The sequence below is a fragment of the Chaetodon trifascialis genome, chromosome 17 (genome assembly GCF_039877785.1).
Source record: "Chaetodon trifascialis isolate fChaTrf1 chromosome 17, fChaTrf1.hap1, whole genome shotgun sequence".
Taxonomy (NCBI): domain Eukaryota; kingdom Metazoa; phylum Chordata; class Actinopteri; order Chaetodontiformes; family Chaetodontidae; genus Chaetodon; species Chaetodon trifascialis.
Genome location: NC_092072.1, coordinates 24,336,752 through 24,461,437, shown reverse-complemented (window position 1 = coordinate 24,461,437; position 124,686 = coordinate 24,336,752). Strand labels below are relative to the sequence as shown.

The 124,686-nt window shown below is 42.2% G+C and overlaps 2 protein-coding genes and 1 pseudogene across 3 annotated transcripts; 1 reads left to right on the top strand and 2 right to left on the bottom strand.

Annotated features, from left to right (window-relative positions):
• The first annotated feature begins 58,494 nt into the window (after nucleotides 1-58,494).
• tmem200b (transmembrane protein 200B) lies at nucleotides 58,495-92,838 on the top strand. Of its 2 annotated transcripts, none has more exons than XM_070985147.1 (2): nucleotides 58,495-58,766; nucleotides 90,816-92,838. In XM_070985147.1, exon 2 carries the CDS (start codon nucleotides 90,866-90,868, stop codon nucleotides 92,111-92,113), a length of 1,248 nt encoding a protein of 415 aa, XP_070841248.1. In that variant the 5' UTR covers nucleotides 58,495-58,766; nucleotides 90,816-90,865; the 3' UTR covers nucleotides 92,114-92,838. The 2 variants fall into 2 exon arrangements, with proteins under 2 accessions (XP_070841248.1, XP_070841249.1); XM_070985148.1 differs by lacking the exon at nucleotides 58,495-58,766 and adding an exon at nucleotides 59,012-59,098.
• LOC139345632 (uncharacterized) lies at nucleotides 67,528-68,424 on the bottom strand (annotated as a pseudogene).
• Nucleotides 92,839-121,220: 28,382 nt separating the features above from the next.
• Nucleotides 121,221-122,093, bottom strand: LOC139345631 (uncharacterized; the record flags this gene model as incomplete). The annotated part of the gene is made up of 1 exon (XM_070984375.1): nucleotides 121,221-122,093. A coding segment is annotated over one exon (873 nt), but the record flags the coding sequence as incomplete, so codon positions are not given.
• Nucleotides 122,094-124,686: the final 2,593 nt, after the last annotated feature.

Here is a 124,686-nt window from a genome sequence, read left to right as displayed (position 1 = left end):
GCCATTCGCAATTGTCGGTCGCTAATACAATACGGGAACATGTTCCCGCCCACCAGCCACCACTCCCTCCCCATCTCCCTGGTGTCTCTCCACCCACCAGATACAGCGCTACCACAGATACGCCATTTCGTTATCGAAAGCACCGTGTAAGTAGTTATCATGTCGAGGCGCTACACGCATTGTTCTGTTGTTGGCTGTAAAGACCAGCACAAATCGCTCCATCGGCTCCCAGCCGCAGAGGACAAATTTTTTGAATTCATTTTTGAAGGCAACGTCCCCGCTACAGTTGGCAAAAACCTGCTGGTGTGTGCTAACACTTCAAGGCTGACTGTTTTTCCAACCTCGGTTAGTACGAGGCAGGATTAGCCGAGAGACTTAATCTAAAGGAGGGCTCACTTCCAACTTCGCGTGGAATACTTGCAGAGGAAGGACATGTAAGTGTAGGGGAACTACCTTAATTTGATGTTGCATTCATTGATAAAATGACGGGGCACCACCTTCCTCAGCTAAGAGGGAATGCAGAAATTAACTGCTATAACGCTGATAAAATACTAACGAATGAACTAACAATAAACCAGTCTGATAATCTGAAGTGTAAACTCTGGATACAGGGATCGTAGATATTCAGTTCAAAAGGACACCATCTAACCAGGACTTAAATCAAAATATAATTTATTAAGCAAAATTATGGATAATGAATGATATATCATGAATGGTACGACAGAAGATATGAGGTGATATGACAGAACACAAAAGAAACTTATGGCAACACAATGATGATGCAGAAAAATGATGCAGAAAAACTAGTCCATGCATTCGTAACTTCCAGGCTGGATTATTGAAATTCTTTACTATCAGGCTGCCCAAATTCGTTGCTGAATATTCTCCAGTTGCTCCAGAACGCTGCAGCACGTGTTCTGACAAAAACCAGGAAGAGAGATCATATTTCTCCAATACTTGCCACTCTGCACTGGCTCCCTGTAAAGTTTAGAATAGAGTTTAAAATTCTCCTCCTTACTTACAAAGCCATAAATGGCCAGGCACCTTCTTATCTTAAAGAGCTCATAGTACCTTATTGCCCCACTCGAACACTGCGTTCCCAGAATGCAGGTCTACTTATGGTTCCTAAAGTCTCAAAAAGCAGAACAGGAGTCAAAGCATTTAGCTATCAAGCTCCTCTCCTGTGGAACCATCTTCCAGTCTTTGTCCGGGAGGCAGACACTGTCTCTCACTGCATGAAAAGCCACATTTCCGTCAATTTCCGTCACTGTAAATTGCAGTGGAAGTTCTCTCTCAGCCACTGTGACCATGAGGTGTTAAAATGCAAATGTAAATGCTGCAAAGCTATACAAATGCAAATTGGATTGTGTGTGTGTGTGTGTGTGTGTGTGTGTGTGTGTGTGTGTGTGTGTGTGTGTGTGTGTGTGTGTGTGTGTGTGTGTTCTGTGCCTACAGAATACAAAGATTTTTTTTTTTTTCATGAGGATTTAAAAGTGTGTTTAAATAATTTTATAGGTTACATACAGCATAAGTGTCCTGACTCTCAAAGGCCTTTCATTTTCCACTTAAATTGCTAAATCAAAGTTGTGAAAATTAAAGCATCTACAGTTCTTGGACAGTGGTCACAATTTTTCGCATTTTGCCACCACAACACCAGATGAACAATGCTTGTGTGATTAGCTTGCAAAATTCCAGCAGGGTCAGTCCACTGATGATTCTTTAAGTAGGAATAAAAAGGGAACACACCAAAGTAATTTTTCTTTTTTTTTTTTTGATTTTCGATGATGTTTACATGTTTTCTAAAATATTCAGGTACAAATATTGTCTCGGCTGCTAACGCAGCTGTTCGCGCAGTTGGCGAGGAAAATGGCCGTGATAAAAGCCAGACTGCTCGCTCTGGAGGAGCAGCCCCGACCGAACTGCAGCTGCGGAGACGAAGAGATGGGTGCGTAAGTTACGTAAGTAACGTTAGCATTTAGTACTCCATTGTGCAGTTTTTAGGGCACCAAACCTTTATTATTCTTCTTGCACTACGTTCCAAACGTTTGGTAATCGTTCACGTTACATTTAACATTACAATGTATTTTGTATTTTAAAGGAAAAGGTGCGACGTCTGCACAATAGTGACGGAAACGACAGGCGATATGAACCTGAGCATGGGTAAGTTAATAAAATACACAGGAAATATTCTGCTGAATGTAAGTAAATATAAACGTTGCGTGACGTGTTTGTACTTTGTTACAGACTAAACTCGCCCCACAACGAAAGGGTGACGTCATATTTGATGGCGACTTTAACTGGGAGTCCAGACATGGATGGTGTGGACAGCAGTCTTTTTATGTAAGTTGTTTTTTGTTGTTGTTGTTGTTTTAAACCCTTTCTGTTGTTTCTTGTTGTTGTTTTTACTGAAGCCTGTCTTAATTATTTCAAACCAATATATATTTTCTTCCAGCAGCCTGTAAGACATATTATGAGATGGTGTGGAGGAGCTTCAGGCATGCCCAGCCAGCTCTTTCAGTTCAGGCAGCAACTGTGAAGATTTCAGCTCGCAGCAGACAGAGGAGGAAGCAGGTAAGAGTCAAACATGGTCACATATGTTATCATGTGTTATTGTTTCTTAGCAGTACTAATATTATATTAATACCTGTATTTACAGCTGCTGGAAGCAAGAAGGAATGTCCTAGCTCTCCAAACTCTGCCAGACACTGTATGTGGCGACACACCGCAAGAGGCTTCACATCGAGTCCCCTTCAAAGCGACAGGTGCCAACTCAGTGTGACCCAGAGGCAGCAAAGAAGCATTTCCAGAGGCCTTAGACTCTTTTTCATGCACCATGGACGAGCAGCATGGCCCAACCCAGAGACTCTTGTCAGTGAACCCCTCTGCACATTTCCTTGCTTTTTTTCCCCCAGTAGTCACTGATTTTACTTGGTTGATCCTTGTTAATGTGTGTGTCACGATTTCATTAAAGACTTTTTTTCAAAATGTTTCTGTCAACTGTGTTCTTTGTGTTCTACTGTGTGGTAGTGTAGAAGGTGTATTGCCAAATAAATCAATGAATCATCAATCAAATAAAAAATATATATAATTTATATTTTATATATACATAAATATGACAATATAATAATTATTTTTAATATATTAATATATTATATAGTATTTAAGTTAATATGTATTTATTATTACTATTATTATTATTATTATTTGTGGCACACAGATGACCAATAGCAGCAGAGTTGTCATCCAATCACATGATGGTTTCCTTTTAAAATGCCTGTGGAATCATCCAATGGTTGTTTGTGAAGTCAGCAGGCCAGTCTGAGTACATCAACGTCGGTAGCATTCATGTGCTAATTAGAGCTATTCGCGAAGGCGCGATTAACCACGCCCCCCGCCGACAGATGGTTCGTTTCCGACGATTTTCGGAGCCGGCGAAGTTCCCCGTAAATTTGCCGTCAATCGCCAAAAATCAACGAACTTTGCAGGGATTTACGGGTCGAAAATGTGGTTTTTCATGCAGTGTCTACATTTAAGAGTAGGCTTAAAACTTTCCTTTTTGATAAAGCTTATAGTTAGGGCTGGCTCAGGCTTGTCCTGGACCAGCCCCTAGTTATGCTGCTATAGGATTAAACTGTTGGGGGACCACCAAAGATACACCGAGCTCCTCTGTCCTTCTGCCCCTCTCCGTCTGCACGCTTTCATGTCCTACCACGGCGTGTTACTAACTTAGCTCCTTCCCTGGAGTCTCTGTGCTTTGTCGTCTCGCAGGTTCCACAGTGGCTGAATCTGGATTGTGGATTGCAGCTGCGTCTCCTGCCTTGGCCCTGCCTGACATCCACTGAAACTGCTGCTGCTATTATTGCATCCACTGTTACTGTGATTGCATGTCTGTCTCTCTGTCTCTGTCTCTCTCTCTCTCTCTCTCTGACTGCATTTCTGTCTGTCTGTCTGTCTCACTCTCCCTCTCTTGCTCTCCCTCCCTCACCCAACCGGTCGAGGCAGATGGCCGCCCACCCAGAGTCTGGTTCTGCCCGAGGTTTCTGCCTGTTAAAAGGAAGTTTTTCCTCACCACTGTCGCCAAGTGCTTGCTCATGGGGGAATTGTTGGTTTTCTGTAGATAAAAGAGCTTGGTCTGTACCAGCTCTATATGGAAAGTGTCCTGAGACAACTTCTGTTGTGATTTGGCGCTATACAAATAAAATTGAATTGAATTGAATTGAATTGAATTGAATTGAATTGAATTGAATTGAATTGAATTGAATTGAACATGCGTTAGGCAATTCCTATGATTGGATGACATTAAACGACAATCATGGTGACAATTTATAATACTCGTTCTAATATGAATGATGACTCAAGGTATAACTAACACAAAATAAAGAAATAAAGAGAGGCAGACTATATTTGCCCAAGATGATTATCACTATTACGGTTACTTGTTAATAAATGCATCACGTCAAGCGTATCGTTGTGAACCTCTAGATGGCAGTATGGTTCCATGATAAAAATTCAGACAAACTTTATAAAACAGTTAAAATCACAACTTTGTCATACTTCAGGTCAGAGATACTGGGAAAACACCAATATTATGCGTACAATGAGTCCTGTAAGGTGAAAACATCAAAAGTTAAGTTTAACATAGAAGTTTGGTTATCCTGGAGTATTGAGAAAAAGCACACAAGCATGCACCAGTTGCTTCAGGAATGTCCAATTTACAACCCATCAGCATTTGCTGATTTTTGTGGGTTCCTCTGAGGCATGTCATTTGTCTCTCCAGACAGTTTTATTGTCTTGAGCCCTTAGCGCTATTGGGGAAGAATTAGCCTTAACATGGGACATCCTGGGTAGGAGATGCCCATGAGGTAAAGGCGTTGACCTTTTGGCTCTCCTCCTTCAACGTGTGAGAAGAGTAGTAGTTGAGCCAGACATTCTGTCTCTCTCCGAAATCACATTTCATTATAAGTAAACCAGATGGTCTATAATTCAATCAGTTGGCTGGTTTACACCTCCGTTTCTCATGAGAAGTCAGAGAGGGTAAGAGAAGGTCAGTTAGAAGCCAGTTCTGCTACATAAGTTTACAAATAATTAGCTGTGTGTTTCTTTTGTAGAGTAGTGCGAACTCTTGCATCTTGTAGCATGTTCGTTTTGCCCTTGAGAACGACGTAAGGCTAACCGCTAGCTTCGAGACTACGGCTTCAGCTGTCAAACGTTAGCTCACACCACGTTTCTGGTCTTGTAAATGATTTAGTGCATGTCCGAGGGAGATGCCAGCATTTACAATTGTTTAGCTATATTCATTTTTCAGTTCTACACGAACTAACAAAGTAGCATTTTGCCATATAGCACAAGCTAACGCTAACCGCTAGCTTCTAGTTAGCAATCAGCACGGTCTTCATATTCAAACCCAGCAACCAGGTCGGTCAAGCGATACATACACGGACGCTTCACCGGGTCTAAGCTTTGGATTTTGGAAATATCTTCTAAACTGGTGTATGTTAGAAAAGCCCAGGGCAAAACGAGTGTATGGTTGAGACTGCTACATCCCAGCACAATTTACACTCCTCACACAAGCGTTTTTTTCTCTGGATTTTATTTATGAGTGATCCTTTTTTACGCTGCATGCAGCTGTTGCAATAGCTTTACACGTAAGATAAAGCTGATGTCACTTCTCTCTTTTTACATAGGCCAGTGCATCATTACAGTTTCCTGCTCAATTCAATTCAATTCAATTTTATTTGTATAGCGCCAAATCACAACAGAAGTTGTCTCAGGACACTTTCCATATAGAGCTGGTACAGACCAAGCTCTTTTGAGTTGCTGCTGTTGACAAGTGTAGCAGTGAGCTGTTGCAGCCTTTAGTCAGGGTGTCCGCGGAGTCTAAAAAAGTCTAAAAAAGTCTAAAAATAGACATTTTAAATTTTAGGCCTAAAAAAGTCTAAAATACAGAGATATTTTGCACTGTAAGTCTAAAATCTCATTTGGGTAATTTAAGACCTAGGTTACAGTGCAAAATATCGATGTAGGATAAATGTAAAAATTATTATTCTTCTTTTTTTCCTTTTTTTGTTACGGTGGCTTATGGTCCTTGTAGTTCTGTTAGCGGAACTCACTGTTAGCGGAATGCACAATAAAACTACAGATGTGAGGTTGTCACAGGATATTGGAGCGAGACGCGAATAGTTGTCAAGTAATGTACCCGAGACGAATGGCAGCTGGACAAAACACAAGAAATGGGCAAGTGCAGATTTAATAATTGCTGGCTTGAACGACAGGATTTTGCAGACTGGCTCAAACGTGTTCCTGACAATGACACTGAGGCGTACTGCACGTTGTGCAAAAGAGCACTGAAGCTCGGGACCCTGGGAGTGAAGGCACTCGATTCCCACGTTAAATCCAGTAAACACCAGGCCTCTCTGAAAGCAGCACGTGAGTCTCGTGGAATTGCCCAGTTCTATCCGGTGGCAGGCACATCCACAAATGATGCTTCAAATGATATACGCGGCCTAATGGGCTCGACACAAACGATGAAGGCAGAAGTTCTGTGGGCATTGAACACCATGGCGAAACACCAGTCGTACAGAGCTAACGACAATGGGGAACTGTTCCAAGTAATGTTTCCCGACTCGACGATCGCCAAAACATTCCAATGCGGAAGAGACAAGACCGCCTATATCATCCGATTTGGAGTGGCCGAGTTCGTCAAAAAGGATCTAATCGCAAAGGTGTCCAGGCCATTTGTGATCATGTTTGACGAAAGTTTCAACTGTGCAACAAAAAAGAAACAACTGGACCTTCACGTACGGTACTGGGATGACGGCCAGGTACACTCCAGGTACCTTGGGTCACAGTTCATGGGCCATGCCACAGCAAATGACTTGATGAAGGAGGTCAAAGTAAGTAGTGTTTTTATATTAGAATAATTTATGTAAGCTGCACATAACTATTGCCCACCATAATTTATTTATATACTCTGAACATATGTCTACCCACCTTTTCTAGCTGTAAATAACTGCATTAAATCTGTAAATACTATATTAATCTGTACATACTGCATTTTATCTGTACATATATTCAGGGTGCAATTTGTAACTGCGGTCACGCCAGCCGCTCCAATATTTTAAGAGCGCTTTTATTACAGACTTTATGGCAAACGCACAGAAACAAGTGGGAAAGTCAGCGCATTAGAAATTAGAAATTCATAAAAAATACTAAATGTGTCCAAATGCAATAAAAAGAGGTGTGTCATAGAGCAGGCTTAGATCTACTGTCCTACACTGATTCTGAGCCAATAGGTCACATGACCTGGGAGTTATTGAGCTATAATGTTCATATTTACAGTATAAAATGCATTAAAAATTCATTTAAAAAAATTAACTGTGTTCAAATGCAATAAAAAGAGGTGTGTGTCATAGAACAAGCTTAGCTCTACTGTCCTACACTGATTCTGAGCCAATAGGTCACATGACCTGGGAGTTATTGAGCTATAATGTTCATATTTACATTATGACAGGTATTAAAAATACATACAAAATTATTAAATGTGTTCGAATGCAATAAAAAGAGGTGTATGTCATAGAGCACGATTTGATCTACTGTCCTACACTGATTTTTGGCCTAAAGGTCATATGACCTGGGAGTTATTAAGCAATAAAATCAACAAAATCAAAATGAACACATGATGGTAGAGCTAAGCTTGTTCTTACAAACGACTTGCTGAAATCTGTCATGGCTGCCAGATCCAGGTACCGCTTGCATTTGGAGGAACAGAGGAAGAGGAAGGAGGCAGAGACACAAGGGAAGAAAAGGGCACACGCAGAGGAGCACTTATAAGACCTGAAAGTCAAAAGGGACAGTCTGCATAAAGTCATTGAGAGCCTTGGCAAAGACGCAGATGCGTTGGCGGAGGAAGCAGAGGGCAAGGCTGGGAGCGAAATGGCCCAGCTCCTCTCTAAATCAAATGCTCTGAGGAGGGCTGCTAAAGACAAACTCTCCCAGCTTAAGAATCTGGAGACCGAAATTGCTACCAAAAGTGCAGAGCTAAGAAGCATGTAGTGCTGCGCACTACACACACACACACACACACACACACACACACACACACACACACACACACACACAATCACTCTTGGGCTCCTATCTCCTTCTCCCCATCTCAATATATAAAATGTGTATAAATGTGGTTTGTTTCAATGTTCAATGTTCAGCATTTGAAGTAGAGAGGCATTATTTTGAAAAAAAATAACTGAAAATGTTGCGTGCTGTAGTCTCTTGGCTCCATGTTTGTTTCAATGACAATAAATGTTGTCATTTGAATGCAATCTGGGTCTGTTTTTACTTATTTTTAATACTTCGTGAAGGTCTTAAATTTAATTCACGATGGTCTAAAAAAGGTCTAAAATAGTCTAAAATTGCACTTGTTCAAACCTGCAGACACCCTGTTAGTGCTTGAATTTACACTGTAACAGTGCTGTCATGTTTTACCCCTAAGTATGGCGTGTTATCATAAAAATATACTTTTGCACTGCATTACAGTGAGAATGCTGTTAGAGGACAAACGACCATATCATCAGGGGATCCTCTTTTCAAATTGAGCTTTCCAAAGTTCATGAAGAGAGAGTACAGAGCCAAACCAGTGAAGACTGAGGCTACATTTGTGTTAACTTTTGTTTACTCAAAAAACAAACATTTATATTGTACATGTCACACAATAAATAAACCAAAAACTACACACTTAACCACAGAATTCAAAGTGCAAAATGTCACTATATTAAGGCTGTGTTCCCACCAAACGCGATAAAACAAGATCGCGCTGCAAGATTACATACAAAGTCAATGTAAAGACGCGATTTGAAGCGTCATTTTGCCGGGCGACGCGATGGACGCGATTTCGTGGCGCGATGGATGCATTGGCCGCGAAAATCGCTCTCATCGCGTCGCCCCATCGCGTCATCGCTTCATCGCTCGAGTTGAAATAATTGAACTTTTGTGGCGGATTTGCGTGAAGACGTGCTATCAGCGTTGAGATCGTCATCGACGTGCTGACGTACAGACGTCCTGGTGTTCCCTCGCAAAATGAAACCGCCAGAAACAATGGAGGAGCTGCTCATCATTGCCGTCACCGCTCACCCAGAGCTTTATGACAGTTCAGCGTAACATAGCCCCAGTTAGCATAGCTTGCTTTACTAGCATACTTGTCTGGTTCATTCAACAATAGCTGCACTACTTTGTGCAGTACAGGTACAGTGCAGCGATGGTGGTTATTTCAGCCATGAGCCGTTTCTCAATACCAACTACGCCAAGTTCGGACTTACGAACTTTGCAGTTCGGACTGAACGAGTTCGACATGGGAGTACAGTCTCTCCAGGACGGGAGAGCACAGGACTGTCATTGCATGCAATTGGGACGGCAGCGTACTTGATGACGTCACCATCTCAGCTCGTCCGTTAGCAGGACGACACATCTCCGAAAACTTTGGAGCAAATTTTAAACTACGCGCTATCGTGATGAATCAACCACAGATTTTAAGTTTTAACATCCACTTTCTCGCATAAAATAATCTTAAAACCACATTCCGGCCGACGAGAGAATGAAATGGAGGAAGAAATGTTGCTGTTGGACGGGCTCGACGCGCGACGCGATGCTGCGTCAAGGGGTTTTTGTACCAGCGTCAAGGGATTTTTGTACCAGCGTCAAAACTGGAGCGTCTGGCGCGACGTGAGCCTACGCTCTCCGCTCTCCCTGTTACCACGGTAACATGGGTGGGACAGCAGCAGCTCATTTGCATTTAAAGCTACAGACACCAGAAACAGCACATTCCGAAAGGGACTGAAACAGAGGGAAATAGAGGGAGGCAAGAATCTTTTCCTGAAAGCTATTTCCAGCAAACAGCTTCAGAAACATGTTTTATGGAAATCATAGACCTATGTAACTTATTGAAAAAGCCTCATAATATGTCACCTTTAAAAACAAGACTGGAGGAGCCTCTTCCAGTGGCTCCAATTCTGGCCCTACCATAAGATCCATTAGTCCTCCTTTAGTCTTAGCTCCAGCGTCAGTTAGCCACCTGTCAGCTCTGGTCCCTGAACCGGCTAGTTGCTGCCCTGCTAGCTTCCAGCCAGCTCCATCTTCCAAGTCTGCTAGCCATTGAGCTGCTAGCATTCCCCTAGCTTCAGCCCTTGATTCAGCTAGCCAACCGCCTCCATGACTCCATGTCCCATTCCTGATTTGGCTCCTACAAGAAAGAAGTGGGGCTCCTGATGACGACGTTGTGCCACACTGCTGCCCAGCACATTGTCCTCACTGCTGCCTAGCTCTTCATCCATCTCCTGAACCACAGCTGCAGCGATCTTCTGACCTTGAGCTGCAGCCATCTCCTGTACCAGGGCAGCAGCTATTTCCTGAGCCAGAGCTGCAGCTATCTCCAGATGATGCTGGCCTGCAGTATTCCTCGTGGCAGGGGTACGCCCTTTAGAGGGGATCCATCTATGCCGCTGGCCTCAAGCCCGACCTCCAGAAGGGATTTGCCTTTGTCAGCAGCCTCCTGAAGGCATTCTCCTTTGTCGCTAGCCTCCAGAAGGGATCTGCCTTTGCTGCTGTCCTCATGATGGGCTCCTCATTCCCACCAGCCTCCTTGCTTGTAATTCTGTTCAGTCACTTTAGTTAAGAAATTTCTTGTATTGCACCAGTACTGTCATTTGGTCTGCATTTGGGTTCAACCCTGTTAGTCCATGACCCAATTTCAACAACCTTGGGGAAATGAAGGCCCAACCTACTTAGGCCCATTATTTCTGTTCTTCTCTTTTCTAGTTATCTAAGGTTTATTCTCACATTAATTGAAAAATAATTAATCAAGTCTTAATCTCATTATTGGAATGTGTGTTCATATCAGTGAGCAAAAGTGACTGCTCAACAATGCTTACAATAATAATAGATAAAAAATACCCATAATGTATTCAGGCATTCGACCCTGGAGGTTGCAACTTGGCCAAAACAAGTACACGTATGTACAGCAGTGAAAATTAAGCTGTTTGTATCTACTTAAAATTTAGTTTTTTTCAAGGCAATGTCAGCAGGACAGTTAACATAAACATAAATTATATTGTTTTGTTTAAAAACACCACAGACAAACACCAAGTCAAGCTTCTTCTTACTCATGTCCAGCCATCTTCAACCATTGTCTACAATAATGTTCTTAACATGTTCAAAACTCATGCATTTCGGAATTGCCAAGGTGACCATATGTGGCAGGCATCGCCACTAGACCTCATGTGTCTCAACCGTTCAGCAGCAGCTGTGTCCTCACAGAGGCAGTCCTACAGATTGAAAGGGACACAGTAAAGTGACACATCATACTGACATCAACCACTGTCTATCCCACCCCACCTCCAAAGTCTCAAAAGTCATCGAGACTGCGTTTGTGCAAGTGGACCAGAAAAGCTCCATTGTGAGGATGCTTTTCTGCTCATGAATAATGTTCTGAATGCTCGTATCATGTCTGCACACCTGGTTTTTATATGTGCAAGTGTTAAGACTACTAATCATTCAGTAATGACGGACTACTTAGTAACTATCAAGTATGATGTATCACTTTACTTGAGGCGGCATGAATAGAATAATTAAGGAATACATAATAAGTAATGAGTCATCACTTTTTCTTGCCACCTAGCAGGTAGGAAAAGCTCAAAAAGAAAGTGGTCAGGATGTTGATATTCATGACCTAATCATTATCTAATTATTCAATGATACAATATCTTATAGTAACTTATAGTAATTTAACATTATCTACTGTATAGTCCTCAAATTACAGTTATTCAGGAATTGCTCATTAACACTTTAATTATCAGGTCATTCCTGATTCATACCTCACTAGTTCCCGAGTAACTACTCATATTTGTGTGTACCGTATTGTAAAGTGTTACCAACTAAATAGGTAAACATAGCTGTATTTATATTTACAGTTAGACAAGGCGAGCACCATTATGTTCAAATTTGACCAATATGTTAACTTCTATGTGAGAAAGTGTTTTATTTTTCTGTTTTTGCTTTGTCCAGTGAGATTTAGCTTAACCAAAAAGACTAATTCTGCATCCAGAGCAGGTAGTCTTCCAGAAATACAGAACTAAAACTCCAGTCTCCACATTATCTGTTCTCTCTCCCATAGCCGGCCTATAACCAGGCCCCACAGCTGCCAGCTGAATTGTTGATTTAAGTTAATGTGGTGATCATTGCTTAAAATGTCTGCACACATGCTGGCATCTTAGATTTGTTTCCATCTCTGCACCGTCTGTCTCTCAGCTTACAAACAGACAGAACATAGACTTCCTCTATTCCTGGCAACCCAATCCCAGTCTGCACCTGTCTGCTCAGTGGGGGATGACACATTTTCCCAAAGTGTAGAAAACAACAGAGAAAGTTAGTATTAGTTCATGTGTTTTAATGACAGCTCCACACATCTGTTTTTCCTTCCATAAGTCCCCCAGTACAAAATCCCTCCACTTTCCTGTCACATTTACGCACAGCAAAACCAGATATCACGTGGTTATGTTTTGCCTGCAATATAAAGCTGCAACTGGCAGACAAGATACAGTGAAAGCTGTGACACACCACTCTCTCTCTCTCTGTGTGTGTGTGTGAGTGACGGGGGGGTCTGCCGCCTGGTATTTTATTTCCTGTCTGCCAGTCTGTCCATTGGCAGATCACTGGAACAGATTGCCAGGTTTGCATCCCCACTTTGACAATGCAGCATTTGCTGTATGTATTTCTTTATATCAGTAACAGAACAGACTATGGCACTGCAGATCTCATGAGGTTAGCAGAGCCTGACACAGCACCAATGGAGGAAGTTCATGGTTTGTACAACAACATGCACGGAATTATAGATAAAAATGGTGTAGGGTGTATATTAGCCAGTGCATACAAACAGCACAACAGGAATGTTGCCTGGATAATGTATCCAGGTATGTTGGTATCATAAGTGAGCATATGTTGTCTGTTTTTAGTCCAAGTAGTATTGACCAATCATGTTTGAGCAGTTTTTGGTTTTTGGTGAACAGTCTGTGTAGAGAGCAAAAGAGGCACACCGCTTTGTCTGAAATGCAATCTTGCAATCCATTAGCTGATGACGATTTAACTTTTTAGTACCTTACTTACTTTATTAGCTGAGTGTAAACTGGCAAGATATCTTGCTGATCGTCTTACAACTCCATATCCGTCCTTGTGTCTGAAATTGCCAGTTGGACGGTAAACAATGACCAGTGGACAGTTTTGGTGCGGATATCCATCCATCCATCGATTTTCTATGCCGCTTATCCCTTTCGGTCTCGCGGGGGGGCTGGAGCCTATCTCAGCTGTCAACGGGAAGAACATGCAAACTTCACACACTGGAAGATATGGAACATTGGCCATAGTCTGAAGAAGCTAAATTATTGTGAGACAATATAATGTCAAAAATAAAATAAACAATAATAATAATAATAATGATAATAATACATTTCAAGAAATTATAAGTTAAAAAAATAGGGTAACACTTTACTTGAAGGTACCGTCATAAGAGTGACACGACATTGTCATAAGAGTGACATGACACAGTCATAAACATGTCATAAACATTATGTCAATGTCATTAAACGTTACATTATGACAACTTGACATTAATCAAGGTGACATAACCAGAATTTGTCTTTGTCATGACAACGTGACATTAAATTTGTTTGCGATGTCCTTATTATGACAACGTGACATTATTCAAAGTGACGTTACTAGGAAATGTCTTTGTCATGGCAACTTGACATTAAATTTGTTTGAGATGTCCTTATTATGACAACGTGACATTATTCAAAGTGACATTACTAGAAAATAGAAAAATGCTGTGCAAGGTTAAAGACCAATTCTAGCACTTGGTCACTGATGTTTGACAGAATACCAAAAACTGACTGTCATGACATCATTATGACAATGTAATGACAAAATTCTTTGACCTCAAGTAAAGTGGTAGCTTTTTGATCTGTCATTAACATATCATGAAGGATAAACTGACTGTCATGGGATCATTATGACAATGTAATGAAGAAATTCTTTGATCTCAAGTAAAGTGGTAGCATTTTGATCTGTCATTAACATATCATAAAGGATAAACTTACTGTCATGACATCATTATGACAATGTTTTTATTATCATTATCATTCACAATTTTATTTTCTCAAACTGACACAAACTCTTGTCACGACATCATACACGTTATAATGTGCTTAGAAACAGGACCTCTTCTGCCCAACACCCACCCACACAGGAACTAAACAATACCATAACATTCATAACATGCATGCTCATGCATACTGACATTCAATAAAGAACAGTCAGTAACTATTTATGAAAAATAAAAATAAAATGGAAGAAACATGTCTGTCATGACTATCTGTCAAAAGTGATTACTTTTGTGCCTTCTTTATGTCATGCACCAGTCGACCCAAAATGCCACCGTGATGTCGAATCGCCAGCCAGTAATACCACTCAATCAACTGTAGGTGTATTTTGAGTGATTCTTTTGTTCTATTACCTCTCAGGCGCCATATTTGTTGTTTGTATGACTGCCATGCCCGCTCTATGTGCTGGGTATGGGCTCCAGTTTGTGGGTTCACAAAATTCTGCTTATGGCAAACACTAAATTGTTTGTACCCATACTGGGCAAGGCGGTCCTTGTAAGCGTGCCACTCATCAGAGAGAATGTTGGCATTCCTCCTGACATGCCTTCGGATTTGGCGCAAGAGGGTTGTCCTGCGGCGGTTCCTCACTAGTTTCAGGATGGGTGTCCTAGATTCCTCCTCCACTTCCAACATCCCAAAGACCCAGGTGTGAGAACGCCTCCAAGTATTGCCGCAACGGCCACGATGATACTACAAACAAAAAAACAAAACAAATACAATGTGACATAATGTTCTTTATTGTTTTGACTATGTGGTTATGTAATCCTCATACTCCTTTAAGAAATACTAATGTCGTGCAATGTTTTGATCTGACATCAGATGTGACGGGACAATCAATATAGATATAATGTATGTGCTGATTAAGATCGTTGCATTGAATAGTGGTTGTTGTGATTATTTATTCCATTAGAACGGGCCTGAACTGAAGCTGTGGAAACCTACTTAATATATGACACCTCCCCCTCCTGCGCCGCCACTCCCATCTCGGCGTGCCTTGGTCTACCAAACTAGGGCCCATTGTATCGAAAGTATCGTCCCATGTGATTTCATTTAGGATGGTAATCATTTTGCACCAAAATGGAAAAGGAAAGTAGGATGGGGTGGGTTGTGAACAAACACACTATCTACTGTACCTTTCGTTTGTGAGCAAATTTGCTTTCATCAATCACAACAAATCGATGGTGACCTCCAATCCTCATCCCTCTCTTCCTGAGGCGTTTGACGGCAGCCACGCAAACCTGTGAAGACAGAAGTAAAAAATCAATATACTACAACGTAATTGAAAAATCTTTTCCAAGTATGTTAAATTGAAGTACAGTACTTATGAATGGAGTTCTATGTGTATTATACGTAATTCTTTTTTTTTTTAATGTATCAGCTATCAGCCACTGAATAAGTAAAATATAGTGTTAATCTTGTCTTGTGATGTGGTGGTCTGTGACTTGTTTGAATCAATATTGCATCATTCACCAACCTCTCTGAGTTTTTGTGTCATTCTGGACAATGTTCTTGAGCTTGCTGCGATACCATCACTGATCATGTCCAGTTGTTTCAACTGCAAACCTTGTGCAAACCTTAAGAAAAGTAAATTATATTGAAGTCATACTGTGAACTAATACATAGATAATTAAGTAATATACACATGGGGCTGAAACAGGGAGCACATCCCAAAATTTTCAATCTTTCTTGACATTCAAATTCAGCATGGTTTGAAATTTCAACATAAAGTTGGTTTAGTTGGAAATTAAGGTGCACTACGGACTCTTCTGGCCCGCAGCCTAATTGCTAAAGCAGATATTTAAGTTTTTAGTTACAGTATACTACACACTATTCCTCTCAGGAAGAGCAAAGCATTTAGAATATACTTGGTAGTCTGAAAATTCAGACAGAAAATCATTCTAGAGTTCTGTCAATGAACTACTATTATGCCTAAGCACATTCCTTTGCATGTAAATGACAGGCTAAGCAACAAGATTTAATAAAAATTCTGTACATTTTCCCCTTCTTCCACCTTAGTAAATATCACATCATAGTAAATCTATCATTATTTAGCCTATGAAAATGACAGCTAGCCTATATCAAAACAACTGAAAAACAACTGAAGGATTTTACATTTCTAAAGTAATTTGCCTAAAAGTATTCACAAAAAAAGTCTTCATTCCATCAAAACATGAAAGTTCCTAGGGGTATCTTTTAACCAGGGTGACTTTTTTTTTTTTTTTTTTTTACATGCATTAACAAACGAGATAACAGTCAGAGCGCACATATTAATTTCGTGCCTACCTGTGTATGAATTCGAGCCATTTTGCCAAAGGAATGTGGGATTTTGAGAATATTGTTCCATGTCGTATTGACAGTGAGTGGTTTTTATGACGATTACAGACCCTAAAGAAGGAAAAATTATCACCAATTATAGCCTTGACTAGTCAGTAACGTTACTGATTATGATATTTTAATAGAGCCCATCTTACCTGCGAAATCCATCGCAGCATCTAGATTTCTTCAGATGCATCTTGCCATTGCATCTTGCGCAGGTTATATTGCTTTTCAATAGTCCCCATTTACACATCCATTTCACAGTTTTTCTTTTGTTTTCTGTAGGATCGGGGCGTCGACTGTTTCTTAAAAGTCCTCGTAATAATCTTTTCATCGTGCTTTACTGCCTCGATGTCTCCTGTCTACCCACACAGCACAGAATAGCGCTTACAATTTGGCGGCAATCTTGAATTTACCGTAATTACACCAATACTGTCGCAAAAAAAAAATATAGCAATTGCTGAAGAATTTTTAGAAGGTGACATGATAACAAGCCATACATCATTTAAATAATTTCCTCTTTTGCTTCTCTTATCTGGATGCATAGTTTGTTTTAAAGTTGTACATGAATGCGTTAAGTCTTCAGTGCACTGCACTGCAGGTATTGGCCTATTACCTGCTTTACGGTAACAGGCACTAACGTTACTCAGCAGAAGTTCCAGACGGTTCCACAGGACGCTTGTTGAAGTCGTAAAATAACTTCTACGACTAAAGCGAAGTTCAAAAGAGAGGTAATTCAAACGAAGCATATAACTTATTTTTTGTAAATACACGTATATCTCTGGCAGCTGTCTTCCTTGGTCAGTATTTGGTAGTTCATTGCTCACTATGTTAACGTTAGCTAACATTAGCTAGGTAAGGACAGGGCCTGAATTTCTGCGTGGGGTGTAACTTATTGTGCACAATTTAATTGATTCCTGCAAATTAATAACGTTAAATAATGCGGGGATTCCCCACACATTTACAGCGGTGTAACCTTATGTTATTCAACCAACGTCTGAAGCGGTGCTTACTGCCGGAGTCTGGCCGCAAATGCTGTGTCCGACTGTCTGACTTTGACCCTGAACACATCTGTAGCTCTGTCTGTACCAACCGCTAACATTAGAGAGAGAGAAAAAAAGAAAAAGAAAAAAAGACAAACTAACATAATAAGTTTGAGGAAACAAACACAGAGCGCTGGCTAAATAGTAAATCTATATCATGTGAGGCTCGAACCTGCGCAGAAAAAAAAATAAAACAGCAAAGACCGAAAAACGACTGAAAATAGCGCCACGTGATGTCAGCATAACAACCTTAACCTTATGCTGCCTTCATGTGCTATGGTAATTATGGTAAATACCAAAAGATGACTTGAAAAGTGCACATGAACACCCTCTCATATGGTATTTTCCACTGGGCAACTCATAGAATTTTTTGATGCCCGAGTTGCCGAGATGAGAATGACCTTTGACCTTTTCAACATGGCAGTGAGCAATGCAAGATTTGTTAATGGTAAACAATGCAAGCCTTTAGAAAACAGTTAGCAGCTATTCACTTTATGTATGCGTGCATGTACAGTAAAAACGCTTTTAAAAAGCTAGCCAAATAGCCAGTGCTAAATCTCCATGAATATTAATATTTACCGTTTGAGTTTTGATAATTCACCTTCTTGCTGTAAGAGGTGAACTAGGCAATCCAAGACTGTTTTACCCCATACATGTAGATGTCGCACGTAATATATATGTGATTTTACCCAAGTAACAAGTCTGAATCTGTGTGTCCACCATCTTTATTTTCTCTGTACAACAATGAGTGCAATGAGTAAATGTTGCCGTGCTGCGTTTTATCAACTGATGTTACAAAACGTCTCTCATTCAGCAGTCCTGAAGAGAGAACTTCCAGTTAGCTAGAATGCAAACTTATCCCATTTTATAGCCTATTCTAGATTCTAAGAGAAGTTGTGAGGTGTAAATGGCTTGCTTTAAACCGTTTGATTTGGTTTTTACATGGAGTGGTTGTGTTTTTTCCCTCTTTTTTATGCTGGTCTAGATGGAAACTCGTGGCAAGAAGAGAGGTGAAGGGAGCAGCAAGACTAAAAGACCATCCAACCCTAACCTGTGTTCCTCCATGACTGGTGAGATTAAAAACATCAGAAATCATTGAATAAATAAATAGTTTTCCAATAATTTTGAAGCCTCCTACTAGTGCTGGGCGGTATGACCAAAAATCTATATCACAGTATTTTTCAAAATTACAACGGTTTCACGGTATATGACATTTTTTGTTTTTTGTTTTTTTTTTCTTTCATTTGGAAGACAGATGTTTTAACACAGGTATATCCAGGCGCTCATTTGGGCAGAGTACCGTTATCTCACCCAAGCATATGGAGAAACTCCTCTGTTGAAAACACTTTTTCAGCCTTTTTTCTGCTTGCTATTGTTCTTAGTTCTCATAAAAGGACGGAATGCAAATGAAACAGTAAAATAACACCTCGGGCTGCTCAGCACAGTCCTCTGTTAGCGCTCTGCTCATTCATGAGACAGAGCGGTGAAACTAACTACGCAGTTAGACCAGTCAATAGCTCAGCAACCCATTGGTCTATTTTGGTGATCGACACCTCTATTGACCAGTCAGAGTCAAGAGATTCGAGGGGCAGCGCCCAAATTCACCGTAGTAACACCAATGACGATCCAGAAGGAAGTAAGCCCAGAGATAGGTTATCGCATGAAGAGCGCTCCCTCCACTCTAGAACCCCCCTCCTCTTTATGTAAACAAACAGGACCTTCGTGATTGATCTCAAACTAAAAAAAAACAGTCCCGTTTGAAATAGTGTCGTGCGGCGCAAAGTTCCGGACATTGTGTAATCACATACACCGTGTGGCGGTATATTAAAAATTCATATCATAGCAAAAATAAACACCGGTATTCGGTGTGAACCGGTACACCGCCCAGCCCTACCTCGTACTGTATGAGGCATGTATGTATAAAAGTGGTATCACCTTGGCAGCTCATACACTTTTGTGTGTTCCATATAATAAACATTACATACATGATGTCCCAGTTTCTTCAATACCATGGATAACAATAGGCAACGTCTTGTAATGGTTTTTGGCTAGATAAATTGATTTTTACATGACTTAGGCCAAAAGACTGAGGGATTTGGAGTAATGCATCTCAAAATTTTGGGTTATCTTTAAATTCTTAGCTAGGAGATTTGACTAAATGTCATTCTGTTGGTAGTGCCACCTCAGGAGGATCAATCTGAAGATGAGGTTGCCATGCAACCGAGGACCAAAAAGGCCACAGTTGGTTCTTCCCCGATGGAATCACGTAAGTCTTGTGCATACTATGGAAGTTTGTGTAAGTAAAACAGTAATGTGTCTCTAAATTTATGGGGAAAATTTCATATTCAGCCTGAAGCCCAATTAGGACACCTCCCTGAACACCTACGACAACCCCAGTCTGTGGCTACCTTTAAAAAAGGGCTTAAAACTTTTTTGTTCAGACAGGCTTTCCTAGGTCGCTCCTAGATGTTTTTATTCTCTCTCTGCTTTTTAATCTCCTCTCTTAGCTACTGCTGATTTTAACGTGTCTGATTTTTCTCTTAGTCTTTTGTTTATTTTGTTTCTGGTTTCTGTAGCACTTTGAGATTACTTTATGAAAAGTGCTTCACAAATAAATTTAATATAGGAGTTTGACTAAATGTTGTTTCTGTGTCTGTTGGTAGTAAAAAATTCAGGATTCTCAATCTGAAAATGAAGTTGGCATGCAGCCAAAGACCAAAAAGGCCGCAGTTGGTTCTTCCCCGATGGAATCACGTAAGTCTATATTGTGCATACTATGGAAGTTTGTGTAAGTGAAACAGTAATGTGTCTCTAAATATATTGGTGAAATTTCATATTCAGCCTGAAGCCCAGTTAGGAGTTTGACTAAATGTTGTTTCTGTGTCTGTTGGTAGTAAAAACTCAGGATTCTCTATCTGAAGATGAAGTTGGCATGCAGCCGAAGACCAAAAAGGCCAAATGTCACAGTTCCCCCCAAAAATTATGTAAGTGAAAAGTTATTAAAGACAATACCTTCCCCTAGTCTAGACTAGCAGACTAGCATGGGGAAATGTTGTCTGTCTGTCTTTCACTGTCAGTGTATAGTCAAAGATAGAATAGGGAGAATTACCTGAATACCGCCATCTATTGATCAAGATAGGCAACAACAACATAAAAATAATTACTGCTGTCAGTTGCCAGACTGTTGCTAGGTAAAACACACCATTGCTAAGGATGCTGCTCGGATCAGTAGACACAGAGGAGGAGAACTATGCAGAATATTTACCTTGTGTTTTGTTTTTACCTTCATTAAACAGCTTTGGATGACTTGTAACTTGTTACAGGGAGAGTGGAGGCTCCTTCCACATTGTGGCTAAAAACCAAAATTGCGCTCAGAGTCTCTGGTGTCACAGCTCTCGTCTCGGTGAAAAAAAAAAAGCTCTTGTCTCGGTGTCATCGCGAGTCTGTGACATAAATAACCTGTAAACCCTATTTATGACACTACACAAACACAGGTAAAGTGAAAAAGGCGACCGCACACTAGTAGTCTGCTCCCGTGACAGTCACTCATATGTGACGTTTCGGGCCTTGGCCCTTCATTAAACATCAGACATGTCTGATGAAGGGCCAAGTGACATTTAACTGTCACAGGAGCAGATTACTAGTGTGCGGTCTCCTTTTTTACTTTACCCGTTCCTTTCTTGGTGGTCCAGCACCTAGTTTTTGAGAGATTGTTGGGGATGTGGGTCCGTGTACGTTTCGTTAGTTTGATTTTTCCTTCAAACCGAACTGTCAGAAGACGAAAGTAATCCGTGTATCATTCGTTCATTCTATTTTCAATTTGAAATCAAAAATTAAATAAACGAAAAAGTGACAGCTTATTTTGTTTTTGAATCCAACACAAAAAAACAAAAACATGTCTGGTTTTTCATATTTCAATTTTAGGCTCAGATCAAAAATACAAAATTGGAAAACGGGCAGCGGGACTGATTTTGATTTTAATATTTAATTGGTCGGGTTTACGTGACCCGGAAGTTTGCCGATATCAAAGGGGCGCAGTCACAAAGATCATTCATAGTGGCAGTGAACATCCGAGGAGCTGGAGGGTAAACCATCAGTTCAGTGACAAGACCGGACACTGTACACTCTTTATTACTGTACAGAGTAGACAGTATGATTTGCTTGTTAAAAAAAAAACTCACTGTAGCCTATTCGTGCAGGAGCGGAGACACAGCCGTTGCACATGCAGGGGAATTAACAGACCGTTCATGCGAGAGTGTGAGTGTACAGTGTCCGGTCTTGTCGCTGACCTGATGGTTTACTCTCCAGCTCCACGGATGGTCGCTGTCACTATTGATGTTTGTGACTGCGTCTCTTTGATATCGCCAAACTTCCAGGTCACGTAAACCTGACCAATTAAATATTAAAATCAACTTCAGACCTGCTGCCTGTTTTTTCATTTCGTACTCTTGATCTGAGCCTAAAATTGAAAAAAAAAACAGACATTTTTTCGTTTTTTGTGTTGGATTCAAAAACAAAAAACAAAATAAGCTGTCACTTTTTGGTTTTTTGATTTTTGATTTCCAATTGAAAATAGAATGAATGATACACGGATTACGGATTCAATCATTTTCGGACAGTTTGGTTTGAAGGAAAAATCAAACTAACGAAACGTACACTGACCAATGTGCGTGTCTATCTCTCTTTTAACTACACAAATACAGACATTGTAACATGTGATAATCCATCAATCCACCGATTGATTATTAAAAAGGCTTCGTTGAAAGCAAGCAACCAGGAGCAGGCTCAGGAAAACAGCGGAGAAGTGAGCCACAATGGCGGCTCCTGGCCAGTACGATGTAAACAGAATGTCTCTAACAGAAAGTTATTGTCAAACCCAGTAAATTATTTTCAAATAATGAATTCAGAGTAAATCTATTTTTGTAATGGAAAAGCAATACTTTTATTCTGCATCCCTCTAAATGTTCTGTAGGTATTTTTAAAATAATATGGCTTTTAATAAAGACTATCCATATTCAACCTATATCCTCTATTATTTAACCATGTTTAGGAAAGGCTTTATAAACTTTTTCTGTTTATTTTAACATTTATTTCCTCTCAAATTATGCAGTGTCACCAACGGGAGTATCATTAATCACAAAATTGAAAGAGGAGAACAAATTGGCTAAGATGAAAATACAACACCTGGAGGAGCAGGTGAAGTACCTGGTACAGGCTAACATCGATCTCAAAAAGGACAAAGATTTTCTGCTTAGTAGATTTGAGGAGAAGCCAGGTACGATTCCATTAACCCCCCACCACACACACACTTCAAAGACCATAGCACACAGTAAATGTATACATAAACATATAATATATTTATATATTATGTGTGTGTGTGTGTACAGTGGGTACTAGTTTCAAATGGACGTTTCCCTCACGGAAAGCGTGATTCACGTGTTGCGTGAAATTGTAGGTCACATTGTAGCCACTAGGTGGAAGCATCGTACTGAGATGCAGCTCAAAAGATTTTGGGATAATTCCACGTTTGACCACAGCGTAGCCGCAATGGAGAGTGGCGCTGTTCATAGGCCATAGGCTACTTAATCTGCAGCTGTGGTCGAGAGAGCTAGAGAGTGAATGGAGAGAGGGACCGCCATGCTGGTGAATCAGATCAATGTTGTTGTTTTTTATTGTATCACAGTGGTTACAGTACGTTCAACAGGATCAGGGGTTCTCATGGGGGTCCTGGACTCCTCCATACTTTTGATCTCTCCTGTAGCCTGGCTGGGTCTGGCTCCAAGTTTGAGCAAATTGTCTCATATCTATTTTTTGCAAGTTCTCGTGAATGTAACAATCCACTCATAGCCGACAATCGCGCATTTAAACAGTTTCTAAGCTGCTTCGTCCGTGCCAGCAGCCTGGACCTGATGCGGCTGGACTCACGAGCGGAGCATTAATGCACATCTGTCAGCAGCTGCTCCAAACACACAATTTGAAGGGACAGATTAGATGTTTATTTTGTTAACAGTGACTTTGTTGATACTGCTTTAATCATAGAATGGAGCGACAACGGGCTGATTTCAGCCAAGAGCAGCAGGTTGTTTTAATGGAAAGTAGGCTATACGAGCGATACAAAAAGCTGATCACAGCCTGAAGCAACAGTGTTGCTGCAAATATAACAAGAGGAGGCTGAACATTGCGCTTTTAAATATGAAGCTTATTCAAACAAAAAACTAGAACAACAGCTGTCATTTTTTAAATTTGTGTTTTATATTGTTTTCATATTATAAAAACTTGAATTCTGAGCGGTGGTTGCAGGATTACTATTACATGCTTCTGCACTGGCACACCCGTTAAAGCATGAGGACCAGAGATGAGAGCTGTTCAACAGTTTATTGTCTTCATTTACCACAGGCAGTTAACTGATCGATGTTGAATGATCAGATAATGCATCGACTATTCAGTCAGCTGGAGAGGAGATGAGAGGCAGCACCATGTGGTGGCCCTGCTGCAGCAAACAAAGGAAGAGGCTGAGCAGGCCTGACTCAGGCCTTTTAACAGTTCGGTTGTGGCCTGATAGGTGGAGGCCAGGGCCCGCCCCCTCAGAAACCCAGGCAGGTAGGGGGATTTGCTACAGCCGCCCCTCAAATGTGGCCATGCATTTGACAAGTTAAACTTTACCCTTCTGAGGGGGTTCAGGGTCTTCCATTGGAGGGAGGGGTATTAAGCGTGCCACAGGTCTGGTGTAGAGCTTTCCTTTGATGCTAACTTCTACCGTCCGAATACGTCCATCCCCACTATGAATGAGCCGGGTTACCTTTCCAACTGGCCAGAGTCCTCTGGGAAGCTGTGGGTCTATCACCATGACGACATCTGACACTGCAGGACCAGTGGAGTCCTTTAACCACTTTTGGCGGGTTTGAAGACCTGGTAGATAATCCCTAATGAAACGGGACCAAAAGTGGTCTGCTAAGACCTGGCTGTGTCTCCACCGTCTTCGACTAAGAAAGTCAGAGTCGCCATACACTGCTTGGGGAAGAGAGGCATCTCGCCGCCCCATCAGGAGCAGATTTGGGGTCACAGGATCGGGATCAGCCAAGTCAGATGAAACATATCCGAGGAGTTTTGAGTTGAGGATTCCTTCAATCTCTATCAAGACAGTGCTGAGCACCTCCTCAGTAACTGTCTGTGCCCCCAGTGTTACTCGTAATGCTGTTTTGATCGATCTTACTTCCTGCTCCCACACTCCTCCAAAGTGGGGAGCATTCGGGGGGTTGAACTTGAACTGAATTTTCCTTTTCCCCAACTGCTCCTTTAGAACTGGATTTAATGTCACAAATGCCTCATTGAGTTCCTTTGCTCCTCCTCTAAAATTTGTCCCACAGTCCGATAGGAGTTCAAATGGCTGACCACGGCGAGCTATAAAGCGCTGCAAGGCCATTAGGAAACTGTCTGTGTCTAGGCTTGTCAAGACTTCTATGTGGATACACTGAGTTGTGAGGCATTTGAACAGGAGCCCCCATCTCTTGTCAGTTTTGCGACCCACTTTTATGAGTAGTGGACCGAAACAGTCCATCCCTGCTGACCAGAATGGGGGTTGAGTTAGCCTGATTCGAGAGGGGGGCAAGTCGGCCATTTTGGGGATAATGGGCTTAGCTCTCCACTTCCTACATTCAGTGCATGTCCACTGGTGCTGCTTGATGGCTTGTCGGCCACGAAGAATCCAATAGGAACGTCTGATCTCTGCGTATACTCTGCTAGGGCCAGGATGAAGTAAGCGGGTGTCGTAATCTTTTATTATCAGATGAGTCACTGGATGCTTGGGATCAAGGACAATAGGATGCATTGCTCCTGGTTCCAGGTCTTCTGCTTGTCTGAGTCGACCTCCCACTCTAATAATGTTATGGTTGTGCTCAAACTGGGGAGAAAGGGAGGCGAGGCGGCTATTGTTGGGAAGGTCTTTCCCTGACTTCAATGCCTGAAAATCATCGGGGAAGCTCTCTGCCTGGGCTTGTGAAAGGAGAAGTATTTCAACCTCAGCGGTGGTGAGTGATAGACTCCCAGTGGGGTTCTGGTTGGTGGGATCCTGGAGGGTTTGATGGGCTGCATCAATAAGGTCTTGCCAGGACTTGAACTGACTGGGATTGGGTAGCTTTGAATGCTGGTTGATCTGCGTAAGGCCACAAAATAGGGGCTTACATAGGTCAGGGACTGGATCGGGGGTGTGGGGTGTTAAAACAGGCCATTGCTCAGTTGGCAAAAACAGGAAGTCAGGTCCTCTGTTCCATCTACAAGGTACTGTCATGTCCAATAACCTTTTGCCTCTTGTGATATCATCAGCAGGATTTTGACTGGTTTCAACATAGCGCCATTGATCAGGAGATGTTAGTTCTAAGATTTCAGTGACACGATTGGCAACAAACACTTTGTATCTACATGACTCTGACTGTAACCAGGTTAAGACTACAGTGGAATCAGACCAGAGCATGGTCTTGTCAATGGAGATTGTTAATTCACTCTTGAGTAGGTGGGCCAGCTGAGCTCCTGTCAGAGCTGCAGACAGTTCAAGGCGAGGGATGGTGAGCTGTTTTTGGGGGGCTACTCGGGATCTGGCCATTACAAAGGAAACATGGGTCACTCCCTCCTCATCCTCCATCCTCAAGTAGGCGACAGAGCCATAAGCCCTTTCAGAGGCATCACAGAATATATGCAATTCTCTTTGCTTCACAGAACAGGCAATATTATGCTCATACCATCTTGGGTACTGAATGTTGGCCAGGCCAGAGAGCTCATGTTCCCATTCCATCCATGCTTGCTGAAGTTCTCCTGTGGGTATGGGGTCATCCCATTCTCTTTTTCGCATCCAGAGCTGTTGGAGGAGGATTTTGGCTAGGGTGGTAAAAGGGATTATGTACCCAGTTGGATCATACTGAGTGGCAAGCACCTTATATACATTCCTTATAGTTAGAGCGTTATATACTACTGGTCTGTGTTTGTAACCTAAAGTGTCTGATGAACAATGCCAACTTAATCCAAGAGTACCCTCCGTGGGATCCAGTTTGTCTTGGTTCAGCCAGCGTTCTGTGCTGCTAGCCTGGGCCTCCGGGGGTAAGTGGTCTATAACAGACAGAATGTTACTAGACCACTGCCTAAGGTCAAAGCCACCAGTTGACAGCATATTTCTCAACTTAATGACTAGTTCTTTAGCCTTTCTTGGACAAGGGAGGGAATGCAAACAATTGTCCACATAAAAGGATTGAAGGACTGCAGCTGCAGCATCTGGGCAATGCTCCTGATAGGTTTGGGCATGTTTCTGAAGGGCATAGATGGCACAGCAGGGGCTGCAGGTGGTACCAAATGGGAGCACTTGCCACTCATACACATCGGGGGGTGCCTCTCGGGTCAGGTCACGCCACAGAAATCTCAGCAATGGCCTGTCTTTGGGAAGGAGTCTTATTTGGTGAAACATTGACTTAATGTCCCCACTAATGGCCACTTTATGTTGTCGGAAACGGAGCAACACACCTAACAGTGATGAACCAAGTATTGGTCCTGGGAGGAGGTGGTCATTTAAAGCCTGGCCTTGGTAGGAGAATGAACAGTTGAAAACTATACGAGGTTTTCCATTGTGTTCAACAATGTGGTGGGGGATGTACCAGGACTCTAATGATTCAGATATTTGCTCAGTGGATAGTTTGGCTATGTAACCGGCTTGCACCAGTTTGTCAATCTCTCTAGTGTATGTTTGAGCCAGCTCAGGGTTTTTTGTCAGTTGGCGTTCAGTCCTGCGCAAGAGGGGCATTACAGACTCTTGAGGGGCTTGAAAGTGTGGGCTATCATTGACTCGGAGGAGAGGTGTTGCATAATGTTCGATCCCATCAGCATTCACTCTAATAGTTTTGGTATCCAGCATCTTCATGGCCTCCTTGTCCTGTTTAGATCTGGTGATGAGTTTCTCATTCTTAAAAGGGAGTACATCAATTTGCCATAGTTTTTCTACCTGACGACTGAGTTCCGCATAGGGGGGTCCAGTCAAGGTGAAAAGAGCTTGGATGGCTTTTGGGGGATCTTGGAGATACGTTGGCCCTTGAAGTGTCCAACCCAGTTGAGTGTGGAGGGCTGATGGTGCCCCCGGAGGACCGAAACGGACTTTCTTTGTTGGGGTTATGAGGTGAGAATTATCTGCACCTATCAGGAGGAGTGACTGTACCTCAGAGAATGTGTGTAGGGGGAGGCCCTGAAGGTGGCTGTAGCGTTTCTGGAGCTTATCCACTGGATAGCTCTGGCCTACAAGGGACAACCTATCAGAGGTGAATGCATCTTTAATGAGGAACTTCTTCTGAGGATTAAAGGAGGGTGATATCTCAAAGTCAACTGAGGATCCATCCAGGGCTTCGGTTTTCTGCCTGATTGTACGCACCATCAGATGTTCTGTCGGCCCCTCAAGTCCCAGCTGTTTTCTGGCTGCTGGCAGGAGCATTGTGCGCTGGGAGCCATCGTCCAATATGGCATAAGTGTCCAAGGTGTGGTGTTTATGTCGTAGGATTACCCTGACCACTTTTAGCAGAACTTTGGGAGAGTTGGACTGAGGGTTCAGATAGACCTTGGAATCTGTCACTCTTTGGTTTGCCTGGTGGAGAACACTCAGATGTTTCCCATTGCAAAGGGGACATGGTTTTTTCAAATTGCAATTTATTGCTAAGTGGGATCCTGCACACCTCCAGCACCTCTTTCCATCCTTAATCCAGGCCTTTACGTCCTCTGCTCTCAGACCTTTCAACTGTTGGCATCTGATTATTGAATGGTCGGGTGAGTTGCAGTATAGGCACATTTTCGGTTTCGCATTCCCTACAGGTGAGGAGCGGTTGGGGTTTGAGTTAGCCCCATGTAGTATAGTAGCTGTTGTAGGGATGGGTCTTGATGCTGGTCTTCTGGTTTGAGTAGAAGGTTCAGGATTCAGATGTCTGACTTGAGCGGCCACAGACTGACATTCTGCTTCACCCTGAAGCCACTGAGCAAAGTCTAACAAGGTGTAGTGGGTTCCTGGCCGGACTGAACGAATGTAACGAATGAAATTAGCCACTGAGTCGTTTGGCAGCTTACTAAGGAGTTGTTGGACATGAGAGGAACAGGCCAACTCAGCTGCTCCCTCACTCTGCCCCATAGCCTGCAACATACCTACTAGAGATTGGACTCTAACAGCAAATTTATGGAAAGCTTTAGAATCGCCAGCTTGGATTTTTGGGAGGTTTATTACAGATGATATCTCTTGTAAAGCTAAATGGTGTGGTTGACCAAACTGTAAGTCTAGAGCAGCAAGGGACTTGGTGTAGGGTTGTGGGTCATGAGCATAGGCCAGTGCAATGTGTCGAGCGGAGGGTAGTTTCAAGTGATCTAAGAGGATATGATACTTGTATATTTCAGTTTCCCAGGGTGGTAGGAGGTTGGTCAGGGCCATCTTAAGCATTGTGTATTCATGAGGGTCTTCTCTATTAAAGTTAGGGAAGGTGGGTCCCTCAACACGTGACTTGTACCCCAGGGAAGGAGCTGCATATGCTTGTGGATTATGGATTGGAGCAGGTGGCCATAAGGAGGGAAGGGAATTACCGTAATATTGGTAGGATTGATTAGGGTCATGAACATACTGGGGCTGTATTATGGGAGCTGACCACCCTGGAGGAGCTGGAGGCAACTGAGTGGGAGGAGTTACCAATGGAATCATCGGGGCAGGGAGTGCTTGTTGAGCTTGGAATGCTGGAGCCCACTGAGACAGAGGAGGTGCAGGGGGGGCCTGCTGGTAATCCAACTGAGGTAATAGTGGTCCAGGGGCCTGAGGTAGAGGATCCAGGGGTCCTTGGTGGGGAGTTTGTGACAGGGGCACCTGTAGTGGAGGAGGCACCGCTTGGGTTGGAGGAGGAGCTGGAGGGACCTGGAGTAGGAGAGGGGGTACCTGTTGTGGATGAGGAGCCTGAGGGGCTTGGGGCTGAGGAGGGCCTACTCGATGGTGTGGATGAGGGCCTGGCAGTGCCCAGGGCTGAAGGAGGGGTACTTGATATTGAGGGGGAGGAGGTGGAGGCACGTGAGGCTGAGGAGGGGGCCCTAGGACTTGTGGAGGAGGAGCTGGAGGCACCTGAGCCTGAGGAGGGGGCCCTAGGACTTGTGGAGGAAGAGCTGGAGGCACCTGAGCCTGAGGAGGGGGCCCTAGGACTTGTGGAGGAGGAGCTGGAGGCACCTGAGGCTGAGGAGGGGGCCCTAGGACTTGTGGAGGAGGAGCTGGAGGCACCTGAGCCTGAGGAGGGGGCCCTAGGACTTGTGGAGGAGGAGCTGGAGGCACCTGAGGCTGAGGAGGGGGCCCTAGGACTTGTGGAGAAGGAGCTGGAGGCACCTGAGCCTGAGGAGGGGGCCCTAGGACTTGTGGAGGAGGAGCTGGAGGCACCTGAGCCTGAGGAGGGGGCCCTAGGACTTGTGGAGGAGGAGCTGGAGGCACCTGAGGCTGAGGAGGGGGCCCTAGGACTTGTGGAGGAGGAGCTGGAGGCACCTGAGCCTGAGGAGGGGGCCCTAGGACTTGTGGAGGAGGAGCTGGAGGCACCTGAGCCTGAGGAGGGGGCCCTAGGACTTGTGGAGGAGGAGCTGGAGGCACCTGAGCCTGAGGAGGGGGCCCTAGGACTTGTGGAGGAGGAGCTGGAAAGACCTGAGGGGAAGGGGGGGCTACTTGGGAAGCTTGGGGTACCTGGGATGGAAGAGGTGGAGCCTGGACGACAGATTGTTCTGGTGGCACTTGTAGTAGGGGGGTTACTGAGGACAACTGGAGGGAGGGAGGTGTTGTCTGTATCCCCAAATCAGAATACGCCTTGGCAGGGAGGTTGGACATGAAGCCATCATCTCGATGGTGCATCAATAGACATGCACTATGTGCACGTGCTTCGGTTTGCTTTGATTGGATGTTTGGAGGCCTATTGTCCTCCCAATCTGTTTCACATTCACTCGAGGGATAAGAACGGTAGGAGCCTTGCTGCCTCTCTAATGAATCTTGCCTTCTCATAAGTTGCATTACCATATCTCTGATTTCTCCAATTTGGTCCTGTGTTGTGGCTGGGCAAAGTGGTCTGTTACTCAAAAGTTCAGCCACATGAACATTTTCTTGAGCGGAGGGAGGAGGGTGAGAAGCGTCAGGGGGGTGAGAGGCTTCAGGGGGGTGAGGGGGATGGTAATGCTCATAATCTTGAAGATATGAGGGTGTATTCCTGTGACGTATGGTACGCCTGGGTCCCTCTTCAACATGCTGCTCTCTCCGGTCCATACCCAGTGCCTAAGCATCCGGCTCGAAGGACCATATAAAAACTTGAATTCTGTGCGGTGGTTGCAGGATTATTATTACATGCTTCTGCACTGGCACACCCGTTAAAGCATGAGGACCAGAGATGAGAGCTGTTCAACAGTTTATTGTCTTCATTTACCACAGGCAGTTAACTGATCGATGTTGAATGATCAGATAATGCATCGACTATTCAGTCAGCTGGAGAGGAGATGAGAGGCAGCACCATGTGGTGGCCCTGCTGCAGCAAACAAAGGAAGAGGCTGAGCAGGCCTGACTCAGGCCTTTTAACAGTTCGGTTGTGGCCTGATAGGTGGAGGCCAGGGCCCGCCCCCTCAGAAACCCAGGCAGGTAGGGGGATTTGCTACACATATACTTCACTGATTGTAATAGAATGCAAGTGTGTTTTATTGAAAGCGAGACTGGGTGTGTGTATGAAAATCGCTACAGTGAACTGGTGCTCTGGTTTTTAGGTGCTCTACAATCTCATGTTTTCAAATAAAATGGATTGATTGATTTCTACTTAACGAAATGAAACAAAAACAATATTATATTAATATATTGTTGTAACTTTAGAAAATATAATCCAGGGGAAAAAAGGCTTATGAACATGGACCAAAACGGCTCAGTAATACGCACAAAAATCCAAAAGAAACGAAAATGAACTAAAAAAAAAAATAACTAAACATCATGAAGTGGTCTCAATCTGTGTTTTACGCATGCCTCTGTCGTCTGGCACATGTGTCTTGGAGTTCTGAATGGAGGCTTTATGTTCACCTCCCATTTATTTCATGAAACACGACGAAATTTCTTCACTTAGCCTATGAACTGAAAAGTGTGAGGAGAGCTACTGTAGGAACCGGTTTTTCTGTTCAAAGCAAACAGCTGTGTGAAGTACTGTGGGGGGCAGGACTTTTGTCTGACAACTTGAGTGAAGTATCCACAAACACACCCATTGGTCAGAGATAAAGAGGATGCTAATGTGTCGCTAATGTGTTACATTGTGTCCAGCTGTCGTCACAGCAATACAAGCACACCTATTGGTCATTGCTAATATGTCTATTCAGCTCATTACTTTCAATAGAGCCGAGAAGGTGGAACATAGTAAAATATTTTTCATTCTAGTTTTAGAGGCTGCATTTAAAATATATATATAGGCCTATATAAAAAAATAAAGTTATTACTTTACATCACGTTCATAAGATGTGTAGTGCGTATTACTGAGCCGTTTTGGTCCATGTTTGTAAGCCTTTTTTCCCCTGGATTATATTTTCTAAAGTTACAACAATATATTAATATAATATTGTTTTCGTTTCATTTCGTTAAATAAAAATCAATCAATCCATTTTCTTTGAAACTATGAGATTGCAGAGCACCTAAAAACCAGAGCACCAGTTCACTGTAACGATTTTCACAACACTATCACTCCGGATCAAGTGATACCACGACGCTGGTTATTAACTCTGTAACTCAACCCTGGCTTGTCTTATTGTGAATCTGTGAACGCGCAGTCGCGCATGTATAAAGGGCGGATTCAAGGCAGCAGACAAATCACAGAGCACCGACGCGTCAGAGAGAAGCGAGGTCAGCGCAGCGCACGTCTCATTTCTCACGTAGAAGAGAAAAAAAGAAGCCCGTGGTCTGACCTGACCCGAGTTATTGAATGTTTACGTGTATTTAGAAGAAGTTTAATTGGTGCTGATTAAACTTGTAAATGAATGCTGCTCTGGATCGATCAGATTCTTTCCTCATATTCTGATTATTTTTAAACAGTGGCCAAACAACAGAACCATTTTATTATATTAGACTATATATTTTCCATTTTTGCTGAGCATAAGGTTTGTTCCAAATTAAATAAAAGCCTGTCCCACACAGACGCGTGTCTCTCTAAACGGGTCCGCTCGGCACACACACACAGTCAAAACATGGATGAATGAAACCTATCAACTTTGTATCGGCCGCGTCTTGTAGCCTATTTCTATCGAGGGAAAGTTATTTCAGGATATCCTATGTTTTATTGCCCAGCCCGAAAGTGACACAGGCTATTGCCCGTTCATTCACGAGAAATCATCCAGCAACACTCTCAATCAAACAAGGTGGGGAATGAGAAATAGTTACAGTAGTTCGCTCATTTTAAAAACACAGACGGGTGTGTTTGGAGCTGACGAGACTGAGGACTGAAAAAAGAGAGTGAGACGTATACTGTAGCTGCCGTCGTCACATTTTTCTCATTGAAAAACTGTACTGTATTATTATTATATTGCATTCCCCATTCGTGGTCACTGCTCCGTGCTGCTTTCTTATGGAGGCGTCCTGCTGCTCACAGATGCCACCTTGTGGTTGTTTGGGCACATTGCAGCTTCCGGTGAAAATACAATTACTCCTCCACAAAAAATCCGTGTGACTCTCCCGAGACTCACGTGTGAATCTCGCGTGAAATCGTCCAAATTAAACTAGTACCCACTGTATATACAGTATGTCATATATACACACACAGTATATTATTTACTTTGCTTACTGTATAGTCTCTTGACATGTTAATTTCCACAGGTCCTTCTCACAAGAGTGCAAAGAAAGAAGTCATCTTTACCTCATCTACCTCCTCTGAAACACCCTCAGCCTCATCCTCATCCTCTGATGGGTCATTCTTCCCAGAGGAAGAAGAGGTTAAGGTAAAGGAGAACAAGAAGAAGCGGAAGACCAAGAAGCCAATGAAAACCTTAGAGCCACACAGTCGCTCAAGGAGTAAGTGGAGCTATTGGCTTAACAGGTTTTGCTCTTAAAGAGGAATCCCATTAATTTTTCACTCAAAGAATCTATGGGGGTAACACAACTGCAGGGGTGAAAAGTAATGAGTTATATTTACTCTAGTTACTGTAATTGAGTAGTTTTTTGTGTACAATAACTTGAGTAAATATTGTTGGAAGAAATTTACTTAGTTACATTTTAAATAGCTTCAGTTACAAATCTCATTTGCATTTCTTTCTGCTACAGAAAAAAAGAGTTTAAACACCCGAATAAACAAATACTTCAGTCTCATTATAATATAAGAAAACATAAATTCTGTGTAAAATCAGATGTTCAGCACTGCAGCAGGGAGCACCCCTATATATTCAGAATCCTTTTTTTTTTCCCACAACCACATTTTGCGACTATTTGACGAGGTTCAGTTGAATCAGACTTCTCCAAATCCAGTCGTTGAATAGTTGACTATTTGAATAGTATTCAAATAAATAAATATGAATAAATAATAGTATTCAAATAAATTTTCTTCTTTTTCCTATGGACCACATGTGATGAGCTTGAACAATGGGGCTGAGGTCTAACACCAAACTTCTCCTTTAAGGAAATCAATCATAACTAATTCAAATTTTGTCATCTTCTCTTCCAAGTGACAACCGTTGATGGCGTGGTGTGGCGCTACAAGAGGGCTCTCAAGAGCTTCAAAAAAACTGGATCCATGAAGCGAGCCTTTGGGCATTTGGGGGTGGACCGGAACACTATTGCAAGGACCACCCCAATCGCTGAGCTCAACATCATTTTCCCAGACATATTTAAGGGTTTGAGTAAAGATAGCCATGACAAAATCTCCACCTTCACAGAGAGGTGCAGGGAAGCCATAACAGCAGAAATGGCGAGCACACTGGCACACAAAAAAAATGCAGGTGAACTACTGCCGATCACTTACAAAATGACCTAGTCATTAGACAATTAGTCTATAGTTTTTATTGTTGTTCATGTTTTGTTAAGAAACTTTTTTCCAGTATTTGTGTTTGCTTGTTTTGTAGCAATAATGCAGTTATTGCAGGCGTCGTGATAATGATGATGACAGCCAGTTCATATGTTCATGAGAAAATAAAATTGTCAATGATATTATAATAAAAACATTGTTATAATGATGTCATAACAGTCAGTTTATCCTTCATGATATGTTAATGACAGATCAAAATGCTACCACTACTTGAGGTCAAAGAATTTCGTCATTACATTGTCATAATGATGTCATGACAGTCAGTTTATCCATCATGATATGTTAATGACAGATCACAAAATGCTACAACTTTAATTGAGGTCAAAGAATTTCTTCATTAGCCTACATTGTCATAATGATGTCATGACAGTCAGTTTATCCTTCATGATATGTTAATGACAGATCAAAATGCTACCACTTTACTTTAGGTCAAAGAATTTCTTCATTACATTGTCATAATGATGTCATGACAGTCAGTTTATCCTTCATGATATGTTAATGACAGATCAAAATGCTACCACTTTACTTTAGGTCAAAGAATTTCTTCATTACATTGTCATAATGATGTCATGACAGTCAGTTTATCCTTCATGATATTTCGTTAATGTCAGGTTGTCGTGACAGAGACATTTTCTAGTAATGTCACTTTGATTAATGTCACATTGTCATAATAAGGACATCTCAAACAAATTTAATGTCAAGTTGTCATGACAAAGACAAATTCTGGTTATGTCACCTTGATTAATGTCAAGTTGTCATAATGAAGACAACCAAAATAATGTCAACTTGTCATTACCAAATCGAATGACACTTAATGACAACAGTCATAAACGTTTAATGACATTGACATAATGTTCATGACATGTTTATGACTGTGTCATGTCACTCTTATGACAATGTCATGTCACTCTTATGACGGTACCTTCAAGTAAAGTGTTACCAAAAAGGGACATTTCTGCATGCTGGAAAATGTCTGTCAAAAACAGAAATTTATAGTCAGATTAACAATATACATCAAATCAAATCAAATCAACTCAACTTTATTTATATAGCACTTTTCATACATAAAATTGTAGCACAAAGTGCTTCACACAGAAAAAGAAAACAAAACAAGACAAATAAAAACAAGAACCCCACCCTCCCGCCCCCATATGTCCCTTCCACCCCCACCCACTGACACAGACCCACACACACACACACACACACACACACACACACACACACACACACACACACTTGGCTTTTAACATGGCCTGGTACTGAGGATCCTGGTGAGGAAAATCGCATAAAGGGGCCATCCACACCAAGAGGCACCACTGTCTGCAGACATCGGGAGCACCGCCATGGTGTGGAGGGCCCTCATGAGGAGACACTGGAGCTACTAAAAGAATAAAATGTCATAAACTGTAAAAAACAGTAATTGTAGGCTACATCTTTGTAGTCTGCTGCTAAAGTGGCTAGTAGAATATCAATCCCATTTCAAACATGTGCAAGTAGTTATACACAACTGCATTTGAGAAATTCAGGCATAGTGTGTTTTGCGAGATAGTTGGCCTGCACCAGATTAGGTTAGTAGCCATTAATTAAAAAGATGGCGTCATGAGTGGCTGCTTGTTACAGCAGCTCCAACAGTCTTTCTTTGTTTTAGTGTTTTTTGTGCATTTTGTGTTTTCTCTGTCATTAGTCTAGGTTGATCACACACACTTATGAATGTACAATTCTTGAGACAAGTGATTTGCTTTTTACTATTTTCCAGACTATTTAAAGCACTGGGAGAACCGTTCACCCACAGCCCTATTGTTTACCCTTGGAAACAACTGTTAGCATTGTACAACACGACCATACTCCCAGTGGAAAGACCAGAGATCCCCACGAAAATAAGGAGAAGGAGAAGGGGATGCAGAGCTGGAGCAAAGTGCCAAGGCAAGAAAAGATAGTACAAACCATTCATTAATGTTCCACCATTACCTCACGGGGGAGTTGTGTACATTCCCCCCATTGGCCGATGCTGCAGCAGCATGTGAGTGTAGCGCCCTGAAACATATTATTTCATTGTTATCTTGCTGATTTTATATCAGTGTGTCCAGTAAAAACAATTCATTTAAACAAGTATCTTGGTTAATTCATATTTTTATTATTAAATGGTTAAAAAGAGTACTTACCTGCATACTTACCTCCTGTGAAGAGAGAAAAGTTGTTGTACTTACCCTTTAGAGGAGAGCACTGTCACTTTAAAAAAAAAAGAGAGTCAAAAAGACGTGCTATGCAGGTTGAAGTGAAATATGCTTGTGCTGAACTGAAGCATTTTTGCTAATAAAAGTTGCAAAACAGAAGATGGAAGTGTTTTTTGACAGTACATTTTAAGGGTTCAACATGAGCTCCTACTCACAGTAGTTCCACAGCTGCAAATATGTCATCAGGTATGTGAGAAGAAATGGTCAGAGGAAACCACTAACTGGGAGATGTTGTTCAGTCCACATGGGGAGGACACTGACAGTTTAACAACCTATGGACTAATGTGGAAAACACTGTGCCTCCCAGGAAGGTACCCCCATTCCTTCGCCCACCTACCTGAGCCCAGACCTGACGCCGCTATTTCTCTGCAACCTCCCCTCCCCCTCGCAGCACCCCTGACACCAGCAGCACCTTCTTCACACCACCCATCTTCAACCCCTGTCCAGGCATCGGCATGGAGGACACAGTCATCTACCTGCTCCATCGATCTTTTTCTTATTTGGAGCATACTGGAAGCATGGTGAAAGTCATAGTTTTTGACTTCTCCAGTGCTTTTAACACAATTCAACCATCAATGTCCAGAGCAAAGCTAGAAGGTGCCAGCCCAGACTGCCATCTGACTGCGTGGGCCATCAACTACCTCACCTCACTTCAGACACAACACTGACAGTTGCCACATCTAGATGTTCTCCGATGATACAGCCATCGTTGAATGTGTATCACAGGGGAACAAATTGGTAGACAAGGAGGTCATAACCAACTTTGTAGACTGGTGTGGACTGGACTACGTGCACATAAATGCCAGGAAGACAAAGGAGATGGTAATTGATATTCAGAAGGAAGGTAGCACAGATGACACTGGAGAACATCCAGGGCTTGGACACTGAGATTATGGGGGATTACAAATACCTGGGTATTCACCTCAACAACCAACTGGACTGGACTAACAACACAGATGTTCTGTACAGGAAGGTTCAAAGTCATCTGCACCTGCTAAGAAGACGTATGAGTAGAGTATGTAGGACACTGTTAAAAACATTTTATGACTCTGTGGTGGCATCTGCAGATTTCTATGCAGTGGTCTGCTGGGGCTGTGGGAGCTCAGAGAGGAACAGGATGTCAGACTTTTTCCCAGAAAATGTCTCCTATATTGGACAATTGTTTTCAGGTGAATCTCAGCTTTCAATGATGAGAAGGTGTGTGAGGCATTAGTTGCAACCAATGATAAGCCACCTCTCCACAGACACTCAGCTGAATCCTATGGACCCCCAATTTACAAGAATATATAAACCAAGCAGGACATAGTGTGTACCTCTATTCCAGTACTGAAGAAATGGAAGAACTGGAAGGTCAGTTTCACAGAGGAAGGGTGAGGATGCGGGGAGGAAGAGGTGGAAGAGGAAGAGGACAAAACTGAGGAAGAAGAGGTCAACACAGGCAGATTCCAGATGAAATCTGGGCAACACTTACAGATCATATTGTCAATCATGGCCTCACAATGGCTGAGGCCGGTCGAAGGGTGCAGCCTAATATTCCAAGGACCACAGTGAATTCCATCCTTCAAACATTTCGTCGGGAGAGCAGGTAAATATCTGCACTGCACTACTACTGCAGTGGGAAAATACTGTAATACTTTCTGCAATATTTTTTACATTTGGATTTACAGCTTTACAGCATCACAGATTTGTAATGTACTGTAATGTTACAGTAAAGATTTGCCATGTTTATTCTAATTTTACCCTGCACTACATAGGGTTACCAGACAACCTCGCAGAGGTGGAAGAGGGCCCCTTTTTACTCCACAGCAAGAAGAAGCCATTTGTGCATTGGTGATTGCAAACAAGGCCATAAGGTTGAGAGAGATTCAAACAGCTGTTATCGAGGATGACGGCATCTTTGGGAGTATTGAATCTATTCAAGTATTGAGTGCTCAGGAGGAATGAAATGAGCATGAAACAATTGCACAAAGTACCATTTGACCGAAACAGCGACAGAGTGAAAGAGCTCCGTCACCAGTATGTACAGGTAAAGCATCTTACAGTATATGCATACTGTAATATTCACTGCTGTAAACCATGTACTTTGCATAATGCCATGCACTAAACTTACTTTTGTTTTTTCTCTCTCTTTTTTTCTCTTCTGTGATAAAGAGTGTACTGGAGCTGGAGGCCAGAGAACCACTGCACACATTTATATACCTTGATGAGGCAGGTTTCAATCTGGCAAAAGGTAGAAGGCGTGGAAGGAATCGAATTGGACAGCAAGCAACCATTGATGTCCAAGGGCAACGAGGAGGCAATATTACCATGTGTGCAGCCATTTCAGAAAACGGCGTCCACAGCCATATCCCCCGTGTTGGTCCATAGAACACACAACATCTGCTGACTTTTTTAGACACTCTTTATGGGGATATAATCCCTGAGAATGAGAGGGGCCTGACAGGAGACCATCTCAGCAAGTATGTTGTTGTCTGGGATAATGTGCGTTTTCACCACTCACACATGGTCACACAGTGGTTTACAGCACATGACAGGATGCTGGTCGTGTACCTCCCCCCCTACTCACCATTCCTGAACCCAATTGAAGAGTTCTTCTCTTCCTGGAGGTGGAAGGTATATGACCAACCTCCGCATACCCAAATGGCCTTGCTAGCAGCCATGGATGCAGCATGTGATGACATCACAGCCGAGTCCTACAGAGGGTGGATTTGCCACTCGAGGAGATACTTTCCTCACTGTATTGCCAGAGATGATATTCGTTGCGATGTGGATGAAAACATGTGGCCAAACAGAGAGGAACGTCTGGATGTGAATGTCTGATTTGAATTACCGTTTGTATTTCCAGTTCAATGTATCTGTGTTTAGGTTTTTTGTTCTCTTTTGCACTGCATTACTGTATAATTGCAAAGAGCATATCCAGTAAAAATGTGAAACACATCTCTGGTGTCTTGTACTCAATTATACATTTAGTGAGGTAACTTTACTGTGGTTTCCAAATGGCTGTGTGAATACAACAAGAGTGTTGTCTTGAGCATTTTCAGGTATGTCACCAAAATCCTACTTTTTTTTCTTTTTTCTTTTTTTTTGCATTGGAACACATTTAAAGAGTAAACGGTCATAATGAAAACATGACCAAACCATATGACTGTCTTGAACATAAACAATGGTGTCAGGACTTCTCATTCTGATGACACTGACACTTTGACTGACATGAATACTTGCTTTTGAGGAATGAACTATCCATTTTGAGTAAGTGACATGCTTTTGCCGGTTAACCAATAGATTTTGAGCAAGTGACACGCTTTTGCAGGTTGACCACTAGGTTTTGAGCAAATGATGCACTTTTGCAGGTTAACCACTAGGTTCTGCAGTTTGCACTAACTGTTTTGAGAAATGCACTAACTATTATGCAAATGTAAAGAGTATTGTGAGAAATGAACCAAAGCGACTGAGAAAAACTGTATTCACACACATAAAGTAACTTCCATACATCAGAGTAAAAAGAAAATGTATACAACATAATATACTGTAATATAAACACATAAACAAAAAACAAGGAAAATTATATGTAGCCTACAGTGCTGTAAATAAAGCTGGAGTTTCACAACTAACACTTCTTCACTGGTTGCTGTCCTCATCCTCCCTCTCCTGGCTGTCCTCCTCACCCTCCTGGCCATGCTGCCGTCTATCTGGCCACATGTTCTTGTCCACATCACAGCATATATTCTCCCTTGCAATGCAACGAGGGAAGAAACAGAGTGCATGTTGCAACCATCCCCTACACTAATTGTAGGGGATTGTACTGGTCCTGGTCAAGCTCTATATATACATGTTTGACAGCATTCACAATCATGGACGGCACCTGTCAGGTAACTAAACATACTGTTTGATTGGTCATCTGAGATGTGTGAAACTCGTTCGTAACTTCGATAGTCAAGTTCTAGTTTCACCTGACTGTCAATTACTGTAATCAATTTATCAAATGTTCCAAGAGATTCATATATGGTATTCATGGTATTATGTTCTTGACTAATTTTGACAATTGAACAGACTATTGTGCATGTGATGACTTATACAATGAAATGATGCTGACATGTTTTGGAGAGAACAACCATTAGACTGAGAATCAAGAATCAGTTTAGATCAACAAGATCTATTCACTTGGAAATTGTGGTAAATGTAGGCTAACTGAGCCAACTGTAAGCTACCTGTACTCAATCATTTGCAAAGATATATACTGAAACACTGGGACATGTACTAAGACATTTGCAATTTGGTGAAACGAATTCTGCTGTGAACAATTGCTAAGTGGTTTTGAGGTTTGTCCATGTTATTTTGAGAATGTAATTTGTGTTTGAAAGAAATGAGCCAAACCAATGGAGAAAAACTGTAATCCACAGAGCCATGTCTCAATGAAGCACAAAACCACAGATAAAGTCCCTGTTTTTACCCAACAGCAGTTGCAATTCCTCCAGTTTGTTGGGCAGTGAACACACGTTGGAGAGAAATATTCCAGGTAACGCTGTGCGTAGTCCACGCTGACTGTTCTCCTCTCCTCTGGCGTTTCACTGCGTAAGCAAAGGTGAGTGCACCTCTGACTAGGATGTCCAAAATTTCCACTGTTGGGAGCAGAAAATTAGGAAATAAATCCTCTGGTGTTGCTCCCCTGATGTTCATGAGCTCTTCTCTGGTGAAAGAGCCCTGGGTACCATTGCAAAAAACAGATTTAACACGCAAAACAAAACAAAACAACGTGAACCAACACACCGAGGCAGCCGTCCGCGGCGCCATCTTGCTGAGCATATTGGCAACAGTATTTTTATAAACTGTATATATTGTGCATAAATATACAGACATGGTATTTCTCAAGTGCAATAATATTTCACAAGTGCATTACAACATATGACAGAAGTAGTTTTTCTCATGAGAATATTGGCAATAGTACTTTTTTATGGGCAGTTGAATTTTTTGGTATTTTTATAATCTGTACAAAATGTAACATAGTTGTTTTCTATTCTGTATCCTGTACACTTTTTTATCTTGACCCTTTTGTTCCACTGTTTTTACATTTTGTAATACTTGCTGGCTGTAACAACTTAAAGGTCCCATATTATGAAGCTTTTTCAAAAAGTTAACATAGGTCTATGAGTTCCACAAAACATGTTTTTGAAGCTGTTTTATGGAAATAGCTGTAAGGAAAAGATTCTCTGCCTCCTTCTATTTCCCTCTGTTTCAGTCCCTTTCAGAATGCACTGTTTCTGGTGTCTGTAGCTTTAAACGCAAATGAGCTGCTGCTCATTTGCCAACGCACTGCCCATAAACTGTTACCGTGGTAACAGGGAGAGCATAGACTCGTGTGTGAAAGTAGCGGACATGGCAGCAATGAACAGATGGAGTTCTTCAGTAGTTCAACCATCCATGTGTTAGCCCCGATCACTGCATGAGAAACTACATTAACAACCAGTAAACCCCTGCAACGTTCTTCGATTATCCGCCATTATCGGCCAGTTTACGGGGAATTTTGCCCGCTCGGAGTATCGTCGGGCATGGACCATCTGTCGGCTCCATTGATAAAGTAGCGTTTTCTATGCTCATAGTAATGTGTCTTAGAGAGTTCCTGGTCACAGTGTTCACAGACGCGCCACGGTCGTTTTCTCTTTGGTTTAGTGATATCCATTTTGGATGTAGCTGAGCAGAAATTTGACTGTTGTGGCAGCATCCAAATGTTTGCTTATGTCCTAGAAATACCTCGCCGACGGCATTGCGTCAGAAGAGGTGTCCAATCACATGCGAGGTCCCGCTCTTGGAATTTCTCGCGAGAGAGGAGCATATAAGTTCAGCTGGGTTTACAAACAGGTTCATTTTCAGCTGTGGATTCTTTTCTGCTAAGCTTTAACTCTGTTCATACAATGGCCAGACATCATCTTCAGTTCACCCCAGAAGGCAAAATCCAGCTACTTGTAAAGTTACATTCAGTGCGACATCACACTCACATTAACACACACATAGACACTGCATGCTTGCCTGAAAAAGACACGCTGGCTGAAATTTAGGACACTGAGTTTGAGGTCTTTTGTGCGAGGCCCGGGAAACAATAACCAGCAACTCTTTTTTTTTTCATATATTTTTACTTTTAAAGGATGCAGAGTTGACAGTCTAAAGACTGCACAGCATGATTGAAATAAAGTTTTTTACTAAGCTATCCCTTTAAGCTTTCCTTCATGTAAGTCAGTTTTTTTTTTTTAGTTTCTATAAAAGAAATTTAGAAAGAAAAAACAATTTGTTCACGTGACAATTTTTGTTGTGTAGAAAGAAAAACATGCTGTGATTTTGCTAGGTATTTTGATTTTCTATTTTTGTACCTGCATATTTTATAAAACATGTAAACTTCTTGAAACTGTTTGACATCATCGAAAATTTTAAAAAAGAAAAGTTACTTTGGTGCGTTCCCTTTTTATTCCTATTTAAAGAACCAGCAGTGGACTTACCCTGCTGGAATTTTGCAAGCTAATCACACAACAATTTTTCATCTGGTGTTGTGGTGGCAAAATGCGAAAAATTGTGATGGTGTCCAAGAACTGTAGATGCTTTAATTTTCACAATTTGATTTAGCAATTTAAGTGGAAAAAGAAAGGCTTTTGAGAGTCAGGACACTTATCCTGTATGTAAACTATAAAATAAAATATAAAAACACACTTTTAAATCCTCACAAAAAAAAAAAATCTTTGTCTATATTCTATAGGCACAGAACACACACACACACACACACACACACACACACACACACACACACACACACACACACACACACACACACACACACACACACACACAAACCCAATTTGCATACATCTAGCTTGCAGTATTTAAACAGTCACAGGGGCAGGGGCTGAGAGGGAACTTCCACAGCAATATACAGTGACAATGACTGATGGAAATAGTACCTTTCATGCAGTGGATTATTTTGTTGGAAGCCCAAGAATTGTCCGGAGCAATCGTCAGTTCACAGTCAAAGTATTTATTGAGGTCACATATAAAGCAATGGTCTCAGAGTGACGGAGTTTCTGCAGGATCTCAGCCGGAATGAGCACAGATTTCAGACAAAAGTTCACATTTATCTTGTTGGATTTGACCGAGCCCCGTACAATAAACAGGCATACGTTACAGAATGTAATTGGCCGGTTCCCAAGACGTAGATGTTCCATATCTTTGTCTTAGACATGTGAAACAACCTGTATGTGTGTGTGTTGTCTTGAGGCATGTATGGTGTAAGATCGCTGTCAAAAAGACGTGTCAATAATTAAATTTTCATATTTGTAAAGTTAACAATTTGTGTGTCGTAAAAGTTGTTTTACACAAAATTCCGCTGTCATATACGTGTCTGTGAAATTGGGTTCGGGTTATGAGTTTTTTATATGAGTATGAGTCTAAAAGCTGTGAGTGCAAAGTCTTGTGAATACAACTCATTTTTCTACGACTACGAAGTCTTCACGGTGAATACGAATTCAAGTTTACGGGTACGACTCGAAAAGTGCTGAAATGACGTCACTGAGGTCACAGTCGAGTTGCAGGGGAAAGTAATCAATCGGCAATTCCTCCAACTGCGCATGTGCATGCCCCAGGCGCAAACATGCAAGGCAACACCACCATCCCCGGAGAGACTTCACAGGTAATGTCAATAAAAACGTGCATAGCTATTACTGATTTCATAAAATCGAACCACTTTATACCATATACATTTCTTGGACTCTCATACTGCATATTTACATGCTGATGAAGCTGGCTTAGTGCTATCGTTACTGGGTGCTATCATTCATAATTTTTGAACAGAGCATTAACAATCAAGCCAGATTTGGAATGAATTAATGTGAACCAGTAACTTTGTGTAAAGTTAACACGGAAAGACTCAGAAGGTTGATAAGGGGTAACGTTATATGTTTCATAGCTGTTTAGTGCTAACTAATTAGCGCTGACCCACTTCAAATCCAAGTAAAGATAGCACTAAACTAGCTTCATCGGCATGTAAATATCTTTATCTTGCAAGATAAAGCAATAAGTATGTGAGTTCAAGAAATGTATATTGTATAAAATGGTTTGATTTTATGAAATAAATGACGGCTATGCACGTTATTATTGACATTACCTGTGCAGGGCTCTCAAGTTTTGAACTGAGTTCAGAGTGAGATTTGGCAGCGGCAGTGAGGGTTGGGGTGGGGACAGGGGTCTGATCTGATAAATGACACATAAATTGGTACAAACAAAAATATTTATTCAATTCAGCATTTCTTAGTGCAAGTGTGTGTGTGTGCACGCAAAGCGAAAGCAAAGCAAAGCGGCTCCCGCTCCGGCTCCCAGGCAGGAGACAGCTCCGATCGTTCAAAGAGCGGCTCTCAGAGCCGTTTCGTCCGCAACCGACACATCACCACTTCCTCTAACTGTTCCACTGTTTTAGAAAATAATGCCACAACTTGGTGACGTCATCCTGGTAATTTCTCTGTGTGAGAAATACAAGATATGGCGTGTGAGCATGTGAATGGGTTGAAGTATGTGTGTCTCACGCCGAATGGGTGAGACTTGAGAGCTTTGCCAGTGAAGTCTCTCCGGGAATGGTGGCGTTGCCCATGTTTGCGTCTGGGGCATGCGCAGTTGGAGGAATCGCTGATTGATTACTTTCCCCTGCGACTTGACTATGACCTCAGTGACGTCATTTCAGCACTTTTCGAGTCGTACCTGTAAACTTGAATTCGTATTCACAGTGGAGACTTTGTAGTCGTAGAAAAATGAGTTGTATTCACAAGGCTTTGCACTCACAGCTTTTAGACTCATATAAAAACACTCGTAACCCGAACCCAATTTCACAGACTCACGTATATGACAGCGGAATTTTGTGTAAAACAACTTTTATGACACACAAATTGTTAACAACTTTACAAATACGAAACTTTAATTATGGACACGTGTTTTTGACAGCGATCTTACACCATAGGCATGGAACTGATGCAACGAGTGTCATAAACAGAGAAGAGAGGAGACAAAAGTATCTGTTTGTTATCAGAACCGGTCTTCACCAGTCACATTATCTTTACGACTCTAGGCTGTGGAGGACATTTGTTCCAGAACATGCAAGTGCAATAAAGAACATGCAAGTGCAATAAGGATCATGAGATTACTTTAAAGGACCAAAGTGTTTACGTTACAATTCCCCCTTTTAACATGATTCTATCACGTCAACACAAATGAACGTAGTTAATTCTATCCACATTCTTTTTTATGGTTACCCACCAAAACAGGGATAATTCAAATCCTGCTGCAACTTGATTAACCAATTTATATTCATCAGGTACACCTCTGGGGATTCCGATTGCATCTATATAGGTTGAAGAGCTTTGGTTGATGTGGCTTTTACCCATCTAGAGAATAGATCTACACAAACTATATTTTTTGTGACATTTGTTTAGTTACATTGTACCCTGCTATTGCTTTTGCTGCAATATCTGCTGCATTATTGCCTCTTGCTATTCCGCTATTTCCTTAGTGATGTCCTCTGCACTTGACTATAGCGACCTGTATTGGTTCAAGCTGGGCATAATAGAGATCAAGTAGCTGATTCAGATGTTTAACAGGGGTGCCAGCTGAGGTCACAAAACCTTTCCTTCTCCAATGAAACATGTGCACATGTACAGCTTGGACTGCATAAGCCGAATCAGTGTAGATAGTTACAGTCTTTCCTTTTGCTAATTTTGCTAATTTGCATGCTTCCCTTATTGCAACTAATTATGTGAGATGTTTTTTGTACTGCTTTCCCTACAGCTGCTACATGTCTGACACATGTAGAGTGTTCTATTTCCACATTATCCAATTTGGAACTATAGTACATCAAAACCTTTCTGTCTGTTGTCCTCCTAGTTGTACTTCTACCAGTGGCTGCTGGTCAATAGAGGGCGCTAGGGCGCCGCCCTTCCTGTGAAATATTGACTCTTTTATATATCTACCAAGATCAACCATGAATCAATCAAACCAAACAAATACGAAATAAACAAATAAAAATACATCGCGTTTTTACTTGTGCAGTGGTGTAGTGGTACCCGCCACACTGCCAGCAACCATTAAATGCGTCCGACTTTAGGCTAGACTTGCGATTTGCCATTTGATATAAAGCCCTCTTCCTCACCAGTCCATCCACCAGTAATACTGGAGTCTATGAGAGCTAGCAAACTTTTTAATTGTTTACAGCAGAGACAGCTTTTCATTGGTGCATGAAAATTTGCTTCTAGTTCGCACCTCTGTGTGCCAGTGGCCGCTCCTGACAAATTTCTCAGGGGGGGCAACTGTTGTGATGATGGCTAAGATGACCTGTTCAATGAATTGTTGTGATTTGGCGCTATACAAATAAAACTGAATTGAATTGAATTGAATTTAATTCAATGAGTAAAATATAAATAAAAGTCAGATAGCTAACTTTACAGTGTTACATTGTATTGTTTAATTTGGTTTTCCTGTTCAACCACTAGATGATTGATTTGATTTGATGTTTGATTGATTCATGGTTGATTGTAGGTGCCAGCTAATGCCAGTTGTAGTTTTTGCTGGTGTATGTTTTTATGAATTTATTTTTAGCCATATACGGGGATATGCGTCACGTGGTGTGGGTGGTACATCAGCAGTGATATCAGCTGTTCTTCACCTGGTGGGTTTTTTGAATGAACTGAGAGGGTGAGAGGGGAAGGTCTTACTTTGCTGACTGCTTTGCTACACTTTGCTTTTGATACTCACACAAGATGCATGGAAATGTTTAAGATCATGAAATCGTCCCATTGTTTGTTTGATCTGCAGTAAATATATAAACGTAACACGTTCTTTGCAGCCATGACTTATCATCAACCAGCGCACCCGGCAGGTAAAAGTTTTTTTTCCTTTTCTTAGCCTCTCTGCGACTATATATTTTTTGATCCTTTGGACAATCACTCAACATTGATCTTGGTAGATATATAAAAGAGTCAATATTTCACGGGGGGGGGGGGGGGCGACGCCCTAGTGCCCTCTATTGACCAGCCGCCACTGTTAGGAGTACAACTAGGAGGACAACAGATAGAAAAGTTTTGATGTACTATAGTTCCAAATTGGATAATGTGGAAATAGAATACCCTACATGTGTCAGACATGTAGCAGCTATAGGGAAAGCAGTACAGCAGTACTTCTTCTTTGTTGTGATGTAAAAGCAGCTAGCGTCACATTACTGCCACCCCCTGGAAGTAAGGAGTTCCTCAATCCTAATTCACATAAATTAAATGTTTTGTGACTAAACAACATGTTTATTCTTTGTACGGCTAATGAGAGACACATATACGTGGATTTAATTAGAAAAACATATTTTAACTCAACACAGAAATGTATTTTAAGTAAACTGAAAATAAAAATTTAATATAAAGTGCACAACACACCCTATTCATTTTTTTAAAGGTAGATAATTTGACAGAATTCTGTGTTATACACATTATTTTGTCATTTGGTTGAGAATCTCTAATAAGATGAGGGTCATGTGACACATTTATCTGTGTGTTTCATGCAAACTCATAACAGTAATGTTTGAGTAACCTGACTTTACTGTTCCAGTATATTTACAATATAGCCCACTTCTTTAGGCTGGCTTTTCTATAATTTCAAGGGTGTGCTCTGGATGGTGACTGATCGCTGTATGCTTTCTATGTTATGACTAACTGTTGGTAAGTTAGTGTTAAGGAATCTCGTGGCAAGAAATAAGGCTAGGACCCAGAAAGCAGAGACTGGTAACACAGTTAATTGAAAAAACTCAAAATCCAACAAAAATGTCCACACAGTGGGAAAAAGGACAATGCAGGCTGAAAAAGGCTCGCTATAAAAAACAAAAATGGCAAGACCAAAAGGGTTGCTATTCTAAACACAAAAATCAGCAATACTGGGAATATTTTTATAAATCAAAAATCACCTTTGCAGGGACAAAACGACACGATAACCAATGAATGAAAAACTCGAGAGCCACAGGAGCTGTGAACGCTGAGACAGGCAAGGAGGGGGCTGCTGGTGACCGGCTTGAGGAGGGAAACATGGAACACCGGGTGAAACTTGAGGGAGGCAGGGAGCCGGAGTTGGACCACACTGGGGTTAATGATCCGTTCGATGGGGTAGGGACCGATGAAGCGGGGAGCCAGTTTGCGAGACTCCGTCTGGAGGGGGAGGTCCCAAGAAGAGAGCCAGACTTGCTGACCCACTTCGTAGTCTGGGGCAGGGGTGCGCCGACGGTCCGCCAGCCGTCGGTTATGCTCCGCCGTCCTGCCCAGAGCTGCCCGTGCCTCCTGCCAAACTTGCGGGACTCTGCGGAACTGAGCCTGGACCGATGGTACCGCTGCGTCGGACTCCTGATTGGGGAATAATGGTGGTTGGAAGCCCGAAGTCACCATAAATGGGGACATACCTGTTGCGGAGCTGACCAACATGTGAGCATACTCCACCCAGGGGAGGTGGGTGGACAAAGAGGCGGGGAGATGAGAGGCGATGCAGCGTAAGGAGGTCTCCAGATCTTGATTCGCCCGCTCGGTCTGCTTGCTTGCCCATTAGATTGGGGATTGTAGCCTGAGGTGAGGCTGGCCGTAATCCCCAGAGCCTGGCACAAAGCCTTCCAGACCTGTGAGGTAAACTGCGGGCCCCTGTCAGAAACAATGTTCATGGGGATCCCGTGGAGCCTAAAAACATGTAACATTAACAAGTTAGCGGTCTCCAAGGCGGTGGGGAGTTGGAGAACTGGTCAACAATTGTTAGGATTGTGTCATTACCCTCCGAGGCCGGCAAGCCCGTGACGAAATCCACAGCGATGTGGGACCAGGGCCACCCTGGGAGCAGGGTGGAGGGATGGGCAGAGGGTGCAGGAGGCCCGCCGGGGCCTGGTGAGAAGACTTGCTGCGGGCACAGACTGAGCAGGAGGCGACGAAGGCTCGAACATCCGTGGCCATAGACGGCCACCAGAAACACTGCTGGACCAATGAGAGTGTCCGATGAACCCCTGGGTGGCAGGCAATCTGGGAAGCGTGGCCCCAGAGGAGAACTGCAGACCAGACAGGAGGCGGCACAAACAGCCGCCCAGGAGGACATCCATCCGGCGCTAGGTGGTCTTTTAGTGCGTCGAGGACCTTCTGCTCCACCCACCACAGCACCGTCCCCACCACACACATGGGGGGGAGGATCTTCCTGTTGTTGTTTTCCCCCTCCTCCGGAGTGAACTGGCGAGAGAGGGCGTCAGGTTTCAGGTTCCGAGAGCCCGGATGGTAGGTGAGGGTGAAGTTGAAACGTCCCAGGAAAAGAGCCCAACAAGCCTGCCGGGAGTTCAGTCCCTTCGCGGAGCGGAGGTACAACAGATTTTTATGATCTGTCCAAACAATGAACGGCTGAGCCGCCCCCTCCAACCAGTGCCACCACTCTTGTAAGGCCAGAACCACCGCCAGCAGCTCTCGGTTCCCCACATCATAGGTTTGTTCCGCTGGTGAGAGGCGGCGAGAGAAGAAGGCACATGGATGCAGCTTTTGGTCCGCAGGGAGGCGCTGGGAGAGAACGGCCCCCACTCCTGAATGTGACGCGTCCACCTCCACCACGAACTGCCGCTCGGGATCTGGATGGGTGAGAACGGGAGCATCAGTGAACAGATTCTTTAAACAATCAAAAGCAGCTTGAGCATCAGAGGACCACATGAAAGGGAGCTTGCTGGAAGTAAGTGTCATGAGGGGGGCTGCTATGCGACTGTAGTCACGGATGAAGCACCTATAAAAATTGGCGAAGCCCAAAAAGCGTTACAGTTGTTTACCTTTCACAGGAACCGGCCACCCCTTGACTGCTTCAATTTTGGAGGGGTCGGCTTGAAGCTGCCCCTTCTCAACCACAAACCCCAGGGAGTTAACAGTGGTAACGTGAAATTCACATTTTTCTGCTTTTACAAAAAGCTTGTTTTCTAATAACCTCCTCAGGACTTCCCTCACGAGGCTCACATGCTCATCCTGAGAGCGAGACAAAATAAGAATATCGTCAAGATAAACAAATACATTCTTATTAAGCAGATCTCTCAGGACGTCATTAACCAAACACTGGAAAACTGCGGGGGCGTTGGTTAAACCAAACGGCATTACCAGGTTCTCAAAGTGGCCCAGGTGATTATTAAAAGCCGTCTTCCACTCGTCGCCCTCCCGTATTCTGACCAAGTGGTAGGCGTTGCGTAGGTTGAGTTTAGAGAACAATGTTGCTTCATGGAGAGGGCTAAAAGCGGAGTCAATAAGTGACAACGAAGATATGTTTCATCTCGTCTGTAAATTGTTTATAGTCTTTTACAATGTCTGAATCATCAGCCTCAGTTAAGGCTAGAGCCCAGGCAGCTGCCTGGCCCGTCAGCAGGCTCATTACATAGGCGATCTTGGACTGTGTAGTCAACTAAGTACTAGGCTGCTGGCTAAACACTAATGAGCACGGGTAATAAAAACTGTGCGCAGGTGCCTAAATCTCCTGAATACCTGGGAGCGATGGGAATGAATGGTTCTCTGGATGGTGTCGTCAGAGCGGCAGGTGGATCAGCAGGTGGTATGGGAGGTGAAGAACCCAAGGCCGCGAGCTGGCTGCCCAGCTCAGTAACGCTAACAGTTAATTGCTGCAGGTGTTCCATCACCCACAGCAGAGTCGACTCGTGTTGACTGACTAGTGCTCCCTGGGTGGAGAGAGCACGCTTGAGACTCTCTGTCTCTGCTGGGTCCATTTCTTGGCCGGAAGATTCTGTTAAGGAATCTCGTGGCAAGAAATAAGGCTAGGACCCAGAAAGCAGAGACTGGTAACACAGTTAATTGGAAAAACTCAAAATCCAAAGAAAATCACATATTGGGAAAAAGGACAATGCAGGCTGAAAAAGGCTCACTATATAAAACAAAAATGGCAAGACCAAAAGGGTTGCTATTCTAAACACAAATATCACCAATACTGGTAATATTTTTTAGACAAAAAATCACCTTTGCAGGGACAAAATGACACGATAACCAATGAATGAAAAACTCGAGAGCCACAGGAGCTGTGAGCGCGGAGACAGGCAAGGCAGAACAGCGTGGCAAGATATGCATGAGTGGACCAAGAAATCTTCCGGCACTAAGCAGGTGGAAGAGCTGGCTGAAGTAGTCAGCGGCTGATGAGCTGATGCCGCTCAGGTGTGTCTCCTCAAGTGGCCAGGAGATCGACCCCGCCTCCCTCTGCGCACCAGCACTGCAGCTGAGGAGAGAGAGAGAGAAGGGAGAAAATAGAGCAAAACACTGCACCAGATCGAGACCACAACAGTTAGCTCAGAGAGTTGACAGGCGGAAAAGTTGGGATTTCACTCAACAGTTTTATTCTACAATATGGAACATCGACCATACAAAGCCAGGTCTCCACGGCGCTACGTTTACTAAACATACATGTGTTGTAAGACGTAGACAACACGACCAGCACCAACTTATTACTGAGTCTTCATTTCGGAGTTCCTCTTCGTGGGTGTCCACAGGGCGTGAGACATCGGTGAGCAACTAAACGGCTCTACATGCGCAATTCTATTCAGTATTACTGTAATAGTGCTGCAGACTCTAACTGTTACACTCTTTCCTTCACCATTTCAATAGTGAATCAATAGTGTATTCTCATATGTTTTGATCGTCATGTCAATGGCATGAATATCTTTCTTGTATGTAACATTCATTTTTGCCAAAAATAACTTTATGAAAATTACTGCTGTGCAGTAGTAGCACTACAAGCATCAGCATCACTAATTTACTAGTTTACTAGTTACTACATTCCTCAGTAGCGTGATGGCAGCGTCACTGTTTTTCAGTGACTGAGTTCTTATCTTGATCAAGTGGTATAGTGGCATCCACACAAACTACATTTTCCCAAGCATTTCTGAAGCTCAAGCACAGTGGAGCTTTCTGCTACAGTCTGAAATAAAACTGCTAAGGATTAGAAAGTGATGCCACCACCATACATGACTATTTGACAGAAGCACATCCATATAACATCATGTACCAATCTTTGGCTGATGCTCACAACATCTCTGCTGCAAGGGAATATAGACACGTCATTGAGCTTTCTGCTACAGTCTGAAATAAAACTGCTAAGGATTAGAAAGTGATGCCACCACCATACATGACTATTTGACAGAAGCACATCCATATAACATCATGTACCAATCTTTGGCTGATGCTCACAACATCTCTGCTGCAAGGGAATATAGACACGACATTGAGTTTTCTTGATCAACATCTGGACAGATGTAGTGGAGTGTGATGGGAAGGAATTCATCCCAAGGGAGCTGGGATCCTTCTACAGTTGTTTGAGTTGAGTAATTACATTTTGAGTTAACTTATATTATGTCCTGCAAATGGGCCAAGTCTAACTTGAGCATACCTGTGCAAGCACAAGTACTCACACATGCACACACACACTCTCATCCCCTGCTTTTTGTTATTATGTGGAGCTCAGGGTTTTTTATTTGTTTGTTTGTTTGTTTTTGTTGCTGTATTGGTTTTGGAGCAGTGAGAGCAGAGAGAACAGCTATTGTTTAACTGGCAATTGAACTTAACATTTTTTCCTGCCTGTCTGTTAGACTGACAATTTTATTGATCACTGATGACTTAGAATGAAGTTGGTTCAATGTAAAAAACAAACAATAGCTTTGATGCAGTAAGTTACTTTTTCCCTGGTGCTGTAGCTCAGCTTTTTACATTTCTGTGGGGTAGCTTCAGTGTCAAGAAACTTTTTGAATATATTTTGGGGTTTGGGCTGCTGGTTGGCGAGTCCAAAACCCCAAGGTCACCCTAATATGCCATAACTATGACACAATTAAATTTTTCACAATGTTCTGATATACAGACCGGAAAATTAATCAATGAATCTTTCTGGTGATGAAAATTTTTGATCGTCATTCAAATATACTTTTAACTCATAGTGCTTAATAACTGTCATGATAATGAGGGAGACTTGGATGAATCTCGAACACAGCTTTATTCAGCAACGTGGTTCTGTACTTGCTACTAGCTCTCTGCTAATGTACATACACATTTTTAGGCGAACTGCCCCTCCGGTGACATCATCACGTACACTCCTACTCTGGCTACAGTAGCCTCATAGTGACATTAACTTAAATCTCACAACATCTCCCCTCTTAGAAGAAAAACTAAACATTCCAGGTTTACCATTTTCAGTTAAAGTGCAAATTATTCTTCATATCTGAACTTAATACTTTCAGGTAAACAATATCTGTAACCCTATTATTTTCAATAAACTGTAACATGTCGAACAGTATCAGTTTCTATTAACATCAATATACAACATAACTTTTCTTTTTTTTTTTTCCATAACAGTCTCTCCTCTCTCCTTACTGAACATAGGACATCATCGGGGTAGACTACCCTCAGTCCTGAGAAGGGATTATTCTGCCCTTGAACAGAGAGGAAGATACTCCTTCAGACTCTCCATCAGTCTCTGAATCTGAGAGGCAGCCTAACTTCACGGCCTCTGGCGGTCAGCCTCCGGGAAGTAGTGGACTGAGGAGGAGACCGCGGGATGGAATCTGACAATGGTGGGCTCTGGGGTGGTTCTTGTGGAGCTCCTGTCAGCATGGCTGGGGAACTGTAGTCCTGCTGAGGGACAGGATCAGCACTCTGCTGATGTGGCACAGGGTTGTCGGTCTCCGGGACGGCCTGAAGATGTCGTCTGTTGCGACGAGTCACCGTGCCGCTGTCCATCTCCACCACGTAGGATCTCGGTTCCTCAGACTTACTGATGACTTTAGCGGGGGTCTTCCAGCCCTTGTCTCCATCGAGTTTTACTCTGACCTCTTGACCTGGGTGCAGCTCAGGGAGAGGACGAGCTGAATGTCGGCGGTTGTAAAAGAACCCGTAAGCCTCTTTAGCTGCGGTGTCTTTCCGGTGTACGAGGTCATAGTTGGCTGGTTTTGGCTGTAATGATTCCTCCAGTGCTGGGACAGTTGTACGAATCTGTCATCCTGTCATCAACTGTGCGAGACTCACTCCGGTTGCAGCAATGGGTGTAGAGCGATAGCTCATTAAAGCCAGGCAGGGGTCAGGCTGTTTAAGAATGCGCTTAGCTGTTTGGACTGCTCTCTCAGCTGTGAGATTGTGTTCTGCACAGAAATCGCATGACTTCACTTTCTTGGTGATCTGGGCTCCTATGCTGGGCCACCACACAGTCAACCGGGCCCGCTCGCGACACTTGGTGAGGCCCTGGTGACCCTCGTGCAGCTGGTCTAGCACGCTGGATCTGAGTGCTGCTGGAACAACAATGCGATCGTGGTACAACACTAGTCCATCAGATTCAGAAAGGTGAGCTCTGGCTGTGAAAAATCCTCGCAGTGGTGAGAACTCTGCCATTCTTCGTGGCCATCCTTCTGATGAACTTGATCGTTTTTTGAAGATCTGCGTCATCCTGCGTGGCTCTGCGGATTTCCTCCATCTTAGGTGAGGTGATTGGCTTGTTCTTTACCACAATGTTCACATATGCTCTGACCTGATCATCCGTGTCTGACTTGTGATCTCCATCCAGAGGGTGCCTTGATAGTGCGTCAGCCACCGCCAGCTGTTTGCCTGGGACATGCTCTGCGATGACATCAAACTGCATTAGCCGCATAAGCAGCCTCTGACACCTCAGTGGCGTTTTATCCAGATCGTAGTTGTTGATCAATGGTACCAGGGGCTTGTGGTCTGTCTGGAGACGTACTTAACTCATCCCCTGGATGTAGCGGGCGAAGCGCTCACAGGCCCACACGCTTGCCAAGCACTCCTTCTCAATTTGAGAGTATCGTTTCTCTGCATCGGTGAGGGTGCAGGAGGCGAAGGCAACGGCTCGCAACTCTCCATCGTGGTCCTGCAGCAGGGTGGCGCCCAGGCCGTAGCTGCTGGCATCCGCGCTGACCACAGTCTGCCGGCCTGCGTCATAATAGCATAAAGCTGGTGCTGCTGCTAGTGTGACTTTGGCTTTGTTGAATGCGCTCTCTTGAAGCTCACCCCAGACCCATGCTGTCTCTTTTCTGAGCAGGCTCGTGAGCGGGTGCAGCATGGTGGACAGGCCAGGAAGGAATTTGCCCACGTAATTCATGAGCCCAAGTACCTGGCGAAGCTGCTCCACATTTGTGGGAGCGGGCAGTTTGGTGATAGCCTCAACTTTGCTGCTGTCCGGTTTCACTCCATCAGCGCCAATGATGTGCCCAAAAAACTGTAGCTCAGTCTGTCTGAAGTGGCACTTTGCTCTGTTAAGCTTGAGACCTGAAGCTTTGATGGTACGTAGCACCGCATCCAAGCGGTGGTCGTGTTCCTCCTTGTCAGCCCCGTAGACCAGGATGTCATCCATCACGACAACAGTTCCTTCCAGGCCCTTCAGCAGATTACTCATGAGCCGCTGGAAGATCTCGGGTGCTGATGTAATTCCGAACGGCAGACGTTTAAAGCAAAATCTGCCCATGGGGGTTATGAACGTCGTCAATTTCTGGCAGCTGGGATCCAATGGGATCTGCCAGAATCCACTTGATGCATCCAGCGTCGAAAATACCTTAGCTCCAGCTAGCTTGGGTGTTATGTCATCCAGTGTGGGTAGAATGTAGCGCTCTCGCTTTACTCCCTTGTTGAGTCTTTTTAAGTCCACGCACACTCTGACCTCGTCTTTGTTGTGTTTTGGGGCAGGCACCATCGGTGCACACCAATCGGTGGGTTCAGTGACCTCCTCGATGATTCCCAAGTTGAGCATGCGCCTTAACTCCTTCTCTACTTTCGGTAGAAGAGGAAAGGGGACTCTGCGTGGCGTGTTCACAGTGTATGGCACTGCATCATCTGTCAGTTCTATCTTAACAGGCTCACAATTCAGCAGTCCTATTTCTCCGAACACATCGTTTTTTCAGGCTGCGGCTGATCTCATTCACTCTTGCAACCAGTCCCATTCGTTTTGCAACTGACTTTCCCAGTAGGTCACTTGTGTACTGTCCTTTTATCACAGTGATCCAGTACTGATATTTCTGCTTTTTGTACGTGCTGTTGGCGATGAATTTTCCCACACATGAAACTTTCCCGCCTGGACTGTACACAGGCAGCTTAGAAACAGTCAGTCTGGGCCTCGGCTGTAATCTACTGAATGTCTCTTCTGTTATAACCGTCGTGTCGGCTCCAGTATCGATTTTTAACTTGACTGGGTTGCCATTTACTTCCAGTTTCACATCCCAGTCGGTGTCTGAGTCAGGCTCAACTATGACAGTCAGCTTTGTATCGCTCACAGAACCAAGGAAAATTCCACCTATGAAAAATGAATCCTCCTCTGAATCCTCCACACTCTCTGTTCTGACTTCTTTTAGCATTTTGGATTTACATACCGCTTCAAAATGACCCATCTTGTTGCACTTCCTGCATCTTTTGTTACGGGCTGGGCAGCTCTCGTTTTTATCATGCACTCTGTTGCACCGCTGGCAGCTTTGTTTACTGTCACCGTATTTTTGACTCTGGGGCTGTCCCAGCTTATCACGGCTCCATCTTGTGTTGCTGCGCTGTTTGTGTCTCACCTCATTCATTCTGGTTTCCACATGCTCCGCGCTCTGCTGTTTAACCTGCTCGCTCTGACGCGCGAGCTGGACCGCCTTCTCCAGCGTCAGATCCGCCTCGAGCTGTAGCCGCTGTGACACATCTTTGTCCAGTATTCCTATGACGATTCGGTCACGGATCTGTTCATCCTTGCTGTTGCCGAACTCGCAGTGCTGCGCCAGCTCATACAGGCTTCGGACAAAGGCTTCCACGGTCTCACCGGCCCGTTGGTTCTGCTTGTGAAAGCAGGCACAGTCATGTATGACGTTACGTCTGGGCACAAAATGTTCATCAAACTTCTCCACTACCGTCTTAAAATCAAACTTGGGGTGTGGGACAGCTACTGTGGCAGCAGGAAACACAAACAAGCTGTAGATAGGCTCTGCATCTCTCCCCATTGAATAAAGAAAAGAGTTCACTTGGACCTCACCACTCTCCTTATCCAACTTGGAAGCAACTCTAAACCGGGAGAACCTCTGCCTCCACACCGGCCACTCTGCCGGGCGAGAAAAGTCGAACGGCTCCGGGGGACCAAACTTAGCCATCTCGCCTCCGACGTCAACGTGAAGTCCTCAATTCTGACACCATGTCATGATAATGAGGGAGACTTGGATGAATCTCGAACACAGCTTTATTCAGCAACGTGGTTCCGTACTTGCTACTAGCTCTCTGCTAATGTACATACACATTTTTAGGCGAACTGCCCCTCCGGTGACATCATCACGTACACTCCTACTCTGGCTACAGTAGCCTCATAGTGACATTAACTTAAATCTCACAACAATAACATTTTCCATTAGTCACCACTGACAAACAGTAGCATTAAATTCAACAAATTCAGTGACCCATTTTTTCCATTACGGCCCTGGAGAAGTGACTCGCTTGAGAGCAGTTTCCATGGGAACGCAGCGGTCGAGACACTCGTAAAGCGGGGCGTGGTGTCCCCTACACTGGGTTGGAAAAACGATGGATGCTTTTATTTTGAAAAACACGGGTTTCACGCTGAGGCGGAGGTATTGCTGCTCACTTGACTGTATTGGTCCATCAGAAGAGGCCCCTAGCCGACTACAGAACAGAGTGGCGCGACGACAGTCAGACGGATTCGATTGTCCCATTGGAGCTTTCTGTAAGACAGCCCGGAGGAGCTGGTGAACACAGCGATGTGTCCTTTTCTACTCCTCTGCTTGGTGTGAATGAGTTGGAACCGAGCTACCAGTTTAGTTGTGCACACCCTGGAGACTATTCAATCCAAATTATTTGGATGCCCCGTGTCTTCAAACTATGAACAAGTTGCAACAGGATACGAGAAATACAGGCAAGTTTCCTATACTCACCGACCGCTGGACTGTTGAATTTAAATCACAAAAAACTTAGACTGTAGGAATGTATAAAAAAGAGACTCTCCTCGGGTTTACTAATAAGCGAGTAGACGTTCAGTGCTGCAGTAGGGCAGCTGAATCAAATTAACGCGGTGATTGCTGTGACTTTCTGTTTCATAAATGACGTGTATGGTAAGCTGGTGTGTGTTGTAGAGGAATGCAATAACACGGTCAGACACATTCCTGTCTGTCTGTAGCCTCCACACAGAAAATACAATATTAGGGAAGTCTGGTACGGCACGGCAGACCGTGACTGTCCGTCGTTGAGGTAAAGATAAAACGCTTTATTCCTGTCGATTGAAGCAGTTATATGGTTATTTCTCATATCTGGATCCTTGAATTAAGATGGTTTCAGCGGGTTCAGCCTGCCACTGTTGGGCTGCTTTAAAAATAAATCGTGGGTTGCTTGTGTTGCATTTGCATCGCTGAATATTAGATATTTTTTATTGCCATGGTTCCTCCCTTCCACACCATGCTGTGTTATCTGCATAGACTATGTTTTTTTTCCCATCATGAAGCACAACTTGTGGCTTCCCAGGAGTGAATTGGCTCCAGTTCAGCTTCCTGTGCTGGTTAGGGAACAGAAGACGACCAGTATAAAGGTGGGTCTATGACACACCGAATTTACTCCTGTGTCAGACATGACAATAGAGCTTATGCTTGTTAAAAGTAGATTCCAGCATACACTGCTCTTTTGAATATCTGATTATTGCTCTCTCTGGAGATCTGATCATCTTTTGGATCAGATGTTTATTTACAGTCATCTACAGCCTTGCTGCTCTAACAACAGAAACTTGATTCAGGGCTGGTGAATGCAGTTCACTGTGAATCAGCTACTCTAAACATTTGTCCTCCAGTGGACATGTTTGCGTTACTGCAGTCATACTCCAAAAGGAAATGGCCATATTATAAATGACATACTGTTGTATGACTTAACATTTTCTGCACAACTGTGACTGGTGATAGAATGTGAATGGTGTATGATTTTAAAAAATGGTTTGATACAAGATTAAATATTGATAAGGAAAACAATTTGACAAAATGATTCAAATGTCTCAGATGTATCATTGTTTAATGTGAGAACATAAGCAGCTTTAAAGACCTTTGCCCAGATAACATGCAGTGTAAAATTTAGGGCTGCAACTAATAATTATTTCCATTTTTGATTAGTCATCAAAAAATTTCTTTGTAAGAAAGATTTATTGATGAATTTTTTGGTCATAATTTCCCTAGAGACCAAGCTGAAATCTAGGGGTGACCTTGGGGTTTTGACTCTCTGCCAAACAGTCCATGAACCAAAGATATTCAACTTGCTATCATAGAGGTTGCTTGATATTTCAAAATTAATTTATGTCTTTCCTATTGTAACACTCTCATTGTAACACTAACAGTAATGTTAATTAGGAAGTGAATGCTAACATTAGCTGTTGTCCAGCTAATGTTGTATGGAATCAGATTTGTGTCAAAATAATCAAACAAAACTTCTTCAGTATCAAACAAAAATAAAAACTCACTGAAGCAAAAAACATGTCGTCTCAAAAGTAAAACTTGTAACTTGCAAACAAATTATTTGTGCAATTGAGTAAACTATTAGTCTTTTACTTTTTATCATATCCTCTGTTTCTTTCTCACTGCTCAGACTTTTGCTCTCACCGTTAGCTTTGCAGTCACGCTGCCAGCTCTCTCGTTCATGCTCCCTGAGTTTTTGTTTGCGATTCTGACACAAACCTCTCACGTGGGCGGGCTTTTTCAGGGGTGCGTCGCCATTGGCTAGTGAGTTCTTGAGTGATAGCTCAGTGCCCTTAAGTTGTCACAGGAGAAAGTAATCAATTGGCGATTCCTCCAACTGCACATGCGCATGCCCCAGACGCAAACATGTAGGGAAATGCCACCATCCCGGGAGAGACTTCACTGGCAAAGCTCTCAGGTCTCACCCATTGGGCGTGAGACACACGCATTTCAACCCATTCACATGCTCACACGCCATATCTTGTATTTCTCACACAGAGAAATTACCAGGATAACGCCCACCAAGTTGCACCACTATTTTTTAAAACAGTGGAACAGGTAGAGGAATTGGTGATGTGTCGGTCGCGAACGAAACGGCTCTTAGAGCCGCTTTTTGAAGTGAACGATCAGAGCAGTCTCCTGCCTGGGAGCCGGAGCCACTTAGGTTTTTTTTACGCACTGAGCAGGATGGAGAAGGGAGGGGGTTACAGACACAGCACACGCACGTGCAGGCACATACACACACACTTGCACTAAGAAATGCTGAATTGAATAAATATTTTTATTTGTACCAATTTATGTGTCATTTATCAGATCAGACCACCGTCCCCACCCCACCCCTCACTGCTGCCGCCAAATCTCACTCTGAACTCAGTTCAAAACTTGAGAGCCCTGCACAGGTAACGCCAATAATAAAATGCATAGCCATTATTTATTTCATAACATTGGATCATTTTATACAATATACATTTCTTGAACTCACATACTTAGTGCTTTAGCTTGCAAGATAAAGATATTTACATGCCGATGAAGCTAGTTTAGTGCTATCGTTTCTGGGATTAGAAGTGGACCAGTGCTAATTAGTTAGCACTAAACAGCAAAATATGAAACATATAACGTTACCCCCCAAACAATGCACTGTCCTCATAATTTTCAACCAGAGCATTAACAATCAAGCCAGATTTGGGCTGAGTTAACGTGAACCAGTAACTTATTGTCTCAAATTTATAATTTCACTCGTAAATCATGCAATAAGCAGGATGATTCATCATATTCGGGTTTATTTCTCCATATCAACCTTCCGAGTCTTTACGTGTTAACTTTACACAAAGTTACTGGTTCACATTAATTCATTCCAAATCTGGCTTGATTGTTAATGCTCTGTTCGAAAATTATAAATGATAGCACCCAGTAACAATAGCACTGAGCTGTAAATATTTTTAGCTTTTAGCAGCATCAAAATGGATAAAAAGTTAAAAAGACAACAAGTGCATGCAGTTAACACAGCAAGTATATACAAAAGGATGGGATAGAAAGAGAAAAGTCATTCCTAAGGAAAAAAAAAAAAAGATAAATAGTATTTACAGACTGTTATTTATGGGAAAGTAGTGTTTACAGGCTGTTATGTACCTACAGACTTTTATGTACTGAAATATTGCATAGATTATAGTAGGGCTGGGCGATATGGCTGAAAACTCTATTGCGATATAAGTGTTTTATATTGGTCGATATTGATAATTATTGATATTTTTTATGACCTATTTAAAATAAGGACCAGGAGAAAAATACATTCAATTGAAACATTTTTATTTTAAATTGAACCGTCCTCTGAATATAATGGAAGATCAGGATGGAGAGAAGTTTTAGGGACCACAGAGATTTCCTGGCCCATGATGATGACTGGCTGATAAGCATATTTAGATTCCCTAGAGCGGTGCTCTTGGATCTGTGTGCTGAACTGGGGCTAGTGTTAGATAGACCCACCCGCTGGAACCGCACCATCCTGGTGCATATCCAGGTGCTGACCATTCTGGGGTTTCTGGCGACTGGCTCCTTTCAGCGGGAATTAGCCGACAGGAAAGTGTTTGATGTTACATTGTCTGTCTAAAGCCCCTTTTGGGTATGATATAATTCAGTTAAATTATGTCCTTAGGTCTGTGATATCGCAGCCATCCCTCAGCGCCATAATGCCAGCCGTTTTGGATGGCATTATAAAAATGACCAGTTGATACATCAGGTTTCCTTACACTGTTGGTGAACAGGCCAACATTAAAAGGCAATTTGCAGCAATGTCCGGTTTCCCAAATGTAATTGGGGCAATTGACAGCACTCACATTGCTATAAGCCCCCGAGTGAAAATGAATTTGCTTATGTGAACCGAAAAAATGTGCATTCACTCAATATACAAATTATTCGTACCTCGGACATGATCTTGACGAATGTAGTGACACGGTGGCCTGGGTCAACACCTAACTCATTCATCCTGACTCACAATAGTGTAGGAAGCAGGCTGCAGGCAAGCGCTGCACGTGATCGTGTCCAGCGGTGTGGGCTTGGGTGCACCCTTGCCCCCACCAGTAGCAGATGCGCTTCGACGGTGCCATGCCACTTTCCGACCACTTCTTTTTAATTTCTGCCACAGATCGCTCTGTGGCACTGGAACTATTCACTGTGGTGACGACATGCTGCCACTCTTTTTTTTTTTTTTTTTTTATTTTATTCGTGACCACCAAACAAAATATTCTTTCTGGCCTCCACCTCAACCATAAGCACCTCGATTTCGGTCTCCGTAAAATTTCTTTTTCTTTTCTCTGCCATGATCAAACGTAAAATGCCATTGATCAGCAGGCATATTTATATGCAAAGACATTCATGAGGTACTTTGCATTGACTCATGGTAAAATGTGGTCGGGATGTGAGGTGAATCCACCTGCACAATCTTCCAGGTGGAGTGTGATTTAAAAAGGGAAACCCTCTCTACAATAAAGGCTAGAAAAGCCCCCAAAAAAAATTGGAAAAAAAAAAACATCGCGCAAATACTGTATTTTCACCAAAGATAATGTAAAGGGGCGGCTGTGGCTCAGGAGGTAGAGTTGTCGTTCACCAATCAGGAGGTCGGTGGTTTGATCCCTGGCCTTTGTTAGTCCATATGCAGAAGTATCCTTGGGCAAGACAGTGAACCCCAAAGCTGCCCCTGTTGCTGTGCCTTTGGTGTGTCAATTCATATGTTCATATTCATACGCTTTGGATAAAAGCGTCTGCCAAATGACTAATTGTAATTATAATTGTAAACAATTTATACATACCTCACTCCGCTTACCAAGGGTGCAAACTCTGAGGAAAATTTACAGGCTTGGCCGCTCGCCCGGCTGGTGCGCGCGTGCACACACACACACACACACACACACACACACACATTCTGAGCTAATAATAGCATGGAGATATTACCAGCGTAAAAAGTTGACCAACAGTTTAAAGTGTGAACATATTAACGTTACAGAGCTAATAAGCAAAACATTAATTTTTATCCGGTCACACTACCTTTGTGCATTTTTTACAGGTTCCAGGACACACCTCTGGTAACAAAGGTGACAGACCATGCATAAATTAGTGGTCACACATTGTCCAGACAATAAAAAAAAAAATGTTTCTTGCCGTTTATTTGACCATTTTGCAAGCAAACAGTCAAACAAAGGATGATGGCATCTGCTGCCTCTCTTGCCCTAGTATAAAACCATAAGCCCTCCCCGGTGTCTCCTCTTCCTTTACCTGCCTACTCCTACATATAGATCTCTGGTGTTCTGTGGCTTCAAACAAAAGCATTAAGAAATAGTCAAATTAATTGAAATAATGATACTATAAATTTAAACAAACAAAATGACAATAATTTATAAAAAATACTCTTCAATGCAAAAAAAATGAATACTTCATCATTAAATATAACAGGAACAATAAATAGCTCCAATATTCCGGCCCCTAATTGTTAAAAGTATAAACTCACAATTACTTTTAACTCTATAAGGGAGCTATTCTCTCTAACTCTACCCTAACTGCATTAATTCTTCCCCCTCCAATACTCTGCAAGAAAAACAGACAGAGAAAGACAGGATAGATATTGAGAAAAAATAAATGTCCATGTTCCTGTAGCCTCCAGAAGCATAGATCTTTGTCACAGGTCTCTCTAAGACTCTGGTCTTAGTTCAGAGGCAGACAGAGTGGACAAATCCTTTGGAGTCAGACTTGATACTCAGTACTCAGCCAGGATCTTCTTGGATGGAGAACCCACCATTGTCTTTCCTGCATCACAAATAAGAATTCAGATGTCCACCTTTTTGAAAAGAGTTCTGCAGTATACTGTACTTGCTTCCATCTTCTTCTGATATATAGTTCACGCTGCTCAAAGAGTTCAGGTGGAAAGATGGTTTTTCCTTTTAACAGAAGAATGTGGTTTGGTGCAAGGGGTTCAAGGTCATTAGGGTCGTCAGAAACTTTTCCCTTTCCCTTCTTAATTCCTGCTCCTTGGCTTCCAACAAAAGCTTCCTTTTTAATGCAGCCCTGTCCAGAATCAGAAACAAGGAGCTGAACGGCAAAAATTCACAGCAGGTCTTTGATCCATGAATTGACCAATAAATTTCCTGGTTCAATTAGAATTGGTATTTAAACCGGAATTGATATTTAAACAGTTCTCTTCATCAGGCTGTTCACATTTTGACATCATGAGACCAAGACGACACCTAACAAATGATCGAGTACCTTGCCATTGCCAGGCTTCAAACAGGATGTTCACAGAGAGAAGTGGCCATTGAGTTTAGAGCGTCACAGAGTGTCATCAGTGGGTTACAACAGGGATACAGACAGACTGGAAGAGTCACAGAAAGGCATAGAAGTCGACGTCCTTTGGCCACATCCCACACTGATGATTGCGTCTTTGTGAACAGTGCCCTGCGGAACCGGATGATGAATGCCATTCAACTCCAGGCACATTTAAGGGTGGTGAGAGACACCCAAGTGTCCTTTCAGACCATTCGAAATCATTCACATCAGCGTGGTCTGCGTGCTAGATGACCTGCAAGGGTACCTGACCACTCCACCAGGCATAAGCGTCATCGTCTTGCATGGGCCAGGGAGCATTTACACTGGACGAGGGACCAGTGGGCCTCAGTGCTGTTTTCTGATGAAAGTCGATTCACGTTGAGCAGAAATGATGGCCGCCAACGATGTTGGAGACGTCAAAGAGAACGCTATGCATCAGCCTCTGTTGTCACCAGACGAGCCTTTTGTAGTGGTGGTGTTACAGTGTGGGTAGGTGTGTCTAGTCAATACAGAACTACCCTACACTTTGTGAATGGTACAATGACAAGCCCATACTATCTGAATAACATCATTAATCCAGTCATTGTGCCCCTGCATGAACAACACAGGCCTAATTACATCTTCATGGACGACAATGCTCCAGCTCATCGAGTTTGCATCATTAGGGAACGGCTGCAGGCCACTCCTTAAATGGAGTGGCCTGCACTCTCTTCAGACCTGAATCCCGTAGAAAACCTATGGGATCAACTGAGTTGCTGTGTAGAGGCTCTTAACTCTGTGCCCAAGAACCTCAATGACCTGAGGGTCGCCCTTCAAGAAGAGTGGGGGGGTACACTCCAAACCTAAAAACAATACTAGATTTAAGATGAAAATATTCCCAAACTAAAATAAACTCTTCTGGTTGCTGATAAGTAGGCTAGTATATTGATTGAACAGAAAATTAAAACCCTTGCGCAAGCTGCAGACAGATCAGGCATATGCACAACTCAGAGCATTAGAACTGTCACCTGACACCACACTCGAGCAGCCCGATGGAAAATGTCACACAGCCTATTTGAAAGATTTAGTCGTCCATGTTCTAAGCAGGATAATCTATACTCAGTTGCGTGTCGCGCTTTCCATTTCCTTGTCAGAGATTTTTTCTTTTCTTTTTTAAATTGCACAATAGGCTGTCCTCCCTTAGCTCACCAGTTGGCTATAGCCTATAGAATACCTTTATCCATTTCAAATAAGAAATAACCCGTGGCAATAATCTCCCCGTTCTCTGATATAGCCTACTGTGAATCTTTTTTAGTCATTCATCAGACAACAATCAGACTGGATTATGACTTGTTTTTCCACTCGGCCTCTATTGGGGCCGGCCTTTATTTGTTCAATTCACCCACCAATCTATTAAAAAACAAAGTGGACCTTAACATGAAATCTTATAGGCCTAGCAGACATTGCTTCCAGTTATTTTAGTTCACATCAAAAAAAAAAACAAAACAAAAAAAACAACGATAAACAGACGGCATTGTTCCTCTTCCCTTCATTAAAATACAACTGTACAAAAACAAATTCCAGCCTTCATCTGAGGGTTTATAAAAGCACAAGAATTGCAAAAAATAAAACACAATCTGTCAGTGCACATATAGTCTTAAATAACAACGGGGTTGCTTATCTTTCCTTAACATAAACAAAATAAACGCTATGACCTGTCTCCATCATTTGACGCGTAATAATAACACAACAATTACACAATGCTACAATCTGTCAATCGTAAATGAACAGCATTGCCTCTATTAAAATTGAACAAATTAAAATCTAAGCCGTCATTTGAGGTAGGTTTCTTTTTTCTTTTTCTTTTTTTTAAAGGAAACGAATTAAAGCACATCCTACCTGAGCTAGTGGTATTCATTCACTGCTGTGTTCACTGCTTCTGGGCGGCCATCTGCCTTGACCGGTTGGGTGAGAGAGGGAGAGCAAGAGAGGGAGAGTGAGACAGACAGACAGACAGACAGACAGACAGACAGACAGACAGAAATGCAGTCAGAGAGAGAGAGAGAGAGAGAGAGAGAGACATGCAATCACAGTAACAGTGACAGTGGATGTAATAACAGCAGTAGCAATTGCAGTGGATGTCAGGCAGGGCCAAGGCAGGAGACGCAGCTGCAATCCACAATCCAGATTCAGCCACTGTGTAACCTGCAAGACGACAAAGCACAGAGACTCCAGGGAAGGAGCTAAGTTAGTAACACGCCGTGGTAGGACATGAAAGCGTGCAGATGGAGAGGGACAGAAGGACAGAGGAGCTCGGTGTATCTTTGGAGGTCCCCCGACAGTCTAATCCTATAGCAGCATAACTAGGGGCTGGTCCAGGACAAGCCTGAGCCAGCCCTAACTATAAGCTTTATCAAAAAGGAAAGTTTTAAGCCTACTCTTAAATGTAGAGACAGTGTCTGTCCCCCGTACAAAGACTGGAAGATGGTTCCACAGGAGAGGAGCTTGATAGCTAAATGCTCTGACTCCTGTTCTGCTTTTTGAGACTTTAGGAACCACAAGTAGACCTGCATTCTGGGAACGCAGTGTTCAAGTGGGGCAATAAGGTACTATGAGCTCTTTAAGATAAGAAGGTGCCTGGCCATTTATGGCTTTGTAAGTAAGGAGGAGAATTTTAAACTCTATTCTAAACTTTACAGGGAGCCAGTGCAGAGTGGCTAGTATTGGAGAAATATGAACTCTCTTCCTGGTTTTTGTCAGAACATGTGCTGCAGCGTTCTGGAGCAACTGGAGAATATTCAGCAACGAATTTGGGCAGCCTGATAGTAAAGAATTGCAATAATCCAGCCTGGAAGTTACGAATGCATGGACTAGTTTTTCTGCATCATTTTGAGACAAAATATGCCTGATTTTTGCGATATTACGTAGGTGAAAAAAGGCTGTCCTTGAAATTTGTTTTACATGGGAGTGAAAGGACATGTCTTGGTCAAAGATAAGTCCCAAATTCTTTACAGTGGTGCTGGAGGCCAGCGCAATGCCATCCATAACTGCTATGTCATCAGAAAGTGACTTTCTAAGATGTTTAGGGCCTACTACTATAACTTCAGTTTTGTCCGAGTTTAGCATCAGAAAATTGCAGGTCATCCAGGTCTTTATGTCATGAAGACATGCTTGTAGTCTAGTTAACTGACTGGTTTCTTCCAGCTTCATTGATAAATATAGCTGGGTATCATCTGCATAGCAATGAAAATTTATTGAGTGCTTCCTGATAATCTTACCTAAAGGAAGCATATATAAGGTGAATAGAATTGGTCCAAGCACAGAACCCTGTGGAACTCCATAGCTGACTTTAGTGAGCACAGAGGAGTTGTCATTAACGCGTACAAACTGAGAGCGATCTGACAAGTAGGATTTAAACCAGCTTAGCGCAGTTCCCGTAATGCCAATGAAGTGTTCCAGTGTCTGCAATAGGATGCCATGGTCAATGGTGTCAAATGCAGCACTAAGATCCAATAAGACTAGTACAGAGACAAATCCTTTATCAGATGCAATTAGAAGGTCATTTGTAACTTTAACCAGTGCTGTCTCTGTGCTATGATGTACTCTAAATCCTGACTGGAAATCCTCAAATAAACTATTATTGTTTAGAAAGTCGCACAGCTGATTGGCAACTGCTTTCTTAAGAGTTTTTGAGAGAAAGGGAAGGTTGGATATCGGTCTATAGTTGGCTAAAACCCCTGGATCAAGAGTAGGCTTTTTAAGTAGCGGTTTTATCACAGCTACTTTAAAGGACTGTGGTACGTAGCCTGTTGATAAAGAGAGATTGATCATGTCTAATACTGAAGAGTCAATTAGAGGTAATACTTCTTTAAACAGCTTAGTCGGGATTGGATCTAAAATACAGGTTGATGATTTTGATGATGAAATTATTGAAATTAGTTGGTGAAGGTCGACAGGAGTAAAACGATCTAAAACTGCGACAGACTGAGTAACAGTTTCTACAGTTTCTGTGTTTGAAGACAAAACAGTACCTGTTGGCGGCAGGAGCCGATGAATTCTGTCTCTAATAGTTAGAATTTTATCATTAAAGAAGCTCATGAAGTCATTACTGTTCAGAGCTAAAGGAATACATGGTTCAACAGAATTATGGCTCTCTGTCAGCCTGGCTACAGTGCTGAAGAGAAACCTGGGATTGTTCTTATTTTCCTCTATTAGTGCAGAGTAATAGGCTGCCCTGGCACTGCGGAGGGCTTTCCTGTATATTTTAAGACTGTCTTGCCAGGCGGCCCGAAATTCTTCCAAATTGGTAGAACGCCATTTCCTTTCTATTTTCCATGAATTTTGCTTTAATTTGCGGGTTTGAGGAGTATACCATGGAGCTAACCTCCTCTGTTTAATTATCTTCTTTTTTAGGGGAGCAAAAGAGTCAAGTGTCACACGCAATGAACCTGTAGCATGATCAATCAGGTAGTCTGGGAGGGACTAACGTTAGCATAGGAATCCTTTGTTGTATTGAAACAGAGCATTGAATTAAATACTGATGGGATCATATCCCTAAATTTAGCTACAGCACTATCAGACAGGAGTCTGGTATAAGAATTTTTGCCTACTGGCTGGTAGTCTGGTAATATGAATTCAAAAGTTATCAAATGATGGTCCGATAAAAGAGGATTCTGTGAGGAGACTATTAAGTCTTCGATGTCAATGCCATATGTCAGAACAAGGTCGAGGGTGTGGTTAAAACAGTGAGTCGGTTCATGTACATTCTGGCGGAAGCCAACTGAGTCTAATACTGAGATAAACGCAATGCTAAGGCTGTCATTATCAACGTCGACATGTACATTAAAGTCACCTCCAATAATTACTTTATCTGCTTTAAGGACTAAACCTGATAGAAACTCCGAGAACTCCGCTATAAATTCGGAGTAAGGACCAGGAGAGCGGTATACTCTAACAAATAAAACTGTCTGCACTGTTTTCCATTTTTCATGAGAAAGAGTGAGAACAAGGCTTTCAAATGAGTTATAGTCGAGTTTAGGTTTAGGGTTGATCAAAAGGCCTGAGTCAAAAATGGCTGCAACTCCACCTCCTCTGCCGCTGCCTCGAGGAATGTGGGTATTAATATGGCTCGGAGGAGTAGCTTCATTTCGGCTCACATACTCTTCAGGACACAGCCAGGTTTCAGTCAGACAAAATAAATCAATATTTTGGTCTGATATTAACTCATTTACTAGAACAGCTTTAGAGGACAGAGATCTGATGTTAAGGAGTCCACATTTAATTCTCCTATCTTGTTGTCCTCTTGCAGAGGTTGTTTTAATTTTAATTAGATGTTTAACTCCTCTTCTCTGTACTTTTGGTTTACTTAGTTTACGTGGTCGGGGGGCAGACACAGTCTCTATGGAGTGTTGGGTGGGTAACTGCTCTAATGGAGGCGCAGAGAAGCGTGTAGGACTGCAGCTCTGCCTCCTGGTCTCAACTCTGAGTTGTCAGGGGTTAGGTTCATAAATAAAATCGGTCAGATTTCTAGAGATGAGAGCTGCTCCCTCCAAAGTGGGATGGATGCTGTCTCTCCTAATCAGACCAGGTCTTCCCCAGAAAGTCTGCCAATTATCAATGAAGCCCACACCGTTTGCTGGACACCACCTCGACAGCCAGCGATTGAATGATGACATGCGGCTAAACATATCATCACTGGTCAGATTTGGCAGGGGTCCAGAGAAAACTACGGAGTCCGACATCGTTTTAGCATATGTACACACCGATTCCACATTAATTTTAGTGACCTCCGATTGGCGTAACCGGGTGTCATTACCGCCGACGTGAAGCACAATCTTACGGTATTTACGCTTATCCTTAGCCAGCAGTTTCAAATTTGATTCGACGTCGCCCGCTCTGGCCCCCGGCAGGCATTTGACTATGGTCGCTGGTGTCGCTAACTTCACGTTTCTCAAAATGGAGCTGCCAATGATCAGAGTTGGTTTCTCAGCGGGTGTGTCGCCGAGTGGGGAGAACCTGTTAGAAACACGAAGTGGTTGGTGGTGACTATGCTTCCTTCAAACAGTCACCCAGCCTCCCTGGTTTCCCGGCTACTCGGGAGCTATCGAGGGACGGCTAGCAGGAGCTGCACTTGGTCGGTCCGCACCAGCTACGGGGGCCTGGCTAACTACAGCTAATGGTTTGGTTTTCATGGTGCGGAGCCGAGCTTCCAATTCACTAAGCCTCACCTCCAACTCACCAAATAAACTACATTTATTACATGTACCAGTATCACTAAAGGAGGCAGAGGAGTAGCTAAACATGTGACACACCAAGCAGGAGAGAGCTGGAGAGGGACAGAGAGAAGCCATCGCTAGCTGCTTGGCTAAGCTGGTGTAGCTAGCAGAGCAGACAAGCGCGTAGACAAATAAAATTGACGGTCGCTAAATAAACAGACTTATGGGTGCTTGAGCAGAACTAATGTTACTTTAGAGTGCGGACAAAAGGCCGCCGTAACAAAACACAGAGCAAATTACACTCAGAGGAACAAGAGCGACAAACGCACGCTACTCCTAAGGCAGCAACCAGAAACATGAAGTGAGACGATACGTTTACCTCAGCTCGTCAGCACGTCAATGGATCTTCATCCATTGACAGGAGGAGGTCCCATTCTTTCTCTTGGTCCGTTTTGGCTCTTTTTATGGGTGAAGCCACCTCGCTCCCTCCTTCATCCTCGCCAGCTGATGCCAAGCTCTCAGCCAACGCAGTCACCTCTCTGTGCACCTGTTGCTTTTCCTCCTCAGATAACTATTTTAACTGTTTGAACCGGGGGTCAGTGGCTGCACCGAGGACAGTAGGCTCAGTCGCGTCTGTGATGCACCACCTCCTATCAATTTCCTCCACCAGTTTCTTTTTTTAGAGCTTTTGCGTTGGCACTGTCATCATCTTGTTCTCTTAAATGTTGTCTTTTAAGATTTGTCAGCATTGGCACCACTGCTGATAAGGACACGTTTTCTTCTTGTGACAGCAGTTCAGTCAGAGTGATGAAGGGCTTGAGGACTGCAACAGTTTCCTCTGCAATGATCCACTGGGCTGATGTCAGGTCAAGATTTCTGTCATTTTTTTTTTTTTTTTTGGTGACGCTGGGATCAGTTAGGACAGCTGAAATTGGCTACTTTTGCTCACAAAGACGCTCCAGCATGAAACACGTTGAGTTGCGAGTTGCGACGTCTTGTATGAGTTTGTGCACTGGGACTGGCTGTGCTTGCTGTTTTTCTTTTTATGCTGTGGATGTTTTTGCAGTTTTTTTTAAAATGCGCAACAAGTCGCCTTCCAGCAGCCACTGTGCATAATACATGGTCATGTTTTAGTGCTGCGTTAACACAAAGCTTAAGTGCATGTCCTGCACAGCGCACACCCTTGACACCCCACACCTCCTCCTGTTTCAGCATGTCGGTGTACAGAATCATATTGGCTGCGTTGTCATGAACAACCGTGACTCTCTTATCTGCAGATACAGCATAAGCGACAGCCACCTCTCCCAGTCTTTCTTCTATGTTACTGGCTGTGTGACTCTCCTCCATTGACTTAGTTTCCAACGCGTATTTTTTTAACTCCCAGTCGCTGTTTATCAGATGAGCTTGTCCATATATCTGTTGTGAAACTAATAGCAGAGCACTTCTTCACTAAGGACTTTATTGCGTACGCACTTGTGCTTTTCTGCAAGAGCATGTGAAATAATCTCTCGCTTGGGCAAAGTATACCCTGGCTCCAGTGTTTTAATTAAGTATTTAAATCCGCTCCCTTCCATGATATTTATTGGTCTTAAGCAATGAACGTGACTAGTGAATCTGTTATGGCCTGCTTTCTGTTGTCCGAAATCCTCTTGAACATCAAGTCAAGTGTTGTATATAATGTTAGCTTTAGTCATGTGTGGCTTGTGTACAATCTTATTATTACTTACGTTTTTCAGGTGATTTCCCAAATTGGTTGTTGCCTCGCAGTATGCCAATTGTTTCTGGCAAATCTGGCACTCAGCCTTTTGAGGGTTGATATTTTAAAGTGCAGCCGCAGATCTGATTTCTTGGTCATGTTTGCTCTTGTCTGTAGCCAAGGGGAGGAGTTGGTGAGTGAAAACCATAGCTGGAAACGTATGTTGCGTTGAAGTCCACCCCCCCCAACCCCCCCACGCCAAAACAAAAAAAGGCTGAAGCTTCGAATTTTTTTTTTTCAAAATCAAATCCTGTGCCATCGATCAAAGCTTCGAATTTTTTTGGGTCAGCCCTAATCCCTAACTTTTTGTGAGTAGTGTACATATGATAATCCAAAAATCCTCTTCACCTTGTGTGCAATTCAAACTTCAACAAGTCCTTGACAAGAAAGTCAGTTTTGGGTAGTTTTTTTTTACTTTGTGTAGTGGCCATTTGTCCTCCAAAATCATCATCAAAAATAAAGAAACTATAACAAACTCAAATCAAATGGCCACTGAGGCACACAGGGGATGACCTTTGAGTGACAAATTTGAGAACCCTTTCTCTAGTAATTTGAAACTCTGTAAAAGAAAGCAATGTGGAATGGAGTTGAGTTTATTTTGTCGAACTTTTACATTTATTTTTAGATACAAAATATCGAATACAACTAAGCAATGAATACAGTAAATATCTAAAGGAACTTCATCTGCATCTCAGATTATCTCCAATAGGGGTCCAAAACCCAAGGCTTTAGCGTCAACCATTATGTTGTTTTTTTACTTGGAATTTAACTGGAGGGTGCTCTTAATATCAAATATTCAAATTGAGCTGATTAGGTTTTCAAAATAAAAAGTAATTTTGTTGCTGAGCTGGTATACAGCCTTAATACACCATGAGTACCAAGCAAAAGGTGTGGCACGTGAAGTATCACATTCTAATCACACTTATGGTGCAGTCTGTAATGAGCACTAGATTATCCTCTGTGTGACTGCATTCATAAGGATAGATATGAATAATGGAGAAACAGAATTATTATGCCAAGATAAAACCCTGTAAAAACTGGAATAGTTGATGTCTTTTTCATTAACAAGAAACTAGTCAGAGGTCTGTTATGAAAATATAAAGTTGGAGGGTTTTAACTAACTCATTGGTTCTTAAACACCCTCCCCCCCCCACTATATATATATATATATATATATAATGTTTTTGTAAACATATGCTTATTCTGAATTTGATACCAGCAGCAGGTGTCAAACAAATTGGGGCAGGGGCAACAAAGTATTGGGGAAGTTGTGGAATGCTCCATATTGCGGCTTTCCAGTACCTTAAAAAGTTGCTTGTGAGGCAGAGCATAGGTCCTGTGTATTTTGTATGACACGCTGCTGCTGTTCCAGAGAAGCACACATTCCACTCCATTTGGAGTTTTATTAACACATTAGCTACTACAGTGGCTTTACACATGCACATATGATGTTGACTGTATCGAAGCAAACAAAAGAACAAAAGCGTTAACAAAAGCGGTCAACAAAAATTACGGCTACCCAAACTCGCCTCTCTCCTCCCAGTGCCGGTGAAGCAGCCTCTAATATAACCTACCGGATGTCAACTACGGTGCTCTTAAAATGACCAGGTCTCCCACGACAAGATTCCTTTTCACTCCTGTCCATCTCTGATGCTCCTGCAGTTGAGGGAGGTATTCTTTTATCCAACAGAGGTCAGACATGCATTGGACCTGTTTCCACCTCCTATTTGCATAAATATCTGTGGGTTTGAACACTCCTGGTGGCAGTGTTGGTGAGGTCCTCAAGAGTAGCAAGTGGTTAGGTGTCAATGCTTCCAGGATGGATTTGGATCCAAGGAGGCTTTGGTGATTGGTCTGCTGTTTATTATGGCTTCAATCTCACAAGGGCTTTCCTCATCCAAGTTTTGTACCTTCAAGGTTGAACTGAGAACCTTTCTCACAGACTGGATCAACAGTTCCCAAGCTCCCCCATGATGCGAGCCAGCAGGTGGATTAAAGCTCTATTGGATTCCCTTTTGCAGCATGACATCATGGATCTCCACGTGATTCCACTGTTCCATAGCTTTCCTCAGCTCTTGCTCTGCTCCTGCAAAGTTCATTCCATTGTCAGAGCATAGCTCCCAAACTTGTCCTCTCCTGGCAGTGCATTAATAAAGGAGTCTGTGTCCAATGATGATGCAGCCTCAATATGTACTGCTCTGATGACGAGGCAAATAAATAGAACATCGTACCGCTTTACCATGTTCCTTCTACTCTGCCAAAGCAGTCAACTCCCACTCGGGTGAATGGTGGTTCATCTGAGACAATTCATTCAGGAGGCAAATCTGCCATCTGCTGGTAAACTGGCAGAGCATTCAGGTGGTGACAGATGATACACTTGGATAGCACTCTCCTGATGGCTGAACTCACACCAGCTATCCAGTATCTCTCTCTCTCAGCTTGGACCGCATATGGTTGTGGCCACCATGTCCCACTTCCTGATGTACGTGTCCAAGTAAGAGCTCTGAGATGTGGAGATCTTTTGTCATGATTATAGGATGCTTCTCTTCCACAGGCATAGACAATCTACTGAGCCGACCACCAACTCTCAGGACTCTTGCAGCTGTGGACAGAGCTTATGGAGGTGATTGGACCTTTTAACTGGCTGCCCTTTTACCAGACTGGTTAGCTCTTCAAGAAATCTCTTTCCCTGACAGAACTTGATGATGGCTAGATCAGCTTGGTCCAGGTCTTTCACTGTGAGGATCCTGTGCACCGCTGTCCTCTTAAAATCGTTCATTTCCTGTTCTACGGATGATGCCTGTTGTTCTTTTGTTGATGTCAGACTGTGCAAAGGTTAGATGTTACTGTCTGACTGTTCTCTTCTTTACACAGGACATGAGCCAGCTTTTAATCCTCTGCCTGCCTGATTTCTTTAGCTTTATCCAGGAGGAAAAGCACTCGATCAGATGAGTTACGAGTTCTTGCATGGCCTGAGTAACATTCACTGCAACCATTCCTTTGACTTCAGGGTCGCCAAGTGAAAGGTCATAGAGGTCTTCCCGGGCAACAGGCCATTGGCTCTCAGGATGCAAAAGAAAGTGAGGTCCTGCCACCCATGTAGCATCAGCGACAAGTACATTAACTTTCACGCCTCTGGAGGCCATGTCTGCTGGATTGCTGCTGGTGTCCATGTACCTCCATTGAGCAGGACAGAAAACCTTGAGGATTTGTGAGACCTGATTTGCAAAGACTTTAAACCGTGAAGTCTCATTCCTTATGTATTTCAGAACAGATGTGCTGTCCATCCAGAAGACTGAGTCCAAAAGATTCATCTGTAACTCTTTCCTCCACAGCATGTCGATGCGGCTGGCCATAGTTGCAGCGATAAGCTCCATCCTGGAGATTGTAACACATTTCAAAGGAGCGACTCAAGCCTTTCCAATCACAAATGCACTGTGTACTTCTTCTGAATTCTTGGCTTACAACAACAGGTAAGTCACTGTTCTGTGTCCATGTTCACATGCATCACAGAAATGATGCAACTGGGCTAAAGTTACTTCTCCAAAGCCTGGGGACTTCATACATCTTCTCAAATCTTTCCAACAGACGTAGCTGTTGCAGCCACTCCAACCACTCTTTAGAGACTGACTCAGGCACAGCATCATCCCAGCCTATCCCTCTCCTGCACAAGTCTCTCAGGATCCTCTTTGCTGTTAACATAACAGGGCTCAGCATTCCAAGGGGATCATAGATGGAGCTGACCGTTGACAGGATTCCTCTTCTGGTAAATGGTCTGTCCTTAAGGACCATTTTGAATTTGAAGGAGTCTGATTTAATGCTCCATTCCACACCCAGCACTCTCTCTACAGGTAGGGAGTCCAGCTCCATGTCCAATCCTTCAATGCCTTTTGCTCTGCAATTCTCTGGGATGACTTCCAGCACTCCAGGCCTGTTACTCAACCACTTTGTGAGAGAAAATCCACCCTTAGAACACAAAGAGACCAGGTTCCTGTAAAGCAGGGGTCAGCAACCTTTGTGACATGGAGTGCCAGTTTGAAATTTTCTTCTCAACGAGTGTACGATTATCACCATCATAGATTGGGATCTCTCTCTTAGGTAGAGCTGAGAGGCCTTGCTGTCATATTAGCAACATTGTTATTTTGTTTTGTTCCCTCTTGATACCAAGAACTTCATCTTTGGTTTCCAGAACTCCTAGTTGTCCATATGATTCATGTATGTTGAACGGGGGGTTCATATGAAATTGCATTTGGTTTTGTTCATATGAAGTTGAATAGTTTGAATGTTTGTGTTTGTTTCAGTTTGTTTTAGAATGAATTCATCTGCATTGACATTAAGTAACTGCTGCGATTGTGCCTTTTGCAAATATGATTTCATTCCGTTATAAACCTTTCCACTTGTACTTCTTATTTTGAGAATTTCAAGTTTTGCCATTTTTTTTTTTTTATGTTTATGTTTATTTTATTTAAGAAGGGACAATGCACATTAAATAACATGATCACTTAAGTCACATAAATGTGCCAGATTTAGCCATAGAGGCTAATTTTCATCTGCAGTCCCTGGCAGGTTGATGGTATATACATATATATATGAACAGGCATTAAAATTACATACAGAAGTACAAAAGCACATAAGCACGGATATAAGCGAATTGATGGCAGGTCCATAGAAAAGAACATAAACATATGTAGAAAGCACGTAAGCTCAAAGCAAGTACATAACCACAGACAAAAGCACATAAAGCACATAGCAGAAACAGCAAGATTTAAAGACTATAACCTAACCATATAACAAAAACATTCAAAATGCACTATAGAAAAAGGACTTAAAACATAACACAGACCAAAACACGCAGGCAAAAGAAGACACACAAATGCACAAAGCAAATCACATAAGCAAAAACCACAGCACACAACCACAATTAACAAGACAGTGAAAGAACGTACTATACAAGCACCTAAATCCTAGCATATGTTATGAAAAATGAGGACACTATCCAGATCATGATAACAGGTTTGATTGTCCAGTAACCACTGTTTTACTGATTTGGAGAACAACTTGAGAGATGTGATGTTCCTGAGTTCTATGGGTACAGTGTTCCAGGTGTGTACTGTTCAATTAGAAATGGCTGACTGCCCAAAGGCACTCTTTCTGTATGGTACTCTACAATCCCCCCTGGAGGTGGATCTGGTAGATAAGTTTTGAATTTGTTTAATGAATTCATTGAGCGGAGGAGGTGCCAGGCCATAAAGACTCTTTTATACAAGTAAAATATCAGCAAATTTGATGATATTTTTTTCCAACTTTCCAACTGTATATTTTTGATTTCATATCCTTGGTCTCTTGGAATGTGCGGGGTATGGGAAACCCAATAAAGCGAGGCAAAGTTTTTGCACATTTAAAGTCACTCAAATCAGACATCATATTTCTTCAAGAGACGCACATTAAAGCCACACAGCATAGAAAACTTAGAGCTAATTGGATTTCACAGGTTTATCACTTACCTTTTACATCCAAAGCCAGAGGCGTAGCTATACTTTTCCGTAAGACTGTACCTTTTCGTTATCATTCATCCACAATTGATCCAAATGGCAGATTTATTATTTTAAGTGGGCACATCAATCAATTCCCTATTACACTGGTAAATATTTATGGCCCAAACACGGATGATCCTGTTTTTTTCGTAGGGTGTTTGATATGATTGCAGATGACGATTTAAGCCAAATATTGATTGGGGGCGATTTTAATTGTTACCTTGATCCATATTTGGACAGGCTGTCTTCTGCCCCTGCACCTAATATTGTTGCTGTGCAAACTCTTAACAATTTAATGAAATCTAAGAAAGTCGTAGATATTTGGAGACTTCAACATCCCTCAGATTGTGACTATTCCTTTTATTCCCACGTGCACAAATCATATACACGGATAGACTACTTTTTAGTCGATTCCAGGCTTATTTCTGACATAGACCACACGAAACATCACAACATAATTATATCAGATCATAGACCAGTCAGTCTTAACCTTCATTTATCTCTCCCCAGGAAAACATATAGCTGGCGTTTCAATTCCTCTTTACTTGCAGACCAGACATTTAAGGACTATATTAAGACGCACATTCTGCAGTTTCTCGAGATCAATGATAATGGTGAGGTGAATGACTCAATATTGTGGGAAACACTCAAAGTATATATTAGAGGTCAAATTATTTCTTATGAAGCAACATTGAAAAGGGCCAAAAGGGACAGATTGGAAATGATTGAGAAAGAACTACCAGCTGCAGAAACGATTTATAGAAGCACTCTCCTTCAGTCAGATTACAATAATATTCTTAAACTAAAATATGAACATAATAAAATTTTGAGTGAGCAAGTTGGCAATCTACTCCTTAAACTCAAGCAAAGATACTTTGAGTTTGGAGACAAACCACAAACATTATTGGCAAGGCAGTTAAAGGGAGAACAGACAAAACGAGCCATATACAAAATTAAATCTAACTCTGGTCAGATGCTCACAGACTTAAAGGTTATCAATACAAGATTCAAAGAATTTTATTCAAATATTTACACCTCCAAAACAACAGCTACAGAGGAGGATATCAATCAGTTTTTTGACTCACTTAACCTCCCACAATTAGATGAAGCCACTAGGGAGAATTTGGATTTGGAATTTTCACTGTTAGAGCTACAGGATGCAATTAAAGCCTTCCCCACTGGAACACTTTAAGAGACAAGAGACTCCCATCTTCTCTTAGTGAAGCAAACATTTGTGTTTTACTAAAAAAAGACAAAGATGAAAGAGATCCTGGCAGTTACAGGCCCATCGCTCTACTCAATTATGACTTAAAAATAATTACTAAAGTTTTAGCAAATCGTTTGGGAAAGCATATAGCAACTATTGTCCACCCAGATCAAACTGGATTTATCCAGGGAAGGCACTCCTTCTGTAATGTCCGCAAAATTCTCAATATTCTGTATGCTGCTTACGGAAAAGATGATCACACTGCTATATTATCTCTAGATGCCCACAAGGCATTTGATATGATTGAATGGCCCTACCTAATTGAGACACTTAAGAGGTTTGGTTTGGGTGACACATTTGTTGAATGGGTCAAAATACTACACACTAACCCCAAATCCTCTATTCTAACAAATGGGGATAAATCTAGTCCGTTCTTCTTGCACTGTGGAGTTCGCCAGGGAGACCCATTGTCCCCTTTGCTTTTTAACATTGCCTAAGAGCCCCTAGCAATCGGCATCAGGGAAGCCTCTATCCCCATTTTGTTGGAATACATTAATTCGTTTGGGAAAATCTCTGGGTATGTCATAAATTGGGGAACGAGTGAGTTCATGCCGTTGGTGGATTCATTTGCTAAAGATTTTTTGAAAAAATTGCCATTTAAAGTAGTAAAGGACTATTTTACCTGTTTGGGGCTCAAACTGCAGAGGAATTCAAAATATCTTTTTAGATATAACTTTTCAGAGGCAATAGAGAAACTCAAAGCAAACATTGAGTCTTGGAGGATACTGCCCTTATCTATGATTGGACGGATTAATGCAATTAAGATGGTGAGCCTACCCAGGTTCCTTTATCTTTTTCAAAATCTTCCCATCCACTTGAAGGCATCCTTCTTTAAGAAGCTTGATTCCATCATAATACCCTTTGCATGGGGTTACAAGTCGCATAGGATAGCCAAGGCTCACCTACACAAATCACTTAAGAAAGGAGGTCTGGGTCTACCTATTTTGAAACATCATTACTGGGCAGCTAACTCCAGGGCTCTTGTCTACTGGAATTGTGAACAGATAGATACGGTGGATAATCCTTCCTGGCTGCACTTAGAAGCCTCAGCTGTCAAATTTTTGACAGCTGAGGCTTCTAAGTCTAAGTCTCTCCCTGCTCTTTTGTTTTCCGGCTCTTCTCATATTGATAAAATAATTAGGCAAAAGTTTGCATTGAACAATTCAATACGAATATTAAATCAGATAAGAACTGCCTGCCAAATTTGTAATGTATTTATCTGTGCGCCCATATGCCAAAATCCTTCCTTTAAACCCGGACAATTAGATGCGGCGTTTACTATCTGGAGAGAGAGGGGTATCAGAACATTTCTAGACCTTTACATTAATGGCCAATTTGCTTCCTTTAGGCAATTGAGAACTAAATTCAACCCTGCAAATTCACATTTTTTTCTGTACCTGCAGGTCAGGCACTATGTTAAGGAAAAACTCACACGGTTTGAGTCCTCACCCACCATTCATCCTTTTCTAGAGAATTTACAGCTTCCTCCTGACTCCAGGCAGCTAATATCTAAATTTCTGAATTGTTTTACTACTTCAGTTTCTTCAGATCATATTAGGGAAGCCTGGGCACGTGATTTGAACTCAGAGATATCGATAGAGTTCTGGGAAGAGGCAATGTCTCGGGTCCATTGCTGCTCTATTAATTCTCGGGACAGGTTGATTCAATACAAGGTAATGCATAGACTTCATTATTCAAAAACAAAACTGAACCGCATCTTTCCATCAGTGTCTCCTGAGTGTGACAAGTGTTTCTCCGCGGAAAGTTCATTGGCACATCTTTTCTGGTTCTGCCCCACTCTACACAACATTTGGACTGCAATCTTCGAATGGCTTTCAAAAGCTTATTCCAGGGACATTCAACCAAACCATGACCTGACTATCTTCGGCTGTTCTACGAGGACTTTTGAGTTGTCGTGCGACATACAGACTGTCCTACATCTATCAATGGTGGTAGCTAAGAAACTTATTCTCCTGACCTGGAAGTCTACCAACTCACCCTGCTTTACACATTGGCTCAGGGAGATGTTGTCTGTTATTCAGATGGAAAGACTACGTCTGGATATGACTGACACACAGAACAGGCTATTTTTGAGAATCTGGGGACCCTTTCTGGCTCAGTGCAACATAACTCCTCATCCATAGAGACCCTGACTTTCTTGGGCAATCGAACAAGCATAGTATTTTTTCTTCTATATTTTATTTTTAGTCTCGATTTATTAATATTGCTGGCATTTTTCATGCGAGGCTATTTTTCTTTAGAATCATCTGGCAGCCTTATTGTTCTGTTTTGTGTCATGTTGTGCTTTGTACTTTGTCTTGTTTAACTGTCATCAAATTGAAAAGTGAAAATACAATATTTAAAAAAATATATATATATTTTGTTAAAATTTTGCAATGATGATACGAATTTGACTTTTTATCCAATGTTTTCAAAGCCTGTTTGTAAAACCTTTCTACCGGTTTTAATGTAGTTCTGCCTGTCTGAGTCCAGCTGGTCAGGCAGTAGTTCATATGTGAAAGAATCATTGCATTGAAATACAACTTTGAGGCCTCTGTCGTTAGGTTGCTCCTAATATGTCTGAAATTTGCCAGGTTGAATTTGAGTCTGTTCACAACTTTTTTAACTTGTGTTTTAAATGTGAGTTGTGAATCCAATACTATGCCCAGATATTTAAACTTGTGTAGTCTTTTCCCTGCTACTGTAACTTCTGGGTCAGGATCTCTATTTACAGACTTAGAGAAAAACATACATACAGTTTTATCGACATTCAGATGTAAGCAAGAGTTTATTAACCAATCAGAAATATTAACCATTGAAGCAGATAACTCTTCTCCTGCTTGCTTCTTGTTTTTAGCATGTAAATATATGACCGCATCATCCGCATACATCTGACAAGTTACAGTAGGTGGACAAGCTTCAGGTAGGTCATTAATAAACAAACTAAATAACAGAGGACCAAAAGTTGAACCCTGAGGTACACCAACATGATTGTCAACCACCTGTGAGGTCACCTGATCCACGCGAACACATTGCTTTCTGTCTATAAGATGTGATTTTAATGACAGCAGGAGAAAAATTAAACTTTGATAACTTAACAATTAGAACCTCATGATTAACAGAATCAAAGGCTTTCTTTAAATCAAGGAAGACAGCCCCTACCACACCCCCCTTATCCAATTTAGTATTAATATTTTCCAAAAGAAAACAATTTGCTGTTTCAGTAGAATGATATTTTTCAAAATCCAAATTGCATAGGATGAAGTGAGAAGGATGTGGCATTCAAATGTGATATTATCTGTTCAGAGATCCACTTTTCTGCAATTTTTGAGACTGATGGAAGGATACTAATGGGTCTGTAATTACTAATGACCATATGGTCACCTGATTTAAACACTGGTGTAAGTATTGCAGTTTTCCAAGCACTTGGAAACACTCCTTCATTAATGGACCAATTAACAATTTTTACAATAGGAGAAATGAGTATCTCCTTAGCAAGCTCTTATTTCCTTTTGTGCAGGCGTTGCTCCTCTTCTACCAAAGCTTGCTTGTCCTTTAATAATTTGTGCCTCATGGTTAAGGCTGCCAGCTCAGCTTCAGTTTGACTTTGTTTGTTCATTTGGTGTAATGGAATTTCTGGTGAATCCTGTTGCTTCTGAGAGATTTTTTGTCCAGTTTCAACCATCCATTTTTGAGTGTCCATTTGGAATGTATTGTTGTAATTCATAATGCTTGAAAACCATTCCTTTTGTTTGATGAGTTCATCCTCCGGGAGTAAAGGCTAAGGTTCATTGTCTGCGGTTGTGGCATTTTCACACAGTGTGATTAAATTCTCCAAACATTGTTTCACATCAGACACGTTTCTCTTTGTTTGATGAGCTCTTTCATTTTTGGTATTAAGCCTTTGATTTTACCAACAACACCTTTGCCCTGATGTTGCAGGTTTTCAGTATTGTTCAGCAAACCCTTTTCAGTGAGTTTCCTCACCCTTTGTTTCCCAGACTCCATGTCAGAGCATGTTTTTTCACGTTTCATTCATTTTTCAGTGAACCATAACATTTAAATCCATTCACAATGCACAATAATTTAGGGCATTTCATTTCAACAAGGCAGCATGAGCATTCCTCCGTGTAACATCAAAAGCTTTGCATATCAGCATCAAAGTGCAGACATCATTCAGAGCCCAGAGCAAATATAATGCACAGACATCACATATTCAACCAGCATTCATTCATTCGACTGTTCCAAACAGAGGCACTTTGACATTGATGCAATTCCTTCTCCACACACATAGCCAGCACATGCACAGATGAGCTTACCTGTCCTCCATGACAGATGTATGATGTGGCACTTTGTCTTACTTTGGCACTGCTACGCTGTGTGACCTGCAGATTCCTTTGCGCTGCAAGTGATTGCTTTATTAATTGATGCCTTTTTTTGTTGAGAAATATTGCGGTTTTCCAGTACCTTAAAAAGTCGCTTGTGAGGCAGAGAATAGGTCCTGTGTATTTGTGTGTATGTATTTGTTCTTTTCTAGAGATCATTTTTCATTTTTTTTAGAATGTTCCATCATTATATTTTAATCATTGAATACCACAAGCACAGCTAGCAGCCTGTAATTTTACCTACTGACAAATCTAGAATGAACTTTACATACCTAAATGTATGATTAACTGCCATTGACTTTAACCCCTTTGCTAGTAATATTAAGGGGAGACAAACAAGACTGACACACAGTGTGAGCGATTGCCACAAAAGGCAAGACAAAATTTCATGTCATGTTATGGTCCATTTTACGGTAACAATGCAACATTGCTTTTGAAGAGACAATGCTAGCAAAGTTTAAAAAAAAAAGTACTTTTAGCCAGTATTTAGCGTATTTAGTGTGAGCGACTGCCACAAAAGGCAAGACAAAATTTCATGTCATGTTATGGTCCATTTTACGGTAACACTGCAACATTGCTTTTGAAGAGACAATGCTAGCAAAGTTTTTTAAAAAAGTACTTTTAGCCAGTATTTAGCGTATTTAGTGTGAGCGACTGCCACAAAAGGCAAGACAAAATTTCATGTCATGTTATGGTCCATTTTACGGTAACACTGCAACATTGCTTTTGAAGAGACAATGCTATCAAATTTTTTTTTAAAAGTACTTTTAGCCAGTATTTAGCTTTAGCTTTAGTGTTTGGCTCACATACAGTTATTGTTTTGACCCTGTATGCCCATTCATTAATTTGCAGCTGTCTCAACAATGACACACATATGAAACCATTTCTGCTACAGTTGAATCACAAACCTTAAACCTATGCAGGCAAAAAAAAATGCTAGCTAGCATGTCAACTTTAGCAATTGAACCAAACTATCAATTTAACATTCAACCATTTAAATGTGGCCGGGTCATACAATGACGGGACCGGACACAGAATGAAATTTTATGTGGGTCTTTATTTCCCCGACTGTACTTATAAAACATAAGAACAGCGTTAATACTGCTGATTGAGGACTGTAGATAATTGCAGTGGTAACTATAAAGGGTGGCTACCTTGCTTTCCTGTACACAAAACTGGTACTTAAACTGTTAATTCTCGTACTCTGATAGCACTGATGCAACAAAAATAACACCCATTTATCTGCACCTTTAAAGTGTAATCTCTGGTTTACCCTCTGGACACCAGGCTCACTGACTACAAAACAATAAACAGATTGCTACAGAATATAGACAACAGTAGTGGCTCTTCCCTGGCAATAAAACAAAAACATAGTACAAATAAATACATGCTCTTAAGCCACAAAATTGTTCAAGTATTTCAGAAACTTCAATAGTGTATTACTTTAGTGGAAATGTACTGCGCATTTATGAACAAAATACCGACAACAATTTCACAGAAGTCAAAAATAAAGTTCACAGGAAAATAAAAAACTCACTTTCACTCCAGTGTGTAGCCTGCGGATGAGGACACACACCAGGAACTCAACATGGCATATCTCCCCTCTAAAATTAGGCAAAAGCATACAAAACTCAGATATTTCAGTTTAACAGCTAGCATCAAGCACCATAAACTTTGTTTTCACCCATAAGTGTAATGAATCACCACTTACGCTGTCCTGCTGTTCAGTCTTTCCCTCAGCGTGGTGGAGAGATGACACACTAAACACGTTTTAACAGTCTACAAAAATCATCAAGAATACAGAATCATCACTCATCATCCTTGCTCAGAAAACTTAATCACAACCTCATCTGCTGGCGCTGTTGACTATTTTTGTGTTACATTAACGTTTACAGGGATATTTTCCTCTATACAGACAAAGATACACACCTCAGTGGTCCAACGTTTCGCGGAGGTTTTGTTTTTTTTCAGTTCCGCGCGTCTAAAGTCTCCTCAGAACTCCGTGCTCTCGCGAGTTTAGCCCTGTGCCGCTCTTAAAGGGACAGTGTCACCTTAGTTGTAACAAAGAACTCCTACACTATTTATGCCTCAATTTTTATCATATCAGGCTATCAAACCCCCTATAAACAGTCTCTAATTCACCCGGCTACATAAAGCTAACTAGAAAGAAAACAACAGCCAGTCTATAGACCTGATAACTGGCTTACCGGCTTTACCACAGTGGCAGAAAACACAAAACAATATGAAGCTTGCTTGTGCAGGACACACAAGCATTATAACGTGTTACACACATGGAAACAGGGAGCAAGCACAATGATTGAGATATCTCAAACATCAGCAACAGGACTCAGTGGTCTCTTAATTTCACAATGCAGTCAAGCAATAGATATTACATTAACATGCTAGCATTAACTGTCTCTTCTCAGACAAAAGGCTTTTACTTGAGATTGATTCGGGAGCAATTAACATGTTTCAGTCTGTCCAGTGTGTCCAGCGTTTCTTTGTGCTCAGACGGTGGCGGGCCGTTGTGTCGCTCCGTTAGTAGTTTAATGGCAGGCTAGACCTTACACACAGTGCAGGAAACAGTGAAGAGTCGACTTTGTTAAAAGAGAGTGAGGCGTAGAAGTTATCCTTCTCTTTCTTGAAGAGATGGTTATTCCGTATCTTCCTTCTGCAGGTTAAATCAGGTTGTCAGATATACGATCAGCTAACTCTTCTGAGGATCCAGACTTGTTTGGTGAACCCAAACAGTCTGTTACTTGTCCAGAAAGTTAAAGGACTGTTGCTTAGGCTATTTAAAGCTCAAACATTCGAGTAAGAATGATACACCTTCTGTAGCAACTTGAAGTCATAGTCGAAAGGTGAGGTGGAACAGAGAACGTTGTTTCTTTTATCCTTGATGACATCACGGCCATGTCATTGGGTTTCCCCTGGTTCCATTGGGTTTCGTCCAATGTGAAAGCAGAACCAGTGAGAAAATGAATCTTCAGTGGGATGTCTCTGTTCCTCAACCATCTATCGTCTCACTTGTTTAGCCACACACTCCTTACGCAAACATCTTTTATGTTTTTGCCATGTAGCAAGTAATTAACTATTGCTACGTTACAAATTATTTCCAGCTCCAAAAAAGCCTAAAAAGCTGGTGGTTAAAACAGAAGTATGAAGAGTTGTCACTCGACACTGTCTCTTTTAGGTGCAATGGTGTAAACTGGCAGGTTTTCGGATGGTTACAGACCAGGGGCCTCATGTACAAAGACTTACGTGGATTTCCTACTGAGACATGAATCTGTGCGCACGCACGAATCCAAGCACATTTCCTTTGTACATCCCAATCAACGTGGGATTCCCCTCTCTGCACAATCAGAAAATCAAAAAAGCAAGCGAATTGGAGGCGCTACTCGCTGAAGTGGAGGTGTGCAAAAATGTGCTCTTTGGCATGCTTTCCTCCAGCATAAGCAACAAACGGAAGAGGAGTGAGTGGGAGAGTGTGTGAGAGACTGTCAATGGTCTTGGTCAATTGGTCAGTCTGAGGGAGAGGGGTCATTAGCCAGCTCTTAAGTGGGTAGTCACGGTCACCTGGGGTCAATTGAAAGCAGACAAAGATTTACAGTTTCCATTCGTTAATTTTATACACTACAAACATGGATCGCACACTATTGTTGCAAATTAGTGCAGAAGTGCGCCGGGGAAAAGGTGAGGCTGATTAAGACATTTCATACTTTACACACGGGGTTATTAACATGAGTACTTTGCACACAGAGACAATCAGGGGCTTGTTAGTAAGATCTTTAGCTGTAGTTTAACCAGGAAACAGCAAGTCACTAACTTTAACCACTGACTAGTGACTAGAATCATGCTGTGAAGACGGGATAGAATTTGGGGGCGCACATGCTGAATGCGCAACACAGGGATTAATATTAGGACAATTACACAAATAAATTTATTCACCAAGAAGCCACCCATCGCGCACAGAGCCAGCTTGTAGTCTGTTCCCAACTATGCTGTTACTCAGAATGTATGAATCGTGCGTTGAACCAGGCCACCTCGCTACGATGTTGGTTAATTCCATTTGCGCATTACATATGATCTGTACATTGATCGAATGAAAATGTTTCCTATTGACATATATAAATTCATCATGTGATGGCGCTTTTATAGCAATGTGTGTGTTGATAGCTCCGATTGCATTTGGAAAACCGGCTCTCGCTGCAAATTGCACTTTAATGTTGACCTGTTCAGCTGCATTGTATGGGAATTTGCTATACCTGGCTGACGTAAGGGATAAAGGATAATGCCAGACGAGGTGTCCGTTATTGAAAGAAATAAATATTACATCAATTATTAATACGTTAATGTTGTTTTTTACCATTAAAATCGTAAGTTTTTCCACAAGAAGCGGCTGAGTAGACTACTTAATGTCTCTCATTGTGACACGTCGCCAAGGTAACCGGCTCTGGCCACAGAACCTGCTTAACGTTATGTTACGTGATACAAAGTATCATGTCAGAGGGCAAGTGCACCTCTTACTGCCTCTGTGTGTGTGTGTGTGTGTGTGTGTGTGTGTGTGTGTGTGTGTGTGTGTGTGTGTGTGTGTGTGTGTGTGTGTGTGTGAGGATGATGCGAAATTTTGTTTCAAAGAATCAATGTCCATAGATAGTTTCCTAAATCGTTTTTTATTGCAAGAAATATTATCCACCATTCACTCTGATCATTAAATGTGTATCAAGTCTACCCTAAATCTGTTGTCACGGTTACCAACTAGTGTTTGAGCCAGCACAATAATTTAGAACAATCAGGCTATTTGACCGGAATTTTTATATAGGTGTCCTACAACACTTTATTATGGACACCCTGCAGCCAATCAGAATCGATTATTCACCCAGACCATGGTATAAATGCGGATAATTGCATCCCACACGGCTGGCATGGCTCGGCTCAGGGTCGACTGGCACAGTCCCGATCGGTCAGCCAGCTCCCTCTGGAATGCCCCGGTTGCTAGGAACCCCAGTGTGGTCAGCACCTGTATGGGCACAGGCAGCGCATGGCTCCTCGCTGTGTTGCGCTCCAAGGCCAGCCACAGCTCTGCGCACAGTTCCAGGAGGATTGCCCTCGACACCTAAAGTGGCTGATGAACCAGTTGTCATCATGTGCCAGTAAATCCTCTCTGTCTCTGACCACACGCTCTCTTCATATTGCACCATTTGCAGTATCTTCTAATGTTGCTAAAGCAGCCATTGTTTTTAACGGTATTTTTTGCACCACTTTGCACATGCTTTTATATCCACTCATGTAATTGCAGACACATGGGTGTGTGAATTGTTCATCAGTCTTAATTGTTCATGTGTCTCTGATGTGCACATCCCAGCATCACCTCTAATGTCACCAAAGGATCAACAGCTGTAGAAACGTGCGTATGCCAGCCATGAAGTTGGCGTGAGGCACCGCATATTTCCACGGTCATTTCACTCTTGACACATCTGAACTTTGCCGTGAAAAAGAGCTCATTGCAAGTTGTTGTAAGTTTCAACTCAGCTTGTTGCAAATTTCTGGTCTGAATTGGCCTTAAAATGTATTACTGTTTCAAAGTGAAAGGGCTTAATTCTTAGGATTGTATCACAATAAAGGCACAGTTCTTCATTTTAGTCTTAATTATTTTGGACATGATCTCAAAAAAGTCATGGCAAAAATTGTATAACACTGAGGATGAATAAAACATGTGCAACTTAAGTTGCAGGAAAAAAGCATGATATCTGTCACACCTGTCCGCTACATCTGGATATATGGTTTTAGTGAACCTTGTGCCAAATTGTGAGTCTAAATTATGAAATTGTGCACAAGAGCTTGTATGGATCCTGTCAATAGTGCTTTTCCACCACTCATTATTGAAGTTTGTCCCAAGCAGCCCATGGTTTTTACAACTTCTTATGCAAAAAACATTTCAGAATATCTCAATCTTTGCTTTTTTCTTTTCTCTGTTTTTCCCTTTTTTGATTTTTTTTTTTTTTTGTTACAGTAGAGGAATCCTTGAAAGATTCCATGCCAACTGTTATACTACTGCCTTACCACAAACTTTTTAGAAATACGTTGCTATGTGTCAAAGTTTTATGTAATTGTAGCATATTTTTGATCATTCCATTGGCATATGTTTTTGTTTTGTACTATGAATACATTATCTGCAAAACACGTCAAACCCTGTGTCCCCAGTTTTGATATGTGAGGAAAATAGGGTAGGGATGTGTATTACTGTTTGCCACATTGCCTTCTTTGATACTACCATTGGGCACCTGTCAGAAATTTTCCAATCGTACGCATTGTGGCTTTAAAATTTGCATTGTACATTTAAATTGAAATAGCTGACTGTCTTTAAAATAGATGGAAAAATGCATTATTATGTACTTATGTTCAAAAGATCAATTGTTAATAATAACTGAAAGATTATATTATTAATATTTTGCACCCCTAAATACAGACCAGTACTGTATATTTATTGTAGCTGCATTAACTTTTGAAATTTCCTCACTTTCGAAGTCCTCTGACAGGGCTTAACCAGGAGCAAAAGCTCTGGACTGACCTGTGCCATGAAGACCCAGATGGCCCGAGGTGTTACAACAACTCCTTCTTGCCGAGAGAAGTCTCGCTTCACCTTACGAAGCAGAATGAAGAAGGACAGTGTGATCCAAGGCAAGCTTCGCATCCGCTCCATGCCTGGAGCTTTTCTGGTGCTGGGGGTCATCGTGGTGGTAGTTGGCACTGCTCTTGCAGTGGCAGGATACTGGCCCTACCGGATATCGAGATTGTCCATCCTGGGAGCTACAGAGGGGGAAAGCATCTCTGAGTCGCAGACTTCTGGCTGGAGTCTGGGAGCTAAGGGCCTCCTATCCACAGCCAGCCTCATTCACAGTGAACGTATGAAGCTGCTGGGACCTGTCATCATGGGGGTAGGACTCTTCATCCTCATATGTGCAAACACAGTCCTGTATGAGAACAGGGATAGAGAGACTCAAATGCTGTTGGCTCAGATGCACAGTGTAATCTGCTCTGTGTCTACGGCTGTGCCCTCAGTGGATCTTAAAGAAATGGCAGCAGCTAACTTGGTGGCCAAACACTATCAGTGGGTAAACAGTTTACCAGCTGCCCATCTCAACATACTCTGTTTGCAGCAGCTGGCCAGCTCAGAGCCGCTGCTCCAGACCAGGCACCCCAGAGAACAAGAAGATCATGTGGAGGGCATATATCAGCAATCTGTTGACCAGACAGAAGCCCTCCATCACCAGGGGTCAGAGCCTCCACCCTCCCTCCACTCCTCCCACTCCAACTCATGTAATTCCAGTCAAACAAACTTTAACATACAGCCTGGTGCTCAGCACAGGGACAGTGCCAGCTTCATTCAGCAGCCCGCCAAACTCTTCAAGCTCCACAGCCTGCTGTCTACCAGCTCCATGTCCACCCTGGGGGTGGATGATGTGGACATACCAGCTGCTCAGCCGAGGCGGTGCCATAGTATGAGCTACAGAACTAACCCTTACATAGTCCAAACTGGTGTGCATCAAGAGGACAGATTCCACACACCTGGGGAGGAGCAAGAAATAAATGAGTTGCTAGTGATGAGAGAGGCTGGTTTACAAGTTTGTGTTAACATCCCTGGGCAGTCTGTGGATACTGTGGAGGAGCAAACTCACCGAAGCTGGCCTCGGCTAGACCTGGGCAGCGGGCGACGATACCTGAAACTAGAAAACCAAGAAGACTCAGTGGACAAACTGCTGGACCAGTTAGAGCAGCAGTGTTGTCAGTGGGATAAGAGTTTTGGCTCTGGGCCTTTCCAGTGATGACTGCTTTTACTTCACTGCCCTGATGGTACCTGAGGATACAAACACCACAACAAACAAGTAATAATATTTTCACCTGGATTCTAAAACTGCACGATATCTCTGTTTTTAATTCTGTGCAGGGCAGAGAGAAACTGAGCCTGGGATGATTTGCAGTGTAGTGTTTCTCACAAAGATCTTCCAAAATTTGAGCCTGTTCTCAATCTTAAGTGGGATATTGATAAACAGAGGTTATGGTCTTTGCTTGGCTGGATTTGGCAGATTTTTTATATAATTCAAGGAGTGGAACAAAATACAGACCCTACATTGTCACAGATGAGCAAAGCAAATTGACAGACTGTTTACTTCTGCATTTAAATTTGGCAACAGTGCAAGAAATCAATTTGCATCTCATTACTGAAATTGATTTGCCTGTTTCCAGGACACTGTGTGTTCAACCAAGTGAAGGAGCAACAGAAGAGTGCAGGAGGACGGGAGATTGTTTTTACTGTGCCATCAATTTTGAACCAAAGTACCTGGACTCCTGAGCCCCTAAAGTACTGACAGTGTTTCACAAATGCAATTACTATATAAAAATGGGGCTTTTTCCTCAGCTGAGGTCCCATATTCCAAATGCAATGCATGGCAGTGACATACAGTATGTTATATCTTAATATGTATGCAAAGTAATGTCATTGTTGTTTTTGTGAGTATAAGAAGTAATGATACTTAAAGAATATTTCTGGTCTATTATGACTTGGGTCTTATTTTCTCAGGTTTGGACATCATTTAAACAGTAACAGTTATGATGACACTAAGGGCTCTATTTTCAACTTTGTGCCACTGTGGCACAAAGTCAGGTCCACTTCGCCGATGGGGCATGGCGGCGCAAACATTGGTATTTTCGTGCACTGCGGCGCCAGCGCAATTCCTCTCCCTTCTCATCTCAGTCCCACCCAGCAGCGCAACTCGGAAAGGAGGGAGGGGAAAAGGCGTGGAGTGGGTTTGACACAGCCGAGTCCAGTATTCACCAATCACAGCAGCTCCTCGCCTCACCTTTAAAAATGCCGCTGGCTAGGCGCATGGCAAGTTTCGAGGATGTCTGAGCCCGCGCAGGAAACTGTCTGATGCCCAAACTCCCAGGAGGAGACTGACGTTCTGGTCCGGGAGGTCCAGGCTCGCAGTGGCTGTATCGACGGCCTCGCAAAAGTTATTTCAATACTGTCTGTTTAGTGTGGAAAATTATTGATCGTCAGATGTTTTTTGAACTGATGTAACCGCAAATACTCACTTAATGACAAAGCTGGGCGCTCCCTCAAAGCTGGGCGCTCCCTCCTCTCCTGTGCGCTCTGCTGCTCTCTCAGTTGACACGGCGCATGCAGTTCGGCCTCTCTCCATCTTAAGTCCTTTGATGTGTCCTCCGTGAGTTCATAGTGACGTCATACAGCCATGTTGTGTAAAACGCAACATGCCACGAAGAATGCACCGACACACTGAGGGCTGCATGTTAATGCACCACGTGTCTGGTCCAGACATCTAAAACGCCTGTTGAGAACCCCAAATGTGCGTTCAATGACTGACCGAGCACTGCTGAAAACACCGTTAAAACCATGCTGCTGTCTTGTTGTGTGATATATGGCGTCATCAACCACGTTTTCAGTGGATAGCCGTTATCACCCAGCAGCCACCTATCCAGAGGGGGGAGTCCCCAGTAGGGACGCTAGAATTCACCAGGATGAACAAGTCATGTGCTGACCCGGGGAAATTGGCATACTTGTTTGTAACCAGACAATTTGAATCACAGATCACCAGACATCTCTGTTTCACCTGTGTACATTCGGTCAGGTTGAGTGACCATTACTCGTGCCGAACGCGCTTGCGATGTGGTCAGATGAGATACTGATCAAAATATATAAATTTAGGTCTGACTGTATGTGCTGACTCAGATAGTTGCATTGAATCGTGGCTGTTGGTAATTATTGATTATTTATTGAATGATTGAAATGCCAGACACTGTGGAAACCTGCCTTTGAGGTATTGGTGACGTGGGCGCACAACTCCACCGGTTTACAACAATCCACTTGCCCAGCGGTGCACCGCTAGCGCAGAGAGTTGACCAGGTCTGGGGTGGCGAGCTTGCACTTTTACACCACCCACATGGACCGAAATGGACCGAAAATCCAAATCCACCAGCTGATTATGCAGACACCTCCCACTACTGCGTACACCCATCCTGGCGTACCTCTGTGCACCTTGGTTTACCAAAATACCAAGTGCGCTGCGCGCCTGCCTGCGCTGCATGAAAATACCACTGTGCATGGTGTGCACCCTGCGCCCCGCCAGCGGCAGGGACGAAAATAGAGCGCATTGTCTTCACCATTACTGAGATCTGGGAACACAACTTCATTACTGCAACTGTCTGTCTCTTAACTGTGATGGACGTTTGTCATGGAAATTTGTGTAATAAAACAGTTTGCCTTTGTTCTCTTATTAACAGATTATCATCACACACACATGTACACACACACACACACACACACACACACACACACACACACACACACGTTGTGTTTTTATCACATTACATAGACTTACATTCATTTCCTGCAGCTTTACCCTAACCATAACCACTTGCCTATTCCTAGTGGTGTAGCCAGGATTTTTCAACAGGGTGGACTTTTGCAAAGTAGTGTGGGCCACTATTTTTATTATTATTATTATTATTATTATTATTATTATTTATTCCAAGGCAGTAGGCCTACAGCAATTGTCCCAAAATTAAATAACATGTGATTTCATCACAGATCAGACGATTAATGGCAAAAAATAATGGGCCACATTGATAAATAGATTATACTTTATTCATCCCCAGGGTGAATTTAAGGCAGGACATACACTGGAGATCAAAATTAGAGAACAACCTACAATTTCCTAAATGTCAAGGTCACCGCATAGTCCTATTTGAAATGATCCAAACAGGAGTAAAAGAGCAGTATTTTAAGCATTTTTCATGAGTTACATATATTCTGAAGCACAGTATAAAAAACTTAAATAAGATATTTGAAAAAGAACACTGATCAAAATAAGAGAACACTTTCAGACATCCCCCAGTTAGTGGTGTTAATCTGGCACCTGGTGCTAATTTCCTTAATTATCTGAGAAACCCTATTTAATTGGCAGCCTAACTTTCCGGTTTTACTGACTTTTCAAGATGGTGAGACGTTCTAAAGTGACTGAAACCCTCCGGCAGCAGGTTGTCCAGATGACGGCCAAAGCGATGACCCTGTCAGCCATAGCGAGAGAAGTTGGTCGTTCCAAATCTGTGATTTCGAGAATATTGCATCTTTACAATGTCACAAACTCATTCAAGTCCCCCAAGAAGGCTGGTCGTCCACGAAAGACAAATGCAAGAGAGGACAGGATAATGCGGAGAATGTCAATGGGCAATCAGTTCAACACTGCAGCTGGAATTGCTCGCCAGTTCAGGGCTGTACATGGTAAGGATCTGTCTCGTCATACAGTGTCTCGATGTTTAAGAGCATTTGGACTGAAAGCCCACTCTGCGGTGACCAAACCTCTCATTAGCAAAAAGAATCAAAAGGCTAGACTAGCCTTTGCTGAGGAGCATGTTGTGTGGACAGAGGAAAACTGGTCCAAAGTTCACTTTAGTGATGAAAGCAAGTTTAATTTATTTGGGTCCGATGGGAAACATTATGTTCGTCGTCAAACTGGGGAAAGACTGAACCCAAAGTGTGTAAAGAAGTCAGTGAAAGGTGGAGGAGGAAGTTTCATGGTTTGGGGAATGTTTTCTGCAGCAGGAGTTGGGCCTCTTATACAGCTACATGGCAGAGTGAATGCAAATGTTTATCAGAACCTTCTTCAACAACATGTAGTTCCTCCCCTGAGTTCATCACCCAATCAGCCAGCAATTTTCATGCAAGACAATGCCCCCTGTCACACAGCAAAACGGGTAAAGCAGTTCCTTGAAACTGAAAACATTGAAATAATGAAATGGCCAGCCCAGAGTCCTGATCTAAACCCAATAGAAAACCTCTGGAAAATCCTTGGTGACAAAGTTATGGCCAAGAAACCCACTACAGTCACCGAACTGTGGAAGAGACTTGAAGAAGAGTGGACCAAAATCACACCGGAGCAGTGTGAGAGACTGTCCTGTGGCCGCAGATGTGCTGAAGTCATTCAAAACAACGGCCTGTACACTTCCTACTAATTGTTGACTGTTGTGACCTTAAAATAATTTAGTTGTAATTTTTCTCCGTGCTACAGTCATTGCTGTTCTCTAATTTTGATCATTGTGTTTTCTGCAAAAGTGCTTTGGTTATTTTGTAAAACACTGCTCTATTAGCATGATATAGCCACAAAAAAAATCCTTCAAATGTTGAGCAATGAAGAATACATTATTTCTGAAAAAATCAAGTGTTCATAAATTGTTCTTTAATTTTGATCTCCAGGGTACATGCATGCATGTGATTTTAACATTGAACATACAGACTTGTCAAATAGCTACTCAAGACCATGGAGAAGAGAACCATATAAAGTAGCCTGGGCTAAATATGAGCAAAAACTAGCACACCAGACTAACTTTGTTGGTGATTGTGAGTGCTTTGTTAACATGTAACAACAAAAAAAACATCAGAGAGCCTGAACCCAAAACATGGATTCTGAAGGTACTACTCAAAACAAAACAACTTCTGACCAGGAAGGCTATTGAGTTCAACAAACATTTCAGGGATGTTCAATTCGGTGTGTGTGGCTGAGTGTGAGTGCAGTGCGTGAGTGCAGTGCATGAGTGCGTGCGCGTGTGGGAGAGAGAGAGAGATGAACTTGGAGCTAAATCCGTCCTGATGGCCACTAAATTTGGAAGAAAGCAAGGAGGGTGGGAGAGGGAGAAACAGAGAGAGCATGTGCATGAGGTTGTGGCGAGCGTTATCATGTCTCTCAACAGCTTGTTGACACCTGGGAAAATGTCCAGCAGGCCGCTGTCCATCACTTCTACCAGGGACACAAACTCATTCCCTAATGCAACCTTCCTTTCAAGTTAATGCCAGGCACTTCTGATAGGGTGGGCCAGCTGTCAATCATAGTGGCACTGGCCTACATTGGCCCTTATGTGGCTACGCCACTGTCTATTACTAACCCTATACCTAACCTAACCTTGCCTAACCCATAAACCTATCCTCAGTCTTCACCCTAAAATTTAATGATTTACATTAAGGGGAACTACATTTTGTCCCCATAAGGCAGGTGAGTCCCCACAATTTGACTGTGTAAACAGATTTTTGTCCCCACAACGTGATAAATACCGGGTACACACAAACACACACACACACACACACACACACACACACACACACACACACACACACACACACACACCTTAGCACACAGCACATGGCCAGGTAGCCATCACACACTCCATGGTAGCCGATATTGCAGTTATGTTTATTATTTTGGCATGTCAGTCGCATTTCAGTTCTATTTTGTTCTATGACCACAAATGTACTTTACAGTATTTATTTCTTAAGGTTAAAAAAATGTGTTGTGCAAAGAAATGGACATTAAACTCCTGGATGAATTCTGAGTTGGTTATAGCATGTTCAGGTGTCTTTTTTTTCTTTTCTTTTCTTTTTCTTTTCTCCACACTTCAATTTTTATTTAGTTTTCACAGAGAAATAGACAGAACAAGATATCTGCATCAGCAAACAAAAAACAAAAGCAAATATACAAAAAAAAAATCACAAACAAATAGAAATAAAATTGACATTAAACAGTTGTCCAGAAATATTTCAGTATTCATACATATCTATTTTGATTGGGCATTATTCTAGTTGGTGTCAAGGCTCATATATATGTTCCATTTTCCCAGTTCTCTTTAAATGCATTCTCTTAGACTCTCAAAAGATACGTCAACTTTTCCATAACAAAAATGTCTTGGACAATTCCCAACCACTGTTCCTGTTTTGGAGTGTGTACTGTAAGCCAGTTTCTGGTAACCGCTTTCCTACTTGCTGCGAGTAAAACTTTAGTTAAGTAAAGGTCTTCTCTGTTCACAACATTGTCAATGTTCCCAAGATACATCACAGGGCAAATGTTCAGGTGTCTTTATGTTATCATTGTAATGATATCAGTTCAGTAGTTAAAAGGCTTTTTTAGTGGTGTTTAATCATTGACATTTAGTGAAAATGAATATTCTCCATTATAGGTGCTGATAGGAAAGGTCAAAGATAGTCAAGGAAATCAGACATTTATGTAAATGCTTCCCAATAAGTTTGGTGGCACTTCATTTCCAGTCCCCCCATTTAGCATATAAAAAGCATACAATAATGAATAAACTCAATAAATATTGAGTAGTGTGTGGATGTAAGCAGATGTGTTCATTAATGTATGTGTCACCAGCTACAACTTGTCTTGTGAGCACCGGCAAGTGAGGCTGCTGTATAAACAGATAATGAATGAAAATATAGTAATACACTGTTGGAAAAAATATGGTTTACATTGGAGAAGCAATAATCACTGACAAATATTGTATATGAATAAACACTGAAAATGCCATTCTTACTGAAAACAGCTACATTATAGTGTGTTATAGACCATTTATTGAATGTTAATATACTGTTTATATGCCAAATGGGGTACTTAAATTGAAGTGCTACCAATATGCTTAAATGGGATGTTATTACGAGGAAGAAGGATGGCCTAAACTATGAAGATATGACCCAAGTTTAAAAAAATAAAAAATAAATAAAAATCATTATCTTGAAAAATGAAGAAGACTTTCTCTTTGTTTTCCTTTATCTGGCACCTCCTCCTTCTGGTCTCCAGTTGATCATCTTTCAGAATGCACCAAGTATTTATGAGGAGGGTTACCACCCACCTCCCCCATTCCCATCCTTTGATAAAATGGACAGAATGTGCAGACAAGGTGAGCCTGCAGCCCTGCTTAGATTTAGTGAGGTGATCATTGTTACTGCCCACAGCTGTGTATGTGTCATAGGAGTATGAATCAGAGTCTCATGGGCCAACCTCCTTCCTTGTCCTTCCGTCTTCCTTTTATAACGTGCAGATGTGCATAGGTGATCCCTCCAACAGTCTGGTTTTCTTTCCGTTTATGCTGTCTGTTCTGTATGCCTTGTATGACACTGTGTGTTCTAAATGTATACCAAGCAATATCAGTGGTCTGACAATGGCTATGCCTTGCTCTGTGTCAGCCACTAAATTAAACAGCATTGCCATGCCTGTGTTGCAAATATAAGACTAAGCAAAAGCAGCTCCTGTTTGGTGTCTACTCATTTACTCAAGCTGTCAAAGTAATGGCACCTGGTTTATAATATGTATGTAGCATATGAAAATCTCTCCACTACTGCTACTGATGATCCCATTCCTCACACCAAAGGAGACTTTTCATTCCATCCATATTTCTCAGGCTGAACACATACAGTTAGAATCTAGACATTTAGGCCCAAAGTCAGTTTATCACCTGATAAATCAAATGTGAAAGTACCTGCTTGATGGCAACAATGAGGTAGAGTGACAGGAGGAAATTCCCCAGCTTCAGTTATCCTCACCAGGGTCAAAGCTTCCCCCCTCATTAGATTTTATTGTTCTTTCTGACAGATATGCAGTCCCTGGTGATTTTTTCATTTCATTGGTTGTATACAAGATGGTCTCTGGGTTTCTAACAACCCATAAAGCTAGCAGGTAGGATGTCCACCCTCTGCAGCAAAAGCAGAGGAAAGTAGAAAATTACGTGACTGCAGGAGCGTAAGAAAGTGCAGATGTGAAAAATTAGGGATCATCTTACAGCCTCTGTGCCAGATCTCATGTGCTGTTGCTATCTGCTCAGATGGTCTGTCAAGCTTTCGTGACACTGCCAAGCAAACAGAGCAAAATTATAAGAGGTTACTGCAATTAATTGCTCTCTTTATCAAACATTCAGCCAGGATAATTTGGACAGACAGATTATTATTATTGCCAATTAGCTAATATACCCAAAGCATTCATATCTGACAAGCAGGGATATCTGATATCTGCAGAATGAAGAGAATTATTACAATATTGTTTGAAGTTTGTATTCCCCACAAATCATGTACACTGTATGCTGACACATTTCAAAAGTATATGTGGGTGTTTTATACTATGTACATCATAATGTTTTGTTTTGTTTTGTTTTGTTTTGTTTTGTTTTGTTTTGTTTGGTTTTTCCAATCCTCCTCCAAGCCTTTGTTCTTATTTAACACTTTAGGTAACTGAGAGACCAACTATTCGTTCGGCCGAGGTGGTAACTCATGTGTCTGTCCTAGCAATTCACTGGTTCATCAACTGACTTGGCTGCTTAACAGCTCCGAGGCTTCTAACTACCATGCCGAGCCTAGCAATCCACTGCGTTGGCTACTTGAGCCAAATGCAGTGCATCACCACCACCCACTGTAGACAAACAGGTTTTATCTAGATTCTGTTCTAGATTCTACTAGTCCGTTAATAAATTTTGAGATGCCTCAGCAGCTGTGGCAATTGTTGACCAGCTCAATAAACTATGTTTATGGTGAAATGTATTGGCAGCAGTGTTAATTTTGACAAGAATTTTAAATTTAGTTTTAGTCTTAGTCGCTAACTGAAAATATATTTAAATTTAATTTTAGTCTTAGTCATTTACTGGAAATAATATTAAATTTAGTTTTAAGTCTTAATCGCTTAACTGAAAAGTGTAGTTGGTTTTAGTCACATTTTATTATTATTATTATTTTATTTTGTTTTTGTCAAGATTTAGTCCGTGGAATCCAGTTTTTGTTTAATTTTTGTCAAATGTTTTAGTCATAATTTTCTCAGACAGTTTCATGATACTGTAATGGATTTTGAACTATGCATTTAGTCAGTAGGCTGAGAATGTGTTACTGACTTACCATACTTTTATAAATTATATAAAAATGAATGCCTAAAGTGTGCTAGCAAAAGTGCAATAAAACAATTATTTTTCCTCACGGGTTATCCTATTTATTTTCTTCATACGTGCCACTGTGAATGCATGTACAGTAAAAGTAAAGCAGACCCTGTAGACATGGCATGGGGGGGTTCTTTTTTTTTTCAACAAGACTCCTCTGAAGTACAAGTTATTAAAAACACACAGTAATAATAAAACAAAAGCAGTAGAGCTTGTTGTTTTTAAAACTGGTAGGTGGTTGAGCAAAACGCATAGATCAACATCCAAAAGACATTCATAGCAACCTAAAACAGATTGGCAAAAGTAATTAGTTTGCTCAAAGACTGACTTGAGACGTCTTCCTTCCCACCTGACATGCTGGTGAAGATGAGGCACTCATCTTTGAGTGGCCAGCAGCAGCTAAAATAGTTTCTTTTGGCTTTAAGCTAGTTAGCTCAGATGACATGTGAACATTAGCTTGCCTTGTTGTTGTCTATCGGTCGGCGCTCGACATGCACCTGGCACGCACCAAGCAGGGGGGAAAGCATCCAATGAGATGGGGCAATGAGAGAATTTAACTTGCACTTTCAAAAGTGATTGGTTAAAAATGACAACAAAAACCAGGTTGTCGCCTGAATACTGACAACTTTTCGTCTCGTCTTCAGTCCTCAGGACATGATGAACAGAGATTTTGCTGTAATTTCTGTTAATATTTTTTTCATTTACTATGTCGTTATAATTTAGTCATGCAATAAAATGACGTCAATGAATACTTATTGGAATTTTCGTTGACAAAATTATCACTGATTGGATGTTAAATGAAACTACAGCTAACATGTAGACCAATGCAGATCTAATGGCCTGTCTACATGAATGTATTACACTGTATTGAATTGAATTACTGTAATGGTAGGTTTAAATATAATTGTTCACACTTTATTATCTGTTAAACATAACATTTTCTAGGCAGTTGTAAGGTCAAAGATTTAGGGTAGCCTGCACTTCCTGAACAGCGCTGCTGCATATTATTTCTGTGAAGATTCTCAGTCATCCAAGTCATGGCTATCCAAGGAGTGTTGGCAACCTTTGTAAAAAAAAAAAAAAAAAAGAAAGAAAAAAAAGAAAGAAAGAAAAAAAAAAAGCAACATTATATATGTGGTCCCATGCAGTGAGGAATGCACAGACCTCTATATTGGGGGAAACTAAACATCCATTAAGCAAAAGCATGGTGGCTCAGCACAGGAGGGCCAAATCCTCAAGCCAAAACTTATCAGTTTGGCTACACCTGAAAGATAATAAACACTCATTTGAGGCCAACAATGTGCAGACAGATGGTTTGAAACAAGATTGAAGGAGGCTGTTTACGTAAAAGCAGAGAAATCATCTCAAATACAGTTCTGTCTTTTCATCCTTTCCCAGGAGATTTAAGAACTGTTCACAATTGGCCGCTGTGACAACTCCAACAACTGTCCTTCACACTGTGCCCCAGATGATTCCAATGACTCAAATGACTAGTTACACATCAAGGAGCACAAATGACCCAAGTGGTTTCAATGACCATGATAATGACCAGACAGAGATTAAATACGTGGGGCTCCCCATTAGTCAGAACTGAAGGAGCCCCTTCGATGAGAGACAAAACATTTTCAAGTTTCTATAACCAAGTCCAGCTACCCTTGATTCAACCTTCCTTGGAATGCCGCACATTTTGGGTGTCACGGTGGAACAAGTGGTAACACAAGTGGTAACACTGTCGCCTCACAGCTATAAGGTCCCGGTTCAAATCCCGCTGTGGGTGCTGTGGGCGTGTCCTCCACCATGTACCTTCAGTGCCTGCTCAAGGAAAAAGGGGGCCTGGAGTTTCCATGTTCTCCCTGTGTTCACCTGGGGTATCCTCCTTAAATAACCCCCACTAAAAACAACTTAGACTGCTTCTTAATTGATCCCTATTTGGGAAATTATATATATATATATATATATATATATATATATACTGAGAAAAAATCAACAATATATACAAACAGGTGTGCAAAGTAATACAAACATCATGAGACATTAGTGACGTCAGTCTCCTCCTGGGAGAAGTTTGGGCGTCAGACACTTACTTTCCTGTGGGGTCTCAGTTATCCCCGAAACTTGCCATCTTCAGGCGAGGAGCTGCTGTGATTGGTGAAAATTTGACTCGGCTGTGTCAAACCCACTCCACGCCTTCTCCCCTCTCTCTTTCCGAGTTGCGCTGCTCGGTGGGACTGAGATGAGAAGCGAGAGGAGATGGGCTGGTGGCGCAGTGCACGAAAATACCAAAGCCTGCACCGCCATGCCCCATCGGCGCAGCGGACCTGACTTTGTGCCGCATCTGCACTGCGCTGGTAGTGGAGTCGAAAATAGAGCCCACAGTGTAAATCAGTGGTGGAAGAAATATTCAGATCTTTTAAGTCAAAGTCAAAGGAGCAATGCCACAAGAAATAATCTGTAAAAAGTAAAAACCTTGCATTCAAAATGTTACATAAGTAAAAGTACAAAGTATGAGCTTCGAAATAAACTTACAATTAGTGCTGTCAAAAATATCGCATTATTAACGCTTTAACGCAAATCAATTTTAACTGCGTCATTTTTTTTAAACGCAAGATTAATGCTCTTTGTGACCGAGTGAATTTGTAGTCTTTCATAAGCTGTGGCCACTGCTAGTAATGTAAGAAATACTACAGGAACCGGTTGTAAACCAGAAACAAAACAATAGACATGCCCCACGCACATGTTTGGTCTTGCCTGCTCGCTAGCTGTAAAAGCATATGTGTAAAAGTGTAGGCTACCGGTTTGTGTGGATGTCAAGCGCGAAATGCCAAAATGGATGCGAACAAGATTCTGAATGGAAAGTTTAGTTTAAAAAAGTTGCCAGATGGGTCAACTGACAAGACCAAAGTTATCTGTGTGTACTGTTGGTGTGAATTGAATTATCACCGTAGCACATCCAGTCTGAAATGCCACTTGATGGCCAAACACACGGCGAAAGCGAATTCTCCGCCGTCTCCTTGTCAAAACCAGGTAACAATGGATGGCTTTCAACAGAGGCATATGGATGCTATTATGTTCAAAGGAAACTTAAGAAAGGAGAGTTTAAGTCATGGTTTAACTGCACTATAGCCTGAGTCCTAGTTTGCAATGACGTGCACTTTGTAACTTTATCTTGTATCACCCTGTTTTGATCCCTACGGAAGCCCTAAAAGGTCATGGATCAACATGATTTTTTCACTCCGTTTTACCGTGATAACGAGATATTATTCTACCATTTTGTCATTATAACGACATGATATTCCACTGTTTATCATTATAACGGGATAATATTCCACCGTTTTATCGTTATAACGAGTTAATTTTCCAGTGAAGTAGGATGTCAAACCAACCCGCCAAATTGGAAGGTGCTCTGCTGCCCTGAACACCACCGACAGAAGCCAGGCCTGTCGATGTGCTGTCCTGCAGCTGCACACTCGGTAAGTTGAGCCTGTTCATGTGTTTGTTAGTACTTTTGCAAGTCTGCAGATACAAGTTATCATCCTTAACAGTAAGTGGCTTCAAGTTAGTCAAACTTAACCGCGGTACAGGACAGAACAGTGCCATCTGTATTTGTGTGTGCGTGAGCCTCCCTCAGAGAGTTTACGGTCAGTGTACTCTTTTTCAATGAATCTCTTGTAGTGACATTCCCGCTGTGTTACGTGTGGTTACAACACTGAGTTTTACTGTCCCCCGTTTTCCACCTTGGAAGACGACGTACATTTCTAATCCGCAGGTGATCAACAGCTGGCAGTCCCGCATCCTTTATTGACAACTGTCCAGCCCGTAGTAGCCTGACTTCCGGGTCAACAACCTACAAATATGAGAAACGGAATGACACTCGCTTGTTTTGGTTCTCGATTTCAGTTTGAAATCAGACACAAGCACAGAAAAGCATATGTTGTGTTCTGGTGCTGGCATGCTGATAAGTAGCAGGGGATGACGATGATGATGATGATGATGATGATGATGATGATGATGATGATGATGATGATGATGATGACTCGATATTGATGGTGGGATACTGGTTACCGGTGCTACATGTTGAGGATGCAGCCTGTTCACTAGAGTGGGATGCTAGTACGCTGGACGACCACACTGAATGCTGGTATGGTGATTGTGTCATGTCTGCTTGTAACTATTGGAAATGAGGCTATTGTAGACACATCATCATCATAACAGCATTTAGTGTGGTTGTTCAGCATACCGGTATCCCACTCAGGTGAAGAGGGAGAAATATGGTGCAATATTGAAAATGGTAGGCCTCACACACTCATAGTTTTGAATTATTAGAATACCACTCCAGAAGGCAAATTAATAATTCTTTAATTGTACAAAATTGTACAAATTGGGCTGATCTTGTTCAGCAGCTCCATGATCCATGTGTCGTTCTAGATAGCTAAGATGATCTATGCGCCTTCCACAGGTCATGATGCTCACTGTAACAGTGTACAAAATGGCTCATTAAAAATCAGTTCTGGTTTAATGGAAGGGTGTTGTTTGTTTGCCGTACAGCTCCAGCAGATGAGACGGACCCAAAGCCAACGAAACAGTCAGCTAAAGGAAGCTCTGAAATGTGAAAGACATCACTTATCCAGGTAAACTAGCTGGCTGTATACATTCTGTGATCATAAATGTCATGAATGAATTAAGACAGTCAGGGATTTTCATATTTACCTTCAAATTTGCCTGTGAGCCAGCTTTGCTGCTGAGAAATGTACAGTATATAACATTTACACTTGAGTTGCAAGTGAATGTTATGTTTCATTTGCAGTTAATTTTTTGTCATGATGCTCACTGTAACAGTGTACAGAATGGCTCATTAAAAATCAGTTCTGGTTTAATGGAAGGGTGTTGTTTGTTTGGCGTACAGCTCCATCAGATGAGACGGACCCATGTTTGACAGACGAGACGGACCATCTCAAGGATCTACAGACCCAGTAATTCCATTTTTACAGAGACTCTGAACACACCGTGGCTGGGACTAAGGCTACGTTCCCACCAAACGCCTCAAATGAAATCGCGTTGCGCCAGACGCTCCAGTTTTGACGCTGGCACAAAAATCCCTTGCGGCATCATCGCGTTGCGCGACAAGCCCGCCCAACAACATTTCTTCCGCCATTTCATTCTCTCGTTGACCACGTCCGTACGTCAGCACGTCGATGACGATCTCAACGGTGATAGGCTGTTGCGGCGCGTCTTCACGCGAATCCGCCGCAAAAGTTCAATAATTTCAACTCGAGCGATGAAGCGATGGGGCGACGATGAGAGCGATTTTCGCGGCCAACGCGTCTATCGCGCCGCGCAATCGCGGCCATCGCGTCGCCCGGCAAAATGACGCTTCACATCGCGTCTTTGCATTGACTTTGTATGTAATCTTGCGGCGCGATCTTGTTTCATCGCGTTTGGTGGGAACGTAGCCTAAGTATTCTGCTTTTGAGTATCTTGTGGTGCTGAGGCAGAAGCTCTTATAAACAAATTAACTTTTTGTCAGCTTACTCATTCTTCCTGCATCTGTATCTGTATCACATCACGCATCTTTTTAATCGCGGCCTTACACAGGCTGAAATAGCTTTATGCCTTGCAGTTCGACACAATGTACGCATTACTGTACGTCATCTAAGAAGACTGCTAGCAAGGCTTCAACTTTATCGGCGGCGCAATCAAAGTGCACCTGATGTTGTTATAAACTATATAGCTGACCAGCTAAGTGGTCCTGGACAACTGCATGGCTATTGGATGATGACTGAGCGATGCAGATCAGCAGGATTGCAGGTCACTAGAAACCTGGTGTATGAAGTGCAGTCTGTTCTGGACCCCGAAGGTACACAGCAGAGAAGACGGAGGAGACTCAGAAGAAGGCATTACAGTGTCCCGGGACCAAATTACATTTGGCACATGGACTCCTACGATAAACTCACGCCGTTTGGCATTGGAATAAATGGCTGCATTGATGGCTTCTCATGACATGTCATCTGGATGGAAGCAAACTTCACGAACAGCAAACCGGAGGTTGTTGCTGCATATTTTATTCATGCTGTTAGTGAGTGTGGGGGTTGTCCAAAAATAATCAGATCTGATCTTGGTACTGAGAATGTACATGTCAATAGATTACAGTATTTTCTGCCTGAGGATGAAAATGGCACAGTTCATGGACCTTGTGTTCTCCAAGGAAGAAGTACTGCAAATCAAAGGATTGAAAACTGGTGGGGACACATTCATTTCTGCTTTCTTGATATCATTCAGGTAACCAGAATCAATCTCCCTCACTCACTCACTTGCATCAAAATCACTCAATATCACTTGTATACCAGACAGTTGCAGCGGCTCGCCAGCTCCATTTCTAGTGATGCCTCCCATCCTTTAGCGAGTGAGTTCCAGCTGTTGCCATCTGGGCGCAGATTAATAGTACCCAGAACTCGGACCACTTGCTATAGGAACAGCTTTGTCCCTGCTACTGTCTCTCTCTTGAATAAGTTTTAATGCACGGTATTGAGGTCTATCTTTTATTTATTTAGTTCTATTTATTAGAAATTTCACCTTGTTTTTATTGTCTCCTGCCTTGGTGATAATATTGATCTTGAATTGTCGGTATATGTCCTGGCTAAATGTGTGGGTGTGTGGGAGATGCCACCTCTGTTTTTACTGCAAAACAAATCTACCTATGGGTACAAATAAAGTCAACTTGAACTTGAACTCACTCACTCACTCACTCACTCACTCACTCACTCACTCACTCTTATTTTGTCTTATTTTACGGAAGGAGTTGGACACTGGCGAGAATGTGGAACACCCACCGGATCCGACCAGGTTCTACTGGACATGACTTGTTTCATGGAAAACCTTTTCTCATGTATCATGTGCCAGAACTCTACCAGGCACAGGACTACCTCCATCCAGTGGACTTTGAAAGACTGGACATCATATTAGAAGCAGAGGTCTGCCTTTGGAAAACTGAGATTGTCTGTGATCCAGGCCTGTATGAGCTCATTGTTTTAGTGAAGGCAGAGCATAATCTTCAGACTGGCCATAATGCTATTGAGGCAACCAGACTGTACAGAGAGCTGAGGCCCTTGATAAGAGCACATCTCTCAGGGCCAGAATAGTCCTTACTTTGCTAATGCCCCAGTTCCCAGTGTTTTTCATGTATTTGCTTTCTGATTGTTTCTTATCAGGACATTACTTTTGCACAAAACTTCAATGCATCAGTAAACTAAAATTGCCACCACTGAGTTGCATACCTCCATGAACCTCCAATCAAACATTTGTTTAAAAGTTTGCCATAATTAGTTGATGAATTTTGAAGTGATGGACCACAATGTGTTTTGTGAGGTAACAGTGACCTTGACCTTTGACCACCAAAATGTAATCAGTTCATCCTTAAGTCGAAGTGAGCCTCACAGTGTTCTTGAGATTACCAGTGGGAAGGCATAATGATCACATGTTGATTTTGAATATCTGGATTGTTTGCATGTTCTTATTCAAGAAAATAATAGCATTTTGTTTTTTCAGTAAAGATTCAAATGTACCTGACAGACCTGCAGTTACTTTAAGACATGGTACATGGCTTAACACTGCTACGCTCAGGTGCAAATTGCATTATTTTTTCTTCAAGGTGTATAATGTTTTTGCACTCATACTCATTTACTCTCTTGGTTGTGTGAGTGCTATTTTTCAAGGGTGTCAATTACTACATCATTGCGGAAATAGAAATTGCTGAAACAACATGGAATACATGTGTCTAACAAGATACAGTCCAGTAAGCAGAGATGTTGTGTACCTCACTGGATCAATGCTTGATCAGGTCATGTTTTCTACTTTACATTAAAAAACAAAAATGTCAAATAATTGCTGGGTATTCATTTCTATATCGAGTTTAAAAGGTCAGCTCTTTCTTTAGAATAAAGAACGGAGCTCAGAGTAGAACTGCTGATCCTCCACATCAGGAGGAGCCAGATGAGGTGGTTCCAGCGTCTAGTTTGGATGCCCCCTGGATGCCTCCCTGGGGAGGTGTTCAGGGCATGTCCCACCAGGAGGAGGCCCTGGTGAAGACCCAGGACAGACTGGAGGGACTATGTGTCTCCGCTGGCCTGGGAAACACCTTGGGATCCCCCCGGAAGAGCTGGAGGAAGTGTCTGGGGAGAGGGATGCCTGATTAGTCCTACTTAGACTGCTGCCTTTGCAAGCTGTGATGTTATGAGTTGTGTTGGATAAGAACTCCATTACCCAGCAGGCCACAGTAATGGGAAGCATGCGCAGGAGCCCCGCCAGGAGGGAGTGTTATGTGCCCATGCATGTTGCAGGGAACTGGGTTCTGTGCCAAATGAAGTAAATATAAAAAAAAACAGCTATCACGCCTCATTTGCTTATTATAAGTTTAAGCGAGACAACACATGGTGTCAGAAGTGGCTGTGAGCAGTTTCGGACGGAAGATTTGCCACAGGGGAGCCACGGAACGAAAAAAAAAAAAAAACAAGAAAAAGTCTCCGCTCGCATGAGTGAAACGTGCTACGAAAGCGACATGCTAACAGAGTTTGCTACAGCGTGTGATGGCTACAGGCGGCAGTGGAAGTGAAGCAGGGGATGAGGGAGAGATCAAACAAGTAGAAGAGGATCTTGTGCCCGCATTGGAGGACAACCAGCAACAGGAGAGGGCTGAGGACGTCCTGGTACCCCGATGTACAGTCATGGATAAGCTAAGTCCGCCCACTTCAATGCAACTGACTGGTAATCTTGCTGATAACTGGAAGCGTTTCAAGCAAAGATTTAATATATATCTAGCAGCAAGCAGAGCAGGGGGTGATGATGAAAAACTGAAAGCTCACATCCTTTTGCATGTTATAGGAGAAGATGCTTTGGACATATATAATAGCTTTCAGCTGGATGAAGCTAATCTGACTTTGGTAGAGCTAATGATAAAGTTTGAAGAGTACTTTGTGCCTGTCAGAATGTGACCTTTGAGAGGTACAAGTTTTTCACCCATGACCAAAAGCAAGGAGTACCTTTTGATCAGTACTTAGCAGAGCTTCACACACTAAGCAAAACATGTGAATTTGGCACTTTGAGAGACTCACTGGTGAGAGACAGAATCATTTGGGGCATATTGGCTAATGCACTCAGAGAAAGACTGCTCAGAGAGACTGGATTTACACTAGACAAATGTGTCAGTATGTAGAGCACCAGAAACAACAGTGCATACAGTACACAAAGAACAGAGGAGAAATCTACAGAGTTCAAATGTGGTAAATGTGGAGGCAGCCACAAGCCAAAATCATGTCCTGCATTTGGAAAATCCTGTAACAACTGTGGACGGAGCAATCACTCTGCTAAATGTTGCAAAGCAGCTTCAAAACAGAAAGTTCACACAGTTGATGAGGAAGATGAGGATGATGAGGAGTTCATTGTGGATGTGGTGCAGGTTTGCGCAACTGGAAAAGAGGAGTGGATCATGCCAATCGAAATGAATGAGACGATAATACCATTCAAGTTAGACACAGGTACCCATGCAAACCTGTTATCTACAGAAGACTAAAAACACTGACTGTGAAAAGCAAAATTCACCCTGTAAAAACACTCACTGGTCATTGTGCAAAAGACCACAGGTGCTCTGAGAACGTGCTTGGACCCAAGGGACTTAAACAGAGCAATCAAAAGAGAACATTTTAAGTTACCAACCAGAGAAGAAATCATGGCACAGTTTGCTGGAGCTAAATGGTTCAGTAAACTAGATGCTTCGTCAGGTTTCTGGCAGCTGAGGCTAGATGAGGAGAGTTCGAGGCTGTGCACATTTAACACGCCTGAGGGCAGGTACAGATTTCTTCATCTGCCCTATGGTATCTTGTCAGCGCCTGAAGTCTACCATAAGACTATTCACATGATTTTTGAACACATACCAGGAGTAGAGACAATGATGGATGACATCATAGTCTGGGGGTCTACTTGAGAAGAACACGACAAAAGACTGAGACAAGTGCTAGACAAGGTAAGAGAAGTGAATCTGAAACTTAACAAAGACAAATGAGAGTTCGGAGTGAAGACACTCCGAACATGAGAGTTCGGAGTGAAGACACACAGATGTCGTCAGTGAAGAGGGGGTGAAGCCAGACCCAAGAAAAACATCAGCAATCAACAATATGGAAAGACCAAACAACAAAGATGAGGTCAGACGGTTCCTGGGGATGATCACCTATCTCGCCAAGTTCGTCCCACAGCTGCCAACACAGTCAGCACCTCTCAGGAGTCTTCCAGATCAAAAGAATGAATGGATCTGGTCCCATGAGCAGGAACAAAGCTTTCTGAAACTGAAAGAGATTCTGACACAGGAGCCTGTGTTAAAGTTCTACTACCCAGAGAAGAGTACCAGAATCTCAGCAGACGCGTCACAGTATGGCCTGGGAGCGGTGCTGCCACAGCAACACGATGAGCACTGGCTACCTGTTGCCTATGCATCCAGAGCCTTGACAAGCGCCGAGACCAGGTACGCTCAAATTGAAAAGGAACTGTTAGCGAGCATGTATGCATGTGAGCGTTTCCATCAATACGTCTATGGTCGAACTTTTGAAGTAGAAACCGACCATAAACCGTTGGTGTCCATCATGTCCAAACCTTTGAATGACTGTCCTGTACGGATACAGCGCATGCTAATCAGGCTGCAAAAATACGACCTGCACATGATATACACACAGGGAAAATACATGCACACCGCCGACACCTTGTCTAGAGCAGTGGATAAGGAGGAATGTGCAGACAGCGAGAAAAGCGCAGAAATACAGGCATATGTGGACATGATTGTGACGTCTCTGCCAGTAACTGCGGACAGAACAGAACAAATACGGAGAGAGACTAATGCAGACGAAACAATGAAAGAACTCAAGAGCACAGTACAGACAGGTTGGCCTGAAAACAAGAAGGACTGCCCTGTAAAAATACAAGACTACTGGAATTGCAGAGCAGAGCTTGCAGTGGTGGATGGCATAGTGTTGAAGGGGATCAAATGTGTCATTCCATCCTCACTATGTAAACAAATGCTTCAAAAGATACAGGAAGGCCACCTTGGAGAAGTCAAGTGTAAACGCAGGGCGAGGGAGGTAATGTACTGGCCAAGAATCAATCAGGATATCAGCCAGACAACAGCGTCATGTGAACTTTGCTGCACCCACAGGCCAAAACAACCAGCTGAGCCGCTGATGACTCATCCGGTGCCCCACAGACCTTATTACAAGGTTGGAACTGACTTATTTTACTGTGATGGAAAGAGTTACATAGTGGTCACGGACTACTTCTCAAACTATCCCAAAGTTGAAGCGTTGCAATCAACATCGAGCAAAGCAGTGATCAGCTACCTCAAGACTGTCTTCGCTAGACATGGAGTCCCATGTGAATTGTTTTCGGACAATGGGCCCCAGTTTTCTAGCTGTGAGTTTGCTGCCTTTGCCAAAGAATGGGGGTTTAGACTCTTTACATCAAGTCCTACCTACCCAAAGTCCAACGGCTTGGCAGAAAGTTCTGTGAAAATAGTAAAAAAACATGATGAAAAAAGCGATGGACAGAGATGACTTTCAGAAAAGCTTACTGATCTACCGGAGTGCGCCTCTACAGAACGGACTATCACTAGCCCAAATGCTGATGGGTAGGCGCATTCGCTCCAACTTGCCTGTAAATGAGGACTTGCTGACACCCAAAAATGCACACAAAGTCAGAATAACAAAGGAGGGACACAAAGTGAAACAAAAACAGTGGTTTGATCGAACGGCAAAACACCTGCCTAAGATGAAGCCTGGAGACGTGGTGCGCCTCAGGAACATCTCTACAGGCACATGGAGACAAGTGGGACAGGTGGAGGAGGAAGTTGCTCCATGCTCCTACAGGATCCAGACTGAGAATGGATTGTCTCTGAGGAGGAATCGCACGGATCCTCAACTACAGCTGACTACTAAGGACACTACAGCCCAGGATGTAGTTCAGCAGGACACGGCGGAACCCACAGAGCTAACCAACAGTGGGCCTGACAACACTGACTGTGGTCAGACAGCAGCGTCTGCATCACCAGCTGCTGTGAAACCTTCCAAACTGTTGAGATCAACAGCTGTTGAAAGATGGTCTAGACCTAAGAGACATGTTCAGCCACCTCAGAGGCTGATCGAGAGTTGCTAGGGACTCTTTAATATTGCAAGTTGCTGCACAAAGGAGCAACATGGACCTTTAAGTTCATTGACAGATAGAAAAAAAAATGTTGATGTTAAAAAAAAAGAAAAGAAAAAAAATGTTGACGTAAATGGAAAAAAAAAGTTGACATGAATCTAAGTTTGTGTTCTGATGCTTAGAGTTTGCACTTAATATTTTTTTCGATTGAAAGAAACAATGTGTAAATGGAAAAGTTGTTTACAAGTAAAGTTACAATGCTTATGAGGAAATACAAAGTTTAGCATGGCTTTGTTTTAAAGGGGTAAACATTATTTCTTTATAGGAGGAAAGATGTGATGTTATGAGTTGTGTTGGATAAGAACTCCATTACCCAGCAGGCCACAGTAATGGGAAGCATGCACAGGAGCCCCGCCAGGAGGGAGTGTTATGTGCCCATGCATGTTGCAGGGAACTGGGTTCTGTGCCAAATGAAGTAAATATAAAAAAACAGCTATCACACCTCATTTGCTTATTATAAGTTTAAGCAAGACAACACACAAGCCAGCCTCAGATGAAGCGGAAAATGATGGATGGATGGATGGTTTAAAATGTCTACAGAGAGATGTTAGCCAAGAGATTTGTCTTTATCTTTTGAATGTTTGGAGAATGTGTGATGGCCACAGCATTACTTTAAACCTTATCCAAGGCACTTACTTTTGATTAAAGTGGAGCTGAACCTATTCCACTGTCAAATTCCTATTAAGATTCAATAACATTGTTATTTGAGAAATGTACAATTTGAAATGGAACATGACATGACACCTGCTAATGTTGAACTCTATTTTTAAATATAAATACAAATATTTCTTTAAACAGATTAACTATGAACAGAACATGTTATTTACACCTAGACCTAGTTAACTATACTTTTAAATGTGCATTTATTAAAGATTCTCAAAACAGCATAAAAGCTGCAAAGTAAAGGCAGCCACCTCTATGCAAATAACCACAATCCCACTGGTTCCCTTAATTCCATATGGTTATGATGAGAAATCAGTATTCATATCAACATACTATACAAAATAATAATGTAAAATAAGATTCAAGAGGTACATAAGTTTGAAACAGTTAAGTATAAATTGTTTTGATACAAAACAGAATACAAAAATATTTCATCAACATTATGTGCATCACAACATGAAAACTGGGAAATTGACAACTTGTTATTCCAATGAAGCTGCGTAAAAGCAGAACTTGAAAAAAACATGAGGTCTGGTGCTGAAATGTAAACATTTCATTTACTGTAAAATGAAATTCGAGAGACAGTTAAGTATAAATTGTTTTGATACAAAACAGAATACAAAAATATTTTATCAAAATTGTGTGCATCACAACATAAGAACTATGAAATTGGCAACAACTTATTGAAATTAAGCTGCATAAAACCAGAACTGTAAAAACACAGCGTTAGGTTTGGTGCTGAAATGTAAATGTCCACATTCCTATTATTCCTCTAAGAACAATATGTTGTAGTCTCTGAAATGCTTGGGCCGCCACTGTCATTTTTGCATACACCATAACACATAATCTTCATAACAGTCTTTTTAGATGATATCCATCACCCACATTCTACTTTGCAAGACTGAAAGTAACTCTTGACTTCAAATCTGAATAAAAAACTGGAAAACTAATTTCTGGATAGAAAATAACATATGGTCCTCATAACACTGTCTTAACTTATCACTTTCAGGCCATATCCATCACCCACACACCACTTTGCAAGACAGAAAGAAACCCAGACTTGAAATCTGAATAAGTGCTGTAGTTGGTGGCAATTTCCAAGACACAAGTACTGGTGTGGGCCACAGGCCGTCTGCAGGCCTCAGACATGATGGTGTCTGTGAAGGTAACTTCAATGATTTTTAACAAAAAAAGGTCACATCCAGTGCAGAATCAAAGGAACAGACCAAGCTCTCTCTGCCCAAGTTCTCTGACAAATCTCAGGAGATGATGAGACATGGCCCTTTCTGCTGGTGACAATGATTCTGGAAAGTTAATGTATTTTGTGACACTTCTTGCCTTTGGCTGAAGATCAGAGAGGATCTTGTCCAGCACTCCACCACTCAAAGACTTTCCCATACTTTCCAGGACTGGTTTCCAGCACTTTATTATGAACGCTGGCTGTTGGACCAACTCTTTGTTTGCGATTTCTTCCAGCAATCTTTGTAGATTGTGTTTTGTTGGAAGAGAGGAGCAGTTGTGGCTGCTAAGAATGGTGAGCAGCTTTTCCATATTGGCTCCCTCGAAATCATTCAAAGCCTCTGAAAGTACATCCTTCTCTGTAGGACCAATATAGTTGAAAAACGTCTCCATTAGGTTGCAGTTTGGCGACGACACGGAAAGAACTTCATAAAGAAATGGCGGCGCTAGTTGAATAGGCAAGTATTTGAATCTCTGCCAGCCAAAGGCTACAATCCGGGCAACAGCTTTCCACTGCTCTTCTTGAAAAGCATGATATAAGTTTGGGATCTTGTATGTGGTTCCTGAGGTTCTTGATGTATAGAAAGTGTTCCAAAAATCAGTAACAGTCCCTAACAAGCCCGCTTCCAACTCCAGTCTCTATCTTACCACTTTGCATTACACTCCTAAATTCAATGTTGGCATCTAGTATATTCTCATCTGAAAATGCCTGAATCATGTCAGACACACAATCCACTGCACGAATAGTAATGAGCTGTTTCTCAACAATGTTCTGTGGATTGTCATAGAAATTCTCAAAATTATTTGCAGATAAGGTTGCTGAGGTGTAGAACGTGCTTCCTGATTTATGATTTCAAGTGTTGCCGATTCAATCCCAGTGCGCAGTGATGGTGACACACAGTTTATGGGTGAAAGGTTGGAACTTAGCAGAGGGCTCATAAACCACTGTGTCACAAAGAACATCAAAGGAAATGTTTCCATCATCACCAAGAAAAAAGACTTCCTCATCAAAGGATTGATTTAATATCTGAGCCTCAGAGGGTTTAGAGGTCTGAGAAGTTGGGCTTGAAATAAAACTCAAGATTAATGGCCCATTTTAGTGCATGACAGGGCTGGAGCTAGACAAAGGGCTGTCCCAGGATAGTGAGGTGGAAGAGAAATGAGGTAACATGGTATCAGAGGAAGATGTGGGAAGATGTTGTGAGTTGACACAACAGAGAGACAGACATGCAATCACAGTAACAGTGACAGTGGATGTAATAATAGCAGTAGCAGTTGCAGTGGATGTCAGGCAGGGCCAAGGCAGGAGATGCAGCTGCAATCCACAATCCAGATTCAGCCACTGTCCATGGGAACCTGCAAGACGACAAAGCACAGAGACTCCGGGGAAGGAGCTAAGTTAGTAACACACCGTGGTAGGACATGAAAGCGTGCGGATGGAGAGGGACAGAAGGACAGAGGAGCTCGGTGTATCTTTGGATGTCCCCCGACAGTCGCCTTTGCTGTCTGAGATCTCTCTGTCAAATCTGTTGACTGTGGTCTCTCTAGTGTTTCAACTGGTATCGTGAAATCATTTGAATAATCACTTTCTCTTTTCTTTGAACAAACGTACAGCCTGAGTATTTGATGATGAGTTGTTTCATACAACTTCCCAATTGTGACTGTGCCAAGTAAGGGTTCCTCTGAGCCCATAACACACATGGTAAAGTCAAAGTCCTCAACTCTTGCTTTTGGAGATTTCCCATTGGGGAAAAATATTGTCTTTCCATTCTCTAAAATTTTGTTTAAAGTATCATCTTTCCTGACAATTATCCCTCTTGTGCCTTCACCTGTTGGTCTCCTCACCTGCCTGCACCTGCCTGAAATAACCACTTTCATAATTCATCCAATCCATTTCTATTTTTCTTGTTTTTCGCTCAGCATTCTTGTTCCCCAAACCACATCCTTGGCAAGTATGACTTGCAGAGCTTGGTGATGTTTGACTGCAGCTTGGAAGTTTCATTTTAGATCGTAAGCGTTCTATAAGGTCCTTTTTTTCTCTGCATTGATCACAGCTACTGCTGAAGATGAGCTGGTCCAATTTTTGGCAAATACACAATCTCCAAAATGAGGAATATACTTTAACAGGGTTACATCATCCATCATCCTGGCAACATCTTGGTCCACCTGCCAGAGTTAAAAACAAAACAAAAAAAATGATTTGAATGAGTCCTTGAACCCCTGTGCACGTCAGGATATGCTGTAGTTACAGCCTCAATATTCATCATCATCATCTGAATGTTTTGGACAATGTAAAAGTAGAAAGGATGTGTCTTGAGCAATGAGTAGTGATGAATAACCTTCTCCTATTGTGTCTCATATGTGGCCCAAAAATAATCAATTGTCTTAATTCTCACCGTTTTGGATAGTTTTGGAGAATTTTTTTTGGCTCACCAAAATGCAATGTGTATGGAAAATGGAAATAGAATCCCTTCACTTTTAAAGGGGTCTTTGCCGCTATTGGTGTTTGGGCCCAAATTTGTATTAACATGAATATGAGATCAAGACAGGTGATCTAACCAGGTATGTCTTATTTAAGTGGGAGCTTTGAATTAATATGTTAATATATGTTAATTAATATATGACAGGCTTGTTCAGATATGAGTTACCTTGTCATGCAACATTTTCTCAAGGTTCTCCTCAGGTATCCCTCTGTCCCTCAAGGCATCAAGGAACAAATCCATTTTTGTGGATGCAGCTGAGTGAAAGGCAGAGATGTTACCATTGGGAGGCTCAGAAAAAAAAGAGTTATTTTTAATTTTAACAGTGTACTTCGATTGTCTTATTGACTTTTAGAGACCTAATCTATGTTGATGTTTTTGACTTTTCAGATGTTTATGTGCATTTATTAAATTTCCCTAATTCACTTAAAGCCACCTTACTCATGTAACTAATGTTACAGTTAACTAATGTGACAACTGGACAACTAGAACAAAAGATATAAAAGACATACTGTATCATAACATACATCTTTGATGACAATAGCCATGAAAAACACAAAAGTGCCAATCCACAAAGCCAACACTCTTGGGGATCTCAATTCATAGAATTGGAGAAAAAATTAACTGCAAATGAAACATAACATTCACTTGCAACTCAAGTGTAAATGTTATATACTGTACATTTCTCAGCAGCAAAGCTGGAATTTGAAGGTGAATATGAAAATCCCTGACTGTCTTAATTCATTCATGACATTTATGATCACAGAATGTATGCAGCCAGCTAGTTTACCTGGATAAGTGATGTCTTTCACATTTCAGAGCTTCCTCAGAGCCGACTGTTTCGTTGGCTTTGGGTGCATCTCATCTGCTGGAGCTGTAGGCCAAACAAACAACACCCTTCAATTAAACCAGAACTGATTTTTAATGAGCCATTCTGTACACTGTTATAGTGAGCATCATGACCTGTGGAAGGCGCAGAGATCATCTTAGCTTTCTAAAACGACACATGTCACTTTTCTCACAAACCCTGAAGTATGCATGAAAGTGGCTGGGTGGCAGAGTTTCTCTCTCTCCTTCTCACCAAGAGGCATGAATGCAGAAGTACTGGAATTTAAGACTTGGACAAATTTTTACTTTGGGGCAAACTGTTCATTTCAAGAAAATAGGGACTTTACCACATTCTCACTGCTGATGGATCATTACCTGCTGGGACTCCAAATCATAATACCCCATTGGGCATTAAAGTGGCTAGAGCTGCTGATGTTCAGCACCTTCTTTACCTGAGTGGGATACTGGTATGCTGAACAACCACACTAAATGCAGTTATGATGAAGATGTGTCTGCAATAGCCTCATTTCCAATAGTTACAAGCAGACATGACACAATCACCATACCAGCATTCAGTGCGGTCGTCCAGCGTACTAGCATCCCACTCTGGTGAACAGGCTGCATCCTCAACATGTAGCACCGGTAACCAGTATCCCACCATCAATATCGAGTCATCATCATCATCATCATCATCGTCGTCATCCTACTTATCAGCATGCCAGCACGAGAACACAACATATGCTTTTCTGTGCTCGTGTCTGATTTCAAACTAAAATCGAGAACCAAAACAAGCGAGTGTCATTCCGTTTCTCATATTTGTGGGTTGTTGACCCGGAAGTCTTCAACACATCATTCCGGTATTTAAGTGGCACCACTATCTGGATAACTGGATCATCCACACAGTCTACCCCTTGGGGAACCCATTTACGCACCAACACATCATTTTGCAGGAAGTAACCAGAGGCAGCACTTTTAGCTTCACTGCTAGGCCTCGTCTGGTCAAACATGTCACCCAGAGAATCATCAGATCTCTGCTCAGAAATAAGCGCCTGCTGAGAAACTGGAAGAGAATCAGGAACATGTAAATGTGTCATATCATCTTCCTCGTTATCATCTGAAGAGCTAGAGTCATTGGACATTGCTCTTGTTAGCTTTGAAGCTCGGCTCTTTATTGGAAGCTCAAGAACGGTCTGGAGAAGTCTTCAGTTCACAGTCAAAGTATTTATTGTAGGTCACAGGTAAAGCAATGCAGCGCTGGACTCAGACTGACAGAGCTCCCTCAGGATCTCAGCCAGAATGAGCACCGTTCACAGACAATCATTCACATTTAAGGAGTTGGGATTGACCAGCCCCACACATTAATCAGTTCAGGACATTCTAGACATCTTCAAGTACCAGCCTCTAACCATGTGATAAGTAATCCATATGTGTGTCTGTGTGTTGTGTCAGGCGTGAAGATAATATTTGCAGACATCGTAAATAAGGAGGAGAGGTGCCATGAACATCTTGTTTGCCACTACTGATTGTCTCTGGGGATATGATATTTATGACTCAGGGCTAAGAGTCAGGCCTTCTATCACAGTGACAAGATGTTTTTGTATGCCAGAGCATAAAACAGGATGTTAGAGTGTTAAACAAGATGTTCCCTGTAACAATCCCCCCTTTTGACATCATGTCAACACAAACAATAGGAATATAAGTGTAAAATTGAAAACCTCAAAAGTTAACCAGTGATCGTATAGATGACAAAATTCATAAAGATAAAACATAAACATGAATAATGCAGCAACACACATGATGCAATAATCTAAACCAATGAACACAGCAACAAAATAAAGTCATAAAGATTAAAAACATAGTGACCAAAGGTCTCACTGTAGTACAGAAAATAACATGAATATCATAACGTATTTGAAAATAATAATTGTGTAACATATTTGAATAATAAAATGGCGAAATAAAACCTGACATAATTCAATTTCAATTCAATTCAATTCAATTCAATTCAATTTTATTTGTATAGCGCCAAATCACAACAGAAGTTGTCTCAGGACACTTTCCATATAGAGCTGGTACAGACCAAGCTCTTTTATCTACAAAGAAACCAACAATTCCCCCATGAGCAAGCACTTGGCGACAGTGGCGAGGAAAAACTTCCTTTTAACAGGCAGAAACCTCGAGCAGAACCAGACTCTGGGTGGGCGGCCATCTGCCTCGACCGGTTGGGTGAGAGAGGAAGAGCAAGAGAGGGAGAGTGAGACAGACAGACAGACAGACAGACAGACAGACAGACAGACAGACAGACAGAAATGCAGTCAGAGAGAGAGAGAGAGAGAGAGACAGACAGACAGACAGACAGACAGACAGACAGACAGACAGACAGAGAGACAGAGAGACAGACATGCAATCACAGTAACAGTGACAGTGGATGTAATAATAGCAGTAGCAGTTGCAGTGGATGTCAGGCAGGGCCAAGGCAGGAGATGCAGCTGCAATCCACAATCCAGATTCAGCCACTGTCCATGGGAACCTGCAAGACGACAAAGCACAGAGACTCCGGGGAAGGAGCTAAGTTAGTAACACACCGTGGTAGGACATGAAAGCGTGCGGATGGAGAGGGACAGAAGGACAGAGGAGCTCGGTGTATCTTTGGATGTCCCCCGACAGTCTAATCTTATAGCAGCATAACTAGGGGCTGGTCCAGGACAAGCCTGAGCCAGCCCTCACTATAAGCTTTATCAAAAAGGAAAGTTTTAAGCCTACTCTTAAATGTAGAGACAGTGTCTGCCTCCCGGACAAAGACTGGAAGATGGTTCCACAGGAGAGGAGCTTGATAGCTAAATGCTCTGACTCCTGTTCTGCTTTTTGAGACTTTAGGAACCTGGGAACGCAGTGTTCGAGTGGGGCAATAAGGTACTATGAGCTCTTTAAGATAAGAAGATGCCTGGCCATTTATGGCTTTGTAAGTAAGGAGGAGAATTTTAAACTCTGTTCTAAACTTTACAGGGAGCCAGTGCAAAGTGGCGAGTATTGGAGAAATATGATCTCGCTTCCTGGTTTTTGTCAGAACACGTGCTGCAGCGTTCTGGAGCAACTGGAGAATATTCAGCAACGAATTTGGGCAGCCTGATAGTAAGGAATTGCAACAATCCAGCCTGGAAGTTACGAATGCATGGACTAGTTTTTCTGCATCATTGTGAGATAAAATATGCCTGATTTTTGCGACGTTTTTACGTAGGTGAAAAAAGGCAGTCCTTGAAATTTGTTTTACATGGGAGTGAAAGGACATGTCTTGGTCAAAGATGACTCCCAGAATCTTTACAGTGGTGCTGGAGGCCAGCGCAATGCCATCCATAGCTGCTATGTCATCAGAAAGTGACATTCTAAGATGTTTAGGGCCTACTACTATAACTTCAGTTTTGTCTGAGTTTAGCATCAGAAAATTGCAGGTCATCCAGGTCTTTATGTCATGAAGACATGCTTGTAGTCTAGTTAACTGACTGGTTTCTTCCGGCTTCATTGATAAATATAGCTGGGTATCATCTGCATAGCAATGAAAATTTATTGAGTGCTTCCTGATAATCTTACCTAAAGGAAGCATATATAAGCTGAATAGAATTGGTCCAAGCACAGAACCCTGCGGAACTCCATAGCTGACTTTAGTGAGCACAGAGGAGTCATCATTAACGCATACAAACTGAGAGCAATCTGACAAGTAGGATTTAAACCAGCTTAGCGCAGTTCCCTTAATGCCAATGAAATGTTCCAGTGTCTGCAATAGGATGCCATGGTCAATTGTGTCAAATGCAGCACTAAGATCCAATAAGACTAGTACAGAGACAAATCCTTTATCAGATGCAATTAGAAGGTCATTTGTAACTTTAACCAGTGCTGTCTCTGTGCTATGATGCACTCTAAATCCTGACTGGAAATCCTCGAATAAACTATTATTGTTTAGAAAGTCGCACAGCTGATTGGCAACTGCTTTCTCAAGAGTTTTTGAGAGAAAGGGAAGGTTGGATATCGGTCTATAGTTGGCTAAAACCCCTGGATCAAGAGTAGGCTTTTTAAGTAGCGGTTTTATCACAGCTACTTTAAAGGACTGTGGTACGTAGCCTGTTGATAAAGAGAGATTGATCATGTCTAATACTGAAGAGTCAATTAGAGGTAATACTTCTTTAAACAGCTTAGTCGGGATTGGATCTAAAATACAAGTTGATGATTTTGATGATGAAATTATTGAAATTAGTTGGTGAAGGTCAACAGGAGTAAAACAATCTAAAACTGCGACAGACTGAGTAACAGTTTCTACGGTTTCTGTGTTTGAAGACAAAACAGTACCTGTTGACGGCAGGAGTCGATGAATTCTGTCTCTAATAGTTAGAATTTTATCATTAAAGAAGCTCATGAAGTCATTACTGTTCAGAGCTAAAGGAATACATGGTTCAACAGAATTATGGCTCTCTGTCAGCCTGGCTACAGTGCTGAAGAGAAACCTGGGAATGTTCTTATTTTCCTCTATTAGTGCAGAGTAATAGGCTGCCCTGGCACTGCGGAGGGCTTTCCTGTATATTTTAAGACTGTCTTGCCAGGCGGACCGAAACACCAAAGACATACAAACATACTCTTTATATTTTGATATAGACTACAGGCCTTCAGACAGGAGCCGAGTGCCGGATCAGTGCCCAGAAGGAGGCGAGGCTCCAGGACAGGAAGGCCCCGTCAAATAACTTTTAAAGTCTCAATTTTAAAAAGTGACATTACTTGTTACAGGTCTAGAAATGGTAAGTCGATTCCTTTTTTTGTAGAGTTACTTTGGATATATAAGATGCTGTGATTACAGCCAGTTACACCCTTATAACCGTTTATTCTGAGCCATAAATTTCTGCTGTGACTGATGTCTCAACCGCCACTTGTGAGATGTTTCTGCGCTATTTTGTTGACAAAGTGGACTCTGTCAGAAAAGACACTAGTAAAAGTTTTAACATGAGTGTTAATAAGGACTTGCTTGTTGCCCAACTCACTCTGCTGTACTCAACCAATTTGAGTTGGTTTCTCTTCCTTCTTTAGGTGACATAGTGAAATCCTTAAAACCTACAAACTGCCCATTGGATATTGTCCCTCCCAAAGTGCTAAAATCTGTTTTTTAATACTGTGGAGCCAAGTCTTCTGGTTCTTATTAACACATGCCTTAGGTTAGGAACCTTCCTGGCTACTATTAAACATGCTGTGGTCAGGCCCCTTCTTAAAAAGCCCAATCTTGACCCCTCAGTTTTATTAAATTTTAGACCTGTTTCTCATCTGCCCTTCCTTTCTAAGGTCCTAGAAAAGGTTGTTTTTAAACAATTACAGTCCTTTCTGGAAAACAATGCTGTGCTTGAAAAGTTTCAATCTGGGTTCAGGTCTCGACACAGCACTGAGTCTGCACTGTTAAAGGTGCACAATGATATTGCGCAGTCTGTGGATGCCAAATGCCCTGTTGTCCTAGTACTGCTTGACCTTACGGCAGCCTTCGACACGGTGGACCACTCAGTCCTCCTGTCACACCTGAGCAATTATGTTGGTATCCACGGCACTGCTCTACAGTGGTTCATATCGTATCTATCTTACGGCTTTGGCACCTTGTCTTCAAAACTCAGTCCAACCTACTCTGTTATGGTTGGTGACTTGTCCTCCTCCAGTGCTTCTCTCTCCTGTGGGGTCCCACAAGGCTCTATTCTTGGCCCTATTCTCTTTTCCCTATACATGTTACCACTTGGGTCAATTGTTGCAAGGCACAACCTTTCTTTTCATTGTTATGCAGATGATCTACAAATCTATCTGTCCATGAAGCCTAACAGTCACATTGCAAAGAATTCTTTGTTTGCTTGTGTTGCTGATATTAAGCACTGGCTAGCCCTAAACTTTCTTCACTTAAATGATGATAAGACAGAATGCATTGTGTTTGGGGATGCCGTGACGACTGGCTTTGGCACCTTGTCTTCAAAACTCAGTCCAACCGCCAGAAATCTGGGAGTGGTTTTCGACAGTCATCTGAAGTTCGACAAACAAACTGACAATGTTGTCAGGACTAGTTTCTTCCAGCTACGTCTACTGGCCAAAGTTAAAATGTTTTTAAGCTGTCAAGACCTAGAGAAAGCCATCCATGCGCTAATCAGTTCAAGATTAGACTATTGCAATGCACTTTATGTCGGCGT

Excerpts from the sequence above, each read along its gene's own strand:
- tmem200b (XM_070985147.1), top strand. The coding sequence starts at position 90,866 with ATGAAGACCCAGATGGCCCGAGGTGTTACAACAACTCCTTCTTGCCGA.